Source organism: Pelmatolapia mariae, linkage group LG15 (genome assembly GCF_036321145.2).
Source record: "Pelmatolapia mariae isolate MD_Pm_ZW linkage group LG15, Pm_UMD_F_2, whole genome shotgun sequence".
In the NCBI taxonomy this organism is placed as follows: Eukaryota; Metazoa; Chordata; class Actinopteri; order Cichliformes; family Cichlidae; genus Pelmatolapia; species Pelmatolapia mariae.
Genome location: NC_086240.1, coordinates 8592039 through 8734257, shown reverse-complemented (window position 1 = coordinate 8734257; position 142219 = coordinate 8592039). Strand labels below are relative to the sequence as shown.

Here is a 142219-nt window from a genome sequence, read left to right as displayed (position 1 = left end):
TGGTTGGAACAAAGAGCTGTTGAGTTTTACACAGTTTTTTTCTCAGTCATCAGTACACAGCTGTTAGTATAGTACAGGGGTGGGCGACCCCAGGCCTTAAGGGCCGGTGTTCTGCAGGTTTTAGATGTGTCCTTGATCCAACACAGCTGATTCAAATGGCTAGATTTCTCATTAGAAAACCGACATATCACCACACTCGTTAGAATGAAGTACAATCTATCAAAAAATTGCTTCAACACCTGTAGGTCTGAGGCTGCCTTATAGAAGTTAAATTATAGCAAAAGCCTAGCCATCACCATATTAACAAACACAGGGACTACCTCAACATTCAGCCCTTGTGCCATCTTGCTCTTCCTGCTCATATACACTTATATGCTTATATACAATGTCCTTACAAAAAAAGCAGGTGGCATTTGTTCTTCCTATGAAGAGTAAATTTAAAACCACACATAACGACATTCAGTGTAAAACCTTCCCCACATCTACTGAAGATAGTTTTCAGAACCTGAGAAAAAGCATGTAGGTCTGAGGCTGCCTTATAGAAGTTAAATTATAGCAAAAGCCTAGCCATCACCATATTAACCAACACAGGGACTACATCAACATTCAGCCCTTCTCCCACCTTCCTCTTCCTGCTCATACGCACTTATATGCTTATATACAATGTCCTTACCAAAAAAAAAGCAGCTGGCATTTGTTCTTTCTATGAAGAATAAATTTAAAACATACATAAAGACATTCAGTGTAAAACTTTCCCCACATCTACTGAAGATAGTTTTAAGAAGCACAAAGACAATGAAAGAGCAGAAGGAATCTCACTATCTGTTTAATGTTTGTTTCCCATTACAATGGCCTTACTGGATGTGTAGAGGATAAGACCCCTCTGCAGTGAACATGCACACAACTAAGTGACAGGAGTGCTCTTGCTATTCTAAAGTGATATGATGAAATATGCGATTAATGCAACAGAAAAGAAATCTGCTTCCACAAGATGTAGGGAAAACGGTTTGTGTAGGAAAGAAAGAGAGAAAGACAATATTTAAATTTGTTCTCCACAATGTTTTTTTAAGAGCAGTCAGGGCTGACAAGAGGGGAGGGCACACACACACACGCACACACGCACGCACGCACACACGCACACACACACACACACACACACACACACACACACACACACACACACACAGAGAGAGAGAGAGAGAGAGAGAGAGAGAGAGAGAGAGAGAGAGAGAGAGAGAGAGAGAGAGAGAGAGAGCAGCCAGGGTCATAAACAAACAAACAGGAATCACACGCTGCAGTGACACAGCCGTGACAAGCTTTCAGGCTGATGCAGGAGAATAAATAAATAGTAGGTCTAATAATAGTATGTGTGCCTCTTTGCATAGGCACACTTAATGAAGAAAAATATATTTAAGAGTAATAGGGAGTCATCTTTGTTTTCCCCTTGAACTAAAAGAGTGTACTGACAAAAAAGGCCCAGAGTTCCAAACACATTGAGGAAAAACAACGAAACAGCGGCCTCTCTCTGCTCACATAAAGGTAATTTGTCTTCCACATCAGCGTTAATAACAGAAACAAAAGAGCTAACAGCAACAATGCCATCAAAAATTCTCCATTGCAAGTCTGCATGTGTTTGAATTATACTGTATTATACTGAAGAAGTGACCGTGGAAAGACATCCTAAAAATGTTAAATCTGAGCCAGTATTTGGGAGCAGTTGGGAGCAGTTGGGAGATAAGCAGAAGGAATCTCACTATCTGTTTAATGTTTGTTTCCCATTTCAGTGGCCTTACTGGGTGTGTAGAGGATAAGACCCCTCTGCAGTGAACATGCACACAACTAAGTGACAGGAGTGCGCTTGCTGTTCTAAAGTGATATGATGAAATATGCGATTAATGCAACAGAAAAGAAATCTGCTTCCACAAGATGTAGGGAAAACGGTTTGTGTAGGAAAGAAAGAGAGAAAGACAATATTTAAATTTGTTCTCCACACTGTTTTTTTAAGAGCAGTCAGGGCTGACAAGAGGGGAGGGCACACGCACACACACACAGACACACACACACACACACACACACACACACACACACACACACACACAGAGAGAGAGAGAGAGAGAGAGAGAGAGAGAGAGAGAGAGAGAGAGAGAGAGAGAGAGAGAGAGAGAGAGAGAGAGCAGCCAGGGTCATAAACAAACAAACAGGAATCACACGCTGCAGTGACACAGCCGTGACAAGCTTTCAGGCTGATGCAGGAGAATAAATAAATAGTAGGTCTAATAATAGTATGTGTGCCTCTTTGCATAGGCACACTTAATGAAGAAAATATATTTAAGAGTAATAGGAGTCATCTTTGTTTTCCCCTTTAACTAAAAGAGTGTACTGACAAAAAAGGCCCAGAGTTGCAAACACATTGAGGAAAAACAACTAAACAGCGGCCTCTCTCTGCTCACATAAAGGTAATTTGTCTTCCACATCAGCGTTAATAACAGAAACAAAAGAACTAACAGCAACAATGCCATCAAAAATTCTCCATTGTAAGCCTGCATGTGTTTTTTTGGAGGGGGGGGTTGCTGTTTTTCTTTTTCACAAGGGGAGGCCCAGAGTTCCAAACCAAAAGTATTCACACTGACATTTTCATGAATAAGGAAGTCTAACAAGGTAACCAAGAGATGAGAAACAAATTGAATCACAGCTTCTTCTTTTTTTTTGCATTTTATACCTTATTTAATACATATATAGGAGGCGTGTATGTTAACTCTGAGTGCTAGACAGATGGAAGCATAGAGAAAGACACACACAAATCTGGTACTCACCAAACAGGACCTGTTGAACTCAAATTTGCATCAGTGGAGATCAGCATGTTCTACAGCCACTGAATTCCTCAGCCTTTATATGTTTCATGGTCACCTACGTAACTAGACAAACAATGTGTCAAGAGATGTATTCTTAAACACTTCTTCAGCTGAGAATCAGAGAGGAGAAATAAAGTTTTACTTGTAAACAAGGGCAACACAGAGCACCCGCAGTGAGAGTGAGGACTCTGTGACACGCAGCTCTGAGACTGCCCTGGCCTTTATTTATACATCAGTGGGTGTTTGTTCCTTACATTGGAATGTGGATGTTTAGGATGTTAAAATTACAACCTTGTGAAGACTTCCCTTAACCTGATGGTCTGAATAATTCAACAGTCCATCTAAATGTAAAAAAGGCACTTAGACTAAAACTGACATAGCTACGTTTATCCTACCGTAAAATTGGAAAGGAAGGTATGACCTCTCCATTTCCCCACACAGCAAATCCAGCATGTCCAAATTACTGCTGTTTGCTCGTTTTTTTTCTATGTATGTCCTGACTGGGTTTTACGTTAGCATTTAGATCCCTCCAGAGTTTTGTGCACACTGTTTAGGTAAAAATGAAAAAGGTTGAGGTTTTAAATTTAGTTCAGTATTACCTGTTGTCTGTGTCCTTGTCTTTTGGGAAAGTACTTTACACAAGTAATGGCTCAAAAATGAATCCTTCTTTTTTACTGCGCTGCAATTGATTACCGGATTATTTGTGCAATTAATTAGTGTCAACTAATTTTTAATCGATTTTTAATCAATCTCCACACAGAATATGCTGTGAATATGAAGGTGGAATATGGGGGAGAGCAGAAGTGTGTTGAAGTTCCACAAAGTGATGAATGAAGGACATGCATATTGTATTGAAGAAATAATTGATGAGAATGCTGTTATTTATTTACATTTACCAGCTCACCTATGTCAGACCTTTTGATAAATAAAATAAAATAAATAAATAAATAAATTCTAATGAAAGTGATAACATGTACATTGTTACATCTTTCAGAAAATGTTTTGAAATTGTGGTGCACAGTTCAGAATAAATGTTTTTCAAAAATCATTGCATCTTTTTAAAAAATGTTTATTTCTAAAGGAATTTCTAGAAGAATTTCCACTTTTTAGAATTAATTAGAAGATAACTCTTATGTAGTTAAACTAAATTACTCTATGAGAGTTAATATATAAACTCTTAAAACCTAGTTAGCATTAGTAAGTGTTAAATTATCAACTCCAGATAGATTTGGTGTTTAACATTAAATCAGAGTTAACTTACCAATTCTCCAAAAATAGTTAAATCAACAGTCTCTGGTGTGGACCCATATAGACACTTTAATAGTGTTGAAATCAAATCTGACAGTGTTAATTTGGACATGCTGGATTTGCTGTGTAAACGACTAAATTATGTAAAGCAAAAGGTTCTGAAGCGCTTCACTTCAGCTTCGATTGGAGTGCTGGGGACTGAGTCTGTGAATTTTCTCTATTAGTGTCATAGCCCCTCTAGCAGTTTGGAGTAAAGAGGTCAAAAGTTAATGTTTCCGTTGTAACACCTCCAGATTTGACATAGAATCACTCATTTCTAACACTCGGTTTTAACTACTATAATTTTACAACTCAGAGTTACATTAAAGGAATATGACTCTACTAAGAGTAAAATTAACTCGACTTTTGCAAGAAGACTACTAACACCAATACATTTAACACTTTTGAATTTGCTGTGCAGGATATGGGTATGAATGCCAGTGCTCTCTTGAATGCACACAAACCTCCTAGGATGAGACATTCTTTGCCTCCCTCCTGCTGTGTGCCCAGCCTGGAGGCTGTGGTTTGTGACCGGCTCCCGGTGCAGACGGCTCCCTGTGACCGTGTTTCCTCACTTGGCTAATGTGTACCCAGCCCAATTTTACTCTTTAAGTGTGTGTGTGTGTGTGTGTGTGTGTGTGTGTGTGTGTGTGTGTGTGTGTGCGTGTGTGTGTGTGTGTGTGTGTGTGTGTGTGTGTGTGTGTGGAGGGTGTGTGTGTGTGTATTCATGATCGTTTATGTTAATGAGAGTGTGGGGAGTGAATGGGAGGGTGGGGTGGGGTGGGCTGCTTTTAACCATGTAAAGCACTTTGTGCTACATTTTTTGTATGAAAAGTTCTTTATAAATAAAGATTGGTTGATTGATTGATACAAGTACAATTTTATATTGACACAATGCCATTACAACGTTCACAAGGGAGATTGATGTGTGTAGGCTGTCCATAAGGATCCTGATGAGGATTTCCCCCCCCATATGGGTCCTCCTTATACATCCCCATTGTTTGCTAATGTGCCCTATGTGCAATCCTAAATGTTTACCTTACAATATCACCTGCCTCGCTTAATGCACAGCCTCAGTTGTTTCTACACTTCTCACAGTTTTAAATGTGTGCCTTAAGGTATCACATTCTTCACTTAATGAGCACCCTCTGTGGTTTCTGCACTTCTTGCACATCCCAACCACTTTTAATGCAGTCCCAAATGTTTACCTTACGATATCACCGACTGCAATGACTGCAATCCTCTCTCTCTCTCTCACACACACACACACACACACACACACACACACACACACACACACACACACACACACACACAGAGAGAGAGAGCAGCAGCAGAGGGGAGACAGAGGGGTCAGAAGCACAGAAGCAGAGAATGGCAAACAGGAATTAAGCTCGGCAGTTCTGCAGTGACACAGCCGTGCCAAACTTTCAGGCAGATGAAGGCGAATAATATACTCTAATATAAGTTTAGATTATTATATAATAAGTTTATTATGACAACAGTACAACTTTGCATGTAAAGCATACACAGTGTCTATTCAATCAAGGAGACCATGAAGACATGTCATACCACTAGAGAAAGCCAAACGCACCATGAGTGCAGTTTGCCATCACTTTATTTAATTTCAATGAGACCAAAAGTCGTAAAGCATACACAGTGTTCATTAAATCAAGCAGACTGTCAAGACATTTGGTGAAGAAAGCTTTAGGCAGCGTAGTGTATTTCACAGAGGAGCATCTAGTGATTTGGTAAAGATTAAGCTTAATCGTGATGCATTTCTACTGAGAATGCAGATTAAATTCCAGTCTTTTTCTCGACTTGACTCTCTGTCTGGAGAAGAATCCTTTGGAATCCTTGTAGTTCAGTCTGCGATCGCGAGGCTTCATAGGTATCCCCAACCTAGCTTTAACAGGAACACGGTTTCCGTCGCCGTGGCTTCTAGGATTGTTAGATATTGTTTTTCTTGTATTGCAACTAGACACCAGATCATGCCTCTTTTCGCAGGCGTATAGCAGGCGCCGTCCGACTCAAATTCACAGCGTAATTCACGGCAGAGGCTGTCATTGTCACGCCACTTCACGTGTCTCTTCACACCTAGGCGACTTTTAACTGGAGCTCCTGGGGTCACGGATGAAATGACCGAGCGTGTCACCGGTGAAACAGCAGGTTCCGTGTCATCGCGGTCTGATCGGCGATCACCGCTGATATGAGCATTTCTCAGAGACACAGCCTGTATGCTTGATGTTAGCTCTGTAACTGGGTCACTATCAGCGACAGTTTTCACAGTGTCCACAGCGTCTCTTCTGTCTGCAAGGAGTTTGGTGAACAACACCTTCCTTAGTCTAGCACATAATCTCTGATGGTGATCAGCAAATTCTTTTCCGTAGTGCTCTCTAGCATGTTTATACGGTATAGCCAGGAAGCTATTGAACGAAATCTTGCTGAATCTGTCAGACAGATGATCGAGGTTCCATGTACCTAGGTAGAAGTCCACAGCCATAGTCGATTTCACCGGGTGTAGTTTATCTTGAGAGGTGAGATGTAAATACCACAGCACAGTGTAGCACACGACAGCTTTTATATAGCAGACAACAGACATCGGTTGGGAGAATACACACTCGGTCAGGAGGCTGTGCATCGGATGGGGTCTGTTGTGTGTGTGTGTTTCTAAAAACAAAACCAGAATCACTCTCGGCCTAACGTTACTGTTTCTGCTATTCGGCATTGCACTCTATGATATTTCACTTCTCTGAGCGAATAAAGATTGTGCCCATTTTCACTTTGCCAGATGTGTTTCACTTAGTTTCAGCAAATTAAACCCAATTTCAGACCAGCTCTCTTCCTGGCTTCTGAGCCTGTGTTCATGCTTATCACACGTCAGTGCTCCACAAGCTCCAGAAGACAGGGATCTCACATAAGAGAAGCAGTATTCTCTCCCATCTCTCCCATACCCATCCTCCGGGTATTTCTTCACACAGGCCACATCAGACTGTTCCCTTCACCCCTGTGTGAATGTGCTTGTGTAGCAAAAAAAACCCAAAACCCAGAATCATTCTGGGTCTAATGTTACTTTTTCTGCTAAACAGGGTTGCACTCTGTGATATCATCCCGACCGAGAGAGTTTTCCCGACCGAGAGTCCAAATGAGGAAGTTTTCAAACAGGCAGTGTGTTTGACAAACTCAGGCTGGTATTTTCAGACCAGCTGTCATTTTCATTGTTTCATTTTATCACGGGTATGTGAAATGTTGTGCCGTGGTTCCTTTTACACAATGATGATTGCAACGCCAGATATGAGTCCTGAACGCCACACAGGCATTTGTAGGAAATCATGGTCAACTTTTGTATGTGTATCGTTTTTAACATTGTAAAAGATGTAAAATGTAGATGAATGTGTTGAGAATAATAAAAAAAACGAAATCCAAAGTATAACTTTGACTTGACATTTATTTCTTTTGCATCACACAAAATCCATGCCATTTCACGTACATTACACAGAATCCATCAAAACGGGAAAGTTTTCCCGACCGAGAGTCCCGACCGAGAAAGTTTTCCCGACCGAGAGTCCCGACCGAGAGAGTTTTCCTGACCGAGAGTCCCGACCGGGAAAGTTTTCCCGACCGAGAGTCCCGACTGAGAGAGTTTTCCCGACCGAGAGTCCCGACCGGGAAAGTTTTGCCGACCGGGAGAGTTTTTCCGACCGAGAGTCCCGACCGAGAAAGTTTTCCCGACCGAGAGAGTTTTCCCAACCGAGAGTCCCGACCGAGAGTCCCGACCGAGAGAGTTTTCCCGACCGAGAGTCCCGACCGGGAAAGTTTTCCCGACCGAGAGAGTTTTCCCGACCGAGAGTCCCGACCGAGAAAGTTTTCCCGACCGAGAGTCCAAATGCGAAAGTTTTCAAACAGGCAGTGTGTTTCACAAACTCAGGCTGGTATTTTCAGACCAGCTGTCATTTTCATTGTTTCATTTTATCATGGGTATGTGAAATGTTGTGCCGTGGTTCATCTTACACAATGATGATTGCTAAGCCAGATATGAGTCCTGAACGCCACACAGGCATTTGTAGGAAATCATGATCAACTTTTGTATGTGTATCGTTTTTAACATTGTAAAAGATGTAAAATGTAGATGAATGTGTTGAGAAAACCAGAATCACTCTCGGCCTAACGTTACTGTTTCTGCTATTCGGCATTGCACTCTGTGATATTTCACTTCTCTGAGCGAATAAAGATTGTGCCAATTTTCACTTTGCCAGATGTGTTTCACTTAGTTTCAGCAAATTAAACCCAGTTTCAGACCCTGCGGTCAGTTGTGAGACGTAACGAACCAGCTCTCTTCCTGGCTTCTGAGCCTGTGTTCATGCTTATCACACGTCAGTGCTCCACAAGCTCCAGAAGACAGGGATCTCACATAAGAGAAGCGGTATTCTCTCCCATCTCTCCCATACCCATCCTCCGGGTATTTCTTCACACAGGCCACATCAGACTGTTCCCTTCACCCCTGTGTGAATGTGCTTGTGTAGCAAAAAAAACCAAAACCCAGAATCATTCTGGGTCTAATGTTACTTTTTCTGCTAAACAGGGTTGCACTGTGTGATATCATCCCGACCGAGAGAGTTTTCCCGACCGAGAGTCCAAATGAGGAAGTTTTCAAACAGGCAGTGTGTTTGACAAACTCAGGCTGGTATTTTCAGACCAGCTGTCATTTTCATTGTTTCATTTTATCACGGGTATGTGAAATGTTGTGCCGTGGTTCCTTTTACACAATGATGATTGCTAAGCCAGATATGAGTCCTGAACGCCACACAGGCATTTGTAGGAAATCATGGTCAACTTTTGTATGTGTATCGTTTTTAACATTGTAAAAGATGTAAAATGTAGATGAATGTTTTGAGAATAATAAAAAAAAACGAAATCCAAAGTATAACTTTGACTTGACATTTATTTCTTTTGCATCACACAAAATCCATGCCATTTCACGTACATTACACAGAATCCATCAAAACGGGAAAGTTTTCCCGACCGAGAGTCCCGACCGAGAAAGTTTTCCCGACCGAGAGTCCCGACCGAGAGAGCTTTCCTGACCGAGAGTCCCGACCGGGAAAGTTTTCCCGACCGAGAGTCCCGACCGAGAAAGTTTTCCCGACCGAGAGAGTTTTCCCGACCGAGAGTCCCGACCGAGAGAGGTTCCCGACCGAGAGTCCCGACCGAGAGAGTTCTCCCGACCGAGAGTCCCGACCGGGAAAGTTTTCCCGACCGAGAGAGTTTTCCCGACCGAGAGTCCCGACCGAGAAAGTTTTCCCAACCGAGAGTCCAAATGCGAAAGTTTTCAAACAGGCAGTGTGTTTCACAAACTCAGGCTGGTATTTTCAGACCAGCTGTCATTTTCATTGTTTCATTTTATCACGGGTATGTGAAATGTTGTGCCGTGGGTCATCTTACACAATGATGATTGCTAAGCCAGAAATGAGTCCTGAACGCCACACAGGCATTTGTAGGAAATCATGATCAACTTTTGTATGTGTATCGTTTTTAACATTGTAAAAGATGTAAAATGTAGATGAATGTGTTGAGAAAACCAGAATCACTCTCGGCCTAACGTTACTGTTTCTGCTATTCGGCATTGCACTCTGTGATATTTCACTTCTCTGAGCGAATAAAGATTGTGCCAATTTTCACTTTGCCAGATGTGTTTCACTTAGTTTCAGCAAATTAAACCCAATTTCAGACCCTGCTAACGAACCAGCTCTCTTCCTGGCTTCTGAGCCTGTGTTCATGCTTATGCCACGTCAGTGCTCCACAAGCTCCAGAAGCCAGGGATCTCACATAAGAGAAGTGGTATTCTCTCCCATCTCTCCCATACCCATCCTCCGGGTATTTGTTCACACAGGCCACACCAGACTGTCCCCTTCACCCCTGTGTGAATGTGCTTGTGTAGCAAAAAAACCCCAGAATCATTCTGGGCCTAATGTTACTTTTTCTGCTAAACAGGGTTGCACTGTGTGATATTTCACCGCTCTGAGCGAATAAAGAATGTGTACTTTCAACTTGCCTCATGTGTTTTATCTAATTTTAGCAAGACGACTCAATTTGAGACCGAACGAGATGTACGCCTGTGTTGTTTTACGAGCGAAATCCTCTCACGTCGCCTTCCCCCCTTCCCCTTCGCTTTTCACAGGCTGCGCATCGGGTTGGGTCCGCGTGTGGTAACAGACAATATGGTGAAGCTACGCGAAAGCTCTGCTCTGTCCGTGTCCCAGCCTCCACCACACTCTGTTCCGTGTGTGTTTTGCACAACCCCCCCCCCCCTAAAAAAAAAAAGAACCAACCCAATATCACTCCCGGCCTAATGTTACTTGTTGTACTAGTCAGCATTGCACTTTGTGATATTTCACTACCCTGCATATATAAAGATTGCATACAATTTCACCTTGCTTAATTTGTTTTTGTTATATTTTTTTTTATTCAGCGTATGAGACTCAATTTCAGACCCTCTCCATGAGACCTGCGCCTGTGTTGATGAGCTTGTGTTGATGAGCCTGTGTTCATGAGCCTGTGTTCATGCTTATCACACATCTGTCCTCCACAAGCCAGGGAGTTTCGCGTAATACAAGCGCTATCCTCTCACGTCGCCTTCTCCACTGGGTCGTATTTCACAGGCCGCGCATCAGGGTTGGCTCCCGCGCCCCGTACACCCACGTTTCCTTCCCCGGATGCCACTCCCGTTTCAATTTTTCTCCTAGTTTCGGGCAGGCTCTATGGCGTTCGTCCATGGGAGGCCGCTGTTAACCCTCATGCTCCCCTTCGGGGCAGCCCCAGACCCCGGGGGTCCCAGAGTACCCCACCCTCAGTAGAGACCGGTGAATGAAAATGTTAACCCTCGTGCTCCCCTTCGGGGCAGCCCCAGACCCCGGGGGTCCCAGAGTACCCCACCCTCAGTAGAGACCGGTGTATGAAAATGTAAAAAAAAAAACAGAACGATCATTTGGGGTCGAAGAGTGCCCCAGAGCGATTCTAATGGGTTCGTCAGGGGATCGGGAAAGAAAACGTAGCACTTGGGGACCACGCACAGAAGATGCTGCGGCACCATGGGGGTCATTGATACCCCAGTACATGAAAATGAAGCATAATCACAATAATAATAATAATAATAATAATAATAATAATAATAATGAAAATAATAATAATAATCACAATAATAATAATAATAATAATAATAATAATAATAATAATAATAATAATGAGAAGAAGAAGAAGAAGAATACAACACACAGACGCTTCTGAGTTTTATTTTATTTTATTTGAAATTACACTCACGATACAACTGAGGCAATCTGGAAGGCAAAATAAAAGTCAACAACGGGGTTGAATCAGCCTTTCAAGACAAACGAATCTCAGTAGATATGTCAAGAACAGGTTTACATGAAAAAAAAAGAAGGTTTACATTAAAAAAATATCAACAAACTGTCCGTGTTTCAGGCGCTCGGTGCTGTACAGCGCCTCCTGTGGACGAACGTCATAGAGCCTGCCCGAAACTAGGAGAAAAATTGAAATGGGAGTGGCAGCCACAGAGGGAAATGACGACCTATCCAAGGCATACCATTTTAGGGACATGCGCAATGGGGGGGGTGCGTTTTTAAAACGCCCCCCCCTCCCCCCCGGGGCTTTATTTTTGATTACAATATCAACAAACTGTCCGTGTTTCAGGCGCTCGGTGCTGTACAGCGCCTCCGGTGGCTGTGAATACATGATAAAAATATCACCGTAGGATGCGTGCATTGAAAGAATCAGCCTTTCGTTACAAACGAATCTCAGTAATCTCCTTTGTAACACTCTGTGACCAGTCGCAGCTGGCCGATTTTCACCACATCCTCTCCCACCAGTTTGTCGTAGGCCTCGGTGATGGCGTCGAAGATTTTCCTCGCCGATTTCAGCTCATGCAACAGCGTCTCCGCCACGGTGCCGACCTTGACGTCGTCCGCTTCAATGTTGCGGGCGATCAGGAGACGTTGAATGGAAGGAATGAAACGAGGCGTGAGGAGTCTTTTCCTGATGCTGTAATAATGTTCGGCGTAAAAGTCATCCTCCAAGACTCGCAGACACTCGTGTTGTCTCTGGCTGGGGTGATTGATCTTGCACCCGTTGCACGCGTCGGTGCGGTACTCGTTGATCACTATGTCGAGTAGGTGATACACCGCAGTTTTCACGGTATCGACGAGTAAAGAAGACGCCCAACCGTCAAGCTCGGCGTCTTGCCGCTCGCCCGCCGCTGCATCACACTCCGCGTCGGACAGTATCTCCCCCTCTTCCGAGGAACTGTCAGTTGAGCTGTCCGAGGAACGGTCCTCCTCGTCGCGACGCAGGGGTGCAGAGTCCATCTCTTTCTTTTTATCTCCCTCGGTATTGAGCGAGGGAGACGGTTTTGACAAAAAAAAGGTTTCCGAACGAACGAGACAATCGCCTTCTTTTGAAAATATTAGAAAGGGGGGCTTATTTTTTTTGTCGTTGTTTATAGCCACTTCATAGAACAGCTACAGCATAGGCAAACATTCAGCGAGTAAGTAAGTAAGTAAGTAAGTAAGTAAGTAAGTAAGTAAGTACATAGACTGCATTAGAACTAGAAATCCGAGAAAACAAGTGAAATGAAAGTCAGCCTTCGTAGTGTAACAAGGAGAAACGGGGTGGGTTTAGCTAAGCGAACATTGCCAGTGTACAATTTTACTGAGAATATCCAAGGGCTCCACCGAGCCCCATGAGAACATAAGATGTAAAGTACGCTCCTGCGCCAAATAATCCCAGGGAAGCGAGGCCGAAGAATTTACACCGCTCCTTCAATTCGATCCTCTCCTCTTCTTCCCTTTTTCTTTGCTCTTCCTCCTTTCTCCTCTTCAGCCTTTCTCTTTCGAGTTTCTTCTGGGCCGCCTTATACATCTCGTTGGTGTAGTGGTTTCCTCCATTGAAATCCACCATCATTTCATCTATTTCATCCAGAAGACAGCCCCGGAGTGTCGATCGCAGCGATTGTTCTTATGTCTTCGCCCTCTGCCTCTTTTCTGAGACAGCCGTCGGTGACAGACTCGGGCGAAACGTCCTCTTTGAAAGCGTACGCATCCCCCAGGATGGTGTTTCCGGACGCACTCTTTCTCGAGCCTGTTTTACCGACCAGAAGGAGTCTCAGTTCTTCACGGGTCGCAGAGCCTGCGGGGTTGGAGAAACGATGGTTACATTTGAATCATTCTAGAAAAAAACAAAACAAAACATGAAACACTACGTTACACTAGGCTATTCTTTTGTTATCTTTGTATCGATGTTGACAGCAAGCAGTTTGTCTACATAAATCGAGTACCACAAGCAGCACACAACCCTGGGATTGCACTTTACCTTTGTATCGATGATGACAGCGAGCAGTTTGCCCACGTAACGCGAGTAGCACAAGCAGCACACGTCCCTGAATCCGGCCTTTGGTCGCCAACATTTTCAGTAAGCTAAGAAAAGGAGAAAGGAAAAAGAGGTGAAATTAAGGCACATTCAGGGAAAGTCTTTCAGATCAGATTACCAAGTTAGACCACACTGAAAATACGCGTTGAATAAACCATGACCCCAAACTGGTCGGTTGTCCCACGTGTTTCCCCGTAGCTGCTCCGGGCGCGCACACAATGAGCCCTGGTTTCGCGACGCGGGCGTAGCAACAACCTCCTTCTCCTCCTCACTGCCTCGTGTGTGTGTGTGTGTGTGTGTGTGTGTGTGTGTGTGTGTGTGTAGGAGGTTCTGGGTTCCTCAAAGACGGTGGTGTTCGCGAAACCCACCCTCCCCAAAGCTAAGGGCTCGCCAGCTAGGCCCGTGAGAGCGAGGGTCCGAGGTCCAAACGAAAGGCTGTGTTCGCGTAACCCGCCCTCCGCAGACCTAAGCGTACGCTACCGAGGCACTTGAGAACGATGTAGAGGGAGCAAGGATGAGGAGGAAGCAAGGAGTGTCTGAAGTCCAAACGGAGGGTGGTGTTCGCGTAGTAGGCAGGCCACAGAGCTGCTCTTTCACTAGCGAGGCGCTTGAGAAAGATGTAGAGGGAGCAAGGATGAGGAGGAGGCAAGGAGTGTCTGAAGTCCAAACGGAGGGCGGTGTTCGCGTAGTAGGCAGGCCACAGAGCTGCTCTTTCACTAGCGAGGCGCTTGAGAAAGATGTGGAGGGAGTAAGGAGTACGAGGAGCAACGGAGAGCCCGAGGTCCTCACCATAGGGGGTGTTCGCGTAATAGGAAGGCCAAACAGCTTCTCTTTCACTAGCGAGGCGCTTGAGAACGATGTAGAGGGAGCAAGGAGGACGAGGAGCAACGGAGAGCCCGAGGTCCAACTGGAGGGCGGTGTTCGCGTAATAGGAAGGCCAAACAGCTTCTCTTTCACTAGCGAGGCGCTTGAGAACGAAGGAGAAGGAGCAAGGAGGACGAGGAGCAACGGAGAGCCCGAGGTCCTCACTCAGGCCCATTTACGCGTAACCCAAGGCCCATCCGGCAAAGCGCTCACCTGCGAGGAGCAGGAGAATGGAGCAGAAGGAGGTCGCAGGACTAGGAGGCAAAGAGAGTCCGAGGTCCTCACTTAGGCCGGTTTACGCGAACACTGCCGAGAAGGAGACGACGATGATGATGATGATGATGATGATGACGATCTAAAGTTGAGAGTTGTTTCCTCCGGCGGTTCGGGGTCCCTCCGGACCCCAGTGTTTGCCATCGTAACTTACGAATGGCGGTTCGGGGTCCCTCCAGACCCCAGTGTTTGCCATTGTAACTCACGAATGTGTATTGGGGTTGTGAAATACCCCATCGTGGGTACGCTTTGACCCCATAGTAATCGTGGAGTAGAGAACATCCCTGCTCCTCTCGAAGGCCGGTTTACGCGTAACCCGAGGCCCATCACGGTAAGCGCTCGCCTGTGAGGAGCAGGAGAACGGAACAGAAGGAGGTCGCAGGACTAGGAGGCAAAGAGAGTCCGAGGTCCTCACTTAGGCCGGTTTACGCGAACACTGCTGAGAAGGAGACGACGATGATGACGATGATGATGATGATGATGATGATGTGAAGTTGAGAGTTGTTTCCTCCGGCGGTTCGGGGTCCCTCCGGACCCCAGTGTTTGCCATCGTAACTTACGAATGGCGGTTCGGGGTCTCTCCAGACCCCAGTGTTTGCCATCGTAACTCACGAATGTGTATTGGGGTTGCGAAATACCCCATCGTGGGTACGCTTTGACCCCATAGTAATCGTGGAGTAGAAAACATCCCTGCTCCTCTCGAAGGCCGGTTTACGCGTAACCCGAGGCCCATCCGGCTAAACGCTCCCCTGTGAGGAGCAGGAGAACGGAACAGAAGGAGGAAGGAGGACTTGGAGGCAGGGAGAGTCCGAGGTCCTCACTTAGGGACGTTTACGCGAACACTGCCAAGAAAGAGACGACGATGATGATGATGATGATGATGATGATGATGATGATGTGAAGTTGAGAGTTGTTTCCTCCGGCGGTTCGGGGTCCCTCCAGACCCCAGTGTTTGCCATCGTAACTTACGAATGTACATTGGGGTTGCGAAATACCCCATCGTGATTACTAAGGGGTCACACAGTACCCACGGAACACAGAGCGCCCGAGGTCCCCACTTAGGCCGGTTTACACGTAACTCAGGGCCCATCCGGCAAAGCGCTCACCTGCGAGGCGCAAGACAACGGACCAGAAGGAGGAAAGAGGACAGGGAGTAACGTGTAACCCGGGGCCCATCCGGCTAAGAGCTCGCCTTCGAGGAGCAGGAGAACAGAGCAGCAGGAGGTAGGAGGATAAGGATGCAGGGGGAGTCCGAGGTCCTCATGGAAGCCGGTTTACGCGAATACTGCCCTCTGCAAAGCTAAGCGTCCGACAGCGAGGCGCAGGAGAACCGAGGAGAAGGAGAAAGGAGGATGCTGATGCAGGCAGAGTCCGAGGTCCTCGCTTAGGTCGGTTTACGCGAACACAACCGAGAAGGAGAAGAAGATGATGATGATGACGATGATGTGAAGTTGAGAGTTGTTTGCCCCGGCGGTTCGGGGTCCCTCCAGACCCCAGTGTTTGCCATCGTAACTTACGAATGTGCGTTGGGGTGGCGAAACACCCCCCATTGTGGCTACTAAGGGGTCGGCAAATACCCCCGAGGTGATGAGACAGCGGTAACGAAATACCCCCCCCCCCCCCATTGTGGCTACTAAGGGGTCGGCAAATACCCCCGAGGTGATGAGACAGGGGTAACGAAATACCCCGTTGCGAGCAACGCGGGGTAGCGAAATACCCCACCACAACATCGGTAAAGGTAGCGAAATACGAGTTACTAAGCGTGTCGGGGTTGCGGACAAATTGCCAGCCAGAAAGACAGAAAGAGTGCACACCACTGACAAGGACATGTCCCGCACCAGGCCGTGGGTGGCGAGGAGGGATCGAGGCGTAGCAGCATCAACGGCATCAACATCTGCGTCAGCGTCGCAAACCTCTTGGGGAAACCGCGGCTCCTTCAGCGGAAGAAACTTAGGCACATCGTGCACTGCTGCTGCTGCTGCTGCTCCTGCTACTCTATTACGACCCGCTACATTTCATTATCAAGGCCTAGCCAGCAAAGACGCAGAAGACAACACGGTCGGCGGTGGTCACATAATAGACAGGTCCGAACACGAAACCTTCTCCAGAAAGACAGAAGAAGAAGAAGAAGAAGAAGAAGAAGAATTAGAAGAAGTCAGTGTCCATCTAACTGACGAGTTTGAACATGACAAGAAAATTGCCTTTGTTTGGGCCGAGGCGCAAGCATCCGGCTTTGAAATCTCATCGCAACATTACCAGGGTGACGACTCGGAAGATGACTCGGAAGATGACTCGGAAGATGACTCGGAAAAAGAGTCGCAAGATGACAACGAGCACTCTGAGGCCGAGCTTCGCGACGAGGATGCTATGGGGGGCACTGAGGATGGCGGTGATGATGGTCGCGATGATAATTACAGTGAAGACGACGACGTAGATTACGACGAAGCTGTAGGCGATTGCCACAAAGGTGGCGGCGATGACGATTATCACGAAGATGGTAGCGACGAAGACGACACCGACGACTACGATGGAGAAGAAGAAGAAGAAGAAGAAGAAGAGGACGAGCAATCGTCGCAGTCGATTTATCCCAAACCCCGCGACCTAGAGCAGCGAGGAGGCCCCACCGAAGAGGCTCTAGCCGCGGTCCGAGATGAGGCGTCCTCGTTCATGGCGTACTTTCCGCCCGAGATAGAGGACGCCGTGGTCGCGATGACCAACCTGGAAGCGTCCAGGCGCCGCACCGCCATCGACGGTTGGAAGCCCATGGGCCGCGCCGAGTTCCGAGCCTATGTGGGGCTGCTGATACTCGCCGGCGTGTACAGGTCGCGAGGCGAGGCCTGCGAGAGCCTGTGGGACGCAGAGAGCGGCAGGTCTGTGTTCAGAGCCACGATGCCGCTCAAGACCTTCCGGGCTTACTCGAGCGCCCTGCGGTTCGACGACCGAGAGACCAGAGAGGCCAGGCGTCGCAACGACCGCGGTCAATACGACAAGCTGGCCCCGGTCAGAGCGGTGTGGGATGAGTGGTGCGGGCGCTTGCCTCTCATGTACCGACCGGGACCCGAGGTCACCGTGGATGAGAGACTGGTGCCGTTTAGAGGTTTGTGTGATGATGATGATGATGATGATGATGATGGGACGTATGGGATGGATAGTCGGTTTTCCTCACTGTATTTTTTTTTGTACTTTTTGTATTTTTTTTGGGGGGGGGGCTTTTATTTGGTTTTTCTCCCTGTGTGCTTGTGAAACTGAGATACGTTCTGAACTCTTTCACTCGCTTGGTGCATGTGTGTCCGACTGTCTCTCTGTGGTGATTGTGATGATATTGGCATGTATGGGACGGATATTAGGCTTTCCTCAATTCCTCAATGTATATTTTTTGTGTACTTTTGTGTGGATTTCTGCCTGCGTGTTTGTGAAACTGGGACAGCTTCTGAACTCTCTCTTGGTTTCTTGTCGTATCACCCACAGGAAGGTGTCCGTTCAGGCAGTACATGCCCAGCAAACCGGCCAGGTACGGGATCAAGATATGGGTCGCGTGCGACGCCCAGTCCAGCTACGCGTGGAAAATGCAGGTGTACGCCGGCAAGCCCGACAAGCTCGGTCCTCCCGAAAAGAACCTGGCCGCCCGAGTGGTCATGGACCTCACCGAGGGACTGGCGCCTGGACGCAACGTCACCTGCGACAACTTCTTCACGTCGCGCGAGCTCGCGACGAGGCTTTTTCGCGAAAGAGGCCACACATTGCTGGGCACCCTCCGAGCCAACAGGCCTGAGATCCCCAGAGAGCTGCGCTGCGTCAAGGGCAGGGCCGTCGGCTCCACCCAGGCCGCGGTGCTCCGCGGCGGCCCGGACGGCTGGTCACCCAACGCGGTCGTCCTGTCCTATGTGGCGAAAAAGAACAAGAACGTGCTACTCCTCACCACCTCTCCGCGCTACGTCGGGCCCTCCGGGTCGCCGCTGGAGCCGAGCAGCAACCCCGACGGCGGCGGGGGCGGCTCTGCGAAACCCTCAATGGTGCTGCATTACAATCGCACCAAGGGAGGCGTCGACAACCTAGACAAGGTTGTGGGGACCTACAGCTGCAGGAGAAAGACTTCTAGGTGGCCCGTGGCCCTTTTCCACAACATGGTGGACGTGGCGGCCTACAACGCGTTCGTCCTCTGGAGGGAGATCCACCCGGACTGGATGTCGGGCAAACTCAACAAACGAAGGCTGTTCCTTGAGCGTCTGGGCAAAGCGCTCGTTCTCCCGACGCTCGAGGCCAGGGGACGACGAGGAACGCGAGGAGGAAGGCGAGAAGGAGAAGGAGAAGGAGAAGGAGAAGCCGTCTCCACTCCTGATTCCCGCCGCGACGAACCGCGGGAAACCCCGGTCAAGAGGCAGAGGTGCCGCGTCTGTCCCAGGAGCAAGGACGTCAAGACCAAGATCGTTTGCTTCGCCTGCCACGTGCATGTGTGCTCGAGGTGCGCGCTCACGTACTGCCCCAACTGCGCCGCGGCCCGCTGTCCGGTTTCGCGACGAGACCCCTCCGACGACGACGAGCGCCGGGGCCCACCTGTGTCTGCTTGACCCCTCTTCCTTTCTCTCTCTCCCTCTCCACCTCCGAAGATGGTCGAGAAAAGCTACCTATTGACACACCAACTACTCGTAGGCCGAGCGCGTCTGCGTCGACGACTCGGGACATTCACGAGCTCCTTCTCCAAAGCTCACGTCACTGGGAATGGACACGTACGGTCGTGACAGCAGCAACGACGGCGAGAACGGCGACGAGGGGATCCCGGTCTCTGAATCGGACCGAATCGGACCGATTGGAGAGCGCGAACCGGGGGAGGAGCGATCGTCGCGGAAACCGAACGAGCGTCCCCGTGTGCTTCAGGGATCACCCGCCAGTCGCTACTGGGACAAACACAAAAGAAACGCACCGGTTCAAGCCGTGGCTCCGTTCGACGGGACGTGCGCGTGTTCCGTTTGCAGAGTCGAGAAAACCCGGCGCGCTTCAAACGCCACCCCAGAAACAGCGAGAGACGTCTTCCGACACTATGCGTGGATTTTCGATCCGCCGCAACCGCGCGGCCGCCGTCGCAATCGATGGAGGGTTACAGCCGTTTAGGTGTCTTTGTCTGATGCTGCGACGGGACCCGCTTTAACCGGGGGTCCGCCTGACCCCCACCTCCCCCACCCCAAGCTGCCTCCGCAGCCCTTTGTTCCGTTTCGTGACGAGATCTGGTTCCGCGCTACCGGGGTCCGCGTGACCCCCTCACACGCACACACCTCTCTCCCTCAACCCCCCCTCACCGAGCCTCCGCGCAAGATCCAGCTGCACCACGAGCTGGGGGTCCGCGTGACCCCGCTCCCCGAGCGTTTTCTTTTTTTTTTCTTTTGGTCCAGGCCCAGGGCTGCACAAGGGTTAACAAGTAAACCAAGCAACTTCTCAAATGAGTTTTTAAATAAGCAATAAGACAACACTGAAGTCATGGAAGAATTCAGGAATCATGTTACTTCGTAAAAGAAAATTTGAGCATATTGCTCTGGTTCTGGCCTCCTTACACTGGCTTTCAATTAAATTTAGGATCCCTTTATTGTCTATAAATCCTTAACTGGTCTGGTGCCTATATATTTTTCTGATCTGCTGCAGCCCAATGTCCCCCTTCGTTTACTTCAGTCAGCTGAGCAGCTGTCCTTCTCAGTCCCTCAACCACAGCTGAAACTTAGAGGAGACCAAGCGTTCTCTATTGTAGCCCAGAAGCTTTGGAATTATCTTCCTCTTCACTTTAGGCAATCTAGTTCAGTAGTGATCTGTAAATTCAGGTTAAAAACTGATTTTTTATTTGCTCGCTTTTGACTCAGTGGGCAACTGGCAATGTTATTTTATTGTTATTTATTGTTCTAGTTGTACTTTCTATTTCTGCTGTACAGCACTTTGGTCGACCATTTGTTGTCTCGTGGTTACATGCAGTATGAATGGCCAAAGGACAGAACCCTGACCAAGTTCCAACAAACTCGTAGCAACTGTGTGATGTTACCCTCCAGTAATACAAAGAAAACCCCAACAATCACATGACCCCCTATGAGCTAACACTTGGTGACAATGGAAAGGAAGAAACTTCTAGCAGAGCCAGGCAGCCATGCCTTCGTGGGTTCCGTCTGGGAACTCCGTCTTCCTTCCACAGTCCAAAGACATGCTGTTAGTGACGTTGGTGATTCTAAATTGAATTAAAATAGATGCTAATGTGAGTGTGAATCTATAACTGTTGCTTAGTGTTAGCTCTGCATCAGAATGGTGACCTGTACAGGTTTGTAGCCTGCCTGGTAACTACCACATTCTGGAGCAAAGCATAGGTTTGAACATTTAAAATAATAATGAATGGTGTCTGAAATTTCAATGCTATATTAACTTACACATCATGCTTAAAGTTTCTGCATGCTAGCTATGCTAAGTTTCTTTTGCTTTATGGTGCTCTCTGTGCAACTAACCAGCAGATTAACTTTAGTTATGCCTGTTATAGATCAACCTGATATCATGGCGAAGCGTGTAATAGTGATGGCGGTCCAATGTGTCCATTTCACACTTTGGTTCTCTAAAGTGTGAAATGAACATTTCTTGAATATGTTTCACCTCTCATTCCAGAAGCAAATGTTGAGAGTCCCAGGTATTTAATCCCTAGTGGAATATATCTTTTAAGAGGGTCGTTGACCCATTATTACAGTTTTTCTCGATTGCTTAAACACTATAACCAATCTTTTGAACTAAAATTTCAAAACCATAATGCTATTTTTCAAAAACCACACCCGTTTCCCTGAACTATAAACACTATTCCCCTGCTTTAACACATGAGTCAGATGTGGTGAACTGTTACTGCAAAACTCTACACACAAATCCCTACATTTTTCAGTGCTTACACCATGTGGACATTTAGAAAGCACTTGCATTCAATAATGTTAACTTAAGTCAGCACAGCTTGAGCTCAATTAGCACACAATTAACCAAGTGGAAACACTACGAGTCAAAATTTATCACACATCAATCAGAAACTCATTCAGGTTTGAAACAATGGATTCAAAGAGATGCAAAGGAAGAGGTTGAGGAGGAAAAGGAGGTCTAGGACACCAAGGAGGAGGTGGAGGAACATAATTGGCCATTGGGCTATTGTAAATGTCCCTGGTCAGCGTGGAGGGAATGTCACTCTGTGCGCAGCCATCAGCCAACGAGGGGTACTCCACCGCCATGCCATTCTAGGACCCTATAACACTATGCTTCTCCTTGCTTTTCTTGATGGTCTAAGACAACATATGTTCCAGCGGGACTACAGTGAACCAGCACAGCCAGAGCAGCCTCACTATGCTGTTGTTTGGTGTAATGTCAGCTTCCATCACACTGCTCTGGTTCATGACTGGTTTACCAATAACCCAAGGTTTTCTAACATCTTTCTGCCTGCATACTCTCCCTTTCTAAACCCAATAGAGGAGTTATTTTCGGCGTGGCGGTAGAAAGTGTATGACAGAGAACCTTATGTCCGTGTTCAGCTCCTCCGGGTCGTGGAAGAAGCCTGCCTATACATATCAGTAGATGCATGCCAGTGGTGGATCAGGCATGCAAGAGGATTTTACCCCCGCTGCCTGGCCAGGGCCAATATAGCCTGTGATGTGGATGAGATTCCCGGGCCTGACCCAGACCACAGACAGGATGCTGAGGTGGAATAATGTTTTTGATGTGTGTTGTACTGTATGGTACATGAATAAAAATGTGCCACTGTATGTACATTGGATCTTTTGTGTTCATGATGTGAAAAGGTTTTTGAGGGGAAGAACCACAAGCAACATAACTTGCCAGTTTTTGAAATATTGTTTTAAATTTATTGCACCAATGTGTAAGACTATGTTGTAGTGTGTGTGTTTTTGAGGCCTTGTGTGTGATGTCTGTGGGCAAAGTTTGTTTTCTCAGCAAGAGTGAATGGTTTTGAGTGTAGAGCTTAATTTTGACCTGAAAATACAGTGTTTGGGAAATTGGGTGAGACGTTATGGATTTGTGTTTACTGTTTTGAGAATACGAGTCATAGTTTCAAGAAAAGTGTTTAAGCAATCGAGAAAAACTGTAATCATGTGTCTACCACATGTGTCTCATCTGTCTTACCACCAGGAAAGGGATCTCAAAACTGTGAAGTAGGTGATTGACAGTTGGTGCGTAAGCCACCCCCTCTGTTCAAGGATGGTCGTTCATAGTGTACATCGATGGCATCTTTCACTCCTCTTTCTTGTCCCGTTGAGGTGGCTCTTCTATGTTGTGCCATGTGTTAATAGAGGGGATCTATAGAGGTCTGTGCACTCTTCGCTGCACAGCACGGGACACACTATATTGTACTGTTTGTGAGTTTTGTCCTTGGGATGAACCAGTTTTTGTCTGAGTACCAAAGTACCACCAAAGTACTTGCTCATTGGGGGTCATATGATTGTTCAGTTTTTCTCTGTATCTATTATTATAGGATAAACTGTACAATATAAAGATTTGGCACTATATAAATAAAATTAAATTGAATGTTTTGTGCTCTCTTGCAAAGTCCAAATGGTCAGTTCTGTGGATTTCGTGGAAATGATACCTTTGAAGACATTTTTTTTAAGCCCTTCAGCCTCAGATGCCGTCTGAAGGTTATGGGTCTGCAGTCTGCACCAGTAATGGCCTTAAAATGAAATTAAAGTTGATGTGAATGATAACTACAAGTAGGTTTAGCACAGAAGTAGGTCAGTCGTTAAGTTTACTGACTGATATTGCACAACAAGCAACCACAAAAATGTCAGTTTGACCTTGATTTCCCAATTGTCTATGCAGTTGTGAGTAAATAATTACCTCCGCCAAAGGAGGTATGTTCTTGGTAACTGTTGCATGTGTGCATGTTTACGTATGTCTCTATCTATAAACATGACAGCTTGCAAAGTTTTGAATAAATTATGCCAAAATTTTCTGGGGTGTAGAGTGGGGTCATCTTAACAGTCCATTAAAATTGACCTCACATTCAAAATTGACCTTCAAGGTAGCTATTGACCTCAATCTTTTAACTTAACTGTGTATTGTTAACATATAGAAAGTACCAAAAAGTACCAATACCAGAAGTCAGAGGTCACATTTGACCTGTGATCTCTCCTTCAAGGTCAAGCGATTGTTCTGAAGGTCAAGTTATAGTAATGTATATAGAGATCTTCAAAACTAATTACTTAATGCTTGTACTGACAACATATAGGCATATAGGGAATGATATATAAGGATTCAAAACATCACATTACTTCTTTCTGACCTCTTCTTCAAGGTCAGATAATGTCAAACTTTCATTAAAAATTATTTTTGTTGTTTTTACTGGCAACATTTACAAAAATAAACATCTAAACAAATTTTATAAACAATTAAATGCATGCTACATGGTGTGCTGGGGGAGCAGCACAGCAAAGAAGGACTCATTCAGGCTGGAAAAACTAATCAGGAAGGCTGGTTCTGTGGTCGGCATGGAGCTAGACACTTTAGTGACGGTGGCAGATGAGAAGGACACTAAAGAAACTGCTGGGCATTATAGTCAGTGCTGGGCATCCTCTGCACACGGTCATAAGCAATCAGAGAAGCTTATTCAGCGACAGGTTTCGTCTCCCAAAGTCAAGAACCAACAGACTTAACTCTTTTGTCCCACACGCCATGAGACTGTTTAACTCCTCACTGGAGGAGAGAGGGAGGGGAAACGGGGAGAAAGGAGGACAGGAACAACTAAGCTGTATTACACTGCAATATTTGCTCTTATATTCGAATGTGCAATAATCACTGTACAATAGACTCACTCAAATGTGCAATCCACTGGTTTTGTGGGAGAAACGTTTCATCACTCAGTGATGAATCGTTTCTCCCACAAAACGCTACGTCCAGATGAACAGATTCAACTTTTGGAGATTTACTTTCCTGGATGATTGAGAATGCATCAAGACGTTTTAACCCACTTTGGCAAGGACTGCCTAAAGCTTGTATGTCAGTATGAGCAAACAGTAGGTAAGATGGCGGACTACAGGAACCACCTGAGATTCAGCCTCAGATGCCGACAAAACAGGATTACTCCTAAAAGTCTGCAAATGAGCTCTTCAGTTAAAGGTTTCCGGGCAACAAAAATCCTCCATAAGGCACAGCATCAGTTGCTTAATGAACGGGTGAGGCAGACAAATTTTAACATCGACATGCTAAAATCTCAAGAGGAGCGGATCCGACGGAGACTGACAATGCTTTTAGATCGTCTAGCACAGCACAAGAAGTCTAACGGTGTGTTCACACCGAACGCGATAGAGGCGGCCAGAGCGTCAGGTTTACATGTGAAGTCAATGGAAAGAGCGCGATGACACGTGATTGCGCGTCGCGAAAACGCCAAAACTCGTGAAACGCGCGTCAGTGTACCGCGTCGGGCGCGTTTGACTCGCGAAAAAAAACACGCGCGTGAGTTTTTGTGTTGCATTTTGTGCATACGCGTGTTTCGCCTCTACCGCTCGAGTTGGAAAAATCTGAACTCCAGCGTCAAATCGCGCCGCGACAACCAATCAGGAGCCTGGTGACGTGGCTCTGACCTAGGTACTGACGCGTACTGTCCCGCTATTTTCCCACTGATGTACAAATACCTTTCCGCTAACAAGATAATGTGTTTATTCAGAGGACATCTGCAGGAGAAAGTGGAAGAGCCTCAGGGACACATATAATAAGGAGAAGAGGACAGAGAAGGAGAAGAGGAGTGGGTCTGCAGCAGGATCAGGGAAGAGATGGAAGTTCTTCGCGGTCATGGGGTTTCTGGACCCCTTCCTCACCCCGCGGGAGACTAGCGGCAATATGGTGCGGACCGTGGAGAACTTCCCCCCCTGCTGCCCGGAGAGGCAGCAGGGGAGTGTCAGTCAGAAGGTGTGTTTACAATGAATTAATGTAGGCAGTTAATTTATGCGTGTTGTCATATAGGAATATATTTTGTTTATTAATAAACAGTATACAGTGGTCCCGCTGTTCATCCGTCACTGCCTCGCCTTTTCGCTGATTTTTTTTATTGCACCGTATAGCTTTCAACAATGCGCATTGCATTCTGCAGCCTGATTGACAAATCTCCTCCGTGTCTTGTCTCCTGCGCTTGCCAAACTTATCATGTTTGGTTTTGATAACCATCACATCCAATAGAAAAAACAGCACAAGAACACCCATAACTATGACCCTCATTCGGAGATACACACCTGCACCGCGAGGGAAAAAGGCGCACGAAAGTGGCGCGCAGACGGAGAAAAAGCGCGGCATAATAAAACTTCCTCCCACATTCCTCCCACATTTCCGGTTCACGCGCGTCAAAATATGCAATTTTGAGGCGCGATGGATTTTTCTTGGACACGCGTTGAGGTGCGAATGTGCACGCGTCAAATTAGGGGCGTTTGGGGCGTTTTCGCGTTTTCGCGATAGACGCGGCCAGTGCGTCAGGTTTACATGTAAAGTCAATGGAAAGAGCGCGATGACACGCGATTGCGCGTCTGGCGAAAATTCGGAAGCATATTTGCATCGCGAAAATGCCAAAACCCGTGAAACGCGCGTCAGTGTACCGCGTCTGGCGCGTTTGACTCGCGAAAAAAAACACGCACGTGAGTTTTTGTGTTGCATTTTGTGCATACGCGTGTTTCGCCTCTACCGCTCGAGTTGGAAAAATCTGAACTCCAGCGTCAAATCGCGCCGCGACAACCAATCAGGAGCCTGGTGACGTGGCTGTAACCGTCAAAGGGGCAGATCCAGCCAAAGCCCTTCATTCTTCAATGGAGGGAAGGCTAATCAACGCCGTAGCAAACAACCCGGAGCTGTATGACACCAGCTGCTTTGTGTACCGAGACAGGAATATAAAGGACCGAGCTTGGAGGAAGAAATGTGAAGAGATCGGGCAACCTGGTAAGTTCATTCATTTCTCTTTTTACATTTTTCACTGACCCGAGGAAGCCGCACAAAAGCTAGCAAGCCACCGCTATTTTCCCACTGATGTACAAATACCGTTCTGCTTTTATGCATGTTGTCATATAGGAATATATTTTATTGTTTATTAATAAACAGCACACAGTGGTCCCGCTCATCCGTCACTGCCTCGCTTTTTCGCTGATTTTTATTTTTTAATTTTTGCACAGTACAGCATTGCATTATGCAGCCTGATTGACAAATCTCCTCCGTGTCGTGTCTCCTGCGCTTGTCAAATTTATCATTTTGTTTTGATAACCATCACGTTTAATAGAAAAAACAGCACAAAAACACCCATAACTATGACCCTCATTCGGAAATAGACACCTGCACCGCGAGGGAAAAAGACGCACGAAAGTGTCAGGCAGACGAAGACAAAACACGGCATAATAATACTTTTACGTTTTGCAATCTACAAAGGTTTGCACTTTGAGAATCAACTTGTGAGAACTGTGAGTAATGTTCATGTGTGTGGGGAAAAAAGTGTATAAAGTGCATGGCGAGGGGCTAGTTATTCTAACAACCCCTGCTGCAATAAATGAGGGACCACTGTATATACTTTCTCTATGACTATTGTTTAAAACCTGTTAACATTTAATATTGTCTTGATAGAACCAGCTGATTCTGCAGCAGAGCATCCCCTGTTGCTTCTCCTTGCTCCCCAGTCCCTGAGCTCCTGCTGCTGTACCCACAGGTATGCAATTGTAGCATCAGATGTACAGCAAGCACTGATAGCTTTTTACTCGGTGGGATTCCTTTGTGATCACCTTTACTAAATATCTACAACCAATCTGATTATATCCTGTTTTTTTTTTCTTTCCAATGTTGAAATTAAAATCTAGCATCAGCCTTCTCATTTCTTTGTGTTTTGTGCTGTTTTACAGGCCCACAGAGGAGGACAGCTCAGAGGCAGATGAGGGACGGGTCCCAGGACCGTCCATCGGCGGTGGAGCTGGCCATCCTGGAGTCCCTGAAGAAGCCACGCCAGTCTCCAATGGAGCATTTCCTCCTCAGCCTTGTTCCTGCTCTGGAGAGCAGCTGGGTCCTTTTTATTCCTGTCTCTCTGTAAATACTTATATTTTATATATTTATGTTTAATGTTTTTCTGTTTGAGAATTTTAATATTATTTCAAATAAATTTTTATAATGACTAATGTCTCAGTTCTACTACACAGCAAATGTTGGCACACGACTTGACACATGTAGAATTTATTTCATATTATACTAATGACAAAATATACTAATACAGTAGGATGCAAAAGTTTGGGCAACCTTGATAATAGCCAGTATTTTCCTGTATAAATCGTTGGTTGTTACAATAAAAAATGTCAGTTAAATATATCGTATAGGAGACACACACAGTGATATTTGATAAGTGAAAAGAAGTTTACTGGATTTACAAAATGTGAGCAATAATTGTTTAAACAAAATCAAGCAGGTGCATAAATTTGGGCACCACAAAAAAAGAAATGGAATAAATATTTAGTGTATATCAATGTGTGTGTCTCCTATACGATATATGGGGGGCCTTTGTCTGGACGTGCTTCCCATCCAGAACTCCACAGCAGAGAGGGAAGTTCCAGCGCTCCTGGAATCCCTCTGTGATGGACCGCCAGTCTCCAGGTGAAGGCACAGCCATGAAGTCGTCCACTAGACAGTCCCAGATGGCTGTCGCTACCTGGGGGGTGATCTGGCACACCGTGGACACACCGACTCTGAAACTGAACGCGATGGTCCTGAAGGAGTCCCCGGTGGCAAGGAACCTGGACAAAATTGTTCAAAATTAGTATTATGTGTACTGCAGTTACAAAATACATTATTCAAATTCCAAAATAATTTTGTGATGTCAGATTTAAATGACAAAACATAAATCTTACATAAAACATTTTGTAATTATAAGGATAATTACATAATATATATTAGATATAATATGAAACAGTTGTGTTTTGTTTTAACTTTAACATATCATAATTTGATTGGTAGCAACTTTTACCACTACAGTGAGCCAATCTCTCATAATTCCTAAACATGTGAATCAGGTAGGAATGAAGTAAGACATTAATAGAAATAAAGAGTTGTATGTTGACATGTAGCCCTTTCCTTGCTTAAATCATTGTTAATATTTTTGAAAAATTAACCTGTGATAAGACAGCATATCAAGATAGAATATGCTAGATAGAACCATATAACTAAAGATGAACCAAACTGTTCACAATTTTATCTAGCTCTCAGTTTTAAGAAAGGCTGGTGACCCCTGTTATAGAGCCTGACAGCTGCAAGGATTATATACAAATATTCAACTATACCAGAATTAAACCAGGTGTACATAAAAACAAAAGGAGTGAGTATCACTACAAAGATTAACCCACAGTGGTCCTCATACCAGTTTGATATCAGCAAACACCGAGAGCATACACTGATAGACACCACAGCCATGCTATCATTGCTAACACTGATAACAGCATAAATCGAATTAAATCGGGACTTGATGAGAACTTTCGAGTATCACTAGAAATATTATAAACAGTCGTCCCCATACCACAGTTTGCTATCAGTAAACACCGACGGCATTCACTGTTAGCATACCACATCCATGTTAGCAGTGTATAAACGGATGGTTTAGCATATATTAGCACAGGTATCAATAAAGGACTACCGTATTAAAGACTTTTACTAACCTCAGGCAGATGGACAGGCGCTCTGCAGGTGGGATTGAGCGCCTGTAGTTGTCTAGGCAGGCGATTCTGGGACCAACGCGGGACAGCAGGTCCTCAAACTGGGCAAGTGAAAGACAGTGATATCGCTGTCATCGCCATCATCCAGGCGCAGCTCCTGGAGCAAGTGGTGAAACTCACCAAACTGCTCACGCCTCTGGAGGACCGGACCCAGGTACGGCGAGGACGTCCTTAACGCCGCTGCTCTGCTCTCCACAGTAAATAGAGAAGGGAGACTCTCTCTTCAAGCGCTAGCTCGACAGCTGCCATCTAGCAAAGATACCGTCTGGCACAACTCCCTCCCACATCCCTCCCACATTTCCGGTTCACGTGCGTCAAAATATGCAATTTTGAGGCGCGATGGATTTCTGTTGGACACGCGTCGAGGTGCGAATGTGCACGCATCAAATTAGGGGCGTTTGGGGCGTTTTCACTCGCGCCTATCGCGTTCGGTGTGAACACACCATAAGACCAGGCAACAAAGGAAGTTTGACTTACTTGTTGTACGTTGGAAACCACCGCAAAATATGGAGAGTGTCCTCAGCGGCCAGAAGAGAGAAGGATGCGACATGGAGGATGTGGACAAGTGGGTGAAGAATTTGTCTGACAGACAGCTCACCCAAACAGAGAAAAACATCCTTGCTAAAGGGTTGAATTTTGCTGTTACACCGAGACAAATCCCGCTAGTGGAGCTGATCACAACAATATTGCAGAAGTGGAAGCAGAGCAACTACGGACGAAAGTTTCGGCCTGTCTCAGCAATGCAAAGCCCCCAGCATCCAACATCACCATGGAGGAGAGGAAGGCACTCACATCACTTAGTGATGACAACAACATTATCATCCTTCCGGCAGACAAGGGTAGGTGCACAGTATTGCTAAACCAGAAAGACTATCATGAGAAGATTTTGTCACTACTCAGTGATGAAAATACTTATGAGCCCCTGAAACGAGACCCAGGAAGTGGCTACAGGAAGAGGGTGATAGACTGTCTGAAGCAGTTAGAATAAGACAAGGCTATTGACCGGACCTCATACCACAGGCTGTACCCAGGGGAGTCTACACCAAGTCTGTATGGTTTACCGAAAATACATAAGCAGGGTGCACCTTTAAGACCAATTGTCTGCATGATCAACTCGGTCACCTATAACATCTCCAAGTTTCTGGCTTCGATCCTCAACCCGCTGGTGGGCAGCTCTGAACACCACATCCAGAACACCCTGGATTTTGTTGAGAAGGTGAGAGATGTCATTATGGAGGCAGATGAAACCATGGTCTCATACGACGTTACATCTCTCTTGCATCCCAGTCATGGAAGCGTTGGAGGTGGTCCGTAAGAGATTACAGGATGACACCAACCTCAGCAACAGGACCACTCTCAGCATCGACCAAGTGTGTTTGCTTTTGGAACTGTGTCTTCATTCCACCTACTTCACATACAAGGGTCAGTTCTACAGGCAGAAACATGGGTGTGCCATGGGCTCCCCAGTTTCACCCATCGTGGCCAATTTGTACATGGAAGAAGTGGAAAAGAGGGCTTTGCTATCCTACCCTGGAACACCACCAAGCCATTGGTTCAGATATGTGGATGACACCTGGGTGAAAATCAAATCTCAGGACGTACTACATTTCACGGATCACATTAACTCGGTGGACCGACACATCAAATTCACCAGGGAGGATATGAAAAGTGGCAGGTTAGCCTTCTTAGACTGTGAGATTTCCATCAGTAATGGGGGACATCTAAAAGCTGACGTGTACTGTAAACCTACACATACAGATCAGTATCTAAGGTTTGACTCTCATCATCCACTGGAGCACAAACTGGGTGTCATCAGGACGCTACAACACAGAGCGAACACCATCCCCACGGACACAGCGGTCAGGGAGGCAGAAGAACAGCACATCAAGAAGGCCCTGAGTAAATGTGGTTATCCCAGCTGGACTTTTGTCAAAGCTGGAAAGACACCTAAAGAAAGCTCCAGCCGATCCAGGAGAGAAGGACAACCGCTGCCCAGGCGAAAACCTGTAGTGATCCCATATGTGTCAGGAGTATCGGAGCAGTTGAGACGCATTTTTTCTAAACACCGGGTCTCTGTGGCCTTTAAACCCCAAAACACGCTGCGCCAAAAACTGGTCCACCCCAAGGATCGGGTCCCCCGACACAAACAGAGTAACATAGTGTACGCTGTTAAGTGCCAGGAGGAATGCCAGGATTTATACATCGAGGAAACCAAACAACCTCTAGCGAAGCGGATGGCACAGCACAGAAGAGCTACCTCGTCAGGCCAGGACTCTGCAGTCTATTTACACCTACAGGCCAGTGGACACTCTTTCAATGATGAGGATGTACACATCCTGGACAGGGAAGAACGCTGGTTTGAGCGCGGAGTCAAGGAGGCCATTTACGTGAAAAGGGAAAGACCATCTCTGAATCGAGGAGGGGGCCTAAGGGTACATCTGTCACCATCTTACAATGCTGTGATTGCAGCCATTCCCCAACTCTCTGTGAATGGTACTCATGGCCATTGATCAGTGGTCTTTGATCAGTGGGTTTTGGTCAGTGATTGTTGATCAATGGTCATGGGAATTTGCATAATTATGATTAAGGAACTGACCTCACAGCCCATTGTTCCTTCAGTGGGCTGGTTTCAGTCATTATGCAAATGTACTGTTTATAAGGTTTGGGGAAACCTGCAGTCAGCTGAGACTGAAGAAGTCACTTGGATGAGTGATGAAACGTTTCTCCCACAAAACGCTACGTCCAGATGAACAGATTCAACTTTTGTAGATATATTTATGTTTATAGCCTTATTGTCATTTCCCTTTATTGTATCTGTAACATGCAACTTCTTTCAGTGCTGTGCTACTGGAAAATTTCCCGCAGGAACCCACTCAGGGGATTAATAAAGTTTCATCTAATCTATCTAACATATGTAGTATATTCACATAAAAAAATGACAACAACTAATTATTCTCAAAATTATGGTAAGTATATTAAAAATAGTTTTTTTAAACAAGGCTTATAACAAAAACCTGCACTTTGCATTGTTTATACTCCATAACATACAACTGATGTTTTAAAAAAAACAAAGGCAACAAAGTTTATTTTATTTTATATACTGTACATACGACATGCTATACAAATACTATTTCTTTCAAAGTAAAAACTGCCAGAGAATGAGCTGGCTTGGTGGAGATCTGCAGTCTCATTCTTGTTCTTATTGTTTTTCATTATCTTTTGCAAAATCATGTAAGATTTTGTTTCTTTTTATGATGAATATGATAACTGGTTTTTTTTAAGAAACCAGTATATGTAGACTTTATGTAAAAAACAAAAACGAGTCATTGACTTGTCTTAATTGATTGATCAAAATGTCAATATCTGTCCAGTTTGCAGTCAAAGTCCAGCTGCCCTCTTCTGATTCATAACAAGGAATTTGTTCATGGGGCTTATATCCTTAGGGCAGGCAAGTTATTGCAAATACTGATTTCATTTTAAAAGTTTTTTAGTTTTTATGAATGTAAAAGAGAACTATATTATCAGTTTTTGGTAAAAACAAAAAGACTAAACAAAGCTTTTCTAAAGACAGGGGGTTCAGAGAGATGTAAAGCCACTTTTCAGATTGACTGTTATGTTTACAGCATTTGACCAACACTGAAGACACAATATATCCTCATTTTGGATGAAAAACAACAATTTATTTTTCACTTGTCTCTTGGTGAGTTACTGGAGTTTTTTCTCAGTTTGACTTTATGTGAACATATTTTTTTTTGAGTGGAAACATGGTTTGGTTCTGTGTTAGTATCACGAGTGAGAAATGGGAGTTTCTTTACTGGATCAGTTTAAAACTATCCAGGATCCTTTTTTTTTGCATATTTGTAAGATATTTGACAAATCATGGGTCTGACTACAGTGCAGACTATTACCAAAGAGTTTTATTTTGTATTTAAGTTCACATCTCCTAAGTGTCAGGTTTAATCAGACTACTTTGCTATATATTTCTGCTGCAGGCCTGTTGAGTTTGCTGCGAGAGAGGGTGAGAGAAAGGGAAAAAAAACCCCACGGCTCGCGATAAGATGCCGTCTCGTGTCGTTCACGCCAAAGATCCGGCTCTAACACATCACTACTTCACTGGTTTCCAGGACAGGCACGAAATTACTCTTAGAAACTTCAAGCTTGGACAAACAAGGAATCCCTGAAATTACAGTCACTCTTAATCACAATAACCCTCTGGTAATGATTTTACAAACTGTCCAGCACTGTTAAGCCCAGATGTACACAAAACTGTTTCAGACAGCTCTGGTGGGGTAACACTGTCAGTTTTCAGGGTAACTGGCTCAAAAGCATGGCGTACAGAGTCAGACAGATGAACGTGGAACAGAAAACTTGACTTACGATAGTATAACAACTCTGATTTCCAGGTAATGTGAGATTAACCGGTGGATCCACTCCTTGTGATGGAAGAGTAGAGTATTTCGATAAAGGCCAGTGGGGGACTGTGTGTGCTGAATCCTGGGACATGAATGATGCAACAGTGGTGTGCAGACAGTTGGACTGTGGGAAGCCCCATAAGCTTATTCAGCTTGACCGTGATACAGGACAGACCTGGACTGATCAAATTAATTGCAATGGAAGAGAGTCTACATTGAATCAGTGTCCAATAGAACCATCTCATTGCAACAACACTGCAGTGGCTGGTGTTTTCTGCACAGGTAAGAAAAACATGGAAACGCAAGTCTGAAAATGTTTTATGCTGTGTAAAATATAAATAAAAACAGAATGTAATGATTTGGACATCTCATAAACCCATATTTGATTCACAATAGAACCTAAAATATACCAAATCTGAAATTCTTTTTGGAAAACATGGAATCTGCATCCACCAAAATAAAGATGTGAGTGATTTGTTATAAGCATTTAGTTCAATTTCTATTAGAAAACAAACTGCACCCTGTTTAGTTCATTATAGAATGAGCGTCAGTATCAATATGAATGCCTGAATGCATGAAGGCATGAATGCCTATGAAACTGGCACATCTGGAAGTAGATCAAAAACGGTGAAATGTGTATACAGGTTTTAGAGCAACAGGACCCTCCATTAGAGCAGCAGCCAAGGGAGATGGTCCTATAATGGCATGAATATAGGGATGCACGTATTGCCAATTTTACCTTATAAGAAGTATGGTTGAATCATTCCTGTGATGGACAGCAAACAGCAGAAACTCAGGAGGACTCCTCCTAATAACTATTACCAATGGTAGTACCAATCCATGAAAAAAAAAATGAGAGAAAGTAGTAGAAATACATGGAGAGCCAGGATAAATAATCTAAAGTAAATGCGCATGACTTGAAAGAAGGCAAAATGACTTGACGAAAGAGATTTAGATGGCCAAACAGGGGAGGAAGCTAATTTTTAAAGCATGGGGAGTCTGGAAATTTCAGCACGATTTTATAATCAAGGACGCCTAAAGTGCCCAGAAAAGGTGCACAAATTGATTTCTGATCTGAGAGGGGAAAGTTTGAGATGGCTTAAGATGAGTGAAAAGCCTGAAGTCCCCAAGTCAGCTGAGACTGAAGAAGTCACTTGGATGAGTGACGAAACGTTTCTCCCACAAAACGCTATGTCCAGATGAACAGAATCAACTTTTGGAGATCATTGATTGAGAATGCATCAAGACGTTTGATCAATGATCAACGGTCTTTGATCCATGGACTTTGATCAGTGGTTGTTTGATTAATGGTCATGGCAATTTGCATACTTATGATCAAGGAACTGATCTCACAACTCATTGTTCTTTCGGTTGGCTAGTTTCAGTCATTGTGCAAGTGTACTGTTTATAAGATTGCAGACTGAAGAAGTCCCTTCAATGAGTGACAAAATGTTTCTCCCATTGAAAATGCTACGTCCAGATGAAAAGAATCAACCTTTTGGCATTTACTTACCTGGATGATTGAGCATGCATCAAGATGAGAGCAACTAACAGCATGAACATGACACAGACATTGACATGATTGCACAAAGGGGACTGCAAAGAAGAGGTGCAGTGAGATCAAGAGTATGCGGCATGAATGCCGATTGGCCTCAAGAAGGCTGGGGGGAGAAGATGATTGGACTAGACCAGTGATGTCACAAACAGCTTGACAGCATGGAAAAGTGAGAGTGATGTGAAGCTTAGATTTAGCTGGCATCACCTCGGGGCGGACAGATGTGAGACCATTGATCTTTCTTATTGAACTTCCCAATAAGCTTCATTACAACAGCATGGCTATAAACGTGGTGGAAAAGAAACCTTTTCCAACTTTCTTGGAACATGTTGTTGCCGTAAAAATAAGTTAAAATATTTCTTAAAGTTGTACATTTTCTCAATTTAAACATTTGACGTGCTTTCTCTGTTCTATTGTGAATTTCCTTTGAAGTCTTATTCTTTTAAATATATTGTCTGAATTCAAATAGTGTACAATATGCCTAAATACATCACAGTTGTTTGTAACTCATTCTTTCATACCTGTGGTTACAATGCAATTTATTTGCCTTCACAGAAAGCTTGGCAGTCCGGTTGGTTAACAGTACTGATGAGTGCTCTGGAAGAGTGGAGGTTCGTCATGGCGACCAGTGGCACACAGTATGTGACACGGACTGGACTCTAAGTAAAGCTGGAGTGGTGTGTGAGTCGCTGCAGTGTGGACGTGCCATGGAAGCTCATGGTGGTGCTGTTTTTGGCCGTGGCAGTGGGTCAGTGGTGGAGGCTAGCAATTCATGTTTCGACAATGTGACATCTCTTCAGCAATGCTCAGTCAAAGGTTTTACAAGAGCAACCTGCGGGCATGAATATGATGCTGGTGTTCTCTGTGCAGGTAAACCCTTATTATTATGTTCAAAATTCAAGCATAATTTTTCACGGGATCACAAACAGTACAAAATATTGCTGTGAAATGATGTCACAAACTGCTTGGGAGTTTTGAAATGAGATGTGGTGGTGGGGGTTAACTAGTAAACTACACGCTTATTTGTTAATAATTACAAGTTGTAAGCCACTGATTATACTTTGAAACAGATAATTACTGAGATTTATGCACTTAAGATTTTTTCTCTTTTTTCCCAAGGGGTCACCAGAGCAGATGAATCTGTATTTTTGATTTGCTACTGACTTCAAAACATATACTCTTTCTGATTTAACTCTGCCATTTAATCTGGCTTCAAACGAGCGCTGGAATTACACTGACTGATGTTTTAAATCAGCCTTCTCTCATTGTCATGGTTTCTGCTTTTTTCCTTAGTGTGAGGTTTTTTGTGGGTTTATGATTTATTTCTGGCTTTTTTATATGATTCCTTTCTACATTTTTTTTGTATTTTTTGTCTATTAGTATTTGAAAATGAATTTGATGCTGGTGTTTACTGGGGAGTTAAAGCGTCTTTATTGTGTTCAAAATTCAAAGTTTGTGTCTCCGCCCAGTTACAGACTGGGAATCTTTTGCATGTACGGGAAATGTAGTACAGGTACGCTGCTACTATTATTTTGAACAATATGACCAAAAATAATGGACTAAAACCATACTCTTAGCATGAAAATGTCCATAGAGGTCAATTGAGAAACTCATCTTCCCTCAGACTTTTAGGACTGGAGGCCTTTCTCACATTTCATGAAATAACTTGTCGCAAAGGTGGCATTCTATACTACCAAGATCAGATTTAGTGCTATCTTTAGTGAGAAAATAGTGATACTAATGTTTAAAAAAAAGGTAGACTGCATGGCTTGATTTTACACCTTTGTGACAGTGGGCCTAAATGCAACATCAAGATTCAATGATTAATAGGGATGGCACAAGAGTTTTGTCCATATAGCATATATTTACACATTAAGATTGTTTTAGCATAAATAATACAAGAAGACCTTGTTAAACTATATTTTGGGAATCCTCTTTAGGTGTCAGCACTAGTGCTGCTCAGTTGATTTTGTAATAATTATCTTCTGGAAATTGATCTGAGCTTTAGCACCAACATTTCCTGGATACATTTAATGAAAGACTGTGTTTTGGGTTAAAATACACCTGCTGTTGAAGTTAGCCACACGTCAAAGTTTCTTGGATAACTACATACGACCAGTCCAGTATGAGCTATTGTCTGAAAAGGGGGACAGCCAATAACCTCTTGTGGTTGTAGTTCAGATAATGTCAGACTCTTCTTTTGAAAAAAATCCTTAAAAATCAGTTAACGCTGAATTTTAAAAAGATTGAGTGATTGAAATATTCATTACTGATACTGTAACGTGTGTCCTCAGGTAAGCCACCAATAAGGCTTGTGAACGGCGCTGACCGATGCTCTGGTCGAGTGGAGATTCTGCATGAAGGCCAGTGGGGAACAGTGTGTGATGATGAATGGGACTTCAGAGATGCTGCGGTGGTGTGCAGAGCCATGGACTGTGGACCACCCAACACAGCCAAATCTAAGACCTTCTTTGGTGAAGGCCAAGGAGCGATCTGGCTTGATAATGTCAACTGTTTGGGTAATGAGACGTCCCTTGGGCACTGCAGGCATCGACCATTTGGAGTACATAACTGTGGTCACGGTGAAGATGCAGGAGTTATTTGTTCAGGTATATACTACTGATGTTTCATTTAATACAGTGTCTTTTTTTAACATTTAAATGCCCCTTTGGATTCTTTATTTTTGCTGATTAGAATTTCAGTTGTTGGTTTTATTGCAGTTATTTCCACAACACCACTGAGACGAACCTCCTGAGGCAGAAGCCTGAATGACAGAAAGTAGTAGAAATTGCATGAAGAGCCCAGATGAATAATCTAGAGTAAATGCACATGACTTGAAAGAAGGCTAAACGACTTGATGAAAGAGATTTAGATGGCCAATCAGGGGAGAAAGCTAATGTTCAAAGGGAACCCGGAAATTGAGCAGGACTAGATTATTTAGGATGCCTAATGTGCCCAGAACCTCCAGACATGGTGCATAAATTGATTTATAATCTGAGAGGGGAAAATTTGAGATGTCCTAAGATTAGTGAAAAGCCTGAATTTGCGTAGTGAAGAATCAGTAAGCTAACAAATGCCAGTCGTGGAGTCCAATAAAAAAGGTTGAGGGTTTTAATTATTATCATTATTAATACCAAATTATCATATAAAATGCACAGAGTGTGTCCGATTCAACAATGATATGTGCACAGGCTGAAGCTGCCTTATATAGAGGCTTCGGGAACCCAGACCTACTCGAAAAGGAACATGCCTTACTGCCGAGCCTAAGGTTGGGGTGAAGAGAAGAAACACTGAAATGTTGACGTGAAAATTGCTGGATGGTTGCAGCCGTGCGTAATGGGATCGTAGATTACACAGCGAAGGCTTGCAATTCTGACAATTCAACAATTGAAAACACTTTAAGCATCACAAAACATGACACAGAAGACTCAGGACTTTTGAGAAGACGGAACCCTATGTCATCCAAAAATGGAATAACATTCCTATCGCAAAAGTCTGGTATCTTCAGTTCCCAGATTTTTACTGACTGTTGATAAGAGAACGGAGGATGCTACAGAATGGTAAACTTGGTGGAAAACAAACCTTTTCCAGCTTTCTTGGAACATGTTGTTGCCATAAAACTCAAAATAAGTTAAAAGTTTTCTTAAAGTTGTACATTTTCTCAATTTAAACATTTGATGTGTTATCTCTGTTCTATTGTGAATACAGAATGGAAATTTCTTTTGAAATTTTCTTCATATTCTCTTATTGTTAAATATATTGTCTGAATTCAAATAGTGTACAATATACCTAAATACATCACAGTTGTTTGTTACTCATTCTTTCATACCTGTGGTTACATATGCAATTTATTTGCCTTCACAGGAAGCTTGGCAGTCCGGTTGGTTAACAGTACTCATGAGTGCTCTGGAAGAGTGGAGGTCCGTCATGGCGAGCAGTGGCACACAGTATGTGACATGGACTGGACTCTAAGTAAAGCTCAAGTGGTGTGCGAGACGCTGGAGTGTGGACGTGCCATGAATGTTCCTGGTGCTGCTTTTTACGGCCGTGGCAGTGGACCAGTGGTGGAGGCTAGCAATTCATGCTTCGATAATGTGACTTCTCTTGAGCAATGCTCGAGCAAAGGGTTTACAAGAGCAACCTGCGGGCATGAACATGATGCTGGTGTTCTCTGTGCAGGTAAAGACTTTTATTATTATGTGTTCAATATTCTGGCACATTTTTTCTTAAGGTAATAGATGGTATGAATGATGAGGGTAACCCTAACTTCCATCAACCACTGCCCTGATGTACCGTTATGGAGCTTTGAGATAAGTGTTTTCACCATCACCATCTTGGTACTTTGATACCCCCAGCGCTGGGTTACACTAACTTGTGACCTTGTTTTGCTGAGTTTGTTATACGTACCAGTCGCAAACTGGGAATTTTTCACCTGTAAGGCAAATGTTTTTACCAGTACACTCCTGACTTACTATTATTTTAATCAATCTGACCTAACTGAATGACTGAGACCATGAATTCAGAATGAAAGTTTTCATAGGCATCAAGTTAGAATCATTTTCCCTCAAACTTTGGTAGGACAGGAGGCATTTTGCAAACCACAGATGTCGCTTCCTGGTGGCTGTTAAAAAAGTATGTAGGTTCATTTTTAAGAACCTGAGACTAATTTGATGTTTTGTTTTAACGTATGAGACAAATACATAATACAGAGGAAATTCATCAGCATTTGATTCCACAAAAACTGAGGCATGAAAAATTGTGGTTTCATTTGCACAATGCAAATAAATGCTTAGTTTGCTATTTTTGGAAATACAATGTTTTTTACATCATCCTGAACAGATTAAAAAAAATCTACAGCACTTTCGTGCTTGTAAGGTAAGGAAGTAGGTAAAGCCAACAGCTTGGTATAACTTGTTATAAATTGGTATTTAAGATTTAGAGGTGCTTACAGGGATGTTTTGTAAAAGCCAGGGTTGGCATTTCTTCCTTCACAGCTACCCTAATTTAGTTCATTAGTTTCTTTTCTTACATACTGTATACCTGAGTAGTATACACTTTTAATGTTTCATTTTATATAAAAGTGACTAAATGCTATATAATATCCAAGTAATATTACATTAAGTAATTGTTATTCAATGAAAATCGAAAGAGACTATCACAATCAATAGTGATAGCCGTTTTACTGGATATGTCCTAAATGACGCTTACAAGGTGACAGCCCTTGCTTATGCGGATGATGTCTCTGTAATTATTAAAGATCAAAAGGAGCTATTAATACTTAAGGAGTTGTTAACAAAATATGAACAAGCCTCCGGTGCCAAACTAAACCAGGAAAAGACAGAAGGAGTGTGGTTCGGACAAAACTCAAAGGAACCTATAATTGATTTAAAAACTAGTAAAGAGATGAAGATTTTAGGTATTTGGATTTCTAAAAATGATCCATGTCTTTTGAATTGGAAAAAGAAAGAGAGTGAAATAGAGAATGAAGTAGCTAAATGGGACAACAAAAATACAAACTATAAAGCGCGTGTGAATATTGTGAAAACACATGTAATCTCAAAGTTACTTTTCCTAGCTACTGTCTTTCCCCCTCCTCAGAAAACTGTTATTAAATTAAGTAAATTGTGTACTAAATTGATTTGGGGGACAAACCGCGAAGTAACGCAGAGGAAATTGATGTACAAAGGAAAAGAAAATGGAGGATTAGGAGCGCCAGATCTTGGTATCATTTTGATGATTCCCTTTTTGAAAAATATATATAGCGCATTAGAGCGAAGCACTCACTGGATCCAAGGGAAGAAATCCTTGTGGAAAAAAATGAAAGGGAGAGCCCGAACAGGAGTGCCATACTTTAAACTTGTGTTCGGGGATTTTGTAGATCAATGGAAACTGTCTGGTTTAAATGTTTTACAATTAAATTCAAAACAAATATATAATAAAATCAATCTAAAAAAAAAAACGAAGGTATGATACAATATAAGTTTGCTGAAAAAGAAGAAAATGAGAAAATAGTTAAAAACATATATCCGAGAACATGAGAAATACAGTGTGGCTTATCTCTGTCGGACGTCTCCCAGTAAGAGCTGTGGTTCAGTGGAGCTGTTTCGTTACGACAAAGAAATGCCCTATGATGAATTGTGATGAGGACGAAACTCTTGATCATCTGCTGATATCATGTTACAGGACGGTTGATATAAGACAGAAGATGGATAAACTCGGATTTGATATTGAAAATAATACAAAAGCAGTAAGATATGGTTTGTTTAAAGAAAAGATGAGCGAAAATAAAAGAAGATTGTTTTGGTTGGTGATGTGCATTATAAATGTACACATATGGAAAACAAGGGCTAAAGGGGTTATAGAACAAAAAATAATAAGTAGCTCCGTAGTATGTAAAAATATTGTAGCGGACTTGAGGAGGAGGAAAACTATAGATATGAAACTATGTAACGACTTGCCGTGGGATTTTTTATTATTGTAAAATGTAAAACATAACGTGAATAATTTGTGCACGGTGTTTATATTGTGTGTATTTGTAATTTTAAATTTGATATTTAAATAAAGTGTTAAAAAAAAAAGCTGCATCTAAGCTATATGATCTACATATTAATGTGAAAATATTGTACAATATATTGTGCACACATGTACAGCACAGATGTCTTTTGAGAACTGCATGTAGATGTTTGTTTTAAAGATGTCCCTTTGTATTTGTATTCACTCTTTCTGTTCGCTTATGCAGAACAAGTCCGGTTGGTGGGTGGCTCAGGTGAATGCTCCGGCAGAGTGGAGGTCTTCTATAAAGGAGAGTGGGGAACTGTGTGTGATGACGATTGGGAAATGAGCGATGCTAATGTGGTATGCAGACAGCTTGGTTGCGGTCATGCCGTTTCAGCACCTGGAAGTGCTCATTTTGGTAGAGGCACTGGTCCAATATGGCTGGATAACGTGGAATGCTCAGGCCAAGAGTTTGCACTTTCACACTGTTCACATCGTGGTTTTGAAAAAAATAACTGTGGGCATAGTGAAGATGCCAGTGTTATCTGCTTAGGTAAGAGGCATAGCTCATTTTTGAATTGAAAAAATATGTCACTACTTGCCAGAAAACTGTTTTGGTTAATAAATAACAAACATTTCATTTCTATTTCTGTTGCTCTACAGAAGCCTGAAGTCATAATGAGCCCTGCTCCAGAGGTAAACTGGAGTGACGGAAATGAAATTATCTATTATAATAAGACAACACGTTTTTGACATTTCTCCCATAAAAGGCCTAAGGGTTGTTTCAAATGGAGAAATTCTCAGATCACAAATCTTTATCTGCTCTAAAGTTGACTTTAGGCTATACTGCATACATTAAGTAAATGGCCAGTCAAGTCATCTGCTCTCCTCATGGAAATGCTTCTGACTTCTCTGTTATAGATCAGTATCTTTGTGCTTTGTTTGTTCAGTTTTGCATAGTTGTTGGTAAATCTATTTCTGATATACATACTATGATAAACATATTTTTGCCTTACTGGAGAGGCCCAGCATCTCCCTGATGTCACCTCATACAATCGTGACACAATATCAGTCACCTGAGGCAGCACCTTCATTTGCCTCTGTTCATTCCATACCTGTGAGTTCTGTACAATAGAATATGAGCACCAAGGAGAGTAGATCTTTCTCTACAGTGTTAGCATCTCCAAAAAGTCCTTCAGTTCTTTTTCAGTTAGGACCCTCTATATCACTGCAATATAAACCATTTATTATAGACCTTAAGGTGACTTATGTGATTTGGCATTATATAAATAAAATGTAATTGAATTAAATATGGTTGTCCTTTCTGATTTTCTTGCTGATGATCAGCCAATAAAGTGCATTTGATTGAGTAACACCTGGCTGCCTCTTACACTCTTAATTCCTATGGAAGCAGTAAGAATAAACTTAAAAGGCTGCTTCTGCTGGTTGGGTTAGCTTTTGTTAAATAAACTGCACACAGTGTATGTTCAGCTGAGATTGAGCCTTCAAATAGAAAGAGGGTGTACTTTCTTTTTCATGACTGTTTTTTCAATGCATGTGTGTATATATACAGTGGCTTGCAAAAGTATTCGGCCCCTTGAACTTTTCCACATTTTGTCACATTACAGCCACAAACATGAATCAATTTCATTGGAATTCCACGTGAAAGACCAATACAAAGTGGTGTACACGTGAGAAGTGGAACAAAAATCATACATGATTCCAAACATTTTTTTACAAATAAATAACTGCAAAGTGGGGTGTGCATAATTATTCAGCCCCCTGAGTCAATACTTTGTAGAACCACCTTTTGCTACAATTCCAGCTGCCAGTCTTTTAGGGTATGTCTCTACCAGCTTTGCACATCTAGAGACTGAAATTCTTGCCCATTCTTCTTTGCAAAACAGCTCCAGCTCAGTCAGATTAGATGGACAGCGTTTGTGAACAGCAGTTTTTAGATCTTGCCACAGATTCTCGATTGGATTTAGATCTGGACTTTGACTGGGCCATTCTAACACATAGATATGTTTTGTTTTAAACCATTCCATTGTTGCCCTGGCTTTCTGTTTAGGGTCGTTGTCCTGCTGGAAGGTGAACCTCCGCCCCAGTCTCAAGTCTTTTGCAGACTCCAAGAGGTTTTCTTCCAAGATTGCCCTGTTTTTGGCTCCATCCATCTTCCCATCAACTCTGACCAGCTTCCCTGTCCCTGCTGAAGAGAAGCACCCCCAGAGCATGATGCTGCCACCACCATATTTGACAGTGGGGATGGTGTGTTCAGAGTGATGTGCAGTGTTAGTTTTCCGCCACACATAGCGTTTTGCATTTTGGCCAAAAAGTTCCATTTTGGTCTCATCTGACCAGAGCACCTTCTTCCACATGTTTGCTGTGTCCCCCACATGGCTTGTGGCAAACTGCAAACAGGACTTCTTATGGTTTTCTTTTAACAATGGCTTTCTTCTTGCCACTCTTCCATAAAGGCCAACTTTGTGCAGTGCACTACTAATAGCTGTCCTATGGACAGATTCCCCCATCTGAGCTGTAGATCTCTGCAGCTCGTCCAGAGTCACCATGGGCCTCTTGGCTGCATTTCTGATCAGCGCTCTCCTTGTTCGGCCTGTGAGTTTAGGTGGACGGCCTTGTCTTGGTAGGTTTACAGTTGTGCCATACTCCTTCCATTTCTGAATGATCGCTTGAACAGTGCTTGTTCGCTTGAAGATGTTCAAGGCTTGGGAAATCTTTTTGTTGCCTAAGCCTGCTTTAAATTTCTCAGTAACTTTATCCCTGACCTGTCTGGTGTGTTCTTTGGACTTCATGGTGTTGTTGCTCCCAATATTATCTTAGACAACCTCTGAGGCCATCACAGAGCAGCTGTATTTGTACTGACATTACATTACACACAGGTGCACTCTATTTAGTCATTAGCACTCATCAGGCAATGTCTATATATATATACATATATACATACACACACACACATATACACACATACATACATGTATGTATGTATGCGCGCATGTATGTATGCGCGTATACACTCCACAGAGTAATGGAGATTATTTCAGCAGGATGCACTGTGTCTCTGAGGCAAGTGGACAAAATTGAGGCACTTTATATTATTTATACTAAACCAGATGCATCTTCTGTTCATGCATCTAACAAAATAGAACAGCATATTAAGGGGGATGCTTTCTCGAAAAAAAAGAAAACCAGTCATCCAGTATCAGAATAGTCCCTGTCCCTGAATCTCTGAGGGAGAGCCCAGCCATCCCTAGGAGAAAGGATGCATGTAATTTCAAATGTTGCATTAGAAATTACCTGACAGTTAAAAAAAAAGAACAAAACAAACATTACTTCCTTTATGGTCACTCCTGTTCTGTAATGCTTATCAAATGTTATAAAGTACCAAGGCCACAACTTAGGCACACATGCACTTCTTCCGGACTGGCCCACTAACCAAGAGTAAGGAACCTGTATTGAAGAGGAAAGAAGTAGAAAGTACAGATATTAATTTAAAATTGTAGGGAGTAAAAGTAGAAAGTTGTCAGAATAATAACTACTCATGTAAAGTACAGATATCTGTAAATTCCACTTTAGTACAGTAATGAAGTACAACCATATCACGGTTAGCCAGCAGTGTGCCCTGTAGGTCAGGTCTGGGTGACCATATTTCAGTAATAGCTGCTATACAATCATGTGGTTCAGAAATATGCTTCTGTGGGGAGAACTGAATCCAGGTTTAGAACAGTACATCTTTTAACTGTGACATTTCAAGTAACACAGTGTGATACCAAAGCTAACAGCAGCTAATAGATACATAGTTTTTACCCTAAGATGACTCTACAGCCTTATTCCAAGATGGATTAAAGTTTACTCAATCGAAAAGAGTAGAGGAGAAAAATATATTTTTCCATTTTTTTAATGGAATGGAAGTGTGTTCCTATTTGTTTTAGAATCATAAAATTAGTGATGGTCCATTTGAAGCTGATGCTCAGGTGTCTCAACCCCCCACCCAAAAAACCCACATTTGGTTAATCTGGTCAGAGTCACGTGAATCCCAGCTGTCTATTTTAAGTTTTGAGTGTGTACTAAAATAAAAAGAAGTATTCTAACATCTCACCTGTTTGTTTTTATTCAGGCATTACATGTATACTATTTTTATTAAGAGAAATTAAGCTTGTGTTTCTGTCACGTAGTGATTGTGCTTAACTATGAAGCTTATTAGACATTATGAAACAGATGATGCGTAAAAGCGAATTTTGCCAGTGTTTAAGATACTTTTTTAAAATTATGTTTTTTCTTCCTTAAAGAAATCTGTTGCATCACGTGTATTTTTTTATATCATGTGTAATTTCCATTGCAATTATTAATCACAGTTAAATTAAGAGGGGATGACAGTAAAAACCCCGGAGAGAAGATGTCATCAAGTACACTGCCATTCGAATGATCGCGCTGTGTCCGGACTGCCGTGTGAACTTACGAAGTCCGGACTAGCGAGAATGCGAGCATGGATAACGAAGTGATTGTTTGCGGGATTTGTGGTGTTTTGGTGCAAGAAATAGCAAACCAAGGTGCGACACACACTGGTTTTTACATAATCACTTTGAGGCAGGTACCTCATAGCACAAGCATTACGCCCAACCTATTCTAAGAGTGTAAATATACATTTAGATTTTTTTTTTATTTAATTGTTTACAAATGTCGGCCTCTCGGCCTGGGGCTCGGTCACTCAGGCACAGCTGGCTGCCGGCGGAGCTCACAGGCACGTCACTGCAACCCCCCCTGGCTTCTGCTCCGCGGCTGCTGAGTGACCCCTCATCTGGGACTCTCCTCAGCTCTTTCTGGGATAGTGGCGTGGCTGCCCCTCTGTTGGTCTTCCTTGGTCTCTTGTGTTCTGAGGGCCTCTGGATGTCTGGAGTTTTGATCTCCTCCATACCTGCTTCATGCCCTGGAGGATGGGACTGTGGCCCCCCACACCCTCTAGCAGATCATTACATTAAGGAACCTTTTAAATACAAGCGCGCCCATGCTCACAGGTGTACACACAGGTGATCACACACACAAACTACACCCTTTTTGGCTCCTACCTCAAAGCACACTGTGCGCTGTCGATCTTACGTGCTGCACAATAATGTTTAATATTAAGTATTTAGTGTTATATTCCCATATATCATTGTGATGTTGTTTATTCTACTACTCTTGTTTTCTTCTGCTTGTTTTCTTTTTTCTTTCTCAACAGGTGATCCAGGTGATCGATATATGTATTTTTTGTCTGCTTATTTTGTTGGTTTTTGTTTTTTGCCCTTTTTCCCCGTCCCTCTTCTCCGCTGTTTTTTTTTTCCCCCTCTTTCTTTCTCCCTTTTCTTTTCCCCTGTCCCGTATCTAGCAAGTAAAAATAAAAAATAAAATAAAATAAAATAAACAATAAAAGGTAAATCAAATGGACCATTACGGCAAGGCTGGGATGGTCCATTTGGTAAAGTAAATCCGTTGGGCATCTTTCTTCGCCTTTAGACAATAATTCTGATGGCAAAAGAACCAAACGGGACAGGTTTATAAAAAAGAAAAAAAAAATTGTTTACAAATGTCAAGGAGTCACAAACAAAGGGAGAACACAATGACAAATGATAAATTTGATGAATAAACAAATAGACAACATTTTTTTCACTCCAAAATAATACAGCACCACAATGGTAGCCTAGTATCACACTTAACTGTCACATGGTATTAAATAGAAGCTGTCCACTGAGCTCTTGAGTGGGAATTCATAATGAAGCAGTTTAATTTGTAGAATCAAGATGCTCTTCATGTTTTTGGCCACCAGATGCCACCAAAGAGGACTGTTGAAAACCATTTAATAATTCACCCTTTTTCAATACAAGCTTCAATGCTTCAGAAAGCTTCATTTGCCCATCACTACTTATAATATGATATTGTATAATAGCCTAATGGAACAGAAGTGCTGTAGTTTGAACTTGCCCCCAACCACATCCCAAAGATGCTTGATTACATTACATTGCTGAAACCAGTCATCAGAAGATGGGTACACTGAGGTCATAAGAGGATTGTTAGCAGCTACACTCAGGTAGGCTTTGGTGTTTGAAAGCTGCACAACCGATGCTAAAGGTCCCAAAGTGTGCCAAAGTTCCCATATACCATTATACTACTAGCACCAGTCTGAACCGTTTATACAAGCAGGATGGATCTATGCAGTGATTTTCTCTTTTTCTATATACCACATATTTTCCCTATACCACAGTAGGGTTTTGTTACAATCCCAGTAGATCAGCAGTTTCCGAAATAGTCAGACCATCCTGTCAGGCACCAACAACCATGTTCAAAGTCATTAAAATCCTCTTTCTTCCACATTCTGGTGCTTTGTTTTAACTTTAGCAGGCGTGTCTCTTTCCCTAAAATGCACTAAGATGCAGCCATGTCAAAGGCTGATTAGATGTTTGGATTGACCAGCAGTTGAACTGGTGTAGCTAACATAGTGATTGGTAAGTGTTTCTGACTTTATTTTCTGTGGGGAAACTGCAGTGGCCGCTATTGGACTTGCCAAAAATGTTAGAACAATTCAAGCTGAAGTAGAGTGAGCGTTTGAAAGTTAAAAATAGTTGCTAACTATACAGTATTGCCTTTAATACATAATTTAAGGTCTTCAAAATATCTTAAGGAAAAAAGAAATAGATTGCCTTGTGTCCACAGGTGAACAGATGTTTGAAACTTAAACAGTTCTAAACTGACAGCATCAAAGCTATTAATTTCTGCAGGTCCATTAATTCATTGTGAATCACAGTATGGCTGCTAAGCTGTGTTTTAAATGCCTTTAATAATGCCATCTATTCCAGCAAAGTATTTGTCTTAAGGAAGTGCACAAGGTCCTTACAACAGTCTAATATTAACACAAATCCAAGCCAATAACAAGATAAAAGTACTCCTAGCGCTGCAACTGCTGTTCTAATTAGAACTCTGGTATATACACGCCTTTCTACTTATTAGACTATTATCTTGTTTGTGACATGACCACCCTGTTTATCAGACTGCACACAGTGTCTTCTTTTTCACATAGTTTTGTGATGTAATTTCCTATCAGAGAACCTCAGATCCTGTAATAATTTACCCAAATGTCAATATGTGTTTAACCTGCTGTCCTTTCAAACTCCAGTATTCTCTAACACTAGTTTCAAATTCTGCCATTGACAAAGTTTGGAAATAGAAGATTGCCAAGACTCAGTTCAATTCATTGGGCCAGTTAGTACTTTCACGTTAATCACAGCCTCTGGTTGTGCTGGCTACAACCCAGTTTTTTCTTCAAACAGTCCCTATAAGGACATTTTCACTGCATGTAAGCTTTTAACAGATGAACCAAGTACTTCCCTCTGAGGACTGTTTTATTTGTTACCAGGACTGAGGCAATAATACTTTGTAACAAATAATATAAAACTGAATAGACAAACAAATGTATCTATTTTTTTCTATCACTTTATTCCCATACATCCTACTGAAGATGCTAAACTCTGGTTTTGAAGTATAAAGAAATGAATGGAGAGTGTTATAGAAATACACACATGGATTTTAAAGTAATCTAGCTACTATGTGACTTAATTTTATGCAATATATGAAAACATAAGCATAGACTTTGGCCACAAGTCTAAGCGCAACCACAAACCAAACAAAGCTGAAATATTTGGCCAGTCATCCACCCATTTTCTTAGCTGCCACCAGTCTGTTGCAAAACTAATCCAGAGAGACAGAAAACCATTTTCACAAACACACCTACAGTCAATTTACAATCAACAGTTAACTTAAAATGCATGTCTTTGAACTGTGGGAGAAAACCAGAGTACCTCTAGAGAGGACACAAAGGAACCGGAAGAACATGCAAACTTCAAGATTCAAACCCATAAGTTTCTTGCTGTGAGGGGACAATGCTAACCTTTGCTAACCACATTGGATTTTTCTGTCAAAAATTGATTCAAAATATATCATAGGATATACAAAAATAAGTCAGTGTGGAAAAGCTCACTGTAGCATCCACAAGTGCAGGTTAAAGCACTACCATGCAAAGAAGAAGTCATCTATAAACAGTCTTTTCTGGGTCAAAGTTCAATTAAAATAGGCTGAGGCAAAGTAGAATATTAGTGTTTGGTCAAAGGAATCAAATTTTGAAATAATTTTTGGAAAACATGGAGAACACGTCCTCCAGACTAAAGAACAGAGGGACCATCCAGCTTGTTATTAACATTTAGTTCAAAAGCCCACATCCCTCATGGTACAGGTTGCATTAGAGCCTATGGAATTGGCAGCTTGCTTTGGAAACTCACCATCCATGCAGTGAAAAGTAAACACTAGGTTTTAGAGCAACATATGCTCCCACCTAGACAATGTCTTTTTCAGGTAAGGCCTTGGATATGCCAGCGAAACACTGCTAAACTGCATACTGCAACTATTACAACAGCATGGCTTCACTGCAGAAGAGTCCACATGCTGAACTACCTTTCACTACCTGAAAACATTTGAAACACACCATGAAATGAAAACTATAAAGATGACTCGTGACTGTCAAGCAGCTATAATCCTATCAAACAAGAATGGGACAACTACTCATCTCCTCTTATTGCTCAATAGTTGCTCACATCTCAAAAAAGCAGATAGGGCCATTTTTTTGTAGGATCCCCTCTTCTTTGAACAAAAGTGGACACTGGAAACAAACCATCGACTTTCTTCTCAATATTTTACATTTTCCTTGTTAAAATGTTGTTTTCTATCAGGAAAACAAATATGAAGGAAAAGTAAGGAATAAATTGAGAAACATAGGCTGGAAAAAGAGGAAGCTAAGATGATGTGACGGAAATTGCTCTGTGTGACAACAGATAACAAAATCAGCCAAAATCAACTAAAATGCTGAATGGACAAATTAATTAGGAAATAGCAAGTAAAGAATGATACAGCCTGCATGTGCATGAACACAGCGTTCTTAGAAAACAACAAAACATTTCATCGAAAGGTCATTTTAAAGCAATGATTAGTCATCAATTTCTTATTAATCTGACTAATTAAAGTAATATATGCTTTTAGTATTTACAACAAGAAGAGGAACAGATTTATAAGACTGACTGAGACTCAGAGTTTCACAACAGGAAGTGCTTTGCATACCCAATCCCAGATGAGAACGCCTTGAATAATAAAATACAGGACAAGAACTGGATCTGAACAGTTTAGTGAAGGAACAAACTTCAGCAAGTTGAGATCTGGTACCTCAAACCAGAGTTATTCTTCATTATACTGATGAACAAAACCTACACTAATCTATTTTAAAGGTAAGATCATTATTTGCAAAATATATTCAAATAGCTTATTTAAAGTTTAAATTTTGATTCATCTAACATAACAAAAGACTTCTTTCTTATGCTGTGTTAGATGTACAGAGAGGAGAATAGAGATATCCTGCACAATAATCCAGGTCCAGAATATCACACTGTAAGCACAAAGTGCCAAATCAGCATTAATATATGATATATATGAAAATTGAAATTCCACTAACATGTGTAAAAGTTATTGTGATACTAAAAACAACTATAATTAAGCTGTATATTCCATACAAATATCTGAAATCAGCTGTTCTCTTGAGGCTTCCTAAGAGAATCTGTGATGTAGAAATTATTATTTTTTATTAAGAAAAAAAGGTTGTTTGCTCATGAGTTCATCCTGCTTAGTGGAATTAAATAAAAGGATTGTTGCAACATGTACAAATGAAAGATGAAAGCACTGCTGTGAATGATAACCAGAGGTGGGAGGAGGCAGGTGACGAGGGTGGTCAGTGGTCAAGTTCACCAATCGATATTTCACAAAAATCGTCCCTGTGATCTCTATTTCCCAATTATCTATGTTGCATGAAAAATAATTCTTACTATTATAACTCTTTTCCAGCATAATGTTAAATTGTTGTTTCTCTTTCTGCTCAATTTCCCACCTGTTTTTTTATTTTAAATAGTAATGTAGGCTTTGTGTAAAAAACAAAATCCCCTCTCATCATCTCCCCTTTAATGATTGATCAAAATGTCAACATGGATCCAGTTTGCACTCCAAGTCCAGGTGGTCCCTTTTGATTCATAACAATTACTGGATATGTTCATGGGGCTTTTATCCTTAGGGTATTTCAAACATGAGCAAGTTAGTGTAAATTCTGATTTCATTTTAACAGTGTTCTAGACTTTGTGAATTTAAAAGGTAAGAGGACTATATGATCACCTTTTGGATAAAAACAAAAAGGCTTAAAAAAGCTTTTCTAAACACAGGAGGAGAGGTAAAGCCACTGTTTTAATTTTACAAAAATATTTTACAGCATTTGATCAACACTGAAGACCAAATATGATCCTCATTTCGGATGAAAAACGACATTTTGTTTTTTACTTGTCTCTTGGTAAGTTACTGGAGGTTTTTTCTCAGTCTGACTTCTTGTGTTTTTTCTTGAGTGGACATAGTTTGATTGCTTATTAACATCATAAGTGAGCAATGGGAGTTTCAGTGTCTGCACTGAAATACTCTTGGATGACTGAAAGTGTTAAACATGCTTTACTGGATCAGTTAGAAAATATTCCAGACTGTCTTATGTTCCATATTTATAGTATATTTAACATATTATAGCTATGACTGCAGTATAAGCTGTTAACTGAAGAATATGTCTAAATTTACATATCAGGCCTGTCAGGCTTAATCACATCACTTTGCTATTTCTGCTGCAGGCCTCTTGAGTTTTCTACAGTTTACCGGTCAGTAAGTAACGCATGAACATTAATATTATTAATTTTTTTGTAATGGCTTTATGGGCAAGGCCACACATTGTGCATCCTTTGTGGTTTTGTTTTTCTCATATCCAGAATGTGAAAAAATTAGGCTGGTCGGACCTTCGCGTTGCTCTGGTAGAGTGGAGATCTTCTACCAAGACAGTTGGGGAACTGTCTGTGATGATCAGTGGAGCATTGCCAATGCTGAGGTGGTGTGTCGAGAGCTAAGCTGTGGGACAGCTATGGAGGCCAAAAAAGGTGCTTTCTTTGGACAGGGAAAAGATGAGATCTGGTTGGATGATGTACAGTGTGTTGGCCATGAGTCTTCCATCCTTAAGTGTCAACACAGACCGTTTGGGCAAAATAACTGTGGCCATAGTGAAGATGCAGGAGTGGTCTGTTCAGGTAAGCCTAAATAATGTTTGACTTCAGATGTGCTGATTAACTTTATCAAATAGCACATTTTCTCAAAGAAGATGTTTGTGTATTTGTTATTCCTTATACACATGTATTAAGAACTTTGCCAGTCTTACTTTAGGTTCAAATATAATATCGTTTTGATGAATGCAACATGTTTACATATGATTTTTAAAGGATGAAACAAGCAACACATGAAATGTTACACTAGTTGAGAAGGTGGATTTTGTCATTCTCAGACAGTTTGGCTGTTTCCACTATTCTCTGATTTTTCTGCTAAGCTAAGCAAGCACTGTACTAACCATTATCATTACCACTGACAGTAGTCACGCAGAATTCCTTCATATGAGCAAGGTGTCAGCTCAGCAAAACCCCCAACTGTCCCTCTCCATGAAATGTGGAACTGTTGTTGAAATTGAGTAATACTGCACAACTAAAAAACCAGCTAACACAGCACTTATGTTAGCCTGCGGCATTATTGTATCTCCTGTTTTAAGTTCCTCTGTGATTGCTGCTTGTTGCAGCAGTACAACAGCAAGGTCAGCGCACTGATCTAAATATGAAGTCCAAAGTTCATGAGTATTGGGGGGGGGGGGGGGGGGGGGGGGGGTTGAACAACAGGTTTGATTATTAAAACTCTGTTTCACTGTTTAACTAGCTAGCCTCATGCGCAAAACAAAAATATAACTGATAAAACTGCATTTTATACATTGCTGTAGAAGCCATCATAACCTATATAAATTGTAACGTGCAATCATGTGTTTATGTGTTTGGTATTGAAATACAGACAGCTATCTGTGTATATTATAGAGAAGATCCATTTATTTGAACAAAATATGAGTACAGATTTTATCACACAATCACAAACATTCATTTTTAGTCTTTTGTTCTTGCCATGTCCAACTACCCTGCTTTAAAGAGGTAATAGTGTTTTCCTCCACTTTTTTGGACTATTGAAGTAGTTCACGCCAGGAATTTGATATTTAATAGATTTATTATGTGTTGATACTTCTATAAAGATTTAAAGGTAGTGAAGGACATTTAAAGCATATTTTACAGTGTACAATGTAACATGTACAATATATGCATTCATATACACAAGACTATAATGATATATAATAATAATAGTACTAATAATAACATATGCATTAATATACACAAAATAAATGTTTCTAATCTTTATTACAAACATTTATTTTTGCACTTAATGTCTAGTGAAAGTGTCAAATGAAAACAGGTAAATTAACAATTTGGCTTACTGGGAAGTACACGTATACCTATTACTGATCACTGATTACTAAGCAAATCAGCTTAAACAAACAAGATAAACCTGTCTGATGGTGATAGCTGACTCCAGTTTTGATTCTGGCCTTAACCAACCAGCTCCTGGCCAAGAAGGCTTTAAAATTAGCAAGCTAACTTACCAAAAAAACTTCCATCTATCCATCCATATTATTTAACACCGACTTACCTCTTAGTTTTATATTTAAGAGATATTTGTTATTACATTTTTTTAAATATAATTTTTTTTTATTAACATCATTTACAGAACATGTGCGGTTTACAAATGGAACCACTCGTTGTAATGGCAGAGCAGAAGTCTACCATGAAGGTCAGTGGAAAAAGGTTTGCAATGACTGGGGCAAAGAAGCAGCTCAGGTGGTGTGCCGAGAGGCCGGCTGCGGTGATCCTCTCGCTCAGACCGAAACACCCTATTTTGGAGAAGCACGTGACCTCACCGCAGTCAAAACCATCTGCTCTGGAAATGAGACCTCTGTCTCACAGTGCTCAGTTCTAAAAGTCAATGAAAGTTGTGATGATGCTACTGTTGTCTGTGGAAGTAAGTCACACATGTGCCCACAAAACTATCAGTAATTTGTTGTAAACTGACACTGTTAGACTGTCCCCTTGCTGAATAAACTTACCCTCAACATTTTTTTTTAACCCAACAGACAGTCAACCCATTCGGCTGGTGAATGGGACTAATCGCTGCTCTGGTAGAGTGGAAATTTACTATAGTTCACAATGGGGAACAGTCTGTGATGACAGATGGGGGATGCAAGAAGCAACTGTGGCATGTCAAGAGATGAACTGTGGCAATGCTCTCGCAGTCAAGTACAAGGCTTACTTTGGGAGAGGCCAGGATCAGGTTTGGTTGGATGATATTGAGTGCACTGGTCATGAGAAGTCCCTTGCTCAATGTCCTCACAGAGGTTTTGGTGAACATGACTGTGACCACAGTGAAGATGCTGGTCTCGTGTGCTCAGGTAACACAGGCTCTATTCTGGTTGTTGCTCAAAACTGAGTTTTAAAGAAATTCTTAACAACACCAAATTTTGCTTTGCAGAAACAGTCAGATTGATAAACGGGACTGATGGTTGTTCTGGCAGACTGGAAGTTTTCCACGATGGCCGATGGGGGAAAGTTTGTAGTAATAACTGGGGCCTTAAAGAAGCTACAGTTGTGTGTAAGGAACTCAACTGTGGAGTGCCAATAAAATCCCCAAACAACTTATTTTTTGGTGACAGCTCACTGCGAGGGTTCACTAGTAGATGCACTGGTAATGTGAGCTCTATCAGCCAATGTCAACTGCAAGAACACATGGGATCATGTGCAGGTGTTTCTCTCGCATGTGCAGGTAAGAGACTAAAGATACAGATAAATTGTGCCACTATTTTCCAAGGATAGCAAGCATCATGTTTGATTATTTAAGAAGAATAGCTTTTGTTCATTATCTTTTCTTACTAATTGTTTACCAGTAAATTAAATTAAAGGTTCGAGGCTCATCAGAAATATTAAATCTACCAACCCAGTGGTAGACACTGACAAGTTAAAGATGACATAATGGTTTCCAGTTATGCATTTAATAATTTATAAAGGCAAAAGTCATTTGTATTATAAGAAAATATTGAGTGAATAAGAATAGTAGGGAACAGTATAAATGGTGGTTCGAAAGTTATACTTTGTATCCATCCAAAGTTATACTTTGTGTCCACCTGGGCCACATCTACGTTACATCAAAGTTGTAGGAATTGCTCAGCGATGGAAGTTCATGCCATGAAGCAACAATACAGTTGTTGTGCTGACTTTAATGCTAGAGGTCTGGAACAGTTATTAAGTCAGCAGAACACATTAAACTATCCTACGACACTATCCTAGCTAATATAACCCTTGGTGCTCATGTGTGGACACTCAGCAAACCTGCATAGCCCACAGTGGGATGCCTACTTGGGACCACACTGTGGTCCGAACATGTGCCATGTCTCCTCCCATGCCCAAACCAGGAATATTTGCTTTTTAGCAAAACATATAAACCACTACCCTTTGGAGTCACTTGCTCTCAAAGAGAAAAAAGTTCAGATCCTATCAAACAAGTTTGTCTGTCTGTATGAACACATCTACAGTGAAAAGAAGTGAGTGAAGAAGAAATGCTCAATGCATTATGGGCAACTTCCAGCAGCCCAGGTCTACTGCAATATAACTAAAGAGCATTTAGGCTGACCTGATCTAGCCATAACTATAACTTTTAACAAAATAGGAAAGCTTTTAGTCCAATCTTAAAAACAGATAAGGTGTCTGTCTCCTGAATCCAAACTGGGAGCTGGTTCCACAGGAGAAAGGGGGCAGAAAGCTGAAGACTCTCCCTCCCATTCTGCTGTGGTTCTACCTAGGAACCACAAATAAGCCAGTAGTCTGAGGGTGAAGTGCTTTATTGGGCTAGTATGGTACTATAAGGTCTTTAAAATAAGAGGGTCCCTCATTATTCAAAATGAATAATGAGTCTGTTTTTTACAATATGCATGTAACTGCATGTAGCTTAATAGAATCCATTTGAAAGTTTGTAATATTTATTGCTAATGCCTTAATGTGTGCCCTCAGGTCAACCACCAATAAGGCTTGTGAACGGCACTGACCGATGCTCTGGCCGAGTGGAGATTCTGCATGACGGCCAGTGGGGAACAGTGTGTGATGATGAATGGGACTTCAGAGATGCTGAGGTGGTGTGCAGAGCCATGGACTGTGGAACACCTCAGACAGCCAAATCCAGTGCCTTCTTTGGTGAAGGCCAAGGAATGATTTGGCTTGATGATGTCAACTGTCTAGGTAACGAGACGTCACTTGTGCACTGCAGACGTTCCTCCTTTGGAGAAAATAACTGCGGTCATGGTGAAGATGCAGGAGTGATTTGTTCAGGTACAAACTGTTGATGTGTCATTTCATACAATGCCTTCTTTTTACTTTTAGATGTTACTTTGTTTTTGTTTTTCTGATTAGCATTTTATTATAAATTATACTGTAGTTATTTTTACAACACTAATAAGAATATCACACAGATTTCAATTAATTCGCTTTTTCTTTCATATGAACACCAGCTTATTGCTGATTTTCTCCTCTTTGCTTTGTAGCTACCATTCGACTAATCAATGGGACTGACACGTGCTCAGGAAGGGTGGAGGTCCACCGTGGTGAACACTGGTCACCAGCACTTAATGTCAACTGGGGGAGGAATGAAGCTACAGTGGTGTGCAGAGAGATGAATTGTGGAGATCCTGTCAAGATGTCAGGGTCATTTGGTCAAGGTGGAGATCTGAGAGGGTACGAGATCCATTGTACTGGTAGAGAGACCTCTCTCTCACAGTGCTCATTTCGCGACTATAGCAGATCTGCCACGAACCGTGTTGAAGAAGCCTCTGTGGTATGCTCAGGTAAGACTTTATGTCAAATTAAATTAGAGTTTCAAAAAGTAAGTGAATCAATGATGGCCTTCTTAAAAAATATTAAATATCAGTGGTTCCAATTAATGTGTTGATGCAAACAACCAGACAGATATTTTTTCATAGTTGAAACCCATGTGTTGATGCATCTGGTACCAATACCAAAAACATGGTCGCTATGTTCAGACATGTGAGCTATGCCTGAGCATGTACTCTAAGAAGGTCACTAGGATCAGGCAAGCCAAAGTACACACAGATGTATAAGCACACAAAATAATTAGCCTGCAACTTTGTAAAGCAACAATGAAATACATAGTTATCTCATCTGTTCAGATGATTAACCTCCTCTTCAAACAGCAGGTGTAAGTATCATGAATTCAGACGCACAGACACTGAAACTTAACAAAGGCTAAGACAGTGTAAACAGGATCTAGTGTTTCTGTTTCTGACCTGGCCCCTAAGTTGGATTTCACGTACATTAATTTGAAAACTATGATTTCCAGGTAACGTGAGATTAACCGGTGGATCCACTCGTTGCGATGGAAGAGTAGAATATTTTGATAAAAACCAGTGGGGGACTGTGTGTGCTGAATCCTGGGACATGAATGATGCAACAGTGTTGTGCAAACAGTTGGATTGTGGGAGGCCCCATAAGCTTATTCAGCTTGGCCCTGGTACAGGACAGACCTGGACGGATCAAATTGAATGCAATGGAAGAGAGTCTACATTGTCTCAGTGTCCACAAAGACCATATCCAGACAGGACTTGCAACAACACTGTAGTGGCTGGTGTTTTCTGTACAGGTAAGAAAAACGCATACAATAAAGGTTGTGAAACTATGTGAAATGTCAATAAAAACAGAATTCAGTAATGTGAGAATCTTATAAATCCATGGTTGATTCACAATAGAACCTAGAAAACACCAAAATTTGACATTCTTCTTGGAAAAAATGGAACCCACAAAAATAAAAAGGTGAGAGGCCATACGGCTTGTTATCGGTGTTCAGTTCAAAAGCCTGCATCTCTAAACGTATACGGGTGCATTGATGACTATGAAATTAGCAGCTTACAAATCTGGAAAGAACCAAAATGCTGCATATAGGTTTTAGAGCAACACGTGTTTCCATGCAAGATGATGTTTATTTCTGGGAACGCTTTTGAGCAGTTAGAAATATAGCAAATATTTTTCTTAAATTTTGTCAGTTGAAACATTTGATATTTTTTCCATGGTTCTATTATGAATAAAATATTTTCTTCCTGAATTCTGTTTTCACTTAGATTTTAAACAGTGTCCCACCTTTTTAGGAATTGGATTTGTACAAAAAATGCCACAATGTAATGTCAGCAACTCTTCTGAATTTAAATAATGTACAATATATCCCAAAATGCTGATTCTGTTCATCTCGATGTAGCGTTTTCAGTGGCAGAAACATTTCGTCACTCATCCAAGTGACTTCTTCAGTCTCAGCTGACTGCAGGTCTCCTCAGCCTTATAAACAGAACATGATGAGGTCCGTTCCTTGATCATTAATATATGATCAGTGGTTGTTGATCAACGGTCATGACAATTTGCATTTTAATTATCAAAGAATTGACCTCGCAGCTCATTGTTCATCCAGTTGTGCTGGTTTCAGCCATTATGCAATGTACTGTTTATAAGATTGGGGAAACCTGCAGTCAGCTGAGACTGAAGAAGTCACTTGGATGAGTAACGAAATGTTTCTCCCTCTGAAAACGTTATGTCCAGATGAACAGAATAAACCTTTTGGGATTTACTTAGCTGGATGATTGAGCAGGCATCAAGACAGTGTACAATATACCTAAACACATCACAGTTGTTTTGTTGATTATTCTTCCACACCTGTGGCTACATTTTTGGTTTACTTGACTTCACAGGAAGCTTGGCTATCCGGGTGGCTAACAGTAACGATGAGTGCTCTGGAAGAGTGGAGGTCCGTCATGGCGAGCAGTGGCACACAGTGTGTGACACGGACTGGACTCTAAGTAAAGCTCAAGTGGTGTGCGAGACTCTGGAGTGTGGACGTGCCATGAATGCTCCTGGTGCTGCTTTTTACGGCCCAGGCAGTGGACCAGTGGTGGAGGCTAGCTCTTCATGCTTCGATAATGTGACTTCTCTTCAGCAATGCTCGAGCAAAGGTTTTACAAGAGCAACCTGCGCGCATGAACATGATGCTGGTGTTCTCTGTGCAGGTAAAGACTTTTATCATTGTGTGTTCAAATTCTCCGATATTTTTTCCCAACATCAAAGACAGTATAAAAGATGAATGTAGCTCCAAGTGTCACCAACTGTTTTGTGAAGTCCCATTATGGAGCATTAAGATGACTCTTTTTTCATAGTCACCGTCTTGGTGTTTTAAACTAGAGGTGATGAGAAAGAGGCCGTTTTAACTGGGAAACCACATGCTAATGACATAATTGTAACTAATTACCGAATTTAGCCAAGAAATGTGTTACATTACCGCGTTACTGGGAAATGTAATGTGATTACAGTTATTTTGAAACCCGTTAAATAAACAGCACTGCTTATCTTACTCTATAGATTAAAAAGCAAAATGTAAAACATATTAAAAAGGTTTTTTTAATATTTAATTTTCAATCAAAGTCACCAATAAACTATATAATATAAGTAATATTATACTTCAGTATTTGTTATTAGTTGAAAAAGTCTATATATGAGCTATATGATTCATGTATTAATACAAAAAGGACTTTCCTTTGCACTTGTATTCACTCTTTCTGCTCTGTTATGCAGCACAAGTCCGGTTGGTGGGTGGCTCAGGTGAATGCTCCGGCAGAGTGGAGGTCTTTTATAAAGGACAGTGGGGAACTGTGTGTGATGACGATTGGGAAATGAGCGATGCTGATGTGGTATGCAGACAGCTTGGTTGCGGTCATGCCGTTTCAGCACCTACAAGTGCCCATTTTGGTAGAGGCTCTGGTCCAATATGGCTGGATAATGTGGAATGCTCAGGCCAAGAGTCCGCACTTTCACACTGTTCACATCCTGGTTTTGGAGAAAATAACTGTGGGCATGGTGAAGATGCCAGCGTTATCTGCTTAGGTAAGAGGCATAGCTCATTTTACACTAACAAATGGTTATCTCATTGCTTGTAAGAATACCGTGTTGGTTGTTACACAACATTAATTTTCTCTTTTAGGTGCTCTGCAGAAGCCTGAAATCACGATCAACCCTGGGGTAGAGGTGAACTGGGGTGACAAAGTTGAAATTACCTGCACGCTAGTAACAGAACACATGGGTGGGACATTTCTCCTGAAAAAAACCCAAGGGTCATTTCAAATGGAGAAATTCTCAGATCAAGCTTCTGCAACCTTTGCCTTCCCTAAAGTGGACTTTAGCCAAAAGGGTTCATACTACTGTGAATATCAAAAGAAAATGGCCAGTCAAATCATCTACTATCCTCAAGGAATTCCTGCTGACCTCTCTGTTGTAGGTCAGTGAATATCATGCACAGTTTTTGTATACTTGTTGGAAATTTGACTTTTTCTAATATATATATGTATATATATATATTTATATTGTTTGCAGTTAAACTGGAAAAACCCAGCATCTCCCTGGTGTCCCCCCATGCAATGGTGATCTACAGCCCTGACACAGTATCAGTCACTCGAGGCAGCACCTTCTCCGTCACTTGTTCTATTCATTCCATTTACTCTAGAGGTTTCTTCAGTTTGACAAATTTAAACACGAACAATACCAAAACAATGCCAGCATTTGGCTACTCAGTCTTATACCTGGCCACTTTTGAGCTCCCTTCAGTAGATTTTAAAGACCAAGGATCGTATACGTGTAGCTACAGCGTTAACATCTCTGCAATGTCCTTCTCTTCTGTTCCTTCAAGGACCCTTTATATCTCCGTTACCTGTAAGATCTGAAATTGAAAACGATAAATATATATTACTTTATATATTATATATGTGGTTATTGTGTCTAACTCTTTTTATTCCTGCAGCAACCTCATCTTCTTCAGTTGTTGCAGCTGTTGTGGGTGTGCTAGTAGTTTTGCTACTCCTCGTAGTTATTATTTTCCTGGTCTGGAGAAGGAAGTGGGGGGTTTCTGGTAAGAAACAGTTTTTATAACTCCATTATCCTCTTTTTTGTGATACATATTGTCTTTGAAAGTGCTCTAAACTATTTTGATGTTATCAATGGACAAATCTACTATGCATAATGTATGAGGTGGCAGTTGTAGAGATGAACGTACTCATTATTATTTAGGTATTTTAAAGCAACTTTGGGGTCCTTGTTTTGATTTTATAAACACCAGCATTATTCTCTGGTAAACCCACTGAAAATCTTTCAGTTGAGCAGTGTTCAGTCACATCAAACTGGTCAAGGAACTACTTTACTACTAAACCTTTTCAACTTTATTTCAGAAAAATTCACAAAATTGTACGTTTGGGATTAATAACTCATAAAAAGTTATTATAATATCAACAATACCTTCACTTCTCTCAATCACATCTGTAAGGCAGAAAACTGTGAGAAGAGTACGCAAAGTGAAACACTGAAAAGACAACAATACACACATGGCTTACTTTTTGTGATTTAAATATCGACATGGTTTAACATGTCATATTTTGTAGTTTAGCTGAGGTTGTAGTTAGATCATTTTAAGATCTGATAAAGACTGGATTATTTCCATTATGTCTTGACAAGTAAAACCTTTGAACTAAAAGAGGGTGCACTTTCTTTTTCACATGACTGTAAGTGGCAATATGTTGGCTGTCTCACCTTCATCATTTGTTAAAGATATTTATATTTACTATACTTTCCAGACCAGTTGGTGTGATATGCATAACTCCTGAGAGTGAATTTACACTGAAACAACAGAATCTCATAACCAGTGCATTGTTGCTCACTGTCTTCTTGAGGTGTAACTGAGCAACTGATTACACTGTTATCAACTTTATTTCTTTATAATGTTAGTGTTGAGCCTCAGCAGCACCTTGAATCAGTTCATTAGCTCACTCTAATGTTAATAAAAAATGACTGCTAACGTTATGGTGATGTTTGCTCCATTTTCAGAAGTCATTGTTCAGTTTAGTAACAGATTTGGAGCAGCAATAAAACAAGAAATGGAGGACAAAACCACTGTAGCCCTTGATGAAAGGTAAGGGGAAAAATGAAGCATGCATTTCAAACATGCACAAATATTTTGAATTTAAGAAAGTTTAAAAAATATATGATATGATATCATTATAATTGCCAATTTTGTGTTCTTTGTTCTCTCCTTCAGAGAGAGGAATAACCAACTGTATGAGCCATGCACTCCCAGCCCAGAACAGAGTAAAACTGATGCAGATACTGATAGCAATGCTGAGAGAGCACCCGAAGACCTGGCTGGAAAAGTGTGTTATGAGCTTGAACCTCTTGTTGTTTCATGATAACATGTATGAAAACGTAACCTCAGTAATGTGGTTTTAGTAAATATATAGAGGAGTATAACAGTAGGCTGAAAAGCAGAACTTTAGTGAAATATTTGCAAAAAGTTTCATTTCTCTTTTTACATCGAAACCACATCCATAGTGATGTTGCAATGACCTACTCTGAACCATAGTTTTCAACACAACAGCAAAGTGACTACCAAACTATTTCAGATCAGCAAAGTAAACAGTTTCAGTCTGTGTGAAGTTGCTCTTTAGGACTGTTTAAGGATTGTCGGTTTTTTTAAATTCTTTTTTCAACAAATAATTCATAAATCTTCAGACTTTGTTTCATTAAACCTAAGCTGTTTCCAATCTTTTAAGAGAACTTTAAATGATTTGTTTAAAATAACATGTATGCTTATCCTGTCAGAGTATTCCTCTTTCGTGAAAAAGTCTTTTTCATGTGTTTTTATTTGGTAATTTTTTGTCTTCACTGAGTGATTCTCACACTTCAGGGTTCAAGGACCTTTACAAAGATGCCTATTATGAATATCTTGTTTGACTTTAACACTGACTATATTTCATGATGAGTTGCTTTTTCTTTCTTAATTTTTTCTGGTATAAGAATAAATATGTACTTCATATACAACATGGGTCATTTGTTATACATGGGCGATTTGCACATCATAATTTAATTATCATAATCACAGATTAAATATATACTTTATAGAGGTCCTTCAAATATCAAAGAGTATCAAAACTGACTATATCAATAGTGTATCATTAGTCGATACTGGAAAAATATATAACTTACATATTTCATTTAATATAAATATTTAAGTTGTACATAACTTTTTTGTAAAATTCTCATTGTAATATAAAAATATCTCAGTAGACCTTTGGGAAAAATACATTTGTAGATTAAATAAGCTACATAAAGTACAATATATTTAGATTAACAAAATTAAAAGAAGCCACTTGGATAAGTGACGAAACGTTTCTCCCACTGAAAATGCTTCAGTATTTACTGGGATTTACTTACCTGGATGATTGAGCATGCATCAAGACATTTTGGATTTTAGTTTTTAAAGAACTTTTTTTTTATTGTGCAATTTTTAATGGTGTTTATTCCTGTTTTCCTTCTCTGTGAATAAACTTTTACTGATTGGACCTGCTGAGGCTGTGCCCTGGGTTCTGATTCGCTTGCTCCCCCTTGTGTTAAAGAACCTCCTGGTGTGACATTTAGGCCCACCAGCTTTAGTGTCTACATACACACTGTACTGCCAAAAGTATTCAGTCACCTGTCCAAATCATTGAATTCAGGTGTTTCAAACACTTCCATGGCCACAGGTGAATAAAATCAAGCACCTAGGAATGCACATTGCTTCTACAAAGATTTGTGAAAGAATGGGTGTGAATGAGCTCGGTGAATTCCAACGTGGTACTGTGATAGGATGCCACCTGTGCAACAAGTCCATTCATGGAATTTCCTCACTTCTAAATATTCCAGTCAACTGCTAGTGGTATTATAACAAAGTGGAGGTGATTAAAGCAATTAAATTAGGCCATATAAAATCAGAGAGTGGGGTCAGTGGATGCTGAAGTGCACAGAGGTCCCCAACTTTCTGCAGAGTCAGTCACTACAGACCTCCAAACTTCATGTGCCCTTGAGATTAGATCAAGAACATTGTTTAGAAAGTCCCATGGCGTGGGTTTCCATGGTCGAGCTGCACCCAAGCTATACATCACCAAGTGAAATGCAAAGCGTCGGTTGCAGTGGTTTACAGCATGTCACCATTGAACTCTAGAGCAGTGGAGACGTGTTCTCTGGAGTGACACTTCTCCATCTGGCAAACCAATGGACGAGTCTGGGATGGCATTTCCCAGGAGAGCGGTACTTGTCAAATTGTGCCGAGTGTAAGTTTTGTTGAGTGGGGTTGTTGGTCGAGTTGGTCGGCTCCTTAGTTCCAGTGAAAGGAACTCCTAATGCTTCAGCAAACCAAGACATTTTTGGACAGTTTCATCCTCCCAACTTTGAAGAAATAGTTTGTGGATGGTCTCTTCCTGTTCCAACATGACTGCACAGCAGTGCACAAAGCAAGGTCCGTAAAGACATGGATGAATAAGTATATGAAGTCAAAGGCTTCATATGTGTGTATAGTTTTCTAGTTGATTAACAATTGTTTTGGGTAAACTCACAAGTGTCCTAGTGACAACCAAGGTGAGCATGCATACAGAGCTAAATGAAATCCTGGCAACTTTTTGTCTGTTATTTCGTGCTTTTACTTTACAAGCCAAAATTTGTCTGTAACACAACTTACGCAGTTGTGTAAAAAGTACAATAGTTACCTGTGAACTTTGATGAAATGAAAGTGCCTAAGGAAATGTAGCAATGTGGTTATCTATCAATCTATGTGTGTGTATACATGTTTAGACATCTTTGTGAGGACGGGAAATTGGCATGCCATTATACTTGTAGGGGGACAAAATGCCTGTCCCCACACGTTTGAAGGCATTTTTGAGGCTCAAAATGTAGTTTTAGTGTCAGGGTTACAATTAGTTTATTGTTAGGTTTAGGCTAAGAGTTAGGGTAACAGATTCATTCTTGATGGTTAGGGTCAGGGTAACGGTAAGGGAAAGCATTATGTCAAATAGATGTCCTCACTAAGATATGAAATAGAGTGTGTGTGTTTGTGTACTTGACTGGTTTCACAACTGAAACAGACAGGCCACAACTCGAATTGCACTCAGTCCTGTAGGTGTGTCCTTGCAGACAGGTAAGAGTTGTCCAAACCTGCTTACTTTGTGTGTGGTTGCACCAGCAGTGCCTGCATATCTAGCACAGGATCACTCTGTGACTTTCCACTTCTCTCTGCACTTCTGTCATTCCCACTCTGTCATTCTGTGTTTTTCTGTATTGGACTATTCCTTTTAATATAGCAGAAATGCCAGTCAAAGTGTTTTTTACAAGTGTGAGTGGTTCTACACAGGTACAGTACACAATCTTACTTGTCTTGTTCTTTTATTTCTAGCCAGTGATTAATATATATCACTGATACTATGAAAATATTGTGAGATGTGTGTAAAGTAGGATTTTTTTTACTTTTATAGACGATCTAACTGCTCTCTATGCACAACTCAGCAACTTTTATTATAAAAGAAAACTTTTTTAACAAGTCACACAGCTATTAGTCTTGATTAGTCACCGATTAAATATGCCTTTTCCAGATTAAGAAGAACCAAGAGAGAGTCTTTTCTATCTTAACCTCCAAGAAGATCCCCTTTCAACCTGTGGACATTTCTCAGAGTTCTGATGATAAGGATTTAATGAGGCAGGGAGCAGGAGATCCGATGGCGCTCCCTCCACAAATATTCAATGGAGATGTCTACTGTGGAGTAAGTCTCATACAATAACTTGTGAATAATAATAAGCTGAACCTGCGATTCAAAACTTAAAATTATGATCAGGTGTGTTTTATTTACACGCTTGCTGATGTCGTCACACAAAAAAAGAATAGAAAACCATGTGGTTAGTCTAAGGTGTGGACACAGTTTTAAAATCAATATTTACACTGTATGCTAACTACTGGTTGTTCACACAGTTAAGCCAGGGGACAGAAATACATGCAGAAATGCATACATACCAATACTTTGACTTGTACACTCCCTATTCACTCAAGCACTCATCAGATTTCAGCCTTCCAGTTAAACTTTGTGAGACAAACTATTTGCGTGCAGAGTATTCCTTTAATCCTTCCAGCTTATTAACTTCAGTTCACTTTTGCTAACAGGTAAAGACTACAAGCATGCAAACAATGAATATTGCCAAAAATACCTTAACCCTGTAAGACCCAACCCATCACAAAATAGCCAGAAGATTCAGATTTTCTGGAACTGAGATGTTTATTAACCCTTATAGCAAAGACATTTTTTTTTTTTTTTGCTATATCGTGTTGTGCATGATATATTTTTATTATATATTTATTATATATTTTTTGTATCGCATTTGATACATTGGCAACTTTTTGTTAACAACAATGTTACTTTTAACCAAATAAAGAGTTTTGTCCATAACATTTTGAAATTATGGCAAGTATTGATCATGTTGATGAGATAGAGGTCTCAGAAACTCATGAATGAAATATGATACCAAGGGCATTATAGGGTTAAAGCTCAAAAAATGCTGTGGAGTGTGCAAAGACAGCATCAGAAAGAGGTGTGAGACAGCCCTGATAGTCTTTCCCAAAGATATTAATAATCTCACAGCAGTAAGCCAATCAGCCACAGCGGAGGCTGTTTTAAGATTTCAAATTTTTCCTGCCACAAGGCAACTTAATATTGTTCGTTTTTCTTAGTCTCTTCGATCTGCTATTTTTCTTTTTTATTATCTATAGCAAGAACAAATTCAACTGAAAGAACTGGGCTATAAAGGAATGGAACTCATTGCAAAGAAAGATAAAACGCTTATTGGATTAAAAAAGGATTAAACTATTATCTGTTTGCCATGGCCTAAGGTCACATTCTGATCAAATGAACTGGGTTATTGTGTGTGTGTGTGTGTGTGTGTGTGTGTGTGTGTGTGTGTGTGTGTGTGTGTGTGTGTGTGTGTGTGTGTGTGTGTGTGTTTTTATATTTTGCTGTCACAATGCGTACCCAACAGTAGGGAGCTGTTTTGTTTGTTCATGTGCAGTTGAGTTATTGTTTTTTTTTTTTTAATGGTTTGTGTCTCTTTGTGGGTTGTTAACATGAACTGTCATATTCTTACCCCAGTAAGAATAACTGTAACTAATGGTGATCTCAGTTAGCTAAATTTATGGCTTGTTGTGTTGTATGTCATATTGGACAAATGTACAGCACACAGAGCAATATTTTTTAAATAGGTTAATATCCATCATGCATGTCTTCTCTTTTACAGGACATCAATGCATTTAACAATGCAATCGAGATGGAACAATTGGAGGACTTCCTTAAGCTCTGAAAGGAACAGTGACGCTCAACTACATTGCCATAACCAACTAAACCTGTTAGAGAGGTGTTTTTTGTTCTTTTTTTACTTTGTTTTTACCCACGCTTGTGTGATAATATATCATGTATTCAAGTTTCATCAGAGCTAGTTATAGAAAATGCCATTTTTGTTTTGTTTTGGTTTTTTTAAAATAAAAAATGCTCAGAATAGCACGTGGCCTTCAGTGACATTTTTATTTGTGAAGTTTATGTGGGACCACATCCTCTGTCCTCTTCGTGTAACACCTTCTGTGGGATTACTTGCATAGTAGCATTCAAGCTGTTGGTGTCCACTTATGCCTTCTTGTTCCAGTAGCCCACTATTGTGTGCTGTACAGATGCCTCTGATGCTATCCAGTACATGAGTATGCACTTGGGTCCTCATCCCCGCAACACATGACCAGCACACCCTCTTTTTACGTATAAAGACACGATTATAAAACAATCCTCTGGTTCTCGACAGGTCTTTGATAAACACAACCTTGGTTGAACAACAATACATTGCATATTACAATGTGTTCCATTTATTTAAAAGGAGCTAACCTTCCATTGTGGCTGAATTAAAACAAGTTTGTAAAGAAGAGTGGACCAAAATGGCTCCACAGTAAAGTGAAACACTCATCACCAGTGAGTGATGCAGAAGCAGTGTCCACAACTTACTGCTTCCATGTGGTGCTAATCAAATGCACTTGATTAACTTATTATCAACAAGAAAAGAAGAAATAACAACGATATAAATAGTTTATATTACATTGATATTGAGAGTCTTTGAAGGAACTGAATTGAAGGATTTTTTGGCGATGCTAACGCTGTAGAGACAGGCATACTCTCCGTGCTGTTCATGACTTATTGCAGCGAGCTCAAAATTGGCCAGGTAGAAGGCTGAGTGGCCAAATGCTGACTTTGATTCAGTAGTGTTTGTGTTTAAATGTGTGAAATAGAAGACGCCTCTAGGGTATATAGAATGAACAGAGCAAGTGACAGTGAAGGTGCTGCCTCGAGAGACAGAAATTGTGTCAGGATTGGTGAGTTCCATTGCATTGGGGGACATCAGGGAGATGTTGGGTTTTTCCAGTTTAACTGCAAACAATATAAATAGATATATCAAAGCATGCATGTTAGTTAAATTTCCGATAAATGTGCAAAACAGAGGAAACAAGGCACAAAATTACTGACCTACAACGGAAAGGTCAGCAGGATTTCCTTGAGGATAGTAGATGACTTCACTGGGCAACACCTTTTGATATTCACAGTAGTATGAACCCTTTTGGCTTAAGTCCACTTTCAGGAAGACAAATGTTGCAGATGCATGATCTGAGAATTTTTCCATTTGAAATGACCCTTGGGTTTTTTTCAGGAGAAATCTCCCACCCATGCGTTCTGTTACTAGCGTGCAGGTAATTTCAACTTTGTCACCCCAGTTCACCTCTGGAGCAGGACTTATTGTGATTTTGGGCTTCTGTTGACCACCTGAAGCAGATAATAAATGTTTCTTGTATAACAGCCAAAACAACTTTCTCAGGAGCAATGAGATAATTTGTCAGTTCAAAATGAGCTATGTCTCTTACCTAAGCAGATAACGCTGGCATCTTCATCGTGCCCACAGTTATTTTCTCCAAAACCATCGTGTGAACAATGAGTAAGAGCAGACTCTTGGCCTGAGCATCCCACATTATCCAGCCATACTGGACCAGAGCCTCTACCAAAATGGGCACTTAGAGGTGCTGAAATGGCATGACCGCAATCAAGCTGTCTGCATACCACATCAGCATCGCTCATTTCCCAATCGTCATCACACACAGTTCCCCACTGTCCTTTATAGAAGACCTCCACTCTGCCGGAGCATTCACCTGAGCCATCCACCAACCGGACTTGTGCTGCATAACAGAGCAGAAAGAGTGAATACAAGTACAATGGAAAGTCCTTAAAACAACCAAAAAGAAGACAAAATTATAAAAGGACTTGAAAGGATTCTTCTGTATATATTATACAAAATGTTTGTATTAATGCATAAAAAACAAATACCAAAATATAATATTAATTGGATATTATATCGTTTATTAGTCCATTATGTTAGGCAAAAGGAGTATTGCAACAACTGTTTCAAGTCATGGGAAATATGATGTTTTTGCTTTTTAATGGATGAAGTCCATACTACTCAAGTCTATGTAAGATAAATAACTAGTAAGCTAGCTGAGCTTAGCTTAGCTATAAAGAAAGCATTACCTAGACTGGCTTTGTCTAACAGTGACCTCTACAGCTTACTGTTTGGCAATACGTAGCAAGCAATAGGCAAAACAGTTGCTGGCTAATCCTACTTCCTAAACCAGATAGGTGTAAAAAAAATAAAGTACATTTTCTAAAGAAAAAAATCAAAAACACAAAAAGAAAATAATTTTGTTAAACATTAATCTGCACATGGCTGACCAAATTAAATACGACAGTTTTTCAATTCAGTGTTATAATTTGGAAATTTATGAAACCAACTTTGATATAAAAAGCCTTACCAGCACAGAGAACACCGGCATCATGTTCATGCCCACAGTCTTCTCTTGTAAAACCCTTCACCGAGCATTCTTGAAGAGAAGTCACGCTGTGGAAACAAGAAGTGCTAGCCTCCACCACTGACCCACTGCCTTGGCCAAAAAAAGCAGCGCCAGGAGCATTCACGGCACGTCCACACTCCAGCAGCTCACACACCACTCCAGCTTTACTTAGAGTCCAGTCTGTGTCACATACTGCGTGCCACTGCTCGCCGTGACGGACCTCCACTCTCCCAGAGCACTCATCAGTACTGTTAACCAACCGCACTGCCAAGCTCCCTGTGAAGTAAACAAAAAATATAGCCACACGTATATAAGAATATTCTTTTTTAAACTGTGACGTACCTAGGTATATTATACATTATTTAAATTCAGAAGCCAATATCTTAAAAAGTAAGAAAAAGAAGAAGAAGAAGAAGCAGAAGAAGAAGAAGAAGCTGCCAAAATTACATTTTGGCATTTTATTTTTGCTTCTTCTTACCTGTGCAGGAAACACCGGCAACTACAGTTGTGTCACAGTTTCTGTCCAGACCTGGTCTTTGTGGACACTGATTCAATGTAGACTCTCTTCCATTGCATTCAATTTGATCAGTCCAGGTCTGTCCTGTACCAGGGCCAACCTCATTAAGCTTGTGAGGTTTCCCACAGTCCAACTGTCTGCACACCACTGTTGCATCATTCATGTCCCAGGAATCAGCGCACACAGTCCCCCACTGACCTTTGTCATAAATCTCTACTCTTCCATCACAACGAGTAGATCCACCAGTTAATCTCACGTTTCCTGGAAATGATAGCTGTTATATTAATGTACATGAAATACTACTTGACACACACAACTGTATATACTGCACTGTATTACTTTTTTTTTGTTTTGAACTAGGGATGTACTGCTGACTGATTAAGTGGTTAATATTTTTTGTGTTGCGTCACATTAATTTTGTGCTGGATCCAAACAGCAGTGGACAGTCCAAGCACCTAAAACATCTTTTATGTTGAAAATGTATCCATACTGTAATATATCGACATGTATGTGATATCTGTAGAAGTTGGTCCAATGGAAATGACAGTTGAGAGAGAAAATCTATCAATGAGTGTGCTTGTTTGATACAAAGAGGACCTGTGGTTAATGGGCTTCTAAGATTTAGTTCATGTTTACAGACATTACAGTTATCTTTATGCTTGGCTAGCGAGGCTAAATCCTTTTTTTGGCTTGTGGTTGCCATGCTGAGGAAGATGATCGAATTTGAAGCTTGGATAAATGTATCCATTCTTCTGACTGGTGGTTGTCAAAAGCCAGTCAAAAGCCAGAGTGATGCTATTGGTATTATTGATATATGCCATTAGTTTTGTACATACACAGTGTCTTAGTGTTTGATTATTTTTAGTGACTGTGCTTGTGAAATCTTGATACTTTTGCTTCATGTCTGAGTAGGATGAATTTTTGTGTGGTATGTCGGGACTAAGCCTACTGAGCTTTTGACAGTATACGCAAAAACATAGCACACCTTAAAAACTCAGTATATAAGATTGTTGGAAAGTCTTAAGTTTTTGTGCCTTCTAATCTAACCTTTTAGTTGAACATAGTTTCCATATTTATTCTAGATATTCCATATCTAGATTGGTACCTGACAAATCACCGCTTGGGGTTTCATTATATAATTATAAATCTGGTGTTTTGCATGAACACAGTGTTTCACTAAATCACTAGTCTTTTTTCTAAAGTTAGTCCAGTTTTCTGTATTTGTTCATGTAACTTGAAGCCCTTGTACCAATATTTAAAGGTTATGTGAAAGGGCCAGAAACAATTTCCATCTTAGTTTTTTTTAAAGAAGAATATGATGGATTCATTGTCTTTTTGAAAGTCTAATTTCAATTTGACATCAGACTTTACCTGAGCATACCACAGAGGCATCTTCAGTACCATCGGTGATAGATCTGGTATGGTCTCTAAACGTGCACTGCGTGAGAGAACTCTCTCTGCCGTTACAGCGAATCTCGTACCCTCTCAGATCTCGACCTTTACCAAATGACTCTGAGATCTTGACAGGATCTCCACAGTTCATCTCTCTGCACACCACAGCAGCTTCATTCATTCCCCAGTTAACATTAAATGCTTGTGACCAGTGTTCCCCATAGTGGACCTCCACTCTTCCTGAGCACAGGTCAGTCCCATTGATTAGTCGAATGACAGCTACAAAGCACAGTAGAGAAAAAATATCAGCAATTCATTGGTGTTCATCTGAAAGAATTGTATTAATTGAAACTCCATCTGATATTGGTGTTGTAGATATAACTGCTATGTAATCAATAACTGAACATTTTTTGGAGTACATAGTAAAAAAAAAATGAAATAAATATCCAAAGAAAATGCTACATCCAGAACTTTTTGGGATCTAAAGGTAAAAAAAAGAGACACTTTGTGAAATGAAACATCAATAGTATGTACCTGAACAAATCACTCCTGCATCTTCACCATGACCACAGTTATTTTCTCCAAAGGAGGAACGTCTGCAGTGCACAAGTGACGTCTCATTACCCAGACAGTTGACATCATCCAGCCAGACCACTCCTTGGCCTTCACCAAAGAAGGCACCAGGTTTAACTCTCTGAGGTGTTCCACAGTCCATGGCCTTGCACACCACCTCAGCATCTCTTAAGTCCCACTCATCATCACACACTGTTCCCCACTGGCCGTCATGCAGAATCTCCACTCGGCCAGAGCATCGGTCAATGCCGTTCACAAGCCTTAGCGGTGGTTGACCTGAGGGCACACATTAAACGAATACCAATAAATATTATAAGCTGTTGCGGGGGTTTTTTGTCGTTGTTTTTTTAAGGTTGTCATCAATTTTAAAATTTGTTGTAACAGATTTTTTTATTTATTCATTTTTGGCATCTTGGGGACAGCAGAAACTAGTTTTACAGCAACATGTTGTGTAGCTTCATATTTATCCATCATACGTGAGCAGTCTGAGACACAAACAAAGAGCAGACTACATGGCTGAGAGCCTGATTCAGAAATCGGTGTTGGCAATGGGAGTAGAATTCAAAGATTAAGCAGTGTTGCCCAATACTTTTCTCCATTTAGTGTATATCATGTAACAATCAGAGTTTGTGGATATAAATGAGATGTTAATGTCTTGAAACAGAATGCTTTTATAACAAGCTCTAAGTGCATAAAGGCAAAAAAAAAAAACAGGTCATTTTAGTCCATTGCTAGTTGGTTCCACCCTGATGGTGTCATAACGTCAGGAGTAACTGAGGTTGTGTAGATATAAATTACCTGTTACCGTGGTGAAATAAAACGATACCTGTTGCAGGCAGACAAACATTAAAAATAGGTCATTTTAACATGTTGCTAGGTGGTTGCTAGGCTACATAGTGATATAATAATATCTGATATAGATAAGAAACTTCAAAGTCTTAAGCTATGCCACGTTTAGTTGCTCAGCTCCTAATTGTAAAGAAGTAGTTGGTGGACAACGAAACAGAAAGACAAACAGAGAATGCAGAAATGACTTTATGAAACCTTTATGAAAAGTTAAAGTGCAGAACTGTAACCCATTATATTGTCTTTAACTTGTGAGTGTCTATCAGTAGACTGAGCCTTCAGGATTTTAGTTTAAATGCTTTTGATGAGCCTCAGACCTTTAAACACATTCACGAGTACATATTAAGTGAAAGAAATACTCCACATGAGTCAACCTTTTCTTTTAAAAGTTGTCCAAACATGACGTTTGCTATTTTTGGAAAGCAGGATTGCAGCATATCTGTATCTTTTACCTGCACATGCGAGAGAAACACCTTCACATGGTCCTGTGTGTTCTTGAAGTTGACATTGGCTGATAGAGTTCACATTATCAGAGCATCTACTTGTGAGCCCTCGCAGTGAGCTGTCAACAAAGTAGAAGGTGTCTTTGGAATTTTTTGGAGCTCCACAGTCGAGCTCCTTGCATATGACTGTAGCTTCTTTAAGACCCCAGTTATTACTACAAAGTTTCCCCCATCGGCCATCGTGGAGAACCTCCACTCTGCCAGAACAAGCGTCACTCCCATTTATTAATCTGACTGTCTCTGCAAAGCAAAATTTGGCATCGTTAGGATTGTCATTAAAACTCAGTTTTGAGAAACAAACAGAACAGAGCCTGTGTTACCTGAGCACACAAGACCAGCATCTTCACTGTGGTCACAGTCATGTTCTTCAAAATCTTTGTGAGGGCAGTCACCGAGTAACATTTCATGACCAGTGCACTCCATCTCATCCAACCAAACCTGATCCTGACCTCTCCCAAAGTAAGCCTTGTACTTGACTGAGAGAGCATTCCCACAGTTCATCTCTCGACAAGCTACAGCTGCATCTTGCATCCCCCATTTGTCATCACAGACTGTTCCCCATTGTCCTTTATAGTAGATTTCCACTCTACCAGAGCAGCGATTAGTCCCATTCACCAGCCGAATGGGTTGACTGTCTGTTGAGGAAAAAAAAAAGAAAAAAAGTCAAGGGCATGGTTATTCTTTCAGAAAAGGACAATCTAACAGTATCAGTTTTACTGGGTACGTACAACTTACTTGCACAGACAACAGTAGCATCAACACAGCTTTCTCTGAAATCTTTAAGTTTGCACTGTGAGATTGAGTTCTCATTTCCAGAGCAAGTGGTTTTGATGGCAGACAGTTCATGTGCTTCTCCAAAATATGGTGTTTCGTTCTGACTGAGAGGATCGCCGCAGCCAGCTTCTCTGCACGCCACCTGAGCTGCTTCCTTGCCCCAGTCATTGCAAACTCTTTTCCACTGACCCTTGTGGTAGACTTCCACTCTGCCATTACAACGAGTGGTTCCTTTCTCAAAGCGCACATATTCTGCAAATGATGTGGATATTAAATGCAATAAAATAATATGTTTCATAAATAATAATACAATCAGCCAGTGTGTCTGTATTTCCCATAGTCTATATACAATAATACAACTAATTCTAGTGAAGATTTTAACTTTGTCAGAACCAAATTGGAATAAACTGGCATCTAAAGCATATTACCAAAAGAAAACACAAGAATGTCTTGATGCATGCTCAATCATCCGGGTAAGTAAATCCCAAAGGTTGATTCTGTTCTTCTGTTCATCTGGACATAACGTTTTCAGTGGGAGAAACGTTTTGTCACTCATCCAAGTGACTTCTTCAGTCTCGGCTGACTGCAGGTTTCCCCAACCTTATAAACAGTATATTGAACAATAACTCAAACCAGCCCACTGAATGAACAATGGGCTGTGAGGTCAGTCTTTTGATCATTAATATGCAAATTGTCATGACCACTGATCAACAACCACTGATCAACAACAATTGGTCAAAGACCACTGACCAATGGCCATACGTAGCATTCACAGAGAGTTGGGGAATGGCTGCAATCACAGCGTTTTAAGATGGTGAAAGATGTGTATCCTTAGGCCCCCATCTCAATTCAGAGATGGTCTTTCCCTTTTCACGTAAATGGACTCCTTGACTCCTCGCTCCAATCAGCGTTCCTCCACGATGTGTACATCCTCATCATTGAAAGAGTGTCCACTGGCCTGCAGTGAGCTGAGACTGAAGAGGTCACTTGGATGAGTGACAAAACGTTTCTCCCATTAAAAACGCTATGTGCAGATGAACAAAATCAACGTTTTGGGAAAGCAAAAGAATGTTAAAGGTCAATTGGAGAAATTAATACTGCTCTCATAAGTATCTGCTGATACCCTCAAGACTAGGAGAATGCTCTTTCCAGCAAAAAAAAATCTGTCTTCCACTATCACAAAAGCTCAAGTTTACTTCTAAAGAAGCCAAACTGTTAATTTACCTGTTTTTAATTGATATTAAATTCTTGATAATGCACAAAATAATTGTTTGTAATCAAAGCTAAACTTTTAATGTATCAAGAGTTATACACTGCAAATTGTTTTCAACAGGACTGTGTGCATAATGTTTGATCAAAATGTTTTTTAGTGTCTGGGCAAGATAAACATACTAATTCATATATCTTAGCACAGTTTAAATACATTTTTTAAATATACTGACTCATGCATAAAAGTGTGTGACATCATTTTTCTTTCCACAATAGAAGGAGCAAAAACTAAATTAAACAAATCAATCATGAGACATGTACGTTATCTATAAATGCTATAAGTATAGCACATTTGCTTCTTTCTCTAACTCAAGAAGAGCAAATGTGACTCCATGCTGACTGTTCTCGAAGTTTAATTGTTGAAGAAATGTTGCAGCAATGAGAAACCTAAACCACATAGCATATGGTGAGCTGACATAATTGCTGTGTTAGCTGGTTTTCTCTTAGGTTGTACAGGATTTCTCAATTTCAAACAACAGTTCCACATTTTACGGTAAGGGACAGTTTTGACATCTTGCTGATGTGATTGAATTCTGCCTGAATTCTGATAACTTTAACTTTTAATGCAGTGCTTAGCTTGGCAGAAAGACTGGAAAATGGTAGAATGTGACAAAATCCACCTACCTAACCTAAACATGTTGCATTTGTTAAAGTGATATTATATTGGACTGAGAAAGCTGTTAACATGTGGCAGCAAGTAAATAAATGTCTTAGCACATTTTCTCGAAGAAAAGGTTTTGTATGAAGGTTTGTGAGGGAAAACAAAAATATGTCAAACATCATTGGGGCTTACCTGAACAGACCACTCCTGCATCTTCATTGTGGCCACAGTTATTTACCCCAAACGGTTTGTGCTGACACTGAAGGATGGAAGACTCATGCCCAGTACACTGTACGTCATCCAACCAGATCTCATCCTTTCCCTGTCCAAAGAAGGCGTCTTTTTTGGCCTCGATAGCTGTCCCGCAGCTTAACTCTCGACACACCACCTCAGCGTTAGCAATGCTCCACTGATCGTGACAGACAGTTCCCCAACTGCCTTTGTGGAAGACCTCCACTCTGCCAGAGCAACGCGAAGGTCCGACCAGCCTAATATTCTCACATTCTGGGTATGAGAAAAACAAAACCACAAAGGATGCACAATGTGTCACCTTGTCCTCAACCACATTTCACAATTTTTATCTTTTTAATGTAGAAATCAAAGTATCCGAATACTCATGGGTTACTTACTGACCTGTAAACTGCAGGAAACTCAACAGGCCTGCAGCAAAAATACATATCGCAAAAGTGATCTGATTAAGCCTGACAGCCCAGTGATTTACATATAAAACAGCATTCTTTAGTTAAAAGCCTTTACTGTAGTCAAATATTTTACAGATCGGGAACATAAGAGGGTCCCAGATAATTTTAAATTCATCCGGTAAACAATGTTTAACCTCCTAGGACCTGGCGTCCACATATGTGGACATCACATTTTGGGTTATTTAGACCAAAATACTCAATTTTGCTCTACAAGGGCCTGATATCCACTTACGGGGACATTATACTGCTACTGTTCTATTGAAATTTTAAACGAATATCCTCATATCTGACTCTCATTTTTCTTGGAAACAAAAATCAGGTAAAAAAAAAAATCTGGTAATTCTTTGTTTTTACATTCATCGGGTCCCAATCAGCCCAAATATCAAAGAGAAATTAAAAATGCATGCCGTGGAAGAGTTAGGGTCTTAGGAGGTTAACTCTTTCAGTCATCAAATAATATTGTGACGTAAATACTGAAACTCGCACTTCTCACTCAGTCTCCACTCAAGAAAACACATGTCCACATGAAGTCAAACTGAGACAAAAACCTCCAGTAACTCACCAAGAGACAAGTGAAAAATAAAATGTCGTTTTTCATCAAAAATGAGGATCATATTGTGTCTTCAGTGTTGGCCAGTCACTGTAAAATAATACCATAATACCTTAGTCATTTTGTTTTCACCAAAAGGTGCTTATATAGGCCTCTTACCTTTTTAAATCCTCCAAGACTGCTACGCTAACAGAAGGACCTCAGAATCTTTAATAAAAACGTTCTCATCTTCCCCAAGAACAGATCCAGTAACTATTTTAAATAAAAAGGTCCGCCTGTATTGGACTGCAACCTGGACACATGTTGACATTTTGATCAATCATTAAAGATGAGACGATGAGAGGGGATTTATCTCCACAAAGCCTGTGGAAATATTTAAAAGAAAAAGAAAACATTTAACGTAACTTATTAATGGAAGAAGATTGATGTCATTTTGGTAGAAAAAAAAAACAAATTGGGCCATGAGTTTTTTTCAGAATTGATGCTTTTTTTCTCAAAACAGGATGTTTTGAGAAATGTCTAGCAGAGATCCTGTATGAATAATAATATGACCACTTCTGCTTTTCCTCTTGTTACACATCAGGAAGAAAGAAAAGCCTTTAAAAGAAAGCCACCCTTTTATGGGCTTTAGATGGTTTACATTTTATGTATTTGTGTAACAGTAAAATTGAAAATAACTTATTATGACATTTGGCAAATCAGACCATTTATTCTTCTTGCAGTGAGCATATGTCTGCATATGAAACTATGCTGTATTTACTTATGTTTCTGTATTGTATATTGTTTTAACACACAGTGTTCAATAGGCTTCTGGGATTGAATTAATAGGAAATAAAAACAAAGAAAAAAGATACAGTTGTTAATTTATCCAACTTTCTAATATTGTATCATAAGCAAGGTATCATCTTAGATACACCTTGCTAGTACATGGTTGGACCCCATTTTGCCTTCTGAACTGCCTTAATTCTCTGCGGCACATATTCGTCTGAGATTTTGTCCATGTTGACATGTACAGCCACGATGTGAATCTCCCATTGCACCACATCCTAAAAGTGCACTACTGGATTGAGATCTGGTGACTGCGGAGGGCATTTAAGGACAGTGAACTGAATGTCATGTTCAAGAAACCAGTTTGTGATGATTTGTGCTTTGAGGAATGGAATGCCGCTTTGTCCTGCTGGAAGCAGCCATCAGTACACATCTGCACACTGTGGGATGGACACTGTCAACTGCATTACTCAGGCAGGCTGTGGTGTTCAACTGATCTTCTACCGATGTGGAACTACACTCAAAAGCAGCTGGCCCTAACCCTTACCACATTCAATGCCACTTAAATCACCTGTCTTCCCCATTCTGATGCTCAGTTTGAACTTAATGAGGTTGTCTTAGCCATGTCTACCCTACTAAATGCACTGAATTGCTGCCATGTGATTGGTTGATTAGATATTTGAGTGAATGAACAATTGAACAGGTGTACTTTATGAAGTGGCTGGTAGGTATATTTCACTTGCGTGTTAAAGAGTCTTATTACTTCGGAGGCCAGAGGGTCTGAACATTATGAAAACACTTACTGGCCCGTTGTATTAAATATTGCCTTTTTTCTAACATTATTGAATATCAGTAACAGAACTAGAAACTAGAATTAGAGAGTACTTGTGTTTGTAATGGACAACAAGTTAAGCACGTATTGACATCTGGGTAAATCATTGCAGGGTTTGAAATTCTCTGATGGGAAATTAGATCACATCTTTATTTGAACAAGAAGGCAACACGCGTGACCTGATAAACAGGGTGATTATGTCACAAGCAGGATAATAGTCTAACAAGTAGATAGGCATGGAAATAGTGTCAGTGCATTGCTAGGAACATGGTTATTAGTTCATGTGCAGCTGTTGTGACCTTATGTTCTTGCTTTAAAGCAGTACATATCTAAACTTCGTGGCATTATTAAAAGCGTTTACTTTAATGCATCACTTCTCATGAACGACTAAATTATTTTGACCAATCTTTATTTAAATATTGCATTAATATAGTTAAAATTGTGTCTAAGCACTTAAATGTGAGTCTGTCCTCAAGATGTACTTGTTTAAGTTAGCTTGATAACCATGTTCGTCTCTGCAAGATATAGTGTGAGGGTAAACGATGATGTTATTTTTGTCATGTTTCGGCTGTGTGCAGGCAGGAGATGACCCAAATGCAAACTCACGGGGAATAAACTCAAAAGCACTGCTTTATTGCAGACTCGAGGAAAAGATACAAAACTAAACTATACTGGGAAAATACAAACTAAACTTCACAGTGAGGCACACAAGGGAACACACAGCATGACGGACGACACGACATGGAACAAAGGGAGACTCTGACATAAATACGCAGAAGGTAATGAGGGAAGTGGAAGCACATGGGGAACACAGCTGAGGACAATTACACATGACAGCGCGGGGAGGACATGAAACTGAAAATGCTGACACCAAGACGCGGACCTTAAACATAACACAGAGAGTACACAGAGAGAGGTAGAGAGAACATGACGGAAAGAGGAAAACACAAAACACGAGGAGTATGAACAAAGCACAATAACTCACACCACTATATACACGGTCACACAGAGGGAGACAAGGGGGATAATGACACGAGGGGAAATCTAGTTAATTAACCTGAATAACTTAGGACCCATAGAATAACAAATGAACTTAAAATGACACAGGAACACAGAAAAACTAAGAACGCTGGGTCAAATGACCCAGGATCCTGACAATTTTGCTATCTTTTTTACTTTTTCCCCCTGTCTAAATCCGTAATGACTACATCCCGTACAGAACAGGTGTAAAAAGTACTTTGATTTGTTGTAGTAAAATGAAGAATGGAAACTCACTAACACATTTCTAAACTAATCATTTATGTGAAATGAAAATTGGTGTGAATTTGAGAGAAAAAGATTCAAAAGACATCCAGACAATTCTTTTTGACTTTAAGGCTGAAATGATAAAATCAGGGTGTCTAATGTTAAAGCAACAGAGTTCCAATGAAGCTCAAGTACAATAAAATGTGATGCAGTCTTAAATCATGCATTATAAAGTTCTCTGCAGAGCAATTTATTGCTGTAAGTAGACTTTAGAGATGCATAGGGCCCCCGCAGCCACTAGGGGGCAATTTTTGAGCCACTTCACTAAAAAGCCAGGAAGTAGCATGGTCACGGTTTAATGTGGCTCCTTTAAAAATACAGCATCACTCTTCCTATGAATTTGCTCTGATTATCTACACATCAAAGTAGATGCTTATTTATTGTATTGTATGCTGTTTTGTTTTCTACTCATCTCATGTTGTTGTTTCCATATTCATGTGAGAGCTGGTTAAATGTATTTATTATTTTTTTTTTAGTTGGTAGGGGAGATAATATTTTATGTTATTATGTTTTCTATTGAAAAAATGTATTTCCTAAAATTAAAAAATATATATTTCTGAGGAAAATTATGCATCTGTTGCATTTATGGACTATTATTTACGTTTTATCATTTTTTAACGTTTTCTTAAGGTTTAAACTTCTTTGGTTTGCTTGTTTTCCTCTAAACATTTAAAGGAAGAAAATTCCAGTAAGATCAAAATCCACGGTTTCTGAGTCAGTGTTTACACTGTGAAAATGTCCAATGGGAAATGTTGAATGACATTAAGAAGTACCCCATATGACGAGTTTATCTAACGACATGAATAAATGTGTATCTGTCCTTGAGATGTATTTGTCTGAATTGTGTCTGTGGGTCATAAAACGTTTTTTTCGCCTGTATTGGCAGACCTGAATAATATCTAGGAGGCAACTTGTAGTTTCAGCTGTTAACTAAAGCTACAACAGGCAACTTATCTGGCGCCACAGTGAGGCGCAGATTGGGGCCTGCTGGTGTTAAATTCGCGTCGCGGGCTTATGACGTCCTCTTTACGCGCTGCTCATCTGCAGGAAAGGTGCGTTCCCTCAACTCCTAACACAATCGTCTGGATTAATCAAACATCCTAAGTTGTACATTCATAAGAGTTGGCCCTTTACAATGGATAATAACTTTTATATCACATTTCTTCTTCATTGCAGAACTTTTAGTTCACCATCCATCGCAAATCTACAATGGCCGAGGAAGGGTGAGTAAGACGTTTGTGTCTATGATAACTTGATAATAAAAGTTACTTAAACGAGCTGTAGTTAAACTACAGCTGAAATTTGTTTAGGAGAGGATAGTGACCTTGTAAACATAAGCTTTTTGGTAACAGTGTGCTTTATAGCGTAAAAGGGAGTATTTCACATGAGACAAGTGGCTAGCTTAGCAGGGATAGAGGTTCAGTTATACTACCGCCGTCACGCATGTAGCAATTTACTATAAAATTGAATTGAATAACCCTTTATTGTCATTGTACATGTACAACGCAATTGTGGGTGCACAACTGTGCAGGAATAAAATATAAATGGTCACCTGCCAGATAAATGGCAAACAGGAGAAATGTATACAGTCACAAGAAATATGTGCAAATCAAGAGAAATGTGTACAAAAACGAGAGAAAGGCACACAATAGAAGGCTCATAAATGAGACATGTCCATAGTCTGGTCCAGGGGTCTAATGTTTAACAGGTTTATACAATCACACAATAGTAAATCTAGGTTAAAATTAACCTGAGATACTGATATGTGGCAGCTTCACTGATGTTTACAATTCCTCTTCCCTTTAATGATCACTAGTGTAATCACCTTGATTTTTGTTATATTGCTCTTCATATATGAATACAGTCAAGGGGTTTAGAAGTAGTAGTCCTGCCTTTAGTGCAGCTATGTATGAAAAATATATGTGGAGTCTTAAACAGGCATGTTTTTCAGTAACCTGAAGTCTTCTCACTGATCTGAAGTATTTAAGGGCTTTGACATTCTAGCAGTAACTTATTTGAAACCTAGTGACAGCGTTGTGTAGAACACTGACTCAGTTGGCCTTTCTTCAGCAAAGATTTAAATGATTGAGAAGCCAAACATGTACACCTTGATAGGCTATATCATGTCGTTTAAGGCTTTAAGCACATGCCTCGTTATACAGAAATCTGTAATGCACATGGAGCCAGTGCAAGACTGCCAACCCCAGTCAGCAGTCTGGCTGCAACATTTACAACTAATTGTAACTTGGCAATAGAGGAGTCCCAAACCGTCGTAGTCCAGTTTAGATGCAGGAAGGCTTGATAAACCTGTTATAGTTGGAAGTTTTAAGTTTTTAGTCTGAAATTTCATTATTTTATTTTTTTCCAGCTGAGCTTTTGTGCATGACTGATGATCCCATCTTTTGTCGGATACCCCTTCACTCTACAATGAGTGAGACGCTCGCCGCTCTGACATGCCAAAAGCTCAGCTGAAGAGGCCCCAATTTCTTGTGCTCATCTTCCTCAAAATTTTAAGATTGTTTTTATCTTACTTCCAACAGCAGTCCTGCCGGAGGTGTGATGGATGTCAACACCGCTCTCCCTGAAGTGCTCAAGACCGCACTCATCCACGATGGCCTGGCCCGAGGTATCCGTGAGGCTGCCAAGGCTCTGGACAAGTAAGTCTTAAATGTTTTAGAGAGCTTTAACTTCTCACGTGTATCTGAGCCATCCTATCAGTTTAAAGTGTGAATGGTATAATGTAGTAGCCTTTAATGTGAGTTAATTTTTTTTTTTTTCCCTGTTCTTTCATAGACGTCAAGCCCATCTCTGCGTGCTTGCTGCCAACTGCGATGAGCCCATGTACGTCAAGCTGGTGGAGGCCCTCTGTGCCGAGCATCAGATCAATCTCATCAAGGTACTGAATTTGCTTGGGTTTGGTTTGATGTTCATGGACAGTTGGACTGCGTTCTTGTTTTATTTTTTTAACCAGTTGCATAAAGAGAATGTAGCACTGCTGTATCGCTGATGATAATTTGGCTCCCTCTACTGAACACTGTGAGGAGATTGCCAATCGTTACCCAATTTCTGCCTGAGATACAGTTGAGCCTGGACTATAATGCACTCTTCTACCCGTGCTTATTATTATTTTTACTGTATTGAGTTAAATTCGTTCATGAAGTTGAAGTGACCTTTTAAACTCCTGCAGGTTGATGACAACAAGAAGCTTGGTGAGTGGGTTGGTCTGTGCAAGATCGACCGTGAGGGTAAACCACGCAAGGTGGTTGGCTGCAGCTGCGTCGTTGTTAAGGTAATTATGCTGCTTTCTTTCTTTGGCAAGTCTGAATCCACTTGATTAGCCTTTTGATCTATATAGAAAACCTTAAATGGAAATTCAGTGAGATCCCTCTAACATAACAGCGAAAGAAACAAGAGTTATGAGTTAGGACTATATTTGCCAGTCAAGTGCAGTTGCTGTGCCTCATGCCATGCAGCTGTTTAACTCCTGGCTAGAGAGGAGCCAGCGTACAAGCCCCGTCATCTGCCTGTGGTGTCCGGGGTCCCTAAGGATGGCTACATAGAGTACCAAATAACAGTAAGCAAAAAAGGTGCTATAAAGGCAATCCATGCAATTCCTCTTCCCTTTAATGATCACAATACAATACAGTACAACTTTATTTATATAGCACATTTAAAACCAGAGGTAGCCAAAGTGCTTCACATCATCCAATAAAACAGTAGTAAAGTACAAAAGCAGATAGCAGAGAAGCTAGCAGGTGGAAGGCATTGATTAACCAAGTATACAAGTACACAGATAAGCAAGCAAGACTTAACGATAAAAACAATAAACCAATATAGGCAAAGAAAGGGAAGGGCAAGAAAGTACACTTAAAAGGCATGCTGTAGGAGGCCGGGAAGGCTAAGCTAAAAAGGTGGGTTTTCAATCGAGACTTGAAGGTCTGGATTGAATCAGACGTGCGAATAGTATGAGGGTTATTCCAGAGGTTAGGTGCAACTGAAGCGAAGGCACGGTCACCTCTGGGTTTCAGCTGTGACCTAGGTTGCACCAAGAGCAATTGGTCAGAAGATCTGTGTTCTGCTGGGAGTATACACACTAAGGAGATCAATAAGGTAGCTGGGTCCAATGTTATTTATGATTTTTATAAGTAAGCAGTAGGATTTTGAAATCAATGCGGTGTTTAATTGGAGGCCAGTTACGAGTAGTAGTTAGAAGGCAAGCCACGGCGTTATCACTAGTGTAGTTATAAAATCAGGGTATCTTGAGTTGGTGTTTAACTCAATCTAAGCAGCATACCTATACCACAGCTGCAGTAAACATGTGTGCCTGAACTAAACGAAATTCAGAGGTGAGTTGTTGACACGGTGTAACAAGCTGATCACCTCCACACTGCATTGAGCTATAATTTATGACAAAGACCGAAACAAGTAGTGTTTAAATATAGCTGGACACATGTTAATTGTAGCTCGTTATGTTTCCCTTGCGTAATAAACTTGCATTTATTTCCAAATGGCTGTTTAATGTTTGTAGCCTTACATGTCTGTGATGTTAGGCTCAGTTGACCTTAATTTTATTTATTTATCCCCCCTACAGGATTATGGCAAGGAGTCCCAGGCCAAGGATGTGATTGAGGAATACTTCAAGTCCAAGAAATGAAGTGTCAATAAAAAGATGAAATGAGGCTCTTGAGTGTGTTATTGATTTGAGTTGCTTGGTTGGATATTGAGCATTATTTCACTGTGTACCAATCTTGTTGCTTGGTTAGTGCATCATTTTATGAGCTCACTGTCCAAATTGAGAATTTCTGATTTTTTTTTTAATTTTTATTTATTTTTTTTATTTGGAAAAAGCTCTTTGCCCTCTGGATAACATTTTTACTGCTTAGCCAGAAAATGTTGATGGTCAAGCAGCATGGATCCCAAATTTGTGAGTATGAACGAGTGAAACTTGAACCGTGCAATGTGGAGTTTTGAAATTCACACCATAGGAGCATCTACTAAAAGTTTAAATCCTGGTGACCTTAACTTGACCTCAAGTTGAGGTCACTTACTATGGTTTAGGCTCCATGGAGTAGCTGTCTGTGTTAGCTGGTTTGACTAAACCTAAAAAGCCAGTCAGATAATGAACATTGTTGAAGCTTTCAAAACATCTTTAAAAACTTATATAAATTGTTTTTCTATTGGTTTTAGTGTAACACTGAATGCCTCCCAATGTATTACATTGGACATTAGAGCTTTGAAATGTTAAAACACAAACATCACATGAAAGCACTTAAATGGAACATTATCCAAGAAAGAATATAAAGGAATAACCTTTACCTAATTGGAGAGAAATGAAATGGTTGAGATGAATACCATTACAGTAATTGGTTGTCTAGATTGTTCTATTTGCTATAGTACTAGTGCCAAAAAATGACATGAAAACCACCAAGTCTAATAACAGTGCTTATGTATTATTTTTTTTATTTTTTTTTTTTTACATGATGCATGTGAAATCATTTTGCATGAGAAGCCTTCCATTTACCTTGTGCAGGTTTGCATACGTTTCCTCAGGTTACAATCGAGTACATCAAAAAGCCAGACTATCACGAGTTTGTTGCATAATTTAATTCTTTTATCAAGTATGACTTGAAATATTTCAAGCCTTTTACTTTTGGTTTAAATATAATGGGTTATAACTCAAAGAAATCATACATCAAGCCTGATAATTAGAATATTTCCTAAGATCATTAATTTATAATACAGAAAATGCCCAGCTTCATTTAAATGGAACTCAATGGCGTCTCCTTTGCCTCAAATTACTGCATCAGTTTGTGGACCTGCTGAGTTGATAATCAAAGTCCAGTTTGCTTTGAAAGCAGCCTTCAGATTGTCTGTATTTTGGTGTCAGATTATTTTTCCATCTTCCCCTTGACTTTAGCAACTCTACAGAGAACACGTGTTCATGTTAGATTCAGTTGGGAAGCCATTAGGTTTGGTACTGCAAGCAGGAGCCAGGTTTTGGCATCTCTATAAAGATTGTAAGCAAATGGACGCATGAAGTGCTTTAAAATTTCCTGGTAGATGGTTGTATTGACTTTGGACTTGATGAAACATAATGAACCGACTACCATCAACACTAGTAGTTGACATGAAAATCCAAATCATCAGACTGAAAAAACTTGACTGGGTGCATCTCCACTCTTCCTCCAGACTCAGGGACCTTAATTTTCAAATGAAAATCCCAAATTTACTTTAATCTGAAAAGGTGACTTGAGACCACAGAGCAGCAGTCCACTTCTTTTACTCCTCAGCTCAGGTAAGATGCTCCTCGCATTTCTGGTTCAGCAGTGGTTTGACATGAGGAATTTGACATTTGTAGCCTCTTTCCATCTGGTGGCTCCTGCACTGACACCAGCCTCGGTCCACTCATTGTGATGCTCACCCAAGTTGTTGACAATGCCCTCAAGGCAGCTGGCATCCCCATTGCTTGTGCACCTTTTCCTACGACACCTTTCCTTTCCAGTCAGCTTTCCATGAATATGCGTTGATACAGCACTGTGAACAACCAGCCTTTCAACAGTGACTTTCTGTGGCTTACCCTTCTTATGGAAGGTGTTAATGATCATGACCCGGAGAACTGTCAAGTCAGCAGTCTTCCTTAAGGTTGTGGGTACTTGAGCAGACCAAAGGAAAGAGTGTTTATACTGCTTGAAATCAAGTATTCTGATGGTTTTTATGAACTATAAATAAACCATAATCAAATTAAAACAAAGGCCTAGAATTCTTCAATGTACATAAAATGGATATTGAATATGGGACAGTTGTTATTCTGAATTTAGGAAAAAAAATCAAAATATTCTATTGTTTGTCATCTCTCTCAGTACATCAGCAGAATAGGAAATGGTACCTGTGTGGTGTTTGCGTTTGTTTTTGGGTTTTCATGTTTTTTTTTAAGCAAAAACCATGAAAATAACCTTAAGAGGAGTTATGTATGCAGTATAAGGTTCAAAGGCAATCTGTTCAGGTAGAGCACAATAGGGATGTTAAACTCTAGCTTTAGGCTCAGTGTGCTCACTAACAGATTGCTCTCCCTTCTTATTATAGCCCTGTCATTTTGTGACTTTAGTTTCAGAGTATCACAGGTTGTGTTAAGGATCTTGTTTCTTTTATGAAAGAAGATGCATAGGTCATGTGGATAAGTTTTCTCCTTTGTATCTACATACATAGACATTTCTGAATAAAGAAAAGACATTCAAACACATTAAGGCACAACACATCATGACACACATCTTCAAGCCCCACCCACCAGAAAGAAAACAAAATACAAAAACCAGAAGGAAAAAACAAAAGAGCATCAAAATTTCCAATTATTTGACCAAAAAGAAAAAGAATGCTGACACCAAGACACAGACCTTAAACATAACACAGAGAGTACACGGAGAGAGGTAGAGAGAACATGACGGAAAGAGGAAAAAACAGAACACGAGGAGTATGAACAAAGCACACAGAGGGAGACAAGGGGGATAAAGACACGAGGGGAAATCTAGTAAATTAACCTGAACAACTTAGGACCCATAGAATAACAAATGAACTTAAAATGACACAGGAACACAGAAAAACTAAGAACGCTGGGTCAAATGACCCAGGATCCTGACAATTTTGCTATCTTGTTTACTTTTTCCCCATCTGAAATCCGTAATGACTACATCCCGTACAGAACAGGTGTAAAAAGTATTTTGATTTGTTGTAGTAAAATGAAGAATGGAAACTCACTAACACATTTCTAAACTAATCATTTATGTGAAATGAAAATTGGTGTGAATTTGAGAGAAAAAGATTCAAAAGACATCCAGACAATTCTTTTTGACTTTAAGGCTGAAATGATAAAATCAGGGTGTCTACAAACCAAAGAAGCTTAAACTTCTTTGGTTTGCTTGTTTTCCTCTAAATATTTAAAGGAAGAAAATTCCAGTAAGATCAAAATCCACGGTTTCTGAGTCAGTGTTTACACTGTGAAAATGTCCAATGGGAAATGTTGAATGACATTAAGAAGTACCCCATATGACGAGTTTATCTAACGGCATGAATAAATATGTATCTGTCCTTGAGATGTATTTGTCTGAATTGTGTCTGTGGGTCATAAAACGTTTTTTTTTCGCCTGTATTGGCAGACATGAATAATATCTAGGAGGCAAGTTGTAGTTTCAGCTGTTAACTAAAGCTACAACAGGCAGCTCATCTGGCGCCACAGTGAGGCGCAGATTGGGGCCTGCTGGTGTTAAATTCGCGTCGCGGGCTTATGACGTCCTCTTTACTCGCTGCTCATCTGCAGGAAAGGTGCGTTCCCTCAACTCCTGACACAATCGTCTGGATTAATCAAACATCTTAAGTTGTACATTCATAAGAGTTGGCCCTTTACAATGGATAATAACTTTTATATCACATTTCTTCTTTATTGCAGAACTTTTAGTTCACCATCCATCGCAAATCTACAATGGCCGAGGAAGGGTGAGCAAGACGTTTGTGTCTATGATGACTTGATAATAAAAGTTACTTAAACGAGCCGTAGTTAAACTACAGCTGAAATTTGTTTAGGAGAAGATAGTGACCTTGTAAACATCAAGCTTTTTGGTAACAGTGTGCTTTATAGCGTAAAAGGGAATATTTCACATGAGACAAGTGGCTAGCTGACTATGGATGACTTTGTCATGTGTTTAACATATTATAGCCCAACAAGTTACTTTATAGCAGTTTAAATAGGAGCAATCAGTTTTTGGCAAATACCGGAAATCAGTTTATGGCAGACAATCACTTTTTGGCACAACACCGGCACGCATGTAGCAATTTGCTATAAAATTGAATTGAATAGCCCTTTATTGTCATTGTACATGTACAACGCAATTGTGGGTGCTCCACACCAACTGTGCAGGAAAAAAATATAAATGGTCACCAGCCAGATAAATGGCAAACAGGAGAAATGTATACAGTCACAAGAAATATGTGCAAATCAAGAGAAATGTGTACAAAACGAGAGAAAGGCACACAATAGAAAGCTCATAAATGAGACATGTCCATAGTCTGGTCCAGGGGTCTAATGTTTAACAGGTTTATACAATCACACAATAGTAAATCTAGTTTAAAATTAACCTGAGATACTGATATGCGGCAGCTCCACTGACGTTTACAATTCCTCTTCCCTTTAATGATCACTAGTGTAATCACCTTGATCTTTGTTATATTGCTCTTCAAGGGGTTTAGAAGTAGTAGTCGTGCCTTTAGTGCAGCTATGTATGAAAAATATATGTGGAGTATTAAACAGGCATGTTTTTGAGTAACCTGAAGTCTTCTCACTGATCTGAAGTATTTAAGGGCTTTGACATTCTAGCAGTAACTTATTTGAAACCTAGTGACAGCATTGTGTAGAACACTGACTCAGTTGGCCTTTCCCCAGCTCAGATTTAATTGATTGAGAAGCCAAACATGTACACCTTGATAGGCTATATCATGTCGTTTAAGGCTTTAAGCACATGCCTCGTTATACAGAAATCTGTAATGCACATGGAGCCAGTGCAAGACTGCCAACGCCAGTCAGCAGTCTGGCTGCAACATTTACAATTAATTTTAACTTGGCAAGAGAGGAGTTCCAAACCGTTGTATACGACGCGTTTATATTAGTCCAGTTTAGATGCAGGAAGGCTTGATAAACCTGTTATAGATGGAAGTTTTAAGTTTTTAGTCTGGATATTATTCTGAAATTTCATTATTTTGTTTTTTTCCAGCTGAGCTTTTGTGCATGACTGATGATCCCATCTTTTGTCAGATACCCCTTCACTCTACAATGAGTGAGACGCTCGCCGCTCTGACATGCCAAAAGCTCAGTTGAAGAGACCCCAATTTCTTGTGCTCATCTTCCTCAAAATTTTAAGATTGTTTTCATCTTACTTCCAACAGCAGTCCTGCCGGAGGTGTGATGGATGTCAACACCGCTCTCCCTGAAGTGCTCAAGACCGCACTCATCCACGATGGCCTGGCCCGAGGTATCCGTGAGGCTGCCAAGGCTCTGGACAAGTAAGTCTTAAACCTTTGAGAGAGCTTTAACTTTTCACGTGTATCTGAGCCATCCTATCAGTTTAAAGTGTGAATGGTATAATGTAGTAGCCTTTAATGTGAGTTAATTTTATTTTTTTCCCCTGTTCTTTCATAGACGTCAAGCCCATCTCTGCGTGCTTGCTGCCAACTGCGATGAGCCCATGTATGTCATGCTGGTGGAGGCCCTCTGTGCCGAGCATCAGATCAATCTCATCAAGGTACTGAATTTGCTTGGGTTTGGTTTGATGTTCATGGACAGTTGGACTGCTTTCTTTTATTATTATTATTATTATTATTTTTAACCAGTTGCATAAAGAGAATGTAGCACTGCTGTATCTAGGGATGGGTATTGATAAGATTTTCATGATTCCGATTCCATTTTCGATTCTATTTAACGATTCGATTCTTTATCGATTCTCTTATCGATTCCTTTTTTTAAAAAAAAGGAGAACACTAAGGTCGATTAGCTTAGAACTTTGTTTTATATCTTCTCTTTGAACAAGATAGAAATTTAGGAGTAACATGGCCTTACAAACCCAACAGTGAGATCTTAAGAGATCCACAGCCTATGGCTCTTCAATGGGGTGTCACAGTGTGCCCAGGGGAAAAAAATTGTAAATGTAAAACAATAAAATAAATATTCTTCTGTAGCAATAACAAAGTATAACATAAATTATTCTGTAGCAATTACACAAGAATATCCAGTAATGTCCCTGCCTACAATTAAACACATTCACTTACCGAAAATCGGGGGCATCTGCTGTGGCAAATGGGTGCAAGCCTTTTACCACAAACTTAGTCACTGCTCGGTGACATTCATCTATCCTGGCCTGAAAGGAGACGCTACCGGTAGACTGCAGCGACAACTGCCAGCGAGCGCCAGACATGGTCACCTAAATGCACAGTAATGGCAGGTTTTGTAATAAAGCAGATCGCGCTCACATAATATGCACTGTTAGTTGATTATTTACCTGCCGCATTAACGGGAGAGGACGCGCAAACGTTACCGCTGCTGCTGGGTTGAGATTCACGAGTCCGGAGCGGAATTAAAAACACGACATTCATTTAAGGTTATCGCGTGTTTTGTGAGCAAATGCTTTTGCATATTCGTAGTGTTTCCTCCCTTAAATGAAATATCTACTTTGCAAGTATTGCAAGTTGCCCTGTTGTCATCTGTTCTCGTAAAGTATAACCAAACTTTTTAGCGTTTGGGCCGCCATGTTTCCTGCCAGGTAAATGACGCTCCGCAACGTGGTGATGTCATTCGGGGCGACTGGAATCGATAAGGGAATCGTTTGCAAAAATGGCAAACAATTCCAAGGAATTGAAACCGTGGGAACCGGTTCTCAACAAGAACCGGTTTTCGATACCCATCCCTAGCTGTATCGCTGATGATAATTTGGCTCCCTCTACTGAACACTGTGAGGAGATTGCCAATTGTTACCCAATTTCTGTCTGAAATACAGTTGAGCCTGTACTATAATGTGACAGCGTTGTGTAGAACACTGACTCAGTTGGCCTTTCTTCAGCTCAGATTTAATTGATTGAGAAGCTAAACATGTACACCTTGATGGGCTATATCATGTCGTGTAAGGCTTTAAGCACATGCCTCGTTTTACAGAAATCTGTAATGCACATGGAGCCAGTGCAAGACTGCCAACGCCAGTCAGCAGTCTGGCTGCAACATTTACAATTAATTTTAACTTGGCAAGAGAGGAGTTCCAAACCGTTGTATACGACGCGTTTATATTAGTCCAGTTTAGATGCAGGAAGGCTTGATAAACCTGTTATAGATGGAAGTTTTAAGTTTTTAGTCTGGATATTATTCTGAAATTTCATTATTTTGTTTTTTTCCAGCTGAGCTTTTGTGCATGACTGATGACCCCATCTTTTGTCAGATACCCCTTCACTCTACAATGAGTGAGACGCTCGCCGCTCTGACATGCCAAAAGCTCAGTTGAAGAGACCCCAATTTCTTGTGCTCATCTTCCTCAAAATTTTAAGATTGTTTTCATCTTACTTCCAACAGCAGTCCTGCCGGAGGTGTGATGGATGTCAACACCGCTCTCCCTGAAGTGCTCAAGACCGCACTCATCCACGATGGCCTGGCCCGAGGTATCCATGAGGCTGCCAAGGCTCTGGACAAGTAAGTCTTAAACCTTTGAGAGAGCTTTAACTTCTCACGTGTATCTGAGCCATCCTATCAGTTTAAAGTGTGAATGGTATAATGTAGTAGCCTTTAATGTGAGTTAATGTTTTTTTTTCCCCCTGTTCTTTCATAGACGTCAAGCCCATCTCTGCGTGCTTGCTGCCAACTGCGATGAGCCCATGTACGTCATGCTGGTGGAGGCCCTCTGTGCCGAGCATCAGATCAATCTCATCAAGGTACTGAATTTGCTTGGGTTTGGTTTGATGTTCATGGACAGTTGGACTGCTTTCTTTTATTATTATTATTATTATTATTTTTAACCAGTTGCATAAAGAGAATGTAGCACTGCTGTATCTAGGGATGGGTATTGATAAGATTTTCATGATTCCGATTCCATTTTCGATTCTATTTAACGATTCGATTCTTTATCGATTCTCTTATCGATTCCTTTTTTTAAAAAAAAAGGAGAACACTAAGGTCGATTAGCTTAGAACTTTGTTTTATATCTTCTCTTTGAACAAGATAGAAATTTAGGAGTAACATGGCCTTACAAACCCAACAGTGAGATCTTAAGAGATCCACAGCCTATGGCTCTTCAATGGGGTGTCACAGTGTGCCCAGGGGAAAAAAATTGTAAATGTAAAACAATAAAATAAATATTCTTCTGTAGCAATAACAAAGTATAACATAAATTATTCTGTAGCAATTACACAAGAATATCCAGTAATGTCCCTGCCTACAATTAAACACATTCACTTACCGAAAATCGGGGGCATCTGCTGTGGCAAATGGGTGCAAGCCTTTTACCACAAACTTAGTCACTGCTCGGTGACATTCATCTATCCTGGCCTGAAAGGAGACGCTACCGGTAGACTGCAGCGACAACTGCCAGCGAGCGCCAGACATGGTCACCTAAATGCACAGTAATGGCAGGTTTTGTAATAAAGCAGATCGCGCTCACATAATATGCACTGTTAGTTGATTATTTACCTGCCGCATTAACGGGAGAGGACGTGCAAACGTTACCGCTGCTGCTGGGTTGAGATTCACGAGTCCGGAGCGGAATTAAAAACACGACATTCATTTAAGGTTATCGCGTGTTTTGTGAGCAAATGCTTTTGCATATTCGTAGTGTTTCCTCCCTTAAATGAAATATCTACTTTGCAAGTATTGCAAGTTGCCCTGTTGTCATCTGTTCTCGTAAAGTATAACCAAACTTTTTAGCGTTTGGGCCGCCATGTTTCCTGCCAGGTAAATGACGCTCCGCAACGTGGTGATGTCATTCGGGGCGACTGGAATCGATAAGGGAATCGTTTGCAAAAATGGCAAACAATTCCAAGGAATTGAAACCGTGGGAACCCATCCCTAGCTGTATCGCTGATGATAATTTGGCTCCCTCTACTGAACACTGTGAGGAGATTGCCAATTGTTACCCAATTTCTGTCTGAAATACAGTTGAGCCTGTACTATAATGTGACAGCGTTGTGTAGAACACTGACTCAGTTGGCCTTTCTTCAGCTCAGATTTAATTGATTGAGAAGCTAAACATGTACACCTTGATGGGCTATATCATGTCGTTTAAGGCTTTAAGCACATGCCTCGTTTTACAGAAATCTGTAATGCACATGGAGCCAGTGCAAGACTGCCAACCCCAGTCAGCAGTCTGGCTGCAACATTTACAATTAATTTTAACTTGGCAAGAGAGGAGTTCCAAACCGTTGTATACGACGCGTTTATATTAGTCCAGTTTAGATGCAGGAAGGCTTGATAAACCTGTTATAGATGGAAGTTTTAAGTTTTTAGTCTGGATATTATTCTGAAATTTCATTATTTTGTTTTTTTCCAGCTGAGCTTTTGTGCATGACTGATGATCCCATCTTTTGTCAGATACCCCTTCACTCTACAATGAGTGAGACGCTCGCCGCTCTGACATGCCAAAAGCTCAGTTGAAGAGACCCCAATTTCTTGTGCTCATCTTCCTCAAAATTTTAAGATAGTTTTCATCTTACTTCCAACAGCAGTCCTGCCGGAGGTGTGATGGATGTCAACACCGCTCTCCCTGAAGTGCTCAAGACCGCACTCATCCACGATGGCCTGGCCCGAGGTATCCGTGAGGCTGCCAAGGCTCTGGACAAGTAAGTCTTAAACCTTTGAGAGAGCTTTAACTTCTCACGTGTATCTGAGCCATCCTATCAGTTTAAAGTGTGAATGGTATAATGTAGTAGCCTTTAATGTGAGTTAATGTTTTTTTTTCCCCCTGTTCTTTCATAGACGTCAAGCCCATCTCTGCGTGCTTGCTGCCAACTGCGATGAGCCCATGTACGTCATGCTGGTGGAGGCCCTCTGTGCCGAGCATCAGATCAATCTCATCAAGGTACTGAATTTGCTTGGGTTTGGTTTGATGTTCATGGACAGTTGGACTGCTTTCTTTTATTATTATTATTATTATTATTATTTTTAACCAGTTGCATAAAGAGAATGTAGCACTGCTGTATCTAGGGATGGGTATTGATAAGATTTTCATGATTCCGATTCCATTTTCGATTCTATTTAACGATTCGATTCTTTATCGATTCTCTTATCGATTCCTTTTTTAAAAAAAAAGGAGAACACTAAGGTCGATTAGCTTAGAACTTTGTTTTATATCTTCTCTTTGAACAAGATAGAAATTTAGGAGTAACATGGCCTTACAAACCCAACAGTGAGATCTTAAGAGATCCACAGCCTATGGCTCTTCAATGGGGTGTCACAGTGTGCCCAGGGGAAAAAAATTGTAAATGTAAAACAATAAAATAAATATTCTTCTGTAGCAATAACAAAGTATAACATAAATTATTCTGTAGCAATTACACAAGAATATCCAGTAATGTCCCTGCCTACAATTAAACACATTCACTTACCGAAAATCGGGGGCATCTGCTGTGGCAAATGGGTGCAAGCCTTTTACCACAAACTTAGTCACTGCTCGGTGACATTCATCTATCCTGGCCTGAAAGGAGACGCTACCGGTAGACTGCAGCGACAACTGCCAGCGAGCGCCAGACAGACTCTGTCTGTCTCTCTCATCATGGTCACCTAAATGCACAGTAATGGCAGGTTTTGTAATAAAGCAGATCGCGCTCACATAATATGCACTGTTAGTTGATTATTTACCTGCCGCATTAACGGGAGAGGACGTGCAAACGTTACCGCTGCTGCTGGGTTGAGATTCACGAGTCCGGAGCGGAATTAAAAACACGACATTCATTTAAGGTTATCGCGTGTTTTGTGAGCAAATGCTTTTGCATATTCGTAGTGTTTCCTCCCTTAAATGAAATATCTACTTTGCAAGTATTGCAAGTTGCCCTGTTGTCATCTGTTCTCGTAAAGTATAACCAAACTTTTTAGCGTTTGGGCCGCCATGTTTCCTGCCAGGTAAATGACGCTCCGCAACGTGGTGATGTCATTCGGGGCGACTGGAATCGATAAGGGAATCGTTTGCAAAAATGGCAAACAATTCCAAGGAATTGAAACCGTGGGAACCGGTTCTCAACAAGAACCGGTTTTCGATACCCATCCCTAGCTGTATCGCTGATGATAATTTGGCTCCCTCTACTGAACACTGTGAGGAGATTGCCAATTGTTACCCAATTTCTGTCTGAAATACAGTTGAGCCTGTACTATAATGTGACAGCGTTGTGTAGAACACTGACTCAGTTGGCCTTTCTTCAGCTCAGATTTAATTGATTGAGAAGCTAAACATGTACACCTTGATGGGCTATATCATGTCGTTTAAGGCTTTAAGCACATGCCTCGTTTTACAGAAATCTGTAATGCACATGGAGCCAGTGCAAGACTGCCAACGCCAGTCAGCAGTCTGGCTGCAACATTTACAATTAATTTTAACTTGGCAAGAGAGGAGTTCCAAACCGTTGTATACGACGCGTTTATATTAGTCCAGTTTAGATGCAGGAAGGCTTGATAAACCTGTTATAGATGGAAGTTTTAAGGTTTTAGTCTGGATATTATTCTGAAATTTCATTATTTTGTTTTTTTCCAGCTGAGCTTTTGTGCATGACTGATGATCCCATCTTTTGTCAGATACCCCTTCACTCTACAATGAGTGAGACGCTCGCCGCTCTGACATGCCAAAAGCTCAGTTGAAGAGACCCCAATTTCTTGTGCTCATCTTCCTCAAAAATTTTAAGATTGTTTTCATCTTACTTCCAACAGCAGTCCTGCCGGAGGTGTGATGGATGTCAACACCGCTCTCCCTGAAGTGCTCAAGACCGCACTCATCCACGATGGCCTGGCCCGAGGTATCCGTGAGGCTGCCAAGGCTCTGGACAAGTAAGTCTTAAACCTTTGAGAGAGCTTTAACTTCTCACGTGTATCTGAGCCATCCTATCAGTTTAAAGTGTGAATGGTACAATGTAGTAGCCTTTAATGTGAGTTAATGTTTTTTTTTCCCCCTGTTCTTTCATAGACGTCAAGCCCATCTCTGCGTGCTTGCTGCCAACTGCGATGAGCCCATGTACGTCATGCTGGTGGAGGCCCTCTGTGCCGAGCATCAGATCAATCTCATCAAGGTACTGAATTTGCTTGGGTTTGGTTTGATGTTCATGGACAGTTGGACTGCTTTCTTTTATTATTATTATTATTATTATTTTTAACCAGTTGCATAAAGAGAATGTAGCACTGCTGTATCTAGGGATGGGTATTGATAAGATTTTCATGATTCCGATTCCATTTTCGATTCTATTTAACGATTCGATTCTTTATCGATTCTCTTATCGATTCCTTTTTTAAAAAAAAAAGGAGAACACTAAGGTCGATTAGCTTAGAACTTTGTTTTATATCTTCTCTTTGAACAAGATAGAAATTTAGGAGTAACATGGCCTTACAAACCCAACAGTGAGATCTTAAGAGATCCACAGCCTATGGCTCTTCAATGGGGTGTCACAGTGTGCCCAGGGGAAAAAAATTGTAAATGTAAAACAATAAAATAAATATTCTTCTGTAGCAATAACAAAGTATAACATAAATTATTCTGTAGCAATTACACAAGAATATCCAGTAATGTCCCTGCCTACAATTAAACACATTCACTTACCGAAAATCGGGGGCATCTGCTGTGGCAAATGGGTGCAAGCCTTTTACCACAAACTTAGTCACTGCTCGGTGACATTCATCTATCCTGGCCTGAAAGGAGACGCTACCGGTAGACTGCAGCGACAACTGCCAGCGAGCGCCAGACATGGTCACCTAAATGCACAGTAATGGCAGGTTTTGTAATAAAGCAGATCGCGCTCACATAATATGCACTGTTAGTTGATTATTTACCTGCCGCATTAACGGGAGAGGACGCGCAAACGTTACCGCTGCTGCTGGGTTGAGATTCACGAGTCCGGAGCGGAATTAAAAACACGACATTCATTTAAGGTTATCGCGTGTTTTGTGAGCAAATGCTTTTGCATATTCGTAGTGTTTCCTCCCTTAAATGAAATATCTACTTTGCAAGTATTGCAAGTTGCCCTGTTGTCATCTGTTCTCGTAAAGTATAACCAAACTTTTTAGCGTTTGGGCCACCATGTTTCCTGCCAGGTAAATGACGCTCCGCAACGTGGTGATGTCATTCGGGGCGACTGGAATCGATAAGGGAATCGTTTGCAAAAATGGCAAACAATTCCAAGGAATTGAAACCGTGGGAACCGGTTCTCAACAAGAACCGGTTTTCGATACCCATCCCTAGCTGTATCGCTGATGATAATTTGGCTCCCTCTACTGAACACTGTGAGGAGATTGCCAATTGTTACCCAATTTCTGTCTGAAATACAGTTGAGCCTGTACTATAATGTGACAGCGTTGTGTAGAACACTGACTCAGTTGGCCTTTCTTCAGCTCAGATTTAATTGATTGAGAAGCTAAACATGTACACCTTGATGGGCTATATCATGTCGTTTAAGGCTTTAAGCACATGCCTCGTTTTACAGAAATCTGTAATGCACATGGAGCCAGTGCAAGACTGCCAACGCCAGTCAGCAGTCTGGCTGCAACATTTACAATTAATTTTAACTTGGCAAGAGAGGAGTTCCAAACCGTTGTATACGACGCGTTTATATTAGTCCAGTTTAGATGCAGGAAGGCTTGATAAACCTGTTATAGATGGAAGTTTTAAGTTTTTAGTCTGGATATTATTCTGAAATTTCATTATTTTGTTTTTTTCCAGCTGAGCTTTTGTGCATGACTGATGACCCCATCTTTTGTCAGATACCCCTTCACTCTACAATGAGTGAGACGCTCGCCGCTCTGACATGCCAAAAGCTCAGTTGAAGAGACCCCAATTTCTTGTGCTCATCTTCCTCAAAATTTTAAGATAGTTTTCATCTTACTTCCAACAGCAGTCCTGCCGGAGGTGTGATGGATGTCAACACCGCTCTCCCTGAAGTGCTCAAGACCGCACTCATCCACGATGGCCTGGCCCGAGGTATCCGTGAGGCTGCCAAGGCTCTGGACAAGTAAGTCTTAAACCTTTGAGAGAGCTTTAACTTCTCACGTGTATCTGAGCCATCCTATCAGTTTAAAGTGTGAATGGTATAATGTAGTAGCCTTTAATGTGAGTTAATGTTTTTTTTTCCCCCTGTTCTTTCATAGACGTCAAGCCCATCTCTGCGTGCTTGCTGCCAACTGCGATGAGCCCATGTACGTCATGCTGGTGGAGGCCCTCTGTGCCGAGCATCAGATCAATCTCATCAAGGTACTGAATTTGCTTGGGTTTGGTTTGATGTTCATGGACAGTTGGACTGCTTTCTTTTATTATTATTATTATTATTATTATTTTTAACCAGTTGCATAAAGAGAATGTAGCACTGCTGTATCTAGGGATGGGTATTGATAAGATTTTCATGATTCCGATTCCATTTTCGATTCTATTTAACGATTCGATTCTTTATCGATTCTCTTATCGATTCCTTTTTTTAAAAAAAAAGGAGAACACTAAGGTCGATTAGCTTAGAACTTTGTTTTATATCTTCTCTTTGAACAAGATAGAAATTTAGGAGTAACATGGCCTTACAAACCCAACAGTGAGATCTTAAGAGATCCACAGCCTATGGCTCTTCAATGGGGTGTCACAGTGTGCCCAGGGGAAAAAAATTGTAAATGTAAAACAATAAAATAAATATTCTTCTGTAGCAATAACAAAGTATAACATAAATTATTCTGTAGCAATTACACAAGAATATCCAGTAATGTCCCTGCCTACAATTAAACACATTCACTTACCGAAAATCGGGGGCATCTGCTGTGGCAAATGGGTGCAAGCCTTTTACCACAAACTTAGTCACTGCTCGGTGACATTCATCTATCCTGGCCTGAAAGGAGACGCTACCGGTAGACTGCAGCGACAACTGCCAGCGAGCGCCAGACAGACTCTGTCTGTCTCTCTCATCATGGTCACCTAAATGCAGCGCACAGTAATGGCAGGTTTTGTAATAAAGCAGATCGCGCTCACATAATATGCACTGTTAGTTGATTATTTACCTGCCGCATTAACGGGAGAGGACGCGCAAACGTTACCGCTGCTGCTGGGTTGAGATTCACGAGTCCGGAGCGGAATTAAAAACACGACATTCATTTAAGGTTATCGCGTGTTTTGTGAGCAAATGCTTTTGCATATTCGTAGTGTTTCCTCCCTTAAATGAAATATCTACTTTGCAAGTATTGCAAGTTGCCCTGTTGTCATCTGTTCTCGTAAAGTATAACCAAACTTTTTAGCGTTTGGGCCGCCATGTTTCCTGCCAGGTAAATGACGCTCCGCAACGTGGTGATGTCATTCGGGGCGACTGGAATCGATAAGGGAATCGTTTGCAAAAATGGCAAACAATTCCAAGGAATTGAAACCGTGGGAACCCATCCCTAGCTGTATCGCTGATGATAATTTGGCTCCCTCTACTGAACACTGTGAGGAGATTGCCAATTGTTACCCAATTTCTGTCTGAAATACAGTTGAGCCTGTACTATAATGTGACAGCGTTGTGTAGAACACTGACTCAGTTGGCCTTTCTTCAGCTCAGATTTAATTGATTGAGAAGCTAAACATGTACACCTTGATGGGCTATATCATGTCGTTTAAGGCTTTAAGCACATGCCTCGTTTTACAGAAATCTGTAATGCACATGGAGCCAGTGCAAGACTGCCAACGCCAGTCAGCAGTCTGGCTGCAACATTTACAATTAATTTTAACTTGGCAAGAGAGGAGTTCCAAACCGTTGTATACGACGCGTTTATATTAGTCCAGTTTAGATGCAGGAAGGCTTGATAAACCTGTTATAGATGGAAGTTTTAAGTTTTTAGTCTGGATATTATTCTGAAATTTCATTATTTTGTTTTTTTCCAGCTGAGCTTTTGTGCATGACTGATGACCCCATCTTTTGTCAGATACCCCTTCACTCTACAATGAGTGAGACGCTCGCCGCTCTGACATGCCAAAAGCTCAGTTGAAGAGACCCCAATTTCTTGTGCTCATCTTCCTCAAAATTTTAAGATAGTTTTCATCTTACTTCCAACAGCAGTCCTGCCGGAGGTGTGATGGATGTCAACACCGCTCTCCCTGAAGTGCTCAAGACCGCACTCATCCACGATGGCCTGGCCCGAGGTATCTGTGAGGCTGCCAAGGCTCTGGACAAGTAAGTCTTAAACCTTTGAGAGAGCTTTAACTTCTCACGTGTATCTGAGCCATCCTATCAGTTTAAAGTGTGACTGGTATAATGTAGTAGCCTTTAATGTGAGTTAATTTTATTTTTTTCCCCTGTTCTTTCATAGACGTCAAGCCCATCTCTGCGTGCTTCCTGCCAACTACGATGAGCCCATGTACGTCATGCTGGTGGAGGCCGTCTGTGCCGAGCATCAGATCAATCTCATCAAGGTACTTTATTTAGGTAATTTATGACAAAGACTGAAACAAGTAATGTTTAAATATTGCTGGACACATGTTAATTGTAGCTATTTTATGTTTCCCTTGCGTAATAAACTTGCATTTATTTTCAAATGGCTGTATAATGTTTGTAGCCTTACATGTCTGTGATGTTAGGCTCAGTTGACCTTAATTTTATTTTTTTTTATCCCCCCTACAGGATTATGGCAAGGAGTCCCAGGCAAAGGATGTGATTGAGGAATACTCCAAGTCCAAGAAATGAAGTGTCAATAAAAAGATGAAATGAGGCTCTGGAGTGTGTTATTGATTTGAGTTGCTTGGTTGGATATTGAGCATTATTTCACTGTGTACCAATCGTGTAGCTTGGTTAGTGCATCATTTCATGAGCTCACTCTCCAAATTGAGAATTTCTGATTTTTTTTTTTTCCTTTGGAAAAAGCTCTTTGCCCTCTGGATAATATTTTTTACTGCTTAGTCAGAAAACGTTGATGGTCAAGCAGCATGGATCCAAAATTTGTGAGTATGAACGAGTGAAACTTGAACCGTGCAATGTGGAGTTTTGAAATTCACACCATAGGAGCATCTAGTAAAAGTTCAAATATATGTATATAAATGCCACTTGTTTTGCACATGTCCAACCACCAACCTCTGTATATTTTATTTTATATATTTTATTTTATTGTTTAATCTATTTAATTTGTAAAATATGTATACACACACACACGTAAAACCCCCCCCAACATATTTAGTATACACATCCAGTAATGCATACACTCTTATATTGTACATATATTTATTATTCTCAGATTTAGCCATTCTTATATTTTGCTTGTTTTACGTTATTGTATTTTTGCACAACTCTGTTGCATGTGAAGCTCGCACACAAGAATTTCACTCGCATGTACTGTACCAGTGTACCTGCACATGTGACGTGACAATAAAAGTGATTTGATTTGATTTGAAATCCTGGTGACCTTAACTTGACCTCAAGTTGAGGTCACTATGGTTTAGGCTCCATGGAGTAGCTGTCTGTGTTAGCTGGTTTGACTAAAAACTAAAATGCCAGTCAGATAATGAACATTGTTGAAGCTTTCAAAACGTCTTTAAAATTTATATAAATTGTTTTTCTATTGGTTTTAGTGTAACACTGAATGCCTCCCAATGTATTACATTGGACATTAGAGCTTTGAAATGTTAAAACACAAACATCAAATGAAAGCACTTAAATGGAACATTATCCAAGAAAGAATATAAAGGAATAACCTTTACCTAATTGGAGAGAAATGAAATAGTTGAGATGAATACCATTGAAGTAATTGGTTTTCTAGATTGTTCTATTTGCTATAGTACTAGTGCCAAAAAATGACATGAAATCCACCAAGTCTAATAACAGCGCTTATGTTTTTTTTTGTTTGTTTTTTTTTTTTTTACATAAACTGATGCATGTGCAGTGTTGGGGAGTACCGGAATACATGTACCGCCGTTACGTATTTAAAATACAAAATATGAGTAACTGTATTCCGTTACAGTTACTTTTTAAAAAGGTGGTATTTAGAATACAGTTACTTTGTTGAAATAAATGAATTACACGGCGGTACTCTCCTGTTTCATATTGTCGCGGGTCAGGACTGTTTGGGTTTTGTTTGACAGCTACGCTCTGCTGTTCCAGGCGGCAGCGTTACGGTTGCCATGGTTACAGGGCGACGCTCTCTCTCTCTCTGCGACGTTTCCTGGGTGAGAGAGCGCCTTTTTGTTGTTGTTGTTGTTGTGCTAAGCTAATAGGCAGAATGCTACAGGCATAGCTCTAAAGAATGTAGCCTCGTGGGCAGTGTAGTCCGTGCTGCAGGGAGAATGGACTGCCATACACGTTATGTGTCTGTGAGCAAGAGGAGGGAGAAAAAGGCGAGTGGAAAAGTACGAGCTGTCATTGAGCAGAAACGGGAGCTGGAAGCATGTAAATATAATAATAACCACTGCAGCCAAAAAGAGTGCCTGACGAGCCCAGTTGTAAGTACGCTATTAAGACTCGACTGTACACTGTGTTCGTGTTGGAATACATTTTAAAAGTAACCTTCCCAACACTGTGCATGTGAAACCCTTTTGCACGAGAAGCCTTCCATTTACCTTGTGCAGGTTTGCATACGTTTCCTCAGGTTACAATCGAGTACATCAAAAAGCCAGACTATCACGAGTTTGTTGCATAATTTAATTCTTTTATCAAGTATGACTTGAAATATTTCAAGCCTTTTACTTTTGGTTTAAATATAATGGGTCAAGGAAATCATACATCAAGCCTGATAATTAGAATATTTCCTAAGATCATTAATTTATAATACAGAAAATGCCCAGCTTCATTTAAATGGAACTCAATGGCGTCTCCTTTGCCTCAAATTACTGCATCAGTTTGTGGATCTGCTGAGTTGATAATCAAAGTCCAGTTTGCTTTGAAAGCAGCCTTCAGATCGTCTGTATTTTGGTGTCAGATTATTTTTCCATCTTCCCCTTGACTTTAGCAACTCTACAGAGAACACGTGTTCATGTTAGATTCAGTTGGGAAGCCATTAGGTTTGGTACTGCAAGCAGGAGCCAGGTTTTGGCATCTCTATAAAGATTGTAAGCAAATGGACGCATGAAGTGCTTTAAAATTTCCTGGTAGATGGTTGTATTGACTTTGGACTTGATGAAACATAATGAACCGACTACCATCAACACTAGTAGTTGACATGAAAATCCAAATCATCAGACTGAAAAAACTTGACTGGGTGCATCTCCACTCTTCCTCCAGACTCAGGGACCTTAATTTTCAAATGAAAATCCCAAATTTACTTTAATCTGAAAAGGTGACTTGAGACCACAGAGCAGCAGTCCACTTCTTTTACTCCTCAGCTCAGGTAAGATGCTCCTCGCATTTCTGGTTCAGCAGTGGTTTGACATGAGGAATTTGACATTTGTAGCCTCTTTCCATCTGGTGGCTCCTGCACTGACACCAGCCTCGGTCCACTCATTGTGATGCTCACCCAAGTTGTTGACAATGCCCTCAAGGCAGCTGGCATCCCCATTGCTTGTGCACCTTTTCCTACGACACCTTTCCTTTCCAGTCAGCTTTCCATGAATATGCGTTGATACAGCACTGTGAACAACCAGCCTTTCAACAGTGACTTTCTGTGGCTTACCCTTCTTATGGAAGGTGTTAATGATCATGACCCGGAGAACTGTCAAGTCAGCAGTCTTCCTTAAGGTTGTGGGTACTTGAGCAGACCAAAGGAAAGAGTGTTTATACTGCTTGAAATCAAGTATTCTGATGGTTTTTATGAACTATAAATAAACCATAATCAAATTAAAACAAAGGCCTAGAATTCTTCAATGTACACAAAATGGATATTGAATATGGGACAGTTGTTATTCTGAATTTAGGAAAAAAAATCAAAATATTCTATTGTTTATCATCTCTCTCAGTACATCAGCAGAATAGGAAATGGTACCTGTGTGGTGTGTGCGTTTGTTTTTGGGTTTTCATGTTTTTTTTAAGCAAAAACCATGAAAATAACCTTAAGAGGAGTTAGGTATGCAGTATAAGGTTCAAAGGCAATCTGTTCAGGTAGAGCACAATAGGGATGTTAAACTCTAGCTTTAGGCTCAGTGTGCTCACTAACAGATTGCTCTCCCTTCTTATTATAGCCCTGTCATTTTGTGACTTTAGTTTCAGAGTATCACAGGTTGTGTTAAGGATCTTGTTTCTTTTATGAAAGAAGATGCATAGGTCATGTGGATAAGTTTTCTCCTTTATATCTACATACATAGACATTTCTGAATAAAGAAAAGACATTCAAACACATTAAGGCACAACACATCATGACGCACATCTTCAAGCCCCACCCACCAGAAAGAAAACAAAATACAAAAACCAGAAGGAAAAAACAAAAAAGCATCAAAATTTCCAATTATTTGACCAAAAAGAAAAAGAAAAACAACCCCAAAACCCTACCACTGTCATGTAAGTTTATTGTAAATAATTTACACAAATTTCTACCACAGACTGCATTCTTTTGTCGTGATTATTATACCACCGGGAACAAAACCCTTACAAAAAAAGCTGTTATCCCAGTATACATGATATGGTCTGTACAGAGAAGCCTTCAAATTAATGCATAGCCAATGATCTTCCCCCCCAAGTGATGCCACAAGTCCTCATTTCCACCTGGGTGCTCTGACCACAAACTAGATCTCAAGGGAAAAAAAATATCCTCCCAGTCCAAGGAAGGTCTTAAGCCTTGACAGTTTTAGCCTGCTACAGCTGCAAGAACAGCAGACTGGATTTTCAGAGGTCTGTCCCCAGCATCAGGACCAGGGGGGCTGAGCAAGGATGTGTCGGATAGCCTTTTCCTAATCCCACTTTCCTCTTCTTTACCTCCTTTAACCTCTTAAGACCATTACGAGTTTGTAAATCCAGACATTCAAAAAACAAGACAGGAAACGAAAGTAATCACAGAAACACTTGCAGTGTCGTGTGTTCTTAAATAGTTATACAAAAGAAAGGGGCTGCCTGGCTGACCGTGTCCATGTGACAATGCAATGAGTCCATATTGCTATAATAGTTACAGGTACTCAAACTCCAGTGCTTGGTGTAATGCCAGCAGGTCAGAGTGACTTGATATCCTCCAGAAAGGCATGTTGTGCTGCGGAGTGGACACACATCATTAAAATCAGATGTACAATTATCACTGTTGCACACCACCACCGCCTAAACACATGCAAGCTACACTACTGTAGCTTGTAGCTGCACTGCAAACAAAAATCCATGCATTTCTAAGGCTTTAAGACAAAGGGTGGCATTTTGGGAATTATGCTTATCCTTCTGTTCAGAAGGTTACATCAGATGACACAATTTATATCACTCATCTCTCCCCTCTTGGTGAAGCTACAGCCAGCGGTTCGTCAGTTTAGCTTAGCATAAAAATTTTAAAAATAGGTACCTTAGCCTTAAAAAAAAGCACAAAAATCTACAAAGGGCAATTCTCAATATCACCAACTTAATTGTAACATACATGTATCAGCAATAATATGTACAAAGAACTTTAAAAAAATGTATGAAGGATAACAAGATTTGTGCTGACTGATGCTAGCCTCTACTTTGACTGATGCTAGCCTCTACTTTGAAACACTCATATAACCCATAGAAAATCCCTGCAGCTGTTGTTTTTGACTTTTGTTTTCATTATAATTAAATCAACAAGATATAACTAAATTGTTGAGCTGTAAAGACTAAGAAGTTTTTACTTTTTAAAACACCAGTTTCCCTAATGTTTCCAGCCGTTATGCTAAGCTAATTTAACTTTTTGCTGACTGTAGCTTGAAGTCAATAGTTTCCTAAAAAGGTTTAACAGTGGTGCCAAAATTGTATGTGGGAAGTTTTTACACCCTGTTCTACATTTTATTATGTTTTAGACTAATCTTGAAATGAATTCAGTTTTTTTTCTAAACACAGTCTACACATAATACTCCACAATAACAAAACAACAGAGTTTTCAGAGTCCTGTGATACTGTACTAAAATTAGAGACAGAAATATTGTCTTCATGCGTAACCCCAAAAAACTGTTGGGTCACTCTGTGAAATGTGAATAAAAAGAGAATGCAATGATTTGCAAATCTCATAAACCCATATTTTAATAAAGATATTAAACTGAGAAAATATACCATTTTATGAGAAATGTTGGCTTATTTGAAGTTGATGGCAGCGAAATATCACAAAAAAGTTTGGATGGGGACAAGAAAAGCCTAAAAGTGGTGCTAAAACAAATATCTAGATGAAGAGTTTGCTACTTATCAAGTTAACTTGAGGCAGGCCATTAAGATGACTGGGTATGAAAAGAGCATCAGGTTGAATTCAGTTTTATTTATAAAGCACCAAATCACAGCAACAGTTGCCTCAAGGTGCTTTTTATTGTAAGGTAAAGACCTTACAATATTTAATATGTGCATTGAAGGAGACATCCTGGTCAAAAAGGACTCCAAGACTCATCCCAGTGTTACTGGAGGCCAAGGTAAAGCCATCCAGAGTAAGCATCTGGTTAGACACTGTATCTTTAAGATTTTTAGTACAATAACCTCAGTTTTGGAAGTGGAAAACTGTTCTGCAGTCAGATGAATCAAAATTTTGGTAAAATGGACTAAAGAGTGCTCACTTCGAAAGCCTGCATTTCTGATGCTATGACACTGGACTGTGTGAATGGAGCAACATTCCTTTCCCAAAAGTCCAGGAGCTGGTCTCCTCAGTTCCCAGACATTTACAGACTGTTGTTAAAAAAAAGGGAATGCTACAGAGGTAAACATGACCCCTGTGTTGTGAATAAAATACGTATTGATGTAATTTGCAAATTGCTGTATTGCGTAGACTGATGACCCAGTGCCAGATAAGTGGCAGAAGATGGATGGATGGATGAATGGATGGATGATAACAAACCTGTTGTTATGAAACTCACAGTTGTGGTGCTTCCTACTTTTATTAAATGTCCTCCTTGTTTCAGCCAAACTCCGTAACTGGGAAGGAGGCCATGTAACTAAGAACCCAGTAGTCACTATGAATAAAATCCTTTGTAGGGATGGGAGAAACATTCATTAAGACAGTAATCCAATCTGATCTAAAATGAAGACAGACGAATGGAGGAAACTAGGCACTGAGAATCACCTCATTAATTCCAATCCTACAGTCAAAGACGGAGGTGGCAGCATTATGCTCCATCAGTAATTTTCTGTCAAGTACTGGGAAACCAGTAAGGATAGAGGGAATGATGAAGGCAGAAAATATAGAGAAATCCTGAGTGAAAACCTTTGTCAGAGTGCTCAGGATTATATTTCAGCAGTAAAAAAGGCCCTAGTGCAATGCCAAAAAAGCACAGGAGTGGCTCTGGGAAAACTCCTGGACTGACCCAGCCAGAGTCCAGACCTAAACACCTCTGGAGAGACCTGAAAATGTCTGACTGAGCTGGCTGAGGTTTAACAATTTTGCCAAGAAGAACTGGAGAAACCTTCAAATGAAAGCTTTAAGGTTCATTTCCGTTCGCTGCTGCCAAAGGAGCTTTAACACAAGTGAAGGGTAGTCATGCAAATGGGTTATTCCAGGTTTTTATTCTTAATAACTTGACAAAACACTTCAAAATCCTATTATACTAGGTTCTTGTGGAGTATTGTGTGTAGACTGATGGGGGCCAGGAGGGGGACTGAACCCATTTTAAGATGAGCGGAAACATGCTAATGTTGAAAACCATCCAAATCCAATGTATTTAGTGCTCAGTAAGAAAGTAAAAAAAAGAGTATATCCCAAAATGCAAAGCCATCTTTTAACAACCCCAGCACCCAGCACGATGAATGAAACCCAAAGCTGTAGAAGAGAGGATTAAGAAAATATTCTGGTGTAGCAAACTTAAAATAGATCACTACTTATCTCCCTTTTTTTTGTTATACAACTACAACATCAGTTAAAAACACATAACAGGAGACACGTCACAGGATACGGCAGGATCATTGCTCTAAACAAATGAGGCTGTTCACAGCCCAGTCAGCGTGTACATTTACACAGCCATTCATTACACAACTGCAGATGCCAATGTCAATCTAATAAAAATCTGTTATTGACACAAATTTGGAATAGCTGACGCTGAAAAAGCTGGTGCAAAATATCCATCAGCAGCTGAGGCTCATTCTCAAATTTTCACTCTGACGGCTGCAAAAGTCTCCTGTCACTCCATAAAAAAAACAAAACAAAAACCAAAGCAAGTAGACCAGAAAAAGTAAAGGACCAACACAAAACTGCAGCAGCAAAGAAAGGCGGGCTTCGTCCAATCAGAGCACACGCTGTGCTGAGTAGGCGGGGGTCACGGTGAGGTTTCGGGTCCATTACCTTTTTGGCCGCCTGTTCCTCTTCCACACCGTCCCCAATTACAACATACACTACTTTCCTGCCAAACCTTTGCATTATGCGTTCAAAGCAACTCTCTTTTCCTGCAAAAAACAAATAAACAAGGGGGAGGAAGGAGGGTCACATGGTCAGAGGGGTCAAAGTTCAGGTGTCATATGTTTACCTGGCTGGCGGCATGCTCTTCATCCTTTCCATCGCCAATCACAACATATGTAATGTTTGTGCCAAAGCGGGAGACTATACGCTCAAAACAGCTTTCTTTGCCTGGAGACAAACAAATGGCTTTCACAGGTTTTTCCTTTGTTTAGATGGAAATAAAACACAGGAAGAGGTAGAGCTGTGCGTACTAGGGTGAAGTGAACACACACACAAACACACAAGATGGTGTCTAGTTATTTAATAGTTAAAAATAGCGTACCCAGAAGTGGCATGGCATCTGACCTTAAACACTAGTTTTTAAAGATATCAGATTGTTGCATCTGTTTGAATCAAGGCATATCACATAGTGACACACACATACATTTCCTGAGTGTTGTATCTTTCTACCAAAACCCCAGTCTGAGTTGTTTTGTTTCCACTCTTCAATAAGTTAGCACTGGCCATGGTTGCGGTACACTGTCGCAACCAGCTGAGGTTAGAGTCCGTTCAGAGTGTAGGCGTGCGGCCTGAGCGACATGTGTGTCGAGGCCAGATCGGGAACGCACGAGCTGAGTGCGGATATAATACTGGAAGAATACTGTAAGTGTGGGGATAAGTGAGTCATACTAAAGACACTCTACACCCACACAGGTGACTTCACCTAATGTGGCAAATGAAACATCTGCTGGGTGGAGCTATGTTTCGGATTGTGTGATGTCATCCAGCTCAAAAAGGTCATCTTCCCTTTCAATCAAAATCATTGACATTATTAGTATAAGAGCACACGTTTAAATTAGTCTTGAGCCACCCCTCACTTGCTTCTAGCTATCCAGATTATGTTGCAATTTGTTTAGCAATGGTCTCGATATTTTTTGCAGCTTTTTCACCATTTTAAGTCGAGTTCTTATATCTGATCATTTTCACAGGGATGATTTTTTTGCTTGTTAAGCCATTTAACATCTTAACACTGACCTATGAATCATTCCAGCACAAAAAAAGGAAAGGATGCAGTAAAAGCATACCTGGATTTAAAACACCCACACACACACACTCTCTCTTGACGGAGAGGGGAAGATTTGAATGTCTTTAAGAAGCCTGGAGAACTATTCCTGAAGACTGCTCAAGGAATCTACCAGAAAGCCTAAATCAGAGAGTCCAGGCTGTGTATAAAAGTGGTCGTATTAAACACTGACTTTCAAACTTGTGTGAATTGTACAAATGGACTGTTTTCCCGTGTGTGTTTGTGCATGTTTCAATAAATCATTGCACCTATTTCCCATTTTCCTAGAAAAACAAAGATATGAGGAGTGACTCAAGTCTTTTGTACAGTACTGTATCTATCCAGTTACTATTTTATGACTTCCATTCCACAATATATTGTATTATTTAATTCAGTCCATGAATGAAATCATTAATTTAGTCTTTGTTTTAAATTTATGGACTGTGTACGCATGAGTACAGATGCGTGTGTTTACGTGTGCTTACCTATTTTTGTTGCACTGTAAATGTTCTCAATAGGAAAAACAGATCCCAGACTATATAAGAGAACTTTGGCCAGCGCTGGTATGAGCTGTGTTGTGGTCACCAACACATTTACACAGTTACTCCTGAGGGACAAAGAGAAAGAATAGTCCATATTATGCACAGTGGAGGTGGGAAGGTAAATGCATGAATAGATCCACGAGTGCCTCTAGTGTCCACTGGTGCTCAGTTCCAACCCTAACTCTTAACCACGGAAATCAAAGGAAGAGAGGACTAGAAGAGACATTGCCATCTGTGTAAAGTGTGGAAATAAAATGGAAAGTGGCACCTGGAGCTGATTATGGACAGGGACTTGAGTGCGTGGGTGAGCCAGGAGTCAGTCAGAGCTTCCACCTCAGCTCTGAGCTGCAGCCAGGCGTCTCTCTTAGCAGGACCCAGCAGACCTAAAACACAGCACCAACTTCTTTACTCTATAAGCACTCTACAATGCACTCCAATTTTGTTTGAGCATTAAAAAATAAGCTGTATTTGCTGTATTTGTATCTATGTCTATACTGTTCCACTATTTCATTGCACAGTGTTCCCTGTGACAACAAGGGACTATTCTATTCTTCTATTCTGTTATTAATTAACTTTAATATTTAAATAGTTCTATACAAAGTTAAAACCCCCCAAAACAAAACCGTTTTTTAACATCTTATAGATGATCAGGATTGAATGCTCCCCCCTTTCCCAGGCAGGGTGTGAATATAATTTTAGAACATTTCAACTCCTGTAGAGTTTAACTAAAGTAAAACTCATTTTCAACTCTATTCTGAGTCTATTCTGATTGGCTTACCCCCCACATTGTTTTTGTACGTGCTATACAACTCTTTGACTCGTCGGTAGCGGAAGGCCAGTTTCCTCATCCAGTCGACTCCACCGCGGACACCCGTAGCCAGGCACAGGTTTGCGCTGGTTGCAGCTGCATGGAAGCCATCAGTTGCAAAACTGTAAGTACTGTCAATAATAATAATATGTTTTATTTGAAAATCTGCTCTGGTAGAAAAATAAACAAGATGGTTATTTGTATTTTGGTATTGGTATCACAAACATAACGGCAAGCATTTATTTGTAAGAATGCAGTTAAGTATCATCTACATACTTTTAAAATTTTAATCATCAAGTTAATATTAAAACACAAACTGGACAAATGTTGTTAATGTTTATCTGAATATATGATCTACAGAAATGAATGAATTCTACAACTTTACACAAAAGTTAATTTTTAAATAATCACCTTAAGTCCTGGCCATTGTCATCTGATGACACGTCATCAATATGCACCTGATCACATTCCTGTATACAGATACACATACAAATAACAATTATAGCAAGCACAATGTGCTAAAGATAGAATATAGACATGTTGTGACATTTACAGTATGTTAACTTCCTTTTCACCACTAGAGGGCAGCAGTTGTATCTAACTGGGTAATGGTTTGGACCTCAGGCTTCCTCCCACAGCCCAAAGTCATTATGTTAATTCAATTCAGTTCTATTCAAATTTTATTTCTATAGCACATTTAACAGCAACAGAGTTGACCAAAGTGCTTCACAATTAGTTAAGAACAGGAGAAAACTATAGAGAAACAAATACAGATAAATGAAATGTATTAACGTTAAAAGTCAAAAGTTAAGATAACTGTTGATTGTAAATTGGCTTTAGATGTGACTGTGAGCATGAATTTTGACAGTGGTGTGCCCTGCCGTTTGCTCAGTCCAAGCTGGTGTATGATAAGGTGTGTATATCAAATCAGTGGAACAATGACATTCTCAACATTACGCTTTGTGCAAAAGCTGAAGCAAAAACTTCAACTGTTGACAATGTTAACAGCTGTGACTCACCTCCAGGTCATTAAAAAATAAGTGTGTGTCAGCCAAGTTGAAGATCATCTCTTCCATTCTCAGACCCAGTGTTACCGCCATGGGAGGGTCCTAAGAGAAGAGGAAGATAACATCATCATGACATCAACATGACAACAAATTTCCAGAGTTAATACTTACTCCCATCTCAAAAACCATTTTAGACCCCCACCCCCAACAAACCCCTATTTGTATACTTGGTACGTTCCGCTCATCACCGCAGACGCTGACAGACAGGTTGCACTTGTTCTGTCCCATCAGCATTCCTTACGTTTTGAGGGGCGGGGAGCAAGATTGTGTCCCTCCATGTGTGTGTGTTGCAAATTGTAGGTACCCTCAAAGGCAGATGCCTGGAGTGTATGTGGTGTGTGAATGGTTTGTGTGTGTCTATGTGTGTGTGTGTGCGGGCATTCTGGAGAAAGCGGCCTGCTCTGCCAGGCTAGCGCTCAGCTGCAAAAACCATCATCTGTGATAGGTCAGCAAGGGTCGACAGCTTGCCGCACGATTCGCTGACGCTGTCAGACGACCAGAATAGAAAGAAACTAACAGGAAGGAGAGTGAAAGTGAGCGGGCGAGGTGCTCAGGCACGGAAAGCGAGAGAAACTGGCGGCATTCATGAGTGTCAGAAAGTGCAAAAGGCAGTGCATCTTAAATCAACATTTGTTAACGGCGAGGAAAACTGGGGACGATCGCCGAAAGTCTTTTTCATTTAATCAAAACTGTCACCACATATACTTTGAGAAAAAAGGTTTTGTACCATAACTACACATGTTACTGAAATTTGTTATCTCTGACACACAGTGAACGACAGAGGTTGAAGAGCATCTGTTAAATCTCCACTATGACTCATCACTGGCTATATTCTACACGCATACAAAAGTCAATAACTCTTACTTGTTATTGCTAAATAACTATTATAATATTACTGCACAAAAGAGAATTATTTATTATAAATTGTTAGTTGCAATTGATTTCTTGGTAAGAGATGTAAGTGTCACAAAAGTTTGACTAGTAAGAGAAACTTAAAACTTTTGCACTTGTCCAGAACGTCTCTGGAAAGCAGCCATTTTGACTGCATTTCTTTTTACTTCTTTAACATCTGTCACAGAGACACAGAAGTAATAATTATGCTGGACACCAACCAAGGGACACCAGCTATGTATGTTAGGCTCCTTAAAAGCTGTTGTCTGTTTTTTTTTTGTCAAGTTCAAGCTATCACAGAAAAATCCAGATGCACTCTTCACCTTCGCTGGTATCACTTAAGCTCTGGAAACTCAACACTTCCTCATGATGTGAGCAGGATACTAAGTATAGTAAGAAACAGAGAGTGAGATTGGCTTGTGTGATAAAGACGTCTATGCTTGTATTGACGAAAAGGCAAAACATCATTTGGAGCAGCTGTATCCTCAAAGCTCCATGAGAGGGGCACTTAGGTCTTGTGGTTTCTATGTTAATAGTGTAAACACTATTTTGGGTGAGGTGTGAACAGACACAGCTGCTGCTATATTTCTCAAGGGCAGCGGCAGAAAACGAGGTGAAAAAAATTCTCTCGCAAATATTTTCAGGCAAATATTAGGAGGCCTTTTTTTTTTTTAATGCCAATGATTTGCCAGTTGTCATGAGCCATGCGGGTAATCCGACGTGGCGTGCTATGAGAGGGTACATTAAACCCCGATTTGAGCCCTTGGAAACATCTAATTCACTAGTTTGCAAGTAAAGACAAATGCAAAACCTCACTTCTTGTCACAAACTTCTTTTGTGATATTTCCGTTCAATGCAGTGCTTCTCTACAGTAAATACAACACAAAGAGGCTGAATTATCCATCAAGACCACGTGTGCCCTCGCTCATGCACATGGCGTTTTACAACTCACCAGGGCCTGTCTTATGCCCATTAAATCCCAATTGCCAAACATTAAAGTCCACAAATGCAGAACAACTAGGAAGGACATCAATGCCTGCAAACCCTATTTGTAAAAAGCCTGGGCTCCTATGGCTCAATGCAAGTCGGGCTCCAAATTGTGCGTGCGCTGTGCCAGCTTTTGTTCGACTGCCAAACAGCAATATCAGAACGGATTTGTGATGCAAAGCCCGTACAGGCGGGCTGGTGGCCATGCCGGTGCCCACAGGAAACGACATCACCCAATAAAAATCTGCAGCCTTGGCTACGCGGGACGACCACAGATCAGTGCCAAGAACATTTTTTATTAAAATAAAGGGAACTATAAACAGGGATGCTGTTATGGGAGAAGGAGAGACCACCAAATAAGTTCACAGAGAAAAGTGGAATAAACATCAGCCCAAGTAAGAAATTAGCACATTAAATTATCATTCAATTACAGAAAGCATTGGCAATTATTAATAGCTACATTTAAAGACTTGTTTTATAATCCATTAGATTATCATCCCAAATTGACCGTAACATTCCTGAAGTGGCTGATGTCATTTTAAATAATCTACAGAGACAAATGAAGCTTATTCACTTTGCGTGCTCATTGTCAAATCAAAGTAAGGATGGAAAGTCTGGTTTCAGAGATGGTGTATGAAGATGGAGTATTGGTATCCCTAAAAATCTGCTTCACTGATAGATCCTCACTACATTATATAATTTACCAATTTATGGTAAATTACCAATTTTAATCTATGTTGATTGTATCTTTTCAAGAAAACATTAACTTTCAAAGCTAAAATTTAACCTAGCATGTAATGTTATTTTCCACCTGTAAATATAAAGAAGAGGTGGGATATATTTTCAGAATGTGGCCATGTACCACCAAAAAAAGCTCCACACCTCCCTACACCAAAGGGCACAGTAGCCTGAACAGCGAACCATCACCATCAAAATCTTCAAGAGAGTAAGTATACCCTTGATTAACTATGCAGCAAGTGTGAGCGCCCTTATAACAGCAGGAATTTTAGCTGTTTAATAGTGCAGATCATTCAGGTGTGCCCAAATCTCCCCAGCAAATTCACCTTAAAGTTATACCGTGAAATGTTCAGACAAATAGCCAAAACCCCAAGAGCTACATCTTAGACTTTACAGGTCTGTGGTAGCATACTAAATGCTCATGACAATGCAATTAGAAAAAATACTGAACAAGAATTGCTAGCTTGGAAGTGTTACCAGAAGAAAGGCTCCCGGGCAGGGTGAACATGGAGGCAGAATTTAGGGATGTAAAGTTGCTTCTGAACAAACCACAGGAACTTTTAGAACAATGTCCTTTGAACAGACGAGACCAAAGTGGAGATGTGTGGCCATAATGTGTGATGTTTAGAGAAAATCAAACACAGAATATCAGCACAAATGCCTCATACCAACTGTCTGCCACAGCGGTTACACAGGGTGATGATTTGGGTTTGTTTTGCAGCTACAGGACCTTGGCACCTTGCAGTCATCAAGTTGACCATGAACTGCTCTGTATACTAAAGTGTTCTGGAGTAAAATTTGAGGCCATGTGTCTAGCAGCTAAAGCTGGCCCAAATTGGGTCACGCAAAGGACAATGACCTCAAGCACAGCAGCAAATCTACAACAGAATGACTGAAAAAGGAAAAAGGAAAAAACAACAACAAACAAGGCAATCAAAGTCCAGATCTAAACGCCACTTAAGTGCTGTGGACATCAAACAATTTAACAAGTTATTGCTGCTAAAGCTAGCTGCACAAACTATTGAATCATTTGGTGTACTTAGGGCTGCGTTACATAGTTGAGGTGCAGCTTAGCAGACAGCTGCTGGGTGCAGCTGCTGGTGTCAGCACCAACACGCCACACCTCTAATAATGCGTAACATTAGGTGTCATCATTTAACTGGGTGAGTTCTAGTCAAATTTACCTCCTGTTCTACTGTAACAATTTTAGTTTTCTTTTTGTACCAGATTTTTTAAATGAGTATCCACATGAATAGACTCACTTGGGGAGTTGAAGGTTCAAGAAACAACACTGGCTTTATTTTCATGCCCACCTTTTGTAAAGTTCAAGATTAGGCCCTCCTCTCGATGGCTCAGTTATTATGGATGATCTATTATGAGTTGTGTTAGTAGTCAAACTGATGCTCAAGGTTTAAATCTGGCACGATGTGAAGGTTCATTGCTCGTGAATCCAATGGGCAGTCAAGCGTAGATACACATAGAAGTTTTACGAACAGTAAACTTAACATAGCACGATGATGACACAGTAAAACAATCTTACCTTGCCATATTTTTGTGCATAGGAGCCTGTGAGCAGAGAATGGAAGACAATAATCGTCTCATCCAGATCCCAAACAAACACCCTCTGCACATCACAACAAAAAAGACACAATGCAAGAAATTTGAGTCTATTCTTCTGATTTTACAAATGGCCCTTATTTAATAAGTACAGTTATTTATTAAGTACAAATGTTTCAAGCACAAGTTACTGATTTATCAACATTTTCATTCCTGAATTTACATATACTTCATGAACAAATGTAGAAGTGAATCTGTACATGAAAATATTATGATTGCCTAGGTGGAGTTAGGAAACAGACAAACATAGGCTACAATCATTATAGTAAGATGATAGCATGATTATTATACTACTATTATTGCCTATTGGTTATTATTTACTGTTTTCAAAAACACCATAAATCAATAAAATGCTCAGAATTACAGTCAGATTTAACCTAAAATTAAATTGTATGTAAAGAAAACAAAATAGGAGATATAAAGATGCAGACTTTAAAGTTTTTACTTAAACATATCCCAGCATTCCTTTTCTCTTATCTTAAAATATCTGGTCTTCCATTAAAAATTACTTCTATTATTGCTGGATGTCATCACCTACAGTCTAATATCTTGGCACTATCCCACTGGTGCTTTTTATTTATTTTTAATGAGTTTCTCATCACAGGCTGACAGATCATCTTCTCCTTGTCGTCCATCTGTTTTCTTCTTTTTCTTATATTCTGTTAGCCTTTTTTTCACATCAGCTTTGATGTCCAAACCTGAGCCACAGCGAGCGTTCTCAGGAGAAACAATATTCTAAACCTCTGTTATTTCAGCCGGAGCCTCGCTTTATGAAGAGGGCGCCTTTTCTGTCCTTGTCTTTGGACGCGATTGTTTCAGTTTCTTCAGTCTGTCTCCTGCTTTCTTGCTTTAGAGATGCAGGCTCAACTATCACAACGCTGTCACCACTTCTTTCTTTTTTTTCCCTGCTCCACCTGACGGTAAATGCTTCCTTATATAGAGAAATTGGGACGGAGCAGTATGCAGATTGCACAACCCTGCTGTTTCACAGTTTGATTTACTAACATAATGCGCAGTAGTACAAATAAAATAGTCGGGTGTGCAGAATTTACAAATCTGCTGTTAATATAGCATCTACACTTTTTTTTTTTTTACATATACGCATATTAGTAAATAAGGGCCAATATATACATTCAGACCTGTATTGACAATGACAATGACTCTAATAGCTTCTCCTTGATTGAATTTGGAGACTAAAGTAAAGAAAATGGACAAAGATCAAAGAAAATACCATGTGTCCATGGAGAATTGAATGGAGCATTCACTCAGTAATCTCGGTGCTCTCGGTGTATGTTTTCTAGTCTCTTACCTCCAGGTCACTATCAGGAGGAGGGGAGGGGTTGTTCTTGCGGCCCCTGCCCCGAGACTTAGACCCCCCACTCCGGCAGGCTCTGTCATCCAGCTCTTTGATGGGTGTGGAAGGGCTCTGCACTGTATCAAAGTCCCCTGAGAGTGTATATAAACACACACAGGGCTTTTGAAACATTTTAAATTTACATGTGATCAAATATCTGTCTTAAACTGCACAAGCAATCACAAACTATAGTCACTCCATTAAAAGCAGCACTAATGATGTGGTTTGAGGTGATCCCACAGGTGCTCTGGAGTTGTAGCCACTTCAGGAGAAGCAATAATTCAAACCCTGTACAGTAATAAGCCATGTTGTCAGGTTTAATAATTCAAGGTAATTGGCATGACGGATCAACTTAAAGGCTACCAAGAAACCTAAACAAAAGTACCACCGGTATTCTGACTGATTCATGACAGCGTGCACATGCAAAGATTTAACAGGGGAGTGGGAAGATTGAAGTGTGCAATAAATTAGTTAGGTTAGGTAATGTGATGCTTCTTGCTAAGATACAGTACATACAATTTTCTTGAGGAGAATACATGGGAATGCTCCCAAAGGCTCAAACACACACACACACGCACACTTTCCTAACGCCATATGCTCCCACTGCTGTGCGGTAACTAGAACCAGACTCTGAGCTTCGGCTCGCATATTATTATGTCTCAATCAGGGAGAAAAAGGGGGGTGGGGGGGTGGAGAGAGTGAGAGGGGGGTGGATAAAGATACTCACACACAAGAAAAAGTTGGTGATAAAAAAAAGACACTCCTGGACAAAGAGCGAAAGAGAAAAAGTGAGAAAGCCAGCGGAAGAAAAAGAGCTAGTGACAGGAAGAATGATAAGCTCCTTTAATCAGGCTTCCTGAATTACAGCCAAAATAAACCAAATAATAATATGGAAAAAATGAAAAGCCGAACACAAATCCATATTCCTGAGCACAAGTGTACAGTTTAAGTCTTTCTTGCTTCCCGCTTTCTCCTCCGGCTTGCCCACCAAAGTGCAATATTTAACATGACTTGTCTCTAATCAAAGTCTCGGACGCTAATGTAAACACATGTCGATTCTCCAATTAGCCAGCGCAATGCCAGGTAACTATGGCTACAGTCTAAAGTTACTTCCTGTGCTTCATCATCATAGAAAGAGGGCTTTGAACTCGGTTAACTTAAAACTGTGGAAACAAGATTATGAAACCGCAATCAGAAGTGGTGAAAAAAAAAATTCTGACATTTGTTTGCATATTTATGAAGTTAGAGCCGGGGTGTGGTGTTGGTAATTCGACTGCTTCTTTCTAAACTATGCCCATGTTAACACAAACCTGGGTGAAGTTCAGCAGCCTGTCCGGTTATGGCGGGGGTGGGATCTTGCAGCTGGTAGGCTGCTGTGGAACCGGTGCCATCCACGTTGTTGGAGGTCATGTACGTCCCGTAAGGGGAGGTGGAATAATACTGAGCATACTGGTTTTGGCCAAACGTCGTATATGAGGGATAATCCTGTGGAAAATAACAAGAATTATGAGCACGCAAAGACGTACCAAGCAAACAAAAAGAAACAGGGAGACGGAGATGTTTTCCTGAAAGGACCAGTCTGACTTCTGAGGACAGATTTTACAAGTGTTCCCTCTCATGTCTCTAATCTTTTGTCCCTGCCTTTCTGTATTTTATATCTCTGAAACAATTAAAACCTCGTGCTGCTGCTTTTTACAGACCCAGTGGAGATGGACGCTTTTTATGAGTCAGCTCTCTAAACCTGTCACTACATCCATCTCCAGAAGTCCTTAAACAAAGCCACACACAATAAGAAGGAATAGTTGGTGTGTAGTCATACAGTGCAACAGTAGTGCACAAGTGTACGCACGCTCTGAAGTATCGAAAGAAGTAAAGGAAAAATGTAAATGCAACAGAGTCATAGAAAGTAAGCTTGTTTGTACATAGAGATTTTTACTTTGACTTGCATTTGTTTCCTGGAGACCAACCATGACTTCGACTTTCTTAATGCTTACCCAACAAGCTTAACCCTAACCTTAAACCAACTTAAATGTTGCAATTCATGCAACTGGGACTTGCTTCTTTGTCCCCAAAAGGGAGGCAGGTCCCCACAGTGTGACTGTTTAAAAAGATTTATGTCCCCACAACATGAGTAATACAAGTACACACACGTACGCACACACTATATTCCCCCTTAATCCACCCACATGGGCCAAACCTTGACTTTCTTCCTGTAAACAGCCACATCTATCATAGTGAGACATTAAAATCCCCCTTTAAGCATTTTTACTACCACAATGCAATTCATCATATGGACATAGAGAAATATTCAGACCATAACACTCTTTCACAAAGACTAATTGTCTGTTTCTCTCCCAGAATTTTCCCTGTTGCAAGGTTGCATTGTGATGATGAAAACTGCGTGGGAGCATGCCTGGAAAACCATTTCTGGTCTGAAATCCTAATGCAACTAATATGAAATTTGGATCTTTTTTTCCCTTTCTTTCTTTCTTTCTACTTTGGAGACAGCATTGTAAGATAATCACATTAAATGACAACAAAGAGCTAACACATTAGCTTCGTTTGATAGACCACCCTGTGTTCACAAACGCATGCGGTCGTACCTGCTGTGTGGCAGTGTAGTTGGCGGGGTTGGACACTGAGTTGTTGGTGGTGTAGAGGCCTGAGGAAGGAGTGAAACTGGAACCTGTTCAGAAATTAAACCCCTTTTTAGCAAGAACTTAAAAACCAAAAATGTTTAAGTTAAATAAAAGGCTGCGTTATAAGCAGACCTGGGATTTGATAGGGGGAGTAGGCAGTCTGTCCAGGCTGAGGTGTGGTAAAGCCGGGGCTGTAGCTGAGGCCTGTCTGCAGAGGAGACTGACTCTGGGCTAGGCCGCTTTCTGTTTTTATGCCGGGAAGCATCACACCGAGGTCTATGGCAATAGAAAAAAAAATAATGATATTAAATGTTTCAGCTTTAATTTGCAGAGTTTAACAAAAGTCTCTTCTTCCTCAGAAGACTTAGAGACTTCCATCTGCCACTGAGGGTGCTTAAAAACTTCTACTCCTGCACCATCGAGAGCGTCCTGACGGGAAACATCTGCACCTGGTTTGGGAATGGCACCAAGCAGGACAGACAAGATCTGCAAAGAGTGGTGCGCTTGGCTGAACGCATCATTCGATCAGAGCTTCCTGACCTGCTGTCCATCTACACCAAGCAGTGCAAGACTAAAGCCAGGAAGATTATGATGGACCTCTCCCATCCCAACAATGGACTCTTCTCATTTCTTTTTATTCATAATTTCTTACGTAAACTGTTATTTGCACATTTTTACTGTAAATTTCTAAGTTAAAATCTGCAAATTTTGTAGTAATCTGTAAATATGTAAAACTTACTGTCAAGTCGTACTGTCATTTAATGGTCGGGCATTGCACAGCAAGAAGCATTTCACCACGTGTCGTACTGTGTATGGTTGTGTGTGTGACAAATAAAATTTGAATTTGAAAAGTATTGCATTAACTCTTTATATATACATAGTCCCCAGTTTTAGAGGCTCGAAATAAACTGAACAAACTAACCTAATTTTAATTATAAGGATTATTTTTATAACTATAATCCTTTGCAGTAAATGACTGACTGAAGTCAAGATACTATGGGCATCACTAAATGCTCCTTCCATGCTTGAGATGCTCTGTCAGGCCTTTGCTTCCACCACCTTCAGTTGCTGCTTGTTTGAGGGTCTCGCTGCATTCAGTTTTGTCATCAGTAACTGCAAAGCATGCTCTGATTGGCTGTGATCAGGTGACTGAAAATCATATCCCATCAGAAAGAGTCTCTATTCTTCTTGCTTTCAGAAACTCTTGCTTGCTTTTGCAGTTTGCTTTGGGTCATTAACGTTTGCACTGTGAAGTGCTGTCCAATCAGTTTTGCAGCTGAATCTGAGCAGAGAGGTTAGCCCAGTATACTTCACAATTCATCCTGCTACTTCTATCAGCAGTCACATCATCAATAAACACTAGTGACCCAGCTCCACTGGCACCCATACACATTAATCTCAGTTCCATGTGTCCAAAGATTTTTGTCAGAACTGTGCAGACTCTTTTAGATGTTTTCTGGCAAAGTCCACTCTGGCCTTCTTGTTCTTGAGTGTAACCAGCGGTCTTCACTTTGCTGGTCTGTATTTCCATTCATGAAGGCGTTGCTTGACTGTAGGCCTTGACAATGACACATCTATCTCCGTGAAAGTGTTCCCGACGTGTTTAAATGTTCTGAAGTTGTTTTTCTTAACCACGGAAATAGTTCTGTCCTCATCCGCTTTAGTTAGCCTCTGTGCTCTTTCAAGACTTTTGGTGTTGCTGAGATGGACAGTAACGCCGTAGATTTTTAAGAATCTACCAGATTGTTGATTTGGCCACTGTCTCTCTGATAGCTTTATTTGGGCTTCCCTCACTTACATCAACATCTCTTTAGACCTCATTTTGACAGTTTTAATGAAGAATAACCAAAATGTAATGTAAAAACACTTTGAAACAACTCCAAATTTTCATCTGCTCAATTTTTCATTGAATAACAAATGAATAGGCCTTACTGGGACATGAAACTGCTCAACAGTCAACTGCGCAATTAATTTTGAGCCTCTAAAAATGGGGAGACTGGTATAAAAGTGGCTGTAATTTCTAAACTGTTAATACAATACTTTTGTTAATTCAATTTAATTAAAGCTGGAAGTCTGCTCTTCAATCGCATCTTGATTGCTTGTTTTAAAATCCAGTGCGGTGGTGTACAACGGGAGAAGTTACAAGAGATTGTTTCATCGCCCACATACTTATGGATCTAACTGCAAATTGTCCTCATTCTGCTACGAGTTCACTTTCAGTTCAGTTTATTCGAATCTTTGGCTGTACCCAGTTGCAATGATTGAATGGGTGAAAATATTTAATTTCTCCCCAAATATAATACAGCATAATGAGTTTACTTCTAGTTTTTAAAGGGCATCCAAATCAGTCACTCAGCACAAACACATCAACCCAGTTGCATGGGAAAACTTAGGCTTGAGTTTGAACAATGTCTCCTACCACAAAATAATACCATATAAATAAGATTCCTTCTTTAAAATATTTTTTTCTTTCACACAACACTTGCAGTTTGGTTTGTAAATCTTCGAAAAATCATTTTTCTGCAGTTTTTGTATGGACATGTGTGGTATAACAATGTGGCTTATTCAGCGTGTGTTGGTTCACACCATAGGTAGACAATCCGTAGGCCTGGCCTGTCTGAGAATAAGCAGTATAGACGGTTGATTGCTGCATGCTGCTGAACTGAGGTTGGCCGGTGTACGTCGGCATGGAAGGAGCTGCCGGCGTGGAGAGGATGTGTGGGTAGGGCCTATAAGAGAGAGGAAAGTGACAGTGGGTGTAGGTAAATTAGCTACTTGGTATATTATAGCATTTAGGAGTTATTTCATTGAGTAAAATTCAACTTTAGCTAACCTTACAGAATGTAAACAAAGATGCCTGTTCAGTTTTAAAACTTAGACTTACTTGGATGGGTAGAGAGGGGGAGAGTACTGGTGGGCTGAACGAGGGCTGTACCCGCTGCTGGTGATTACTAAAAACAGCAAAATAATCGAGAACAACAAGGCAAAAACATGTTACGGATGGTGTCAACTCAAATCTGCTGTTTTTCTGAGCATTTACCAAAACCACTCCTGAGCAGGACAATTCGGGGCCTCCAGCTTATTTGAGCCGAGATGCCGTTCCAGTAAACATAATTTGAAGCATTTTGAATGGAGGGGAGCCAAGTTCTTCCTTTCGAGATCACCGCAGTCCCTGAAACCCTTACAGTGGGCCTCATAGTAAAACACAATGTCTGTTTGTGGTCATTGAGATGTCAGAGCTCAGTACTGACAAACACCCTGCTGGGTTTAAACCCCTCTCTCTGTTTTGTAGAATGGCTTTGTGTGTGTGTGTGTTATAGTGTGAAAGAGAATGGGGACGTGTGTGAGTCTAAAAAAAAAGAAAGAAAAAAAGACAAGTGTAAAATGTCTCTGCCCCTCTCTTATTCCTCTGCCAGCCTTTGATGATGATGCAATCCAAGGACAGGCAATATTTCACTGGATTAAAGCTTTCAGCAGGTCTACCAGTGAGCTCAAATGGATGATGGTTTTTGTGTGGCTTCTGTGCGTCTGAAAAAAAACAGAGCAAGTCAAGCGGCAACCAGAAGGCATTTATATTTCTGCGTCTATCTATGGCTGATTCAATCGTCAACTCACTGTACTTTTTTCCCCCATCTACAGTCTTACAGCAACTCCAAGTGCAGAGGGATTTGATTTTTTCAAACCTACACTGTTTTTAAAAAGCAGTGTATTCACCTGAATCACAGAATGTATATTATATATTGATCAGCTTTCTGACCACTATCACAACTACTTATACAACTACTACTACTAAAAAATAAATAAATAAAAGACAGTCAAAAGGTTAAACTCAAGCCTGCAAATTTAAAATTAGCAATAGCTGTTTTGGGGAAACTATGCAAAATACACTTCTCCTTCTGGTTTTGTCACAAGTCCACACACCATTATCTTGCCCATGATGCTTTGCAAATTCCTAGTCTTCCTTTTGGATTCTTAATGCCAGATTAATGAAAAAACTCTGACTGACAGGTATGGACTTTGGTGATATTTATGAATTGTGTGCATATTTATCCAAGGGTCTGTGCTTTACCTGAGCCTGCGTATGTATCCAGGGCTGTGTCCCCTGTCGTAGTAACTGTATCGCTGTTGTTCAACGGCTCTGTTTTCACTTAAAGGAAAAGGAAAAGGTCAGTATTAGGGTAAAGCAGTAAAGACTTCCCACAACACACAGACAGAAACAAACCTTAGTGGGTAAGAGCAGAAAACGTCCATGCAATTTCAGCATGTCAACTTAATGCTGCGTGCAGGGTTCCCATTGCAAGCGCTATTGAATTTCACAGTCTTTAAATGGCTCTCTATAATCACTATGCTCGAAGCTTTTTACTTCGTCATTGTTTTCTGATGCTATTTTTAAGATATGGATGACTTTGAAAACTATAAAATGTAAGTAACACATTCAAAAATGAATTAATGCAAAGTGATCCTTAGCAAATATTTGCGATTTATTGCCCTCCCCCTGCAAATTTATCAAATTCACCTCTTTTCAGAGGGTCTTTGGTAGGAACCCTGTAAATATACTGTAAAAATAAAAAAATAAAAAAGAGAGAAAGAAACTTCACACACAGTAATAAACTGGGATGCAGAAAAACAATGAAGATTCAGAAAGCAGAGAGAAAATTCACAGCAAATCAAAAATCAGTCAGAGCAACTCTGGCAAGAACCAACAAACCAAACCAAAAATAAAAAAACACAACTAACAACAAGTCAACAACCGTGGCTAGCTAAAACTAAAGAAAGGCATCCCTTATGCTTTTACTGTATTGCTGTAAAATTTTTGCTCTGGGATTCACACACATGCACCTCTGTACCATATTCCTTGGAGCCTGTGGCAGGGGATGGGCTGCTGCAGCCCAACAGCCAATCAGCCGTGTTAAGAACGGTCATGCTTTCACCTATAGGGGTGCAAGGTGGGAAGGTGATGAGGATACGACCCTCTGAAAACCAGATGCAGGTCAAAGGTATACGGGGTCACATGGTACTGATCTTTTCGTAGACATTTGCGTTAAATATTAAAAAAAACAAAAACAAAACAACATTTCAGAAATAGTTATATTGTGGGAATATTTAAAGGCTTGTGTTTTTTTCCCCCATCGTCTTGCTTTCATGTTTTCTTGCCAAGTTATTAAGACGGTCAGTAACAATTTTATGTCTCTATGCTAGATATAAAGCTAGAGTCAGGAAATGGTTAGCTTATACAACTGGTAGAACAGCTGCTTCCCAGCGCTCCAAAAGCTTAGAAACAAAATGTCGGTAAAGGCATAATAACCCCCAGCCTTCCGATTTTTTTGTACAAATTAAACCAAACTGATTTCAGAACTCTAGAGGTGCTGGTAGGTGGATTTTGTTACCCTTGGACAAAGCCAGATAAAATTTTCCCACCTGTTAAGTCTAGTTTGAGTCTTAAAGCAAAGGTAATATATCCATTTGGGTGTAGGTCAAAATAACCCTTATTTATCTCACACTGGATTTTGGGTAAGCCCTTCAATTCATTCTCTGTCTGAATAATTTTCCCTTTAAGGCATCCCATTTATGCAAACTTTCTTGTAATTGGCTGCCCCTTAGGAAAAAAGAGAAAAGAAAACAGCTGGGTGAGTCAATGTGGTGCGAATGGTTGTCTGTCTCTATGTGTTAGCCCCGCGACAGACTGGCGACCTGTTCAGGGTGTACCCTGCCTCTCACCCTAAGACAGCTGGGATAGGCTCCAGCCAACCAGCGACCCTGAATTGGATAAACGGAAGAGAACGGATGGATTGGGCTCCTGTGCTTACATCCATAACCAGAAGGCTGTGATGACCATATTAAGGATATCCCGTCTTTATGATATCAAAGATCCAATAAAAAACTTTCTGAAACTGAGCATGTTTCAGAAGAAAGAACTGATGCTGCCTCAATTGGTCACACAAAGTCACACAGCAACCCATGTAGTGAGTCTTTCATGTCACTTCGGAGGAACTTTGGCCCACTCTTCTTTGCAGAATAGTTTCAATTCAGCAGCATTAAAGGGTTTTTAAGCATGATCGTCCTGTCATGCCAAAGAATCTCAATCAGAAGTCCAGACTATGACTAGGCCACTCCAAAACCTTTTTTTTCCTGAGCCATTCAGAGGTGGAATGCTGGTGTTTCAAATCACTGTCCTGCTTGAGTTTCAGGGCATGAACTGGACATTCTCCTCATTCTCCAGAATTTTCTGGTAGAGAGCAGAATTCATGGTTCAATTCAATTCAATTCAATTTTATTTATATAGCGCCAAATCACAACAAAAGTCGCCTCAAGGTGCTTTATATTGTACAGTAGATAGCACAATATTAAATACAGAGAAAAACCCAACAATCATATCATATGACCCCCTATGAGCAAGCACTTTGGCGACAGTGGGAAGGAAAAACTCCCTTTTAACAGGAAGAAACCTCCGGCAGAACCAGGCTCAGGGAGGGGCGGCCATCTGCTGCGACCGGTTGGGGTTCCATCACTACCACCACCATGTTTGACTATTGGTTTGCTATTTTTATGAAATACTGTGTTAGTTTTATGCCAGATAAAACAGAATTCAAATCTTCCCAAAAGTTCAAGTGCTGTCTCATCAATCCAGAGAATATTTTCCCAGAAGTCTTGGGCATCATCAAGAAGTTTTTTGGCAAATGTGAATCTTTGTGTTGTTTTTGGTCATCAGTGGTTTTCTCCTTGGAACTCTCCAATGGGTGCCATTTTTTCCCAGTCTCTTTGTTATTGTTGAATCATGAACACTGACCATAACTGAAGGAACGTATGGCCTTTTAGTTCTTTACATGTTATTCTCAGTTCTTTTGTGATTTCCTGAATGAATTGTCGATGCGCTCTTGGAGTAATTTTGGTAGCTTGACCGCTCCAGGGAAGGTTCACCATGGTTCCACGTTTTCTCCATTTGTGGAAAATGGCTCTCACCATGCAGTCCCAATGCCTTAGAAATGGCTATGTAACAGTTTCCAACCAATGACTTTAACCGATTCTATACAGTTCTTACATTTCTATAGATGGTGGCATGATCTGTGACTTTTTGAGGTCTATCAGCCTATTTCACTTTGTCATACAGATTCTGTTTCAATAAGTTCTTGATTCAACAGGTCTGGTAGTAGTCAGGACTGGGTGTAGCTAATGAAACTCAACTGAATTTTGGTGAAACACATTTAATTCTTGATTTATCCACAAAAAGACCTGTTAATCAGTTTATCATTCTACATAATGTTTTTCAGGGGCTTCTTTTCTAAAACGCCCATCACCAGCAACCATCTGAAAACTCAATTGAGTTCAGGACAACTTCATTAATCCCCTAAGGGAACAATACAATCCACTGGACAAGCTGTAATGAAGACAAATGAATTGCTATGGAGATGGCCTTTGGGCCTGAGCGTTCGCTGATGTCAGGTGAGGGGAATGTTGAGTATGTAGATTGTTTTGGCTCTCTGTGAAGCCCGAGCTCTGTCTGCTTAAATCATTAACTGTGAGCTCATCAAAAATGATTTAATGTGCTCTAATACGGTCTCGGTGTGCTGTTAGCCCACACTGAGCATGTGTGACTGCGAGTATGTTAACACATCAAAATGACTAAAATGCAGCATCTCACTTTTTCCATGACATTATTATTATTATTAGAAGTGGTTTCCACCGCCTGGTAAATCAGCAATAGATCAAAGGATGGCCCTCAACAAAAGCACCGTGTCCAGTGCTATATCATCAAACTGTCCTGACAGAAATGGTTCCAGAGGACAGAGCATGAGAAAGTGGGAAGATTAAGGGTGAGAGGAGAAAAAAAAGATTAATAGAAAGAAGGAGAAACGCATACGGACTCAGAGTAAAGAAAAAGAAGAAAAAGAGAGGAGCGGGCTCACTGGTGTTGACATATAAGAGAGCAGTGATGCTTTAATGCTCTTGTAGAGGAAATAGTTTCCAGTGGGATTTTGAGCTTGCTCTCCAACACACACATACAGACACTTTGCCAAGCCGTTAGCGGAGGAGAGCAGAAGTGCTTCGCCGTGTGTTTACACACATTCTCCGGTGGTTTATTCAAGAACTCATGCCAGCGTGGAAGTGTGTATGCATGCATTTGTATGTGCGTGTGTCCCTCCATCTCAATAAATTCCTCAAAAAGTATCTATCTCTACATGCTGAAAGGATTTCTGACTGATGATTTTGCAATAAATTTCATTGCATTACATTTTTTCTCATCAAATGCTCTTGCCTTAAGTGACTTTCAACATGTGCATTGGACCTCCTTTGGCATTAAGATTATATTAAAAAAAGGAATAAAAGACAATGAGTATTCTGAATGGAGGAGTTTAGACTTTCAACTACATTTTACACAATGTCAAAAAAAAAATAGAAATCAGTAAATTCATAGTTCCTGCATCAATAGCTCTCTTCTTTCTTCAAAGAAATAATTCACCCTTTAATACATCACTGACCTTTATGCAGCATTTCAAGTAAACGTACATACTAGCAAATTTGTTTTCTAGCTTAGAGTTAGAAAGGACTAAGGTCATTTTCAGAGGGTCAGATTAGTTTAGCCTTGGAACACGGTGAAACCGTTGGCTTTTTCCTGTCCAAATGTAACCAATCTGGCTTACCAGCACCTTTTTAAGCTTAAAAATGAACAAATCTTGTTTGTTTAGTTTAAAAGGGAAACATATAGGTTTTATTTATTTATTTCATATATAGTATATTTCATATTTATGTATCTGACATCCCCCATGTTGGTGTTGTTCCTGGATAAACATTGCATCTGATGGATGATGCTGTCTGAGCAATCAGTTAGCATTAGCCAAGAAGTTAGCTAATGCTATAAAGAAACTATCACTTGTAGCAAATCAACATGGGTAACCTAAATTTAAATCTAAATGTAACCCAAACAATATTTATCATATTGTATAAATTAATAAAGAAAATGCTTGAAATGCTTACCATTTGTTCCAGAAGAGAATTTTATACAAACAAAAGCCCCCGCCCCCAACATTACAAAGCTATGACATCACAACATTATTGGTCAGCTGTAAGGTTCATTCTGGACCAACATTAATATGATGATGTGGGAAAAGCATCCACACAGGGATATTAGGTCATGCCTTTGACTACGGTTGGCCATAGTCAGACAGTGGTTTTGTGACACAGTGGGCAGTCAATAACGCAAAGATTTATTGCAGCAGCACATCAGATGTCCTTTTTCATGGAAGAAGATTGCAAACAAAGAAAGATTCATATAATTTAACGCCAACCTTTATTTTGGAAAAATAAAACTTATTTTTTAAAATTCTTAGTTCTTTTTTTCTGCTTTACTTAAACTGGGATCTTAGAGTGGGAGGGAGCTGATCAGCTACTTGAAAGTAACATGGGATGGTGGAGTAGCGTTGGGGTTGCCATGAGCCCATAAGCCCACTTTTTCTAAGAAAACAATTAAATCTATGCATTTGCCATCATATTGACTTCCTCTGGGAATGTGTGCAGATTTATTAAGCAGTCGAACACATTTTTTTCTTTGAGTTTCAGATACACAGCTGAATACAAAATACTGGAGCCCCTAAGAAAACTTCCTAAAAATCCCATCTTCTCACCTCCTGTTCCATTGGTGGTGATAGACGGGCTGCCAAGGTTGTTCTTGTCCAGCTTGGAGCCTGTCGAATCTCCACCTCCCACTCGGTTATGAGGACTGGCTAGGTCCTGCATTTCCATAGACCTATTTGGGGACAGAAGATGGCAAGAAAAAAAGAGGTAAACTCTCTTCTACAGTTATGTGCTGTTTGTGCTATTTAATGAATAGCAGATCAATGCCAATATTTTCTCACAGGTGGGAATTTACATCGACCATACATTATGTTAAGATCCCGCTGTACTGTAGATCCTCACAGTCATAAACTTCATACTTCTCAGCACCAGTTAGCTTACATGAGCATGTGTTCAGAGGGGCTACACCTTGTATGTGGGCCTGCTGGCTCTTTTATGGAGTGGCTTTATGTGTGTGTGTGTGTGTGTGTGTGTGTGTATAAATTCTGGGCTCCAATACAAACCCACAGCCTGCCAGCATGCTTTAGTTTTACAATGTGTTCCACATGCATGACTGGGACGAACCAGCACACAAGGTGGTAATGGTAAAGTGAGAGTGTGTCTGCGTGTGTGTGCGGATGACTGGAAGTGGAAGTAAGTAAGACATGAACAGAGTGCAGATGCACACAGTGGAATAAAAGTCTGCCTTTTGTGTATTACAGTTTATTGTGGCAACAACTGCTCTCTCTATAGGCTCTATAACCCCTAACTAAGAGGTAAAATTCCTATTAATACATTTTATAGTTGTAGATTTCAAGAAAATGTATATTAAATACTTTATTCAGACTTTTCACCACTGTTACCACAAACCCACATTTCAGTACATTCGGACCAAGACTATAGTTTCATGTTGAATCGGTCTGTGTATGGACAATACTTCTTACGAATGTGTGTGTGTGCATATTTGTGAGCACTGACTCATGCTGCCCGCAGGTTGGTCACACTTGTGCTCTTGTGTGAGACATCAAAGACAGAAATGACAGAGATGGAAGAAGAATAAAACAAATGCGGGCCGCTGCTGCTCGGTGTGTGTTTATGCGCGCGCGTGTGTGTACGAAAAGAGAGCGTGTGCATCTGTGTGGCGGTCTGGCAGAAGGCCATCTCAATGCTATGGGCAGATAGTATCTCCACACATGACTGCAACCCACAGTCGGACTGACGGGTATAAACATATAGCTTTCAGCAAACGAGAAAGACCCTGCTAAACGGTGCAAAATGGAGAATGCGTGAAAGATAAACACTCTAAATCAGCTCTCTCCATTTCGGTCAACTATTCTTTTTGTTTCCTTATTTACGACTAAACACTCATTTTGTTCTCCTGTTCATTGCATGAACGTCAACGACAGTTTACGGCGGACAAAACAAACGAGCCAAGTCCTGCCTTCAAACAAAGGCCTTAAGTGTATCTGCTACACAAGGGAAAAGTTAAGAACTTTCACAGATTATGTTGCCGCCACCACCTCGCTTCCCACCCCCAACCCCCATTTTTTTTTCTCTCTATCATGTGCTTAAAACCCTTCATCCATCCTTTTCTTTTGTCTTTCAACAGCAGGAAATGATTCTGTCTCCCCTTCTTGTTTTTTCCTCTTTTCCCTCTGTTTCACTCCTCTCGGGAGGCGATGGCAAGAGTTGTGGTGTTTCATAAACTCTTCTCTGGTTTTCACATCATGGCCGGTCATTGAAAAAATATGCTCTATATTACCGAGATGCATGGTGCGTTTTGTTAAATTAGCAGATTTAGGCCTGTAGCTGGTTGTTTTTGATTTATCTACTCCTTTTCCCCCTCTTAACTGAATAAGTTATATATATAAACAGAAGCCCATTTCAGAGGATTTTTTATGCAAGAAAGTGCCTTCTGAAGGCAAAAAAAAGAAGAAGAAGAAGAAGAAGAAGAAGAAGAAGAAAAAGAAAAATAGCTAAAAGCTGCAATGCAGTGGGATGTATACCAAGACTGTTAAGAAGTATAAACTGCTTCATCAATAAGCTGCCAAAGGGGGACAAAAGGGGAAAACAGGCAGTAAGAGAAGAATGGCAAAGCTACAGGATCCTGGCATGCAGAGAGTCAAATCTCCAAATTGTCAGGTTGCAGCTACTCTGTTTCTGCAATTTAAGCTATTTCAGACTAGGATAAGTAGTTAAAGTGGATAATTTAAAAAAAAAAAAAAACTGTCTACGTTTGCCAGCACTTCAGGCTATCAACAGCTAACTAGACACAGCATGATACAGCAGTCTTTTGACACTAAAATTTTTTGACTCTCGATGTCTGATGAAGCTCCCAGCGCACAGTTTTTGTGCTGATGTTAATACCTCAATAATAAAGCTTTCAGCTGATCGTGGAATACCCAAGAGGGGAGGAATTCCACAAACTGGAGGGGGCATCGTAGTACAGAGACAGACAGACTGCACTAGGGGTGCTTGATTTTCCTGAATTCAAAGATTCAAAGATTCAGAGGTGTAGCCCAGCACTTTAGTGCATATAGTTGATTTCCTAATTTGACTAATTGATGTACTGACTGTGTGTACAGCACATTCCCTTTGCTTGTCTGTTTGATCGAATCAGTATATCTTTTCCTCTTTGTGAGTGTGTGTGTGTTGTGTGTGTAGGTGTGCAGTTTTAGGACACCGAGGTCTTGGGGAAGTGTTGATGACCTCATCACTGCTTGCAACTGCAGTGAAACCTCACCTCTCTGCACCATGACTAAAGAACTAGGACACACAAGCACAGAGTTCTGAAAAAGCACATTCTGTATCTCACATTATGCAAACAGACACATGAGCGTACCTGACGTCTGAAGGGTCTGGAACATGAGATTCACTGTGTGATTTCTTTACCTGCCGAGACAACAGAGGAAAGGAAATGTTATTAAACACACACACACACACACACACACACACACACACACACACACACACACACACACACACACACACACACACACACACACACACACAGTTAATGAGAAAACGCATTTAGTGTGTCATAAACGAGCCTCATAAACCAGTTTGTAAACAGGACAGATTATATTAGTATTAACACCGAAGGGGCTAACACATTTGACTAACAAATTAAGGTTTGCCAGTTTGATCCTGGGAGGACACACAAATCCCAAATACAGAGAAAATTCTGCCAAGGAGGCATTAAAAACCCAAATCGCATCATCAGTTACCTCAACGGGAAATTACATCACATTAAATGTGACTTACAAATGTTCTCATTTTGAAATGTTAAATGTTTAAAAAGAAATAAATCAGGACGTGGTGTCAGTAGCTGTAGCCGCCACTGTGACAGAAGTACTAACTGGCATCTAAGTGACAGATATTAATTTTCCCTTGTTCACCCGTAACCCCACTCGAGCTCACGCTCAAGCCTCATTTTCAACCCTTAAAGAGTTGAAAGGTCACGGAGGGGTCATGTTAGGTCAAAGCACGGGGTTTAGTCTTCATCGTTAAACAGGTCACCACAGACACTAAAACGAGCATTAACTTTTTTGTGTGGGTGAGGACATTTGGCCATGTCACTTAGAGTGTGCTGGAACTTTTTACTTCTTCACTGATGTAGGGAAGAAAAAAAGAATCAAGAAAACACTCTTCAGCCGCAAACTTTCTCCCTGTGCTCACACGCAGGCTGGGGATTTATGTGTGTTGCTGTGTGTGAGGGTATGTGCAGCTAGACTGCAGACCAGTGGTTCTCTATTAAAATTCCTCTCTCTTATTTGCAACAGGAACTAATTAGAACAGTAAATGCAGGGCGGAGCCAGGGCCAATGTGTACCAGCTGCCCTATAATCACTGTGTCAACACACTGTTGAGGTGTAGGGCACGTGTGGGGTGCCAAAGACACACACCCGTACATGGAAATGCGCATACAGACGCACACCCACACCAAATTCAAGCAGTCATTTGCACATTATCGCAATCACAGGTAAGTATACAGAGAAAGTGCATGGCTAAGCAGACTCTGAACTCCAGGTATGTAGACATTTCAATATTTATGTATATGTGTATGTGTGTGTGTGTGTGTGTGTGTGTGTGTGTGTGTGTGTGTGTGTGTGTGGAGAACACACTGCTGTTATGGTTCTGATTAGAGGGTCCTGCTGTGAGTGAATAAGAAGCAGCACTTAGCTGTTTAAGACAGGGTTCAAAGGTTAGCCGGTGCCCTAGTATGGATCACTTTACACACGCACACACACACTAAGTCACACACACAAGCCACTTTCATGTCACGTTTCATGCTTTAGTGAAATTTAACAAGGCTGTCACTCACGACATCAGTGCCATGGCCGTGAGAAACTGCATTGCACATGTAACGTACACATAGGGCTACATACAGCACGCAGGTGTACACACAGCCCTCGTGCGTATACACACACACACTTGAAAATACACAAGCCGGGCTGTTTCTGTCCTGGCATGATCTGTGAAAGCACACACGGGCTTTGATCCCGAAAAGCTTTTATCGTCGCGCTTTATCCCCGCGCACGCTTTCCCTCCGCGTCGACCGCGGTCTAGAGGCTCTCACCTCTCTTAACATCTCGCCACTTTTATCTTTTTCAGTCGGATCGAGGACAACTAGTTTCACATTTAAAAAGATTCCACGCATTGACTTTACTCAACTCTCTTACTGATCTAATCACGTCACAATTTATTTTTAACATAATAAAACAATCAAACGCATTATTTTTCCTGTTTCATCCAGCTTTCATTTGTTCCACTTGTTTTGGCTTTGATCAATACAGACTTCAACCATTTTCATCGACTATATTATTAAACTACATTATTGATGTCAACTTGCAGCACATTAAAAAAGCTACAAATAAATGATGACTAAGCCCCGCGTTTAGATAGTCTATGCTATTCTTCCTTTATTTTGTAGTACAACGCACCAAGTTTAATCTCTAATACTGAAACGACACACCTCTGAGTCCACTCTTTGGTGGCCACTATGCTCGAAGACCCCAATTGTGTCACCTGAGCCATTTAAATAGGTGACCTTTGACCTGGTTGGCCAGGTGACTGGTCTAGAACACTACCTACGCAGCCCGAGCACTCCCTACGGGAAAAATACAAGTGCTACAGGTAATTAGCACTAATAACAATGATTTATTAAAGGGAATTATACACTGCTGTGTTTGTGTAACTAATGATGTTTGTTCAATCTAATAGATGTAATAATAACGTGAGGCCTTCCTTGGCCTTAAGAAGCACTAACGCGTATGTGAGAGTCAGAAATAAGCAGAAGCTGCTCTTGGTCTAGTCAGAGTTGTGTTTCCTTCTCTTGCTTGTTCTTCTAAAAAGAAAAGTTCACTACAGAATCCAAAAGTGTTCATAAAAATGGTGCTCGAACAAGTTTTTTGTTATTTTCTTTGATACATTATGGAAGCTCGGTGCAGATAGACAAAACAGCGATGGAGAATGAAGAACAACACATAATCCAGCACATCAGCAATGAGTGAGTTACACACACACTTAATATTTGATGGTTTTAAAAAACACAATTTCTACATTTGTCTACAAATAAGATTTTATGGTTCACAATCTTTTTAAAAAGTTTTTTTTGTTAATTTCTGTCGCTATCTTACTTTGATTTTTTAACCTTTTTAAAAACTGGAAAATACAGATGAGGTTACATTTTCTACATTAACATTTAAAAAAAAGTGGAATATTTTACAGTATATGTGAATACAGTACTATGAAAAATAAAACACGCCTTGTATTAAAAGCACAAAGAAAAATGTATTTACACAGAATTACGGTAAAAGCGTGTCTTATTTAAGTAAAACAAATGTTAATCCAGTAACACTGCTGTCACTATACCTTTAAAAATTCTCTGAGTGCTGTGTCAAATGATGTCCAACTTACATTTGTTCACAAATGAGCAAAATACGTAAGAATATAGAAGATATCTCAGTTGCTTGAATAAAAATAACTAGCATTACTCTGAGCGTGAAACACACTCACGTCCATACAGACCGAGAGATCCTTTTCTTACCTCAGGGTGTAATCGGGTCCGTTAGCAGTCCTTTACTTCCACAAAGCATTACAGAGCTGTACGATCCACCAGCTTCCCCTTCACAGGCAGGCTCGCTGGTCTCTCACACACTATCAGAAAACACACTGAGCACTCGTCTCTGTCTACCTGCCTCTCCTCACTTTGCACTCCAGGTGTTACGTTTATGTAGTTTCTGCTTTAAGGGAGAAAATGACGACTTTTCTTGCTTCCTTTTGTGACGCTCCCTTTCACTCAGAAGAAATATCTAGGGGCTAGAAAATGACGACCGCACAAAAACCAAGTGTTTTCTCTTCCTCTCTGTCTCTAAGGTCAATCCATGCTCAGCTTCTGTCTTCTCGACTCCAGTAATGGGGAACATTTCACTCGTCCCATTTCCCTCCTCCTTTGCCTCCACCCCCTCTTTTTCTCTTCTCCTCCTCCTCCTCTCTCCCTCCCTCTCCCTCTCTCAGCTGTCACTCATTACAGGCTCACTCAAGCTTACGTTTAAACCCAAAGAACTTTTTAAATGTAACAGATGTCATTTTTTTTATGTGTGGGTCCAATCCTAACATAGGCACCGTTAAACTTAATTCCCCAACTCGATTGTGAATGAAAACATAAAGGAAGAGAATTTAAATGAAAAACAGAAGTAACTAAGTTAGGAAACATCTGAGCTGTACACACATTTTTAGGATGTTTCCTAAAATCAAAGACATCCACGTATATAAATCCTGCTGATGGCAGCTCTGCCGTGATTACTTCCATGAAGCTGAAATGGTGTGGACGCAGTGTCAATGTCTTGCTGTGCAGTAGAAAGTACAGGCCAGACCATAAACTTCACACCATGCAGGAGACCCCCCCACACACACACACCGCTACCCCCACACACCCTCCCCCATCTCACCCACTGACTCACATGTGCACCTGAGCACACGCGCGCACACATACTTTCAATCTGTGTTAACTGGAAACACACGGCTGCACATCTGTGTCATATGTGAAGTCTAACAGAGCTAGCGCAATGGGCTGAGTGTAATATCAAATCACACTCACACACAGACACACAAGCGGCCAGTTTCCTCTGTCTGAAGATGGCACCCTTTCACAACAACAGGGGTCAAAGTGGGCTCGGAATGATCTGGACCGGCGTTCCGGCACTGTCAACTAACGAGCAATTAACTCCAAAAGGCATCTTAAGACATGTTACCGTCAAATGAGTTAATGTTTCATGGAGATACTTGCTCAGTAATAAGAAAATAAAGACATCCCACAGCCCACTTAAACCCTCCACACATCCTTTCCTCTCATCCGTGTGATGCGTTCAAGGTGTAGATATAAACTGCTTCTCAACTAGCTAGCGCTACTGAATGGAGCTATAAACAGTAACTTTTTTGTCTTTACTTGGGAGATAAATTAAGATGCATCATTGTGAGCCTCTGAACAAATATCGGCAAGTACACAAACGGGAATATGTTTGTCACAAAATAGAGAAAAATGTAAGAAAGAGGACAGGAGGTACGGAATGCTCAACAAAGCATTGTAGAGCAGGCTAAACAGGTTGGCTTGTACTATTATGTTGAAGTTCACAGTGATACACTATATGCTGGACTGGTACACAGGAGACATGGCATTCAAGATCAGTGTTAGGTTACATCAAAAGGTAGCAAAAATCTGTTTATATTTAAGGTAAAGATGCTGATTAGATTCACTCACTGAATTCTACCTTTTATATTAGCTTCACAGTGTCTAAGGGTTGGAAAATCAGCCATGGCTCATGAAACATTTGTTTATATCTTGTAGAACCCACAGAGAGCCATAAATCAGGGTAGCAGCTTGGGTCAGCTGATCACAGCTTCACAAGTAATTCTTTTACCCGTACGGCGCCTCTACAACCAATCTTAGGGTTCCCCAACATGCCAAATCCCACTTTAACCCCTGGAGACAGACTCAAACACACATTTGCACACTCACTAGGAGTTAAGCAAACAAAAGTGAATGATTTCACACTCATACATGCGCCTAAACTAGGCCACTGCAAATTTCTGACACTCACTCTTTACCTAAACGTCACCATAGCACCAACACTGGGATCAGATCGCCCACATTACAAAACTGGCTTTATTGCTTTTCTGTATCAGCACAGGATCATGCGTATAGTTTTGAGATACATGTTTTTGAGATTTCCCAGTAAACACAAGACTAATGCTATTCTATTTATACTGCTATGGTTAAAATGGGAAAAAATAGAGATCATTACTTTTTTTCCCCATAATTTGAAAAAAAAATAATCAGAGTTTTAAAGCTGAAAGGACCTAAAAAAACAACAAAAACACATTTAACACAAAAGCACTTGAGAAGAAAAATATTTCATGAAGCAAACTCTTGACATCTGACTCCCTCAACACATTTTGGAGAGACGTGGCCCAATTTTAGTCCTGTTTAACCCAGAGGGGAGGAAAATTCAGTTCTCTTCACTAACTTTATATTACATGAAGGTGCCTTGTGAAAAAAATAAATGAATTTAGGCACAACAAAACCCCTCCTGTTCACATTTTAGACCTCATATTGTTGCATATTGCTGGGGAAACCAGTGGATCTTGTCTTTTTTATATCTATGCACACAAAGCATCACATTTCTAAAGTTAGTATTAACATTTTAGTTTTAGTTATTGTATTTTTTGCTGTTTCAATATGTGTGTGGATGGGTTTTAATGTCAAAGCACTTAAAATTCTGGAAAATATGAAAAATTTATGCTGGTGATGCCACTTTAAATAGACCAATCAAGAATGAATTGACTGTTAATAGTTGCAAATGGTGGCTAGATACGATTATAACTAAACGGAAGTTTTAATTAGCATGAATGATCCTTCAACAACATTCAGAACATTTTGAATGTTGCTGTGTGTGTACACGGCAATAGAAAATAGCTAAGGGAGCAGTAACAAATCTATACAGGCCTGGAGACCAATCTGGAACAGAGCGACTGTCTCCAACTGTGCTCCAGCCACCTTTAGCTCGCTCACCATAGTGACAGCATGCGGCCCTGTCCCAAAGCATTTATCCTCAGCCCCAATAAACACCGTGATTGATAGAGTGTCTGGAGGACCTGTGTGCACAGATCAGGGCGAATGTCTGTTGAAAGTGTGTTATATGTGGATGCCGACGTGCGTTCGTGTGTGTGTGTACTGGACGTTTGAGAGTGAATGTGGAGGACTGGCTGTCAGAACAGATTAGGGTGTTGCCGAAGCGCTTGACAACTCAAGCACTTTATTATTAGCCAGGCTAGACCCGATCGGGGGGCGGGGGGTCGTCCAAAAACATCCCCGATGAAATATTTTCACAGCAAGTGGAGAAGGGAGCAGGGGAGGCGTCCCAAAACACGCCTGATGAAATGCACTTGCACACACACACACATACATACAAAAAGAAAAAGAAAAAAAAAAAACAGGAGTGGGGCATGGGCACATCTGAGCAGTGAACTGAGCAGAGGAAGAGGGCATTATATTAATACAGTCAAATAGCAGCACTTACTTTTGGTTTTTGTTGACTTTAGGAGTGTTTTCAAAGGGCCTGTTGGAGGTGGCTCACTCACTTTAAAGAGGCCCTTGAGAATAACTGTGTTCTTCAAGTGGAACAACAGCAGTTTATCTCTTCACCTCCGACAGGAGGGCTGACTAAGACAGACCCTGCTCCTTTTTTATCTAGCTGTTTTCATGATTTACTTATATTTTTTTTAGCTCCATCATCACACTTTAAAAATCCACTTCTGAGCACTTTGATGTTGATCTAACAAATTTAGAATTGATTTATTAAATCTGGCCTAAGCATAGGCTCATTTACTTCATCAGTTAAAGTTAGACAAGAAGATCAAGTCAAGTCAGATCAAATGTGTTTTATTCATATGGCACATTTAAATCAACAGAAGTTGCACTAAAATGCTTTCCAGACAAAAGCATTAACATTAACATCCAAAAACCTCATTTCAAGACACAATATTGCACCAGAATTCCCAGCTAAGGCCAGTGTTTGGCTAGGTTTAGTAAGCTAACCTTAGTGGTGTTAAAAGTATTCACATTCTTTATATTCTTAGCACATCCTTTTAAAGTACTAAAGTACCACTACTTTAAAACAGCCCTTACAGGACAATTTAGTTAAAAACACAATGATCCAGGTGGTGCTGTGAGTGAGCACCAAGCAACAATGGAGAAAAAAACTAAATAAAAACACCCTCCTTTTAACCTGAAAGAGCCAGACCCAAGGAATCTATTACAGAGGGGTGACCAGCTTAATTATGGAGTTTTTTCTTCTTCTTTTTCATATGATTGATTATGTGATTTGGATAAAATTCTAAAAAGGGTGAAAAAAAAATAGTCACAACTGCTCTAAATAGT

At 40.8% G+C, this 142219-nt stretch overlaps 8 protein-coding genes and 13 non-coding genes across 23 annotated transcripts; 19 read left to right on the top strand and 2 right to left on the bottom strand.

Annotated features, from left to right (window-relative positions):
- The first annotated feature begins 33489 nt into the window (after window positions 1–33489).
- Window positions 33490–42239, top strand: LOC134643562 (putative DMBT1-like protein). Its single transcript, XM_063495991.1, has 4 exons — window positions 33490–33547; window positions 37693–38007; window positions 39263–39462; window positions 42138–42239. The coding sequence occupies exons 1-4, from the start codon at window positions 33490–33492 to the stop codon at window positions 42237–42239; spliced, it is 675 nt and encodes a 224-aa protein (XP_063352061.1).
- An 8891-nt stretch (window positions 42240–51130) lies between these two features.
- LOC134643051 (deleted in malignant brain tumors 1 protein-like) lies at window positions 51131–63943 on the top strand. The gene is made up of 17 exons (XM_063495252.1): window positions 51131–51213; window positions 52239–52316; window positions 52639–52665; window positions 52774–53085; window positions 54647–54937; window positions 55050–55364; window positions 55445–55735; window positions 56977–57291; window positions 57504–57803; window positions 58316–58615; window positions 59709–60023; window positions 60586–60894; window positions 60992–61285; window positions 61381–61716; window positions 61805–61912; window positions 62881–62965; window positions 63092–63943. Exons 2-17 carry the CDS (start codon window positions 52265–52267, stop codon window positions 63237–63239), a joined length of 3798 nt encoding a protein of 1265 aa, XP_063351322.1. The 5' UTR covers window positions 51131–51213; window positions 52239–52264; the 3' UTR covers window positions 63240–63943.
- Window positions 63944–69393: 5450 nt separating this feature from the next.
- LOC134643560 (deleted in malignant brain tumors 1 protein-like) lies at window positions 69394–79849 on the bottom strand. Its single transcript, XM_063495988.1, has 11 exons — window positions 79837–79849; window positions 77880–77906; window positions 77439–77750; window positions 74904–75237; window positions 73215–73513; window positions 72660–72959; window positions 71379–71549; window positions 70859–71047; window positions 69794–70102; window positions 69597–69695; window positions 69394–69506 (listed from the first exon to the last, which is right to left on the bottom strand). Exons 1-11 carry the CDS (start codon window positions 79847–79849, stop codon window positions 69394–69396), a joined length of 2166 nt encoding a protein of 721 aa, XP_063352058.1.
- A 2536-nt stretch (window positions 79850–82385) lies between these two features.
- LOC134643074 (small ribosomal subunit protein eS12) lies at window positions 82386–86081 on the top strand. Its single transcript, XM_063495282.1, has 6 exons — window positions 82386–82454; window positions 82579–82625; window positions 83943–84059; window positions 84196–84298; window positions 84590–84691; window positions 85994–86081. The coding sequence occupies exons 2-6, from the start codon at window positions 82612–82614 to the stop codon at window positions 86054–86056; spliced, it is 399 nt and encodes a 132-aa protein (XP_063351352.1). The 5' UTR covers window positions 82386–82454; window positions 82579–82611; the 3' UTR covers window positions 86057–86081.
- On the top strand, window positions 83783–83859 carry LOC134643921 (small nucleolar RNA SNORD101). Its single transcript, XR_010096431.1, has one exon. It is a non-coding gene; the product is annotated as a small nucleolar RNA SNORD101 (small nucleolar RNA).
- Window positions 84399–84482, top strand: LOC134643938 (small nucleolar RNA SNORD100). The gene has a single exon (XR_010096447.1). It is a non-coding gene; the product is annotated as a small nucleolar RNA SNORD100 (small nucleolar RNA).
- A 3614-nt stretch (window positions 86082–89695) lies between the features above and the next one.
- LOC134642956 (small ribosomal subunit protein eS12-like) lies at window positions 89696–93855 on the top strand. Its single transcript, XM_063495072.1, has 6 exons — window positions 89696–89718; window positions 89843–89889; window positions 91333–91449; window positions 91586–91688; window positions 93500–93616; window positions 93753–93855. The coding sequence occupies exons 2-5, from the start codon at window positions 89876–89878 to the stop codon at window positions 93542–93544; spliced, it is 279 nt and encodes a 92-aa protein (XP_063351142.1). The 5' UTR covers window positions 89696–89718; window positions 89843–89875; the 3' UTR covers window positions 93545–93616; window positions 93753–93855.
- LOC134643927 (small nucleolar RNA SNORD101) lies at window positions 91173–91249 on the top strand. Its single transcript, XR_010096437.1, has one exon. It is a non-coding gene; the product is annotated as a small nucleolar RNA SNORD101 (small nucleolar RNA).
- Window positions 92852–92935, top strand: LOC134643937 (small nucleolar RNA SNORD100). Its single transcript, XR_010096446.1, has one exon. It is a non-coding gene; the product is annotated as a small nucleolar RNA SNORD100 (small nucleolar RNA).
- LOC134643924 (small nucleolar RNA SNORD101) lies at window positions 93340–93416 on the top strand. Its single transcript, XR_010096434.1, has one exon. It is a non-coding gene; the product is annotated as a small nucleolar RNA SNORD101 (small nucleolar RNA).
- Window positions 93759–98187, top strand: LOC134642958 (small ribosomal subunit protein eS12-like). The gene is made up of 5 exons (XM_063495074.2): window positions 93759–93855; window positions 95638–95754; window positions 95891–95993; window positions 97832–97948; window positions 98085–98187. Exons 1-4 carry the CDS (start codon window positions 93791–93793, stop codon window positions 97874–97876), a joined length of 330 nt encoding a protein of 109 aa, XP_063351144.1. The 5' UTR covers window positions 93759–93790; the 3' UTR covers window positions 97877–97948; window positions 98085–98187.
- On the top strand, window positions 94990–95073 carry LOC134643936 (small nucleolar RNA SNORD100). Its single transcript, XR_010096445.1, has one exon. It is a non-coding gene; the product is annotated as a small nucleolar RNA SNORD100 (small nucleolar RNA).
- Window positions 95478–95554, top strand: LOC134643926 (small nucleolar RNA SNORD101). Its single transcript, XR_010096436.1, has one exon. It is a non-coding gene; the product is annotated as a small nucleolar RNA SNORD101 (small nucleolar RNA).
- LOC134643935 (small nucleolar RNA SNORD100) lies at window positions 97183–97266 on the top strand. The gene has a single exon (XR_010096444.1). It is a non-coding gene; the product is annotated as a small nucleolar RNA SNORD100 (small nucleolar RNA).
- LOC134643925 (small nucleolar RNA SNORD101) lies at window positions 97671–97747 on the top strand. The gene has a single exon (XR_010096435.1). It is a non-coding gene; the product is annotated as a small nucleolar RNA SNORD101 (small nucleolar RNA).
- A 1164-nt stretch (window positions 98188–99351) lies between the features above and the next one.
- On the top strand, window positions 99352–99435 carry LOC134643934 (small nucleolar RNA SNORD100). Its single transcript, XR_010096443.1, has one exon. It is a non-coding gene; the product is annotated as a small nucleolar RNA SNORD100 (small nucleolar RNA).
- Window positions 99436–99839: 404 nt separating this feature from the next.
- LOC134643923 (small nucleolar RNA SNORD101) lies at window positions 99840–99916 on the top strand. Its single transcript, XR_010096433.1, has one exon. It is a non-coding gene; the product is annotated as a small nucleolar RNA SNORD101 (small nucleolar RNA).
- A 154-nt stretch (window positions 99917–100070) lies between these two features.
- LOC134642957 (small ribosomal subunit protein eS12-like) lies at window positions 100071–103167 on the top strand. Its single transcript, XM_063495073.2, has 5 exons — window positions 100071–100116; window positions 100253–100355; window positions 102169–102285; window positions 102422–102524; window positions 102733–103167. The coding sequence occupies exons 1-5, from the start codon at window positions 100071–100073 to the stop codon at window positions 102793–102795; spliced, it is 432 nt and encodes a 143-aa protein (XP_063351143.2). The 3' UTR covers window positions 102796–103167.
- On the top strand, window positions 101521–101604 carry LOC134643933 (small nucleolar RNA SNORD100). The gene has a single exon (XR_010096442.1). It is a non-coding gene; the product is annotated as a small nucleolar RNA SNORD100 (small nucleolar RNA).
- Window positions 102009–102085, top strand: LOC134643922 (small nucleolar RNA SNORD101). Its single transcript, XR_010096432.1, has one exon. It is a non-coding gene; the product is annotated as a small nucleolar RNA SNORD101 (small nucleolar RNA).
- Window positions 103168–106324: 3157 nt separating the features above from the next.
- On the bottom strand, window positions 106325–134667 carry eya4 (EYA transcriptional coactivator and phosphatase 4). Of its 3 annotated transcripts, none has more exons than XM_063495039.1 (18): window positions 134622–134667; window positions 131851–131972; window positions 127078–127161; window positions 126300–126377; window positions 125115–125181; window positions 124817–124959; window positions 122363–122506; window positions 122195–122277; window positions 120902–121076; window positions 119547–119683; window positions 118161–118244; window positions 113957–114046; window positions 113349–113407; window positions 112908–113068; window positions 112398–112512; window positions 112073–112194; window positions 110613–110713; window positions 106325–107209 (listed from the first exon to the last, which is right to left on the bottom strand). In XM_063495039.1, exons 2-18 carry the CDS (start codon window positions 131966–131968, stop codon window positions 107129–107131), a joined length of 1842 nt encoding a protein of 613 aa, XP_063351109.1. In that variant the 5' UTR covers window positions 131969–131972; window positions 134622–134667; the 3' UTR covers window positions 106325–107128. The 3 variants fall into 3 exon arrangements, with proteins under 3 accessions (XP_063351109.1, XP_063351110.1, XP_065328059.1); XM_063495040.1 differs by lacking the exon at window positions 110613–110713 and adding an exon at window positions 110432–110532; XM_065471987.1 differs by lacking the exons at window positions 131851–131972; window positions 134622–134667 and having other exon boundaries at window positions 127078–127157.
- Between the last annotated feature and the right edge of the window lie 7552 nt (window positions 134668–142219).

Coding starts and splice junctions, on each gene's coding strand:
- LOC134642956 (XM_063495072.1), top strand. Junction 91,450..91,585: donor GCTGCCAAGGCTCTGGACAA/GTAAGTCTTAAA, acceptor GTTCTTTCATAG/ACGTCAAGCCCATCTCTGCG. Junction 91,689..93,499: donor ATCAGATCAATCTCATCAAG/GTACTGAATTTG, acceptor TACTTCCAACAG/CAGTCCTGCCGGAGGTGTGA.
- LOC134642957 (XM_063495073.2), top strand. CDS start 100,071: ATGGCCTGGCCCGAGGTATCCGTGAGGCTGCCAAGGCTCTGGACAA. Junction 102,286..102,421: donor GCTGCCAAGGCTCTGGACAA/GTAAGTCTTAAA, acceptor GTTCTTTCATAG/ACGTCAAGCCCATCTCTGCG. Junction 102,525..102,732: donor ATCAGATCAATCTCATCAAG/GTACTTTATTTA, acceptor TCCCCCCTACAG/GATTATGGCAAGGAGTCCCA.
- LOC134643051 (XM_063495252.1), top strand. CDS start 52,265: ATGATCCTCATTTCGGATGAAAAACGACATTTTGTTTTTTACTTGTCT. Junction 52,317..52,638: donor TGTTTTTTACTTGTCTCTTG/GTAAGTTACTGG, acceptor TTTCTGCTGCAG/GCCTCTTGAGTTTTCTACAG. Junction 55,736..56,976: donor TGTTTCTCTCGCATGTGCAG/GTAAGAGACTAA, acceptor GTGTGCCCTCAG/GTCAACCACCAATAAGGCTT.
- LOC134643562 (XM_063495991.1), top strand. CDS start 33,490: ATGCCGTCTCGTGTCGTTCACGCCAAAGATCCGGCTCTAACACATCAC. Junction 33,548..37,692: donor AACACATCACTACTTCACTG/GTTTCCAGGACA, acceptor GTGTGTCCTCAG/GTAAGCCACCAATAAGGCTT. Junction 38,008..39,262: donor TGCAGGAGTTATTTGTTCAG/GTATATACTACT, acceptor TTGCCTTCACAG/GAAGCTTGGCAGTCCGGTTG.
- LOC134643074 (XM_063495282.1), top strand. Junction 84,060..84,195: donor GCTGCCAAGGCTCTGGACAA/GTAAGTCTTAAA, acceptor GTTCTTTCATAG/ACGTCAAGCCCATCTCTGCG. Junction 84,692..85,993: donor GCAGCTGCGTCGTTGTTAAG/GTAATTATGCTG, acceptor TCCCCCCTACAG/GATTATGGCAAGGAGTCCCA.
- LOC134643560 (XM_063495988.1), bottom strand. Junction 77,751..77,879: donor GAGTTTCCTGCAGTTTACAG/GTCAGTAAGTAA, acceptor TCTCATACCCAG/AATGTGAGAATATTAGGCTG. Junction 72,960..73,214: donor TGCAGGAGTGATTTGTTCAG/GTACATACTATT, acceptor TGTGCTTTGTAG/CTGTCATTCGACTAATCAAT.
- LOC134642958 (XM_063495074.2), top strand. CDS start 93,791: ATGAGCCCATGTACGTCATGCTGGTGGAGGCCCTCTGTGCCGAGCATC. Junction 95,755..95,890: donor GCTGCCAAGGCTCTGGACAA/GTAAGTCTTAAA, acceptor GTTCTTTCATAG/ACGTCAAGCCCATCTCTGCG. Junction 95,994..97,831: donor ATCAGATCAATCTCATCAAG/GTACTGAATTTG, acceptor TACTTCCAACAG/CAGTCCTGCCGGAGGTGTGA.
- eya4 (XM_063495039.1), bottom strand. CDS start 131,968: ATGGAAATGCAGGACCTAGCCAGTCCTCATAACCGAGTGGGAGGTGGA. Junction 127,162..131,850: donor CACCACCAATGGAACAGGAG/GTGAGAAGATGG, acceptor GCACCCCTATAG/GTGAAAGCATGACCGTTCTT. Junction 107,210..110,612: donor AAGAGCATGCCGCCAGCCAG/GTAAACATATGA, acceptor TCCACTCCGCAG/CACAACATGCCTTTCTGGAG.